Here is a 140,398-nt window from a genome sequence, read left to right as displayed (position 1 = left end):
TGCACACAAACTTCAAATTTAAAATTCTCTTCAGCCACCAATATAAATGCTCTAAGATGCTCCTCCCCCAAAGCCATGGGCACTAGCCAAGGAAATAGAAGGGCATTGGGTTAAATGCATTCTCCAGGGACACCCTGAAATGCTAGAATTGTAAAATGATTGTGTAAAACTCACAAGATTTCATCTGTCACACTGCACCTTTAAAAACTATTAACAAGTACTAACAGAGAAAGTTTGAACATGACATTTCTTCCTACTTTCCCCTGTTTGCAGGTAGCCATAGGAATTTTATTTCTAATGGTGTTATTATACCAACTTTCTCAAAAAATAAATTCACTTTTTAAAAAGTCACAAAACCTCTGTAGAGCACAGAAGACTGCTATATATATATCTGCCACTGTGCACATTGCTAACTCAAAGATTTCTTCTTCTATTCAGTGCATTGTGCTCCTGACACATACTTCCTATAAATAGACTTTACTCTGATAGTTTCCCTTTATAGTTATTTTGGCATCACCACTGAACGTGCATTTCCCAGAGCCTTGATTTGGTATTTCCTATTTTTTTTATTTTCTCTTTCTTTAAATCTTATGTGCCAAGTGGCTTTGCCTCACAGGAGTCTGTCCATGTACAACATGATGTGTGAAAAGCTTTATAACATACAGTTTTAATCATTATTAAACCAGGGGAGATGAGAGAAAATGCAAAACTGAGATAACAGTAAACTTGCTTAGGTGACTCTGAACACATAAAGGGAGGTTGACTCATGCTCAAGGGATTTTGTGCCACTATGCAAGACTGAAACTGTATTACAAGCTTGTCCTGGTTGCAGAGAGGGGGGCAGAGTGTGTGGTTCTTACTCCATTGCTGTTTTACTTTCAGTAAATTGTTATCTCAACCAGCAGTCTCTACCTTTGCCCAGCTGTTACCAGATGTAGCAGGGTAAAGAGATGTGGCTTATTTGGAATTTAATTTCTGGCCTATATTAAACTTCCACAAATCTGTTCATTTTCAGAGAGTAGGGCTTTCTCTTTTCTCCAGTGGTATATTTTTGGAAGTAATATGTAACAAGGAAGTATTAATATATGATTCTGTGTGATTCTACAGTAGGATTACATTTCAGTAAATCTTAGACCTTATTAAAGAGTAGTAGTTTTCTGCAATACAAAATTAGCATCATAAAGAGGATCCAATTGTGGTTGCAAGTGCTTTTGACAGCTCAAAAAAAAAGAGAAAAATTTATTCATTTGAAAGAAAAGCACGAGCTTCACAAAAGCTTAAAAAATTATAATATCACCAGCTTGATCAATCAGTGTCATGGTCACATCAGTACAAAAAATCAGGTTCAACTGTGATAAAACATTATACAATCATTAGTACTTAGCACAGAACCATTTCGTTTTTGATTGGGATACCTAGGAATAGACATCCTGTTTTAGAAAACAGTTTATCCATCAAAAAATTACAAATGGCTGATTCAGAGTTTTTGCAAGAATAATTGTCAAGTCCAGTTCAAGGATAATTTGGTTGAATAGAAATGCAGTGCTGTGGAGATGCCTTCTGATACCCTTTCATGTCACATTTACAAAACTCACAGAATTAAACTGATAAACTGACTAACCTCTCTCTAGCTCAGCACATACTCCTGCCCTGAAACACATGGTATTTCTGTGTTGAGCTCCCTCTAGTTCATTTTGAATCGAATATTTGTCAAATTCAGGACGAGAATATGGGGGTTTAATCCCCATTTATCCAAGCAAACTGGCATTTTGGTCAGTGTTCTGACTTAGACACCAAAAATGTGTGAACCAAGCTGATCTGCTCTCAATAGTGAGAGCAGCACTGGCTACAAGGGAAGGTACAGCACCACTACTGCCACTGCAGTATGAGTATATTCATTGCATTTTATTTAAAACGATCAGAACTGATTTTATTTCATGAGAAAATTGAGTGATTTGACTTTTCAAGAAGGAGGAATTCCTCAACCTATTACATATGCACACGGCTGCTGAGTGCAATCCCAAGGACAACCATGACTCAGAGACCATTCTATTAAAGGGGAGCTGAGCAATTCAGCTGAGAACAACCTGAATTTTGCAAGAGTTTTTCCTTATGAGTTGTTACATTTAAGGAAATAAGGCAAGCTCCAAGAATCAACTTCCTGCTACTCTTCTTCCAGATTTAATCCAGACAATGTTTATGTGATTAAAAAGTTTACTGGCACATGTAGCATCTAGCACAAAAATAAGTTATCAATAATCATACAGTAGATGGTTGTAGGATTCTGATGCTGCAGTCCATCCGCAATGTCATAGAGGAATTTTACTTGTTTTAGTGTCAAATTTGAATTCTCTCCTCCCCAAAAAGGTATGAATTTGTTTCCACTATAAACTAGCATTTTTGTGGAGTTACTAAAACCTGAACATTTGTTTAAAAAGACTTAAGTAGCCCCTTTTTGTTGTGCAGTGCCAGAGCCTCATTAGCTAAACATTTGCTCAGGAAGGCTCCAGATAATGAGGTAAGACAGGACAGTCTCAAAAGAGAATAGCAGGTGGCTTGGCTGGAGAAGGGGAACAAATGGTGTCCCTGGGACCTCCTCAGATAAGTGGATGTTAAAAGGCAATGTTAAAAGGACTTGCACAACAAGAGCTTTTAAGGGTTAGGTAGACAGGAGGGAAGTGGCCTTGCTAAACATTAGGATTTGTGATGCTCTGGAATGAAAGGTTAACTTCTTATTTGGAATCAAATTCCAGGAGATGTCAGAAAATGCATCTATTGGAAGTAGAGTCCCAGAAAAGGAAAAAAGAAACTGTCTAAAACCATTCAAAATAATTTTTTTAGACAAACTATACAGCCTTCAAGCCTTAGATCAGGGTGTTCTGCTCAAACATGTACAACACTGATTCTTAACCATAAGAATATTTGACTCCTCTAAATCAAGAAACTGAGCAGGACAGAGAACATATCTGTCTGTCTCCAAAGCAACAGGCTGTCATGCATAGAGTCCCTCGTTCCATGAAATCCTGTAAGCAGGTTTCCTGAAGATTGTATCCTGTTTTATCTAGATTTTAAGCTGTGAAGCTCATGGTCATACAAGAGAGGTCATTACAAATTTTTAGAAAGATAAACAAAGCATACAGGAAGGAGAGATTTCCCAACATCACAGAATTGCTGTATGGCAAGAAACCAAACTTTTCTGCACTGCAGCCAAGTGCCCTACTTTGAGACCATACTGCTCAACAAGAACAGGACCTGCTTTGTTTAAACAGTTCCAGCCTTTCATTAGGTCACTTACACCCCTCACAAGGCTCCCATGGATTTACAGATTAGAATAAAAGTTGTGAATGTAGATCAAAATTTTGATATTGTTGCTATGTTGAGCATATTGTTGCTATGTGGGGAACCATTATTTGTTTCAAAGGTTAAACACAAAGGAGTTTTGCCATGGATTCACAGTCTTAAGAGACCACTTCCTCTACAGTGCACTTCTTGGTACAGAATGACTGCTCTAGGGTTATGTGCAGTCCCTTCACAGCTGCCCTAAGGTTTTCCTTGCCTATAAAAGCCTTCCACAAAAGAACTCACTTATTTACATGTGTATTCAGAAAACAAATGCAAAATGGAACCTAGCAATTCTGTAAAGTGTCACAAGGACCACAGATGTACTTTTCTCTCCATTATGCTGTCTAAACTCATGCCTTTAACTCTTGAGTATCCTTGCCCCAAACAGCCTCAAGTAAATATATGGAAAACACCAAATCCATTCTTGGTATAGTTCCACAGTCCATTGGAAGCTTCCCCTTGCCTTTAGTGAAATGCTGTGCTTAACCACGTTCATCTTGACAAAATTCCAATTAAATTCAAATGAATGTGTTAGAAAGTGTGTTTGGTTGTGGATGATGTTTCTTTTGTTCTTTTTTAAATAAAAACTCTCTAAATATTAATTAGCACACACACTGCCACTCCATTCTTACAGAAAGAAAAAAAAAATTGCTCGGATATTTCCTGTAGGCAAATATCCACAAGGCTGAAATATCATCTAACGTAAATTAAATTTGTACAGCTAATGATGCTGTTTTGAACAAGACATACTATGAAAAACAGCAAGCACATAGCAGTGGATTTAACTGGTATGCAGTTAAATCCAATTAAGTTATTGATGGCCAGTATCAATAAAATTACTGATGCTTATTCTGGGAGTTAGAGTCAGTGAAACCTTCCCCATGAGAGACAGCACCACTGATTTGCTTTGTCATACCAAATGTCTTGTCTTCCTATTAGGAATCTCAACAGTTTAGTCCTACAGCTTATTAGGAGATGTAAAAATCGCAGGTAAAATAAGGATTGGAACGCTGAAATGATGATTCATCTACTCCTTTATTTTCCACACTGAGGAAACAGCTGGGGGTGGGGGAAGTGGAATTAAAAAACAAAACCAAGAAAACAAACAAACAGACCTAACAAACAAACCTAACACAAAAACCAAACAAATCAACATTAGCCCTCCGAAGCACACCAGAAAGCAACACCTCTAATCGTGGGGAATCATCATTCTCAAAAGGAGGGGTGGGGGAGGAAAATCCTACTGCACATTTGCAAAGATCAGCTGCCTTTGTTGCAGAAAGCCTTTGACTACAAACAGGCTCCCCAGGACCCTGATCTTAGGAGGCAGAGTCCCTTTCAGGGCTCAACTCCTACTGAGACAGCTGAGGCTTATGTTGCAGTGCCTGAAAAAAGACTGAAATGCAGTTTGTACCGAGGTGTGCAGCAGGACTCAGATCACCAGCAAGAGGATGCAGGAACAGTCCTGTACAGTTTGTGCCAACCATTTTCTTGAGTTTCACGCATTGTCATTGCAGAGAAACTTTTTTGCTTGAAAAATTTTCTGAACAGAGTAAAAATCTTTCAAATGGCAAGTAGGGTGTTCTTCACACTGTTCTCACACAGTGTGGGCTGGGAGACAGCCAAATCCTATTCAAAACTGTTGTCTGGAAATGCTAAAAAAGAAAAAAAAAACAACAATAAAACAACAACAAACACTCCCAAAGCCACACAGAAAAACAAAATGTGCAGTAAGGCCAACTCAGCCCACCTGAGGGGTACAGGATGTCAGCACAGATTTTTTTCCATTTTCTTCTGCATAAAATCAATCTGCTAATTTGAGTAGATTCCCTACCAAGCCAGCAGACAGGTAGTAAAGATGCTCTCATGTCCCTCCAAGCCTTGTAGCATAATATCGTGGAGACTGCTTGTTTTCTGGCTGGGCTGGATCTCAACAGAGGTTCAGTGATCTGAACCACAGCACAATGTAAGAGAAGCAACATTCTTTAGTAGAATTGGGTACCTCCAGTGGTGATTTCACACCATCTATAGGGAGCAGTAGCCTGAGAACTTCAACCCCACACTACTACCTTCAAATTACAAAGAGCAAAAAGCAGACAAAAATCACCCTGGTTATAAATACCATAAAAGCAATTACAAATAATTAATGATTCTTTCAATACCTAACTACCATTTCTTAAACACAGAACATGTCACCTCAGGTAAGGTAGCAGCAACATCTAATATGGTAGAAAATAGCCCCATTCCCAATGGAAAGAAAAACTGAAAAGTCTACTATACTGCTAATTTTTTAGCTATACATCCACATCCCAGTTCAATGAGTTATTAAAATCAGCTAGGCCCCTCTAAGCCACTGGAAAAGCATGGTTTAAGCTAGGAACATATGTAATTCCAATGCAGAAGGAATTAAGTCAGAGCATATGGAGTTTCAACAACACCCTTTTTGTTTACAAGTTCCAGAGCCTTTACCCCCATGAGGACATTGCTGAGTTAATACTGTGCAAAAGTGGTGGATTTAAAGGTTACCTCTCTTTTTACAGACATGCGAAGCACACACGTAATGTCACACAAAATCCTGAGCAAATGGATGCTTAAAGCCATTCTAATGAAAGAAAATAAGAATAAATGTCAGCCAACAGAAAATATCTATTTTGCCTTTTAGGTGCACTTGATGCTCTGCTTCATCCTCTGCACAGATTCTGAACAAGCCATCAAAAGGCAAGGATTATTTTCTTTAATCACCAGCTCTTGCCTGTTGGCAGCAATTCCAGTCCACAGGATTTCAGAGAATTTCTCTTATGCAGACATGGATTTACTGAGGAATATAGATCTGGCCTTTTCCCTCACCCCTACTCATTGGTCCTGCTTGACACTGTGCACGAACACTTCCTTGCTGCAGTCAAACCACAGCTGTCCTCTCACCCACCTCATTTCATCAAAAACCTAAATCCATTCACTTTTCCCAGAATGACTAACGCCCCCAGTGTGGGATAGCAAGGGGTAACAGAGCCTTACCTTCATACACTCAACAGTTAAATCCATCCTGGACACTACAAGTGATAACCAAGTGATAACCAAGTGATTGCCATGGAGCTCTCACATTTATCCTAACAAGTCTGACCTCTGCTATTTGTGTAAACCCTGAGCTGCAAGAACTCCTGTAGGTATTTAATCTGCCTCGGTGTCATTTAGATATTAATCACTTCCTCAAAATCTCCCACTCTTTATGCCACTTCTTAAATTTTTTATTTAAAAAAAAAAGGCAGAATAAAAACACAGAAGGAAACAAAACATTTAGTATGAATGTTGAGGGTTTTTAGCGATTGCTTTTGGAAATGCAGTCAAAATTCCGGGGATTTTTCTCAATTAAACATCTAATACTTAGTTGTCTGCAGAAAGACATATGGTCCTGTTCACCAGTTTCTATGAAAGATCCTATTCAGCTTGTACCACATTTCTGAAGTAAAACATCATTTAGGTTTACAGTTAAGCTCAGGAAAAAGAACAGAGGCTTAAAGTTGAGCACTTCATACAAGGAACAGTAGGAAAAAAAAAAAAATCAATCTTATAACTGTAGTTGATAAAGGCAGAGGTTTGCCTTTAAGTGAAGGTTTGCTGTTTGATTTGGGATTTTTTTTGTTTTGTTTTAGAGACCGATTTTGGAAAAGTGACATAAGTCCATTTCATATTAGGGCAGCCCTGTACCCTGCCTGCCAATTGTCTCTCGAGCCTCAGAGAACCGCTGCTCGCAAGGAGCAGCTCCCATTTGTCCCACGGTTGTGACTGCCAGCTGTCATTCTGTCACAGCAGCAGCTGGCACGGGGATGGGCTGTGCTCTCTCTTACAGCAGGACTAGGCCAGAAGGGGTGTGGAAAGACAGACAGATTGATGCTGCAGCAGCTCTTGCTACCACCTGAAGGCCACAGTTCCTTTAGAGGTGACAGACCCAGCAGATGAAGCACAGCCTTTCTCAAGGCAACAAAGGGCCCTGGGATCATTTTCTTCAACCAGGACTTCTCCAGGCTGGAGTAACCTTTACAAGTGTTCAGGTGGTTTCACATTGCTCTGAAGACTGGTGTCTGTAATTTAGTGTTATGAACCAAATCATGTGCAAAGACTTCTGGAGATGCTAATAATAACAGAAATCATAAATAACCAAAGATGCATTACACCAACCACAATTAATACCAGCATTTTCCACATCAGCTTTACTGGGGAAAAATTATTTTCTGTAAAATCCAGTTTTTAAGTTTTAAAGTTTGCCATCTTCTTAAAGCTATAACAAAGCAAGGATTTTCAAGCTAGGTTAAATCATGCCTTACGATATTCACTTTTTTTTTTTGCAAGCTGTCTATATTTTAAGCTGACTCTTGTGGCTTTTATAGCATGGTTCCACGTCTCAGAAATATATAATTAAACTTCCCTGATCCCTATGAAAGCTTAAATTGTCAATGCTTAGTTTAAGATGTTTATGGACAGTATATAATGAATAAATTCAGATATGTAACACAATCTCATTCACCCTTTCTCCAGAAGTTTTGAAAAAGCTCGGGCATATCTGATCCATTTAAGAGCCATACAAAAGTTTCTTTCTATTGTTTTCAGAAAATAATTCCTACCTCCCTCAAAGCACTCTCAAAAAGAACATATTTATGTAGTCATTTCTACATTCACTGCATTCATTAAAAAAAAAAAACCAAACCAAAAATGTACTCTAGTCCAAATTTTTCCACATTCAGGGAAAAGACGTATACTATAATTTAGTTGTCCCTACTCCAAGGACCTTTCCAGACAGCACTTACCCCAATGACATGCTTCCCCAAGGGCTATTTCTACAGCTCTTGTTTTGACCATACATTTTGTTTTCTGTAGCTTCTCTGTGCTATTATCTATCTATCTATCTATACATATACAGATAATATCCTTACAGGTCTTTCTGGCCAGGGTTTCAGCGCCCTATGTTTGACAATGTATTTAGGACAAAGTAACTCACACTGCTAAAAAAGGGTTTAACCTCTTCATGAACAGTCATGACACCATGACTTTGGGGTGGGTTTACTCAGTCCACAAAGAACTGAGGAAGCTGTTCCTACTTGAAGCAGCTACTGTAGAATTTGAAGAGATTTGTTTCAGGCCATCCCATTTAGGATACTACCAACCTTTTCCACATGGCTTTTGATGGATTGTCATGATTTGGCGGTCTACAACTAGAAACCACTCAAAACCCAATTTTGAGATGAGACTGAGAAGCTGAAGCAAAATTTAAACATTAAAAAAATCCCCAAAACAACAAACCACAGAGTGGAAAGACTGACAGGTAACTTATAATGGAGATGTTTTCCCTTAAAGAATGAGTCAACAGTTTCAGTAAGCACACAGCTTTTCTTTCTCCAAAGTTATTTTTGTTCATTCTCTGAAATGGAAAAATGTCTCTACTATGGCTTCAATATATCTGAAAGCTTCTGTACCTTCTTGCACAATTGTAACTATATAAATTAGATCTAAAATTTGTCAGCAGCATACATTATTTTTTGTTGTTGTTTAGCAAAAATCACAACAAAACTGTAGTTTTAGGGGTGTTTTCTGGAAAACATCATTTAAGCTTTGGGCAGCAGAGGTGTTTGTTTTTGAGTCTCTCTAAACACAATAAAAATGGTCTTGAAAAATAGTGTTATGTTTTCAGAAAGAGACAAAACACATGGTGCAGCTGAAGGCTCTGAAAAACAAATAACTCATGTTTCCATGGCATCTGCAGGAAGGTAGTGTGTGACCATCTCCCAAAGACTGATAAGCTCTGGAGACTGATGGTCCCATTGAATCTATAAGGACTGGAGAAATCAGCCCACAAGGCTCAGCACAACCTGTACAAGGCCACCAGCACACACCAGCACCAGCAAGGAGCTGTGCAAAGCAGATAAAGCCACAGGGATATCGGTGTGCCTGCTGGAAACAAGGTCTCTGGAATCTGGCAGCCCCTGGGCACCCAGCCTGGGTTAGCCCACAAAGGGTACTAGAAAGAAGGTGTGAGTGAGTTAAAGAGTTACCTACTAATTGCTGTCTAATGAACACAGGCATTCTCTATAATGCTGGTGCTCTCTGACTTGCATGCCCATACAAATGGGAAAATGAAAATCGCATTGCATGCAGTAATAACACATTGATGTCTTTATAAGGAGAAACTTTGATCAAATATTTGCCACTGGTGCTTTTATAAATGTGTTTATAGGTGTACCTGGAGACTTCTATTTCAGTGCAGCACATTTATGTATTTAGTCTCCAAAAATAGTCTCTTAAGTAATTATTATTGCTAACACACTGCATCCCAAAACCTCACTGCTTTCAAGTCCATTTCACTGACCATTTCAGAAGCACACAGGGCCAGCTTTTGTCATTTTCTCCCTGCCCCCTTTAAGCCAGCAATGACTTTATGCTTCCACAACAAAATACCCATTAAAATTAAAGGAACAAGTCCTACTTGAAAACTCTAATTTGAAAAATATCCACATCACTGGATGCTTCCACATCTTATTTTTATATACATTGACATAATTCTGTTTCATATCTGCTGTCAGCACATATGTTGCTTCAATAAATTCACATTGCATACAAGCTCCATTTCACACGTGAATGTAAGCAAAGCCTGTCTCACTTAGCACCTCCAATCCAACCCAACAGAAAATACAACAGGCAACCTGCTTTCCATAGCACCATGCTGATTGGCATTAGCTGTGCTAACATTACTGTCTGATTGCCTCCCATATCAGTCTCAATCATCTTTTCTAGTGGCGGTGTCCAGGCAACCAGCCCAGTTACCGAGGTTATTTTGTCTATTTTGTTTAAGTGCTGATGAGATCTTCCCATTTCCTGGAAATTCTCCAGACTTTTATATAAAAGAAAATCACAACCAATATTAATTTTTGCAGCAGTTCTTAGTAAAATTTCTCTGTGAACATTCAGAAAAGTTTTAATAATAGTAAATGAAAAGTTCTCACTCACAGCCCTGTGAATATCTCAGTTTGATATCATTAACATGCATCTACCCTTACTCCTGAATAGTAGAAATATTAATATTACAGATGCAACAAGCTGGCAAATATGGTTGTGGTAGTTTGTGTTTTGACTTTAGTGGAGCATCAAAGTATTATTACAAAAGAGTCAGGGAATTTTAAAGTTTTTTTCTATATCCCGTATTGGCCTGAGGAATTAAAACAGGCAAGTTATAGTGCCAAACTCTTAGAGGAACTTAAATAATTTTATTAATACTACAGGAGAATTTTGTGTTCAGGAACCCAAACACCATTCCTCTACCTTGAAAAAGAGCATCACTAAGCAAATGCAAATTGCTTGCACATGCTTTAGTTACAGCTGCTTTTTTTTTTCTTTTGTACAAAATTTGTGGCAGCCTGCTGAAAACTCTGGCAAAAATTACATTTGTTTCTGTTTGTACAAGTTATTTCTCAGTGACAGATAACACTAGATGAAAGAAAGAGAAAAATTTAATATAAACTAGAGACAGACAAACCCAGTCTCGCTAATATTTTGTGATTTCTAGCATCCTTATTCTCTTGGATAAGCAGTTAGTCTTCCAGCTGGATTTGCTGATCTTAAAGGTCTTTTCCAACTGTAGTGGGCTGACCCTGGCTGGTTGCCAGACCCACCAAAGCCTCTCTATCACTCTCCTCCATAGCAGAATGGAAGAGAAAATAAAACAAAAGATTCATGACTTAAAGACCAAGAAAGACCACCCACCAAATACCATCACAGGCAACGCAGACTTGAGTTTGGGATATTAACTGAATTTAGTATGACAACGTCAGAGCAGGATAATGAGAAGTAAAAGTAACCCTTAAAAACACCTTCTGCCCGACCCCCTGCTCCTTCCCAGTTCTACCTCCTCCCCTCCAGCAGAGCAGGGAGATGGGGAATGGGGGCTATGGTCAATCCATTCCATGTCATTTTCCCCACTGCTCAGGCAGAGGAGTCTTTCCCCTGCTTCACCATGGGGTCCCTCCTGTGGGAGACAGTTCCCCATGAACTGCTCCAATGTGAGTTCATCTCATCAGCAACAGTTCCCCACAAACTGCTCCAACACAGATCCCTTTTCCATGGGGTGCAGACCTTTCTTTAGGCACAGGCTGCTTCAGCATGGGGCCCCCATGGGGTCACCAGCCCCTCCAGAAAACTTGCTCAAGTGTGGGCTTGTCTCTCCACTGGTCTGTGGATTCCTGCCAGGACCCTGGACCAGCATGGGCTTCCTTCCCATGGGGTCACAGCCTCCTCTCAGGCATCCCCCTGCTCTAGCATGGGCTCCTCCAGGGGCTGCAGGTGGATCTCTGCGCTCCCACTGACCTCCATGTATTGCAGGGGCACACAGCCTGCACCACAGCCTGCAGAGGAATCTCAGCTCCACTGCCTGGAGCACCTTCTGCACCTTCTCCTCCACTGACCTTTGTCTGCAGAGCTGTTCCATGAAGGAAACTTCTGGCAGCTTTCCACAGGAGCCATCCCTGTAGCCCTTCCAGCTACAAAAGCTTGGCCATGCACACCCAACACACCAACTATTTCCACCTCTGAAATATCAGGCAGATTTTCTTTTTTGAGTAGAAATTTTAAAACATTGACCTTTAGTTTTTGGACTGTTTCAATACTTGTATACTCCATATTCCCCTCTTACTACAGAAAGATGAGTAGTTCAGCAAGCTGGACTCTGAGCTATAGTTCAAAAGATCAGTTTCAGAATGAAATCCCCAAGTTATCACCCATTATTCAGTGAGACCCCTTACAAGTCACTAAGGGAATAAAGGTCTGGAGAGATGGAGGCAACACATACCTGCACCTCTGACTCCAGGCTATAAGACAGGTTAAATACCTCAAGAAATGTTAAAAGGTCACTAAACATCAGTTCAGAAATATCCAAAATATAACTAGTGAAAAAAAACCAAAACAAACCACCACAGCTCACAATCCTATTTAAGCTGTGAATTAATGAACATGCTTCCCATCCATACAATCTCCTCCATTTTAGAAGAGTAATGCCTTTTGTTATCTTTTTATTGAGTAAACTTTGGTTAGTTTTCTCAGAGTTAATTTTCTAAGAAACTTAAGTATATGTAAGTGTTAGGGAAACCTTAAGTAGTCACGGTGTTCTCCTCACATTATCATTCATGCAGGAAATACTTTTGAAACATAAGGGTCAGCCCCTAGGCATTGAATCATGTACAAAGACTGTCAGGAGGTTTATGAGCCATTGTGCTTAAGTACCATCAGTAGAACCTGCACGGAGGATACAGAGAGAATTCCTGATGGATAAGGTGCAGCAGATTGCTTTGCAGGAAGCAATGGCTGCCTGCCTTTCCTGTGCACCTACACGCAGTGAAACGGGAATAAGCACTTTCATTCTCTTCTCTTCTGCCTCATGGGGCACAAAGGAAGAAATGTCAAATCACACATTTTATTACAGCAGTGTGACATCACTTTCCCTCTGAAGCACAAAAAAACCCCACAGTAACAGCAAAAACCTTGAGAACAGAACTAAACCAAACAAAATTAAGGACAATAAAAACAAACAATAAAAGGACTCCTAATCTTTTTCTTCTGAGAGAGGAAAAACTACATACAAAAGCTATAGCTACAATAGTTCATTTTAGGAAGCTTGTTGTAAGAACAAGTGCAGCATTTCAGACAGAGTATTTGGAATCAATTTCATTCTTTCCACCCCCCTCCTTTAGGGGAAGGAGGCACAGAAAATAACGCCTCTGTAGTTCTCTTATCTAGAGAAGGCCAATATTCTTACTTTTTTTTTTCCCCCTTTAGATAGAAAGTGGGGAAAATATTACATAAATGTGGATTTAAAACCTAAGGCCATTAGTGACATTAACTAAAACATTTACCCTTGGTGAGAAATACCTGGTGTAACAGGAAAAAATTAAAATAATTAAGGAACATTTCAGGAACATGTCAGCTGGATTTCTGCAACCTCATCTACAGGATGCTCTGCAATCACTTTATTCATGTGTTTACTGATTTCTCATCATTGCTAGCTAAAAAAGTCTGAGCACCTTCTGTTCATTTTTCATTTATTCATAACAGATTCACTGTTTTCCTGATATGAATGTTTTCAGCAGTTTATAAAAAGCCAGGGCAGCCATTCAGTTAAAGAATTATAGTCCCTTCTTTTAAACTGAGTAACCAGTGCCCAAATCTCTTAAACATATGGGGACCAGACACTGAGCTCAGAGGCACTAAATAATGAGTTGCTGGGCATCCTCTATCTCCCAGGATCACGCTGAAAATCATAAACTGGCCTCATTCTGTGCAGCTGAACTCCTCACCTAGGACACCACTGAGGACAGGAGCACTGTCTGGTTTTGCACCAATCAAGACATACTCAGCATTTGCATCACTTTTATCATGCATTTGGTCTTAGCTAGACTTAAGGATTAAAGCTGATCTCATATTTTTGACAACTTCCTTAAATTATTTAGCTTCACATAATTTACAGCCAGTTTATAACCAGCATTGCTGGAGGCAAAACCAAATTCTTGACCCGGGCAGCACTGAAGTGCAGAGGATTTGTAACTCAGCAGTTATGAAGGCTCTCTGAAATCAGATGGCAGCGTTTTGTAGGGCCACTTATGGTGCGAGGTTGCAGAGAATAGGCAGCTGAGAGTTTCAGAAACATTGACAGTAAACAAACAGAACTGCTTAGGAGAAAGAACAGAAATAAATTTTGATGAAGTCTGTTTTGACATTTGTTAAGGGAGAAACAAGGAAATATGTATCCTTGAACCTGAAGTGCCAGGCCTATGTCCCAGTTTCAAGAGTTGTTTGCATGACTTTAAGACCCTTCCAACTCAGAATATTCTGTGATCCTGTGTGTGAATTTGATGTGTTTCACAGCATATTTTATATAAACATCATTAATTAGTCTTAGGAAAATAGCTCTACAATACAATATCCATATAGCATATTGCAGTAATCCTTTCAAGTTTTTCTTTACAGCTATAAGAATTTGAAATGCTTTTATTAAAATGAAAAAAAAAAGTCAGATGTAAAACTTCCATTTACCTCTAGAACTGCAGCTTGAGCAAAAGCAAATAAACCACACAGATACCACAAGAATTAACAAAAAGACCATCACATACCTCTTTTCATTCCATTTAACATGAAAGCATTGCAGGATTAGCTGGAATCCCACCACAAAAAGGCAAAATCATCAGACCAAGGGAAAGCAGAAGCCTAGTTCTGCCATACCACAAAGATGAGGAATTCTCCACCTTTTCCCCTCCATGAACAAGACCAGGAGATAAAAGCAACATCAGCTGAATAAGATCCCAACCACCTAATTAAGGAGAAAGGGGTTGTGGGGAGAGAAAACCTTTTTCTTGTTTTCATCTTCTCACCTGAGTGTTATTTACATTTAAACTGTGACTCTTCCCATGTGAAATACATTACCATATTCCTTTTCTGGCTGAGGGCAGGCTATTCAAACTAAAACCTCATCCCAGAGCAATTAAAGCATACATACCTGGCACAAAGAATAAAACAGATTGCAGGGGAATATGAGGGAACTGAGTCTTAGTGAAGATTCAGTAGAACTGCAGTAAAACAGCAGAAGTGTGCCATAATTTCTATTAAGCAGGCTGAAAATTACTGATTTCTCTATGCTGGTAATTTTTGTTCTAAAATTCCACATTTACGAAATTTTAGTAACTAGAGCATGAACCCACAATAGTTTGTACATTTGAAGTAGTAAAACTTCTCTATTTACTTTAAAGATTTTTTTCACCTCTTAGGCACACATCAAGCCTACCCATGTAGATCAATAAACCTATTTTTCTTCAGTCTTTAAAGCAATATAGAAACAGAACAGAAAATATAGCTTTGTTTCTCATTTAAAATTACAAGGATGTGTAAGGATCACATTTGTCTTTTCTTTAAGGATTCAGAAATCATACTAACACAGACTTCCTGATGATTTCAACTTAACCTAGGGATTTAGTGAAGGAGTAATTCAAGTACAAAACCATGTTGTATTTGAATTAAAGCATGTTATTCTGAAGAACAGTGAAAGTAAACATGGTGAATACAATAATGCTGCGTCCAGCCGCCTTTTTTTTTAAGTATTGCAGCAAGCCCATAAGTTTATTCACTGTGGATTTCTAAAAGAAAATTAGAAAAAGTTGATAGGAAAATAACAAATAAAAAAGCATTGTAGCAGCCACATGTAAAACACAATGAGTATTAAAGAAATTAAAACAGGAATAGCTTCTTATTAGTCCCAATATTTACACCTGTGAATTAATACTAATCTTAGTCCACTGCATCTGTTGATGATGCTTGATGTGCCCAGGTAGTTAAAACCTAAAGGAAGTGACATCCAGAGATCTCAAGAGCAAATGTTGCTTAAAATCATTTCAATGGAGATAAAAGAAGCAACCAAAGAAATCCAGCAGCTTTCACTGGCTTTCTGAGGTTTCTTTATATTTTTGGCATTTTTTACTTTGGGGAAACTAACCACAAATTGTTTTGAAAAATAATCATTTTCTTGAGCACAGATGCCTGACTTATTCACTTCCTGTCAGTCTGTCTCTCAAAACACACACAAAATATACATTCAAGTATTAGAGAAAGCTGACCCATTTTTCACAAAAGAAGATCAGTGTGGGTCTCACATGTCCTACCCTCTCCTACCCTCAAGAAAGGGAGGCATTGGTCACTCCAGCAATCTCTACAAAAGCACGAGCTCAACTACTTAATTACTCCATTATAAGTAACCAGTTTAAGCCCAAAATTTCAACATATTTTATTCATCTTCATCATGTTTTGTCCAAAAGCCACAGTAAGTAGGGAAGAGAGGCTTTATAATGTTTTCCAAGACCATTTAAAGGACTCTGATGCAAGACAGGCTCAAGGAAGGGAGAAGAAAAGTCCTCAGTAAGTTGGTAAATTTGTGCTTTCAGGAGAGAAAGCAAAGTGAAAGTACAAGAGTAGTTTGAAAGGGAAGACTTGTAAAGACAAGTCTTCATCCTGAGACCATAGCTTTGGGATAGATGTCAGGAATCAAGACTTTACAGAAAAAGGGAAGAACTAAAATTTAGCATCAGTTTGGGAGTCTGAGATTACGGTCAAAGCTGACAGCCTTGGCAGCAAATACTTAACAACAAAAACTAGTGAAAGGCATCATTTTGCTAGTTCCAAGAGAATAGTTCCATTTAACCTAATCAGTTGTACTTAGGAAGGCATCTGAATTTTCAACAACCCTAAGAAAACAGTGGGCAGGTACGTAACCCTTAATCAAATGCCTTCACTTCCCTGTACAAGCCCACACATCGAAGAAAGGATGGGACGTGGCTGGAGTGACTTGTGCAGTGGTCAGACCATGAACAGTTTGCCCAGACTAATGCACAGTGTCAGCCTGTCAGCAGCTTGTGTGTCACTGGCATCACTTTCTGCAGCACTGCCGGCGGCAAGAGCTCCTGCTAACACAGACACTTCTCTGCAAGGGCCACAAGGTTTTGCTGGCAATGTTTTGCTTTGCAGGATGGCACTGGAGAGGATATGTTTTGCAAGCAAAGCATGATTCCCGTTCAACCCTAAGGGTAGATTCAAACTTAGTCCAAATACACTTGCAGCTGTGTTTGCTCTTTCAGCTGAAATTTTAGAATTTTCACCAACCTTTAAGGAAAAAAATTAAAATATCAGGCAACCTGACAACATCAGGACTAGGACTTGATTTTTTCCCTACATCAATCAGGAAATTATTAATAATATTTATTAATATACAAGTAGAAAATTGCTATGTTGATTCAATTCCTCTGTCATTAGATGAAAGTGTCATAATTTTATTATTGCTTTCTATTCACTTCTTTAAAAGCAGAATTTAAATTCAGGGTCCCTTTAACAAATTTAGAGTGTGAATCATTGGAAGATTATGGATAGAGTAATATTAAGAGATATTGCTTTGCTTGTAACATCTCCTGCCTATGAGTGACAGCATATCTTGTTACTCTATGAGGAATTTTAATGGCCTTTAGATTTATAAAACACTGGTAGCCTATCATTTCAAATACCAGACATTTTAAAAGTAATTCAAGTAGTCCCAGAAAAAAAAAAAATTACAGCAGGTTAAATCTTCAGTACTTAAAAAACCCTTTTGTAAAAGAACTCTGAGTTTTGTAAACTCAGATGGGTTTTCTTTCTCCATCTCTCTGTACCCTTACAGAAAGATATCTTTTGGCATAGAGTCTGGGTGTTTGTTGGAAAAAGGAGTGTGAGATGAGGATTTAAAGGAAAAAAAATTGTATACTCTCAAGATTTGTTTAATACAGGAACAATTTCATTGATTTTTAGCTCAATTTGTTTTGGTTTCATTTTGCTTTCCACAGAGAAAGACTGATAGGTTTTAATATTGCTCAATTTCAAGAGCTGAAGATGTGACATTTCCCAGTTCTGATCCCATGCTCTGCAACAGTTCCTGGGGCCAGGTGTTTAGAGTGAACCTATTACTGTTCAAATTGGAGTATATTTTACCATGAAGTAAGTTTAGCATTGAGAAAATATGAGAACCAAAAAGAAAACACATTACCAATGTGTGTTCAAGCAACAAAGTGAATGATTCACTACTGAAATCATCATGTTTAGCATTACACAGCCAAATGCTTAGTTCAAAATATGTTTGTTACTAGTCACATCACTAAGAAAATAGAAATAGCAATTTTTAAAGTACTTCTTCCATTATCTTACTCCCAGAGTATTTTAAATTATCAACGCTTAAAAAGTAATAACAACAAACAAAAATTTTTAAAAACCCACTATTTTTTTGTCTTTTGATTAATCAAACTCTATATATTAGCACTGAGGACATAAGTATTTCCCTAATACATGCACTTAGTAATGAATCTTTTCCCATGTTTATTAGGTTATTGTAAATTGTTATTGCAACACCGCCATAAAACCTGCAGTTGCTTTTGAGGAATCTTTTCTGGAATTTTCCTTTTCTCCATTTTAATTTCCATTCACTGTGGCTGCTATATGTGTAAAATAAAAATCTTACCATTAAAGGAATAGTAACTTTTCACATAACTTACATACTTCATAGATATTAAAGTATCTACAGATTTTTATAAACCTTGCATTGTTGCTTGCATCAATGACAAAATGTGGTGTTTTCTGAGGATCTCTGAGCTATGAACAAAGTCTGCTGCAGAGAGTAGCTATGCTAACCCTAACAGACAAAAATATTCTGGACATTTGTGCTTTAGCTTAATCTTATTGAACTTGACTGAAAACCTTCTACCTGTATAAACCTGTTATGTTGAAATCCTGTCATTTATATACTGCAAAACCCACCATGATTGCTTACACACATGTATTGCAGGGAAGGAAGCACGATAAGGTATTTATTTACACATCACAATTCTTCAGTATTATTGAATCACACTTCTCCCAGGGAAGGTTACACAGCCCAGAGCGAAGATGCAACATTAAATATCCCCAAATTACTGTCTCCCACTTAGAATTCAATGCGGAGGAAGGGATGACATTTACTCCGGGTTTCGACAGAAGAGGGAAACACAGTGTGACGGTGTTGGCTTTGGAAGACACGGCGTCGGGCGATTCCAGCCGCACATCCCCGCGGGTCCGGCGCTCCCCGGCCGCGGCTCTGGAAATCCTGGAGCGCCGCCTGCCGCTGGCACGGCCGCTACCGCCGCCACAGAGCTGAAACTGCTCGGGAGCATCTCGCAGGGACAAGGATTTCCTCCCGCTCTTCTCGCTGCCATCGAGAAATAAGTCAACGGATTTAAACCGCACCAGTCACGAAAAGCAGATGCTGAGGCAGCATCGTGCTACAAGAGAAGGTTTTGTGGGTTTTTTTTCTAAATAATGCCGTAGATCAAACTCACAAATAGTTTTAAGGAAAAATACTCTCTTCCACATGATAACATACCATACATGAAAATGGAAGGCACAAATGCAGCCTATGAGCTGAGGAAGGTAAATCAAGTGCTGAGTCCAGAAACATCATAGAAACATGGTTTGGCTTGGAAGAGACCTTAAAGACCATCCAGTCCCAACCCCCTGCCATGGGCAGGGACGTCATCCACTCGACCAGGTTGCTCAAAATCTCATCCAGCCTGGTCTCAAACACTCCCAGTGATGGGGAATCCACAGCTTTTCTGGGCAATCTGTTCCAGCACCACAACACCCTCACAGTAAAGAATTTCCTCCCACTATCTGCTCCAAACCTACCCTCTTTCAGTTTATAGCCACCAGCCCTTGTCCTTTTACTCCATGCCCTTGTAAAAAGTCCCTTTCCAGCTCTTGTAGGCCCCCATTAAGTACTGGGAGGCTGCTTTAAGGTATCCCTGGAGCCTTCTCTTCCTCACACTGAACAGCCCCTAACATTCATCAGGCTCATATGCTTAATTTAGAGATTCTAAATCTCCTCTTACTCTTTGAATAATGAGAAAAATATTTGAAAAATTCAACTGCCAAAAAATTCACATCTTCCCTTCTGTTTAATGTGAAGGAACCTTTAGGAAATTTGGTGCTTCAATAGATTGCCTGCAGTTAAGGAGAAAGTGGGATCTTGAGTGTCCTTAATATCACCAATGACCCTATCTCACAAATACAAATCTCAATTATCATAATATTTATGTTTAAAATTAAATATTTTATTAAACGTTGGGTGAAACCATTTTGTATGATTCACCATTCAAGAATATCATTACTAACCTGGAATCCTGGAATTAAAGATGTGAATGACATCTAGAAACTCAAACAAACGGGTTGCTTGTCAGAAATGCAGTGGTTGCAGCTCTTAATTCTGACAGGAAAATGGATTTGAAGCAGTACAACATATCCTCCCACTCGTACGAAACACTACAAAATATTTAGGCAAGTATATTTTCTACATCACCCCAACAGCAGTCACTCAATAAAGTGATAATTATCAATATTCCTACAGTTTCCAAGGAAATTAAAGAGAATAATAAAGTAGCGTACTTCTATTGCATGACTAACAACTTAGGGAAGAATGGTGATTTTTTATTATATTTATAGAGTTATTCAAAATAAAGAATCAGGAACACACTGTACTGGCACACTGCTGTCACACAGTCCAATACACGGCATTCCTCTCAATGTTTCAAAACATCTTTTAATACTGCAGAACAACTACCACTCTACAGACAGCTACAGTATGTTTTTCTCTCAAACCCCTTGCTATATTTCAAGAAAGGCTCAATGTCCTTTCAGGAATTTCCCTCTAGGGAATTACAGCTTCTTTCCATGTAGGCTCTCTGGCAGAAATGGATGGAGTTGACCTGTGACGGTGTTCGCAGGGGTTCTAGGATGAGGGAAGAGATGAGAATGTTGACTCTATATTTCAGAAGGCTTGAGTTATTATTTTATGATATATATTATATTAAAACTATACTAAAAGAATAGAAGAAAGGATTTCATCAGAAGGCTAGCTAAGAATAGAAAAAGAATGATAGCAAAGGCTTGTACCAACTGAGACAGTCTGGACAGCTGGACTGTGATTGGCCATTAATTAGAAACAACCAGATGAGACCAATCACAGATCCACCTTTTGCATTCCACAGCAGCAGATAATCACTGTTTACACTTTGTTCCTGAGGCCTCTCAGTTTCTCAGGAGAAAAAATCTTAAGGAAAGGATTTTTCAAAAAATATCATAGCTACATTGTCCAAAAAGTATTTTCATACATTTGTTCATCTTATTAAAAAAAAAAAAAAGGAAAAAAGATGATGCACATCTTTCTTGAAAATAAAAATGTGCCTTTTCATACTTTACTCATTTCCAATTTCCCAATATTCTCCTATTTTTTTTTTCTTATTGTGTTTTTTTCTACTTATTCAGTGGAACAAAATGAAAAAGGAGACACTCTTTCCCCCTACATTCTTTTTTGATTGGTTGGTTTGGTTTTGCATTTAAGAAGAAAATAACCCACAAAAACTGTGTAACAGCATACAACACAATAATTTCTTTTCCTTTAATTCCAAACAGAGTCAGTTTTCCCTACCAATTCTGTTAACTGTTAACTGGAGGGAGAATTGGACATGACACTTGACATCTTTCAAGCCCCAGGGCCAGAAAATCTTCAATTCATGCAAAGCTCTTTCCAGGATAGCAATCTGCTTCCCTAATTCTCCAGTGAAGCAGCAGTGCAAAGGGAAGCACTCATCACTCATCTGAACCATGCCTAGTTTTACAAACAAATGTTTGTTATGCAGAATTTTACTGAGTAATCTTTCAGTTCTTTTTGTTCTCAAATAATAAGACCAGTAATCATGACACTGGAACATTGTTAGCACATCTCTGACCACCTGCAAACACTATTAGGCTGTGTGTTCCAGCGATGTCAATCTCACAAGCCCGAGGTAAATTGTCTGAACAGAAAAGCTGACAAACACAATAAATGGTGGGAAATGAAGCAAAAAATGAGTCAGTAACAAAGTACCAGCACTTTCTGTGACAACATACTCAGGCTACTGATATTGTTTCCAGCAATACAAAATAACAAAACAACAAACCCAATCCAAACAAACACAATTTTAAGAAGAACAGCTATTATTCAAAAGATAAATACTTGGCATGATTTCTAAGCTTTTGGTCTCAATCTTATCTCTGCTACTGGCATTAGGTTTCACGTCAAACCAACTTGAGGGGTGAACTGTGGGCTCTCTTAAGCAAGGATGTATTAATCATTGATGATGGTGGTTTAATAAGGGTTTACAGTGGTTTAACAAGGCTTGACTTAGCCACCTGTGTGATTAAATTAGAAAAGAAAACCAGGTCTGTGACAGACAATTATATGCCTGCAGGTACACAGAGACAATTGCCTACTGTCTTCAGTAGACCGCTGCACAGCTACAAATGCATTTAGCACTTCTCAAAAAAATGGTAATATAAGTCTTTGTTTCCCCACCTGTAGAATAAGGACAAAAGAAGACAAAAAACAAAACCAAAACATACCAACAACCTCTCCAATCCTACATCCCTATTCATTATGTTGCTATTTTAACTGCAATTTCAGTCCAGTTCAAATGAGGTAATTAATCACCAGCTTGTTTTTTCTCTCAGAAATTCTTTGTAATGCTTTCCATTCTAAAGTTGGTGCAAATAAGGACTTCAAAAGACATTCTTATTGAAACATCAGAAGTCTGGAATCCATTTACATTTGGCTTTCGGCTGGACTGTACTTTGAGCGAAACACGGTATGAATGAAATTTTGTTATTGATATAAATCCACTGGAATAAAACCAAGAAACACAGATATAGCACTAGTCTACATCCCCACTGCAACTGAATAACAAGAGTATTTATTAAAGCAAAGCCATTTAATTTTATGTTTCATCTTCCATCCTACACCTCCAAAGCATTTTATTAAAGAAATCACATAGACTGTCCAGGTGCCTAAAAGGAACCAAATTCTGTTCTCCAAGCAACATGCAACCTGGAATCAAACCTACTTCACTCAGTACATAAGAGCAAAGCAGGTCACGGGGAACTATGTTTGCAGTAAGCATACAACAATATAGTACACGGTTGTTGCCCTCAGCAATGGCCTCTGACTCAGTGCAAAATCATTGCACACCTTTGAAACTGCCCCTGCTTCCATGTTTGAAATATAGTAGTTATTCCTAATACTGTTACTGGGGGAAATCAACTGACAGCACAGAGAAAGCTCCTGTCTGCCACTTTTAAATCCACTTTCACCATACCTCAGAAAATGTGCTGCAGAATCAGAAACATTTCAGAAAAAGATAACCTGTCAAAAGAAGACTTAACAATCATGTCTATGCAGGCAACAGGTAAGCAAGGAGTCCCTAGTCCAGACTTAGAAAGGATGTGACAAAGTTTTATAAACATCTGTATCACTGACAGCATTTGGAAATTGATCTGTTTGTTGTTTCTTCAAATAGCATGATCATCTTACATCATATTAAGACCTTAGAAAGCAGCTTCTAAATAAGAAAAGGAGCTAGGTTTTCTGTTCAATGTATTGCTAAAACAGTGGAAATACATGACAAAAGATGTTGCAGAAGGTAGAGCATCCCAAAGTTTCAAGGTTGCACTGGGGAAACTCATTAAGAGAAACGTGTTTAAGATCATTGAATGTTAAGAATGCTTCTCAGAAACCACTTCAGGCTCAAGTAGTTGGAGCACATGAGACTGCTTGGAACAAACATTGAAACATTTGCCCTGGTGGGCTGCTTCTCCATAAACATGTTTTTGACTGCTGTCAGCTGGCACACTGGGCTAGATAGAACCCCTGAGCTGCCCTGTGCAGATACTCATTACACTCTCATGTTATATTCATTGCTCACAAGCAGAAAACTCTAAATTTTGTCATGCACTGAGGAACGCACTTTTAGTAAAGCTGTCATTTGGGATTCTGTGTGTCTCTTTAAAATCTGTTGAAAACTACTGAAAAAAAAAAAAAGTCATCACCCTGTGATTAACTGGTACCATTTGAAAACCCCACTCTTATTTCAGTCCTTTGTACCACTCCAGATTCAAAGAAATACTTGACAGTTTCTAGAATCTGCAGAAAATGTCAAGGCTTATATGAAAGCTGTTTCTAGAAGTACATGTTCTTAAGCTCCTCTGTCTACTTTTGATCTGATTGTGCAGTAGAACCTTACCAAGTGAATATACACCACACACAGGATTATTTTTTTAGGATACAGAACTTATGATCCTTATTACTAGAGGAAGAAAGCCTTCACAAAAGCCATGACTAAAACCTGTCAGTGGTACTCAGGTCCTCTTTTCTTTCAGATTAAGTCTTAGTTTTGCCATTTTCATCTATGCCTAGGCCCTGGAATAAGAAGTCAGCTTTGAAAACATGCAGAATAGAGCAGATTTACTATTTAGTTTTATTACAGAATTTAACACTTAGGGTATAATCTCAGAACACAGCTGCACATAACTGTGTCCTGAGGAATATAAATTTCCACATTTGGAATTAAGAATGTGGACCAGAATGCACAAGTTCTCTACATCTTCCAGGCCTCAGAGAAGCCACACACATTGGGCAGAAACCAGGAAGCACCTGTCTTAGGAAATCAGAACCTACTGGAAACTGTTTTAACTATCTTTCTCCTTGCAGATTAGTCCTAATCAAAGATTCCAAAATCTTTCCTACAGGTTTGCATAATCTATGATGACATCTCCAAAATTAGTAGGGTATTAAAGAGCAGTAAAGACATGAAGATCCTATTGGAACTATTTAACCATGGTAGCATTTAGTGTTTCTCTGGCATGCCTAAACCTGTACCTAGCTGCTAGAAAAGCACTCTGGCCATGCAGCAAGGTGAAGCCATGCAGGCAGATGGTGCTCTGTGACAGACTGTCAAATGCAAATACCTACTGTCCAAAGAAATGCATCCTAATGGCAAACATCAACTAAATAGGCTGTGTTAAGTCGTTCCAAAAACATCATACCTGCTCCCATCTGTTGGCAACACAAAGACTTTAACCATCTTTCTAGGCACTTTTCCCCAGTACCTTTTCTGCTTAGGCATCCATTTGAAGTACTCTTCTTAGCATAAAAGATTATTAGCATTCTATTTAGTACACAAATAATTATATACAGATGTTTAGAAACCAAACAAAACTGGCCATTCACTTCAAGGAATGAGTTTAAGGACCAGGAAATTTACTTGATCAGATAAATCACTGAAAACCAATAATTCTTGATGTACAGAACAAAAACACTAAATCTTTTGAAGACAGATACAATAATGTTATCTAGTAATAATATCAAGAAAAGGCCTACATTTATTTGTACATATATTTCTATGGAAGACAGTGGGCTAGATCTTCCAGCATGTCAAACAAAAGTCATTGCACAGATGATTTTTTTTTTCATTAGAGAACTGAAATAATAACAATAATAATAACAGAATAATCCAGTCCAACATCTGCTTTACTTAGTGCAAGTCACTGACAAGTAAGTCATACTAGCTGTGTACATTCACATTCATATATATGCTAAAATTCACACTCTAAAGATAAAGTGCCAGAAATACAGAATGAATGAAAAGTAATTTTGCACATTCAGATCTTCAGCCTCATCTTTTAGAGGTGTCTTTAGGTATTGAAAGTCAGTTTCCCTGTCATGGCTTTTGGGGACTAGCAAACACTGGTCTCTATCTCTATCTCTGTATATAGGAAGAGCTCCCTGCTAAGCACAAAGCACAATCTATCTGCTCTAAAATGAATTTTGTTCATTTGACAGAACCAATTAAAAATGCATCATTATTAAATACATTATTCTTTGGAATACTCATTACAGTGAAACAGAGATTAATGGAGAAATAATGCACAAGTATCTGAATGTGCTGTGTCTTTTATCCAGTGTATATTTTTATGAAAATTCTATTAAGAAAATTTGACACAAAATGTCCAGAACTCACCAATTTTTGACAAAATATTTACCTTTGCTACAATTTGTTGTTTATTAGTTTTGTCCACCGTCTCAGTAAACATGTGGTTTTTTAATATAACTGTTAAAAAATAAATTGCCTCAAGCACTAAATTTATACATTTACTCTTAGAACCCATGGCTTTTGAGTTGTTTTCACATCTCTTCCCAAAAACTTTACCTTGGATACAGCCCCTCGGTTAGGGCAAGGTAGTGCGCTGTCCTGGTTACACCAGCTCCATACCTAGGACCACACTGAAATATAGACAAAAGCAAACCTTATATTTTATGTCTTTTGGAATATATTGAGGGACCCACAAAAATTACAGAACACAACTGGCAGCTTTAAAGCCTAAAAACATGTCATTGAATTCATATATTGGGAAGTCAAACAGACATGAAACAGAAAAACCTGCACCAAAGCTCTGTGTACACAAACTGTTTCATAAAATGAAGCAAAAGAATTTGGGAACTTCTGAGAAGCTACTGTGTCATAGTAATTAAATCTTTCAGGAGCTTCCTAATCAAGGGTGACGAAAAACAAGCACCTACAAGCAGAATTTACAGGTCTTTTCAGTAATTTATCTTTTAAAGCTTCAGAGAGGTAATTTCAAACCCAAACCTGAAAGAAAATCTTTAGTCTGTGGTTACAAATATACCCAAAAAAATGAAACCATGATTCAGCAGTCTTCTTTACTCAAAACTTATTTAGCAGACTGACCAAGAACAACATTAATTCCTTTTCATTGACAAAGGAAAAGATTCTAATGAAAGAGGAGCGTAAGAGAGTATCTTTATGGAAGATTTAAAAAAAAGGGTTCACAGAATTTCAAGCTGCTGAACAAACACAACAGATCTCATATATACACATATATACATAAATACGTACACACAGATCCAGTAAGTTTTTCATTTTCCCCTGACATGATCTTGAGTATTTAATCTAAAATCTTCTATTGAAGAGGAAAAATATTTTCCTTTTTCTAAAGTCATTCTCTCCAATGCTTTTGAAAGTTGTTTTTTTTTTTGCAGCCACAAAGGTAAAGATTCTTCCTTCCCACATAATACGAGCAGGAAATAAGCTTTAGAGGGTTTCACTGAAGGTGTTAAAATTCTAACATTGTAAATTCAATTGTAATGAGCTGTACATTTATCTTTCTTTCATGGTTCCACTTTTGACAGTCAGTCTGCCTCCTGCATGCTTCTGAGTGTACGCAAAGAGTTCCAGAAGGATGGGGAGGCAAGGCAGCAACAGTGCAGAACATTCATTCACAGCAGGAAAGAAGTTGCCTTCATCAAGCAGCATTTCCACCACCTGCTCCTTGGAGATACCAGAAAGCAAATTCTTTCTAGTTGATATAAGACAGCTACTGTTGATGCTACAAAAATAATGTACAAAATGGTCTGGCTTGCAGATTTCATATAAAAAGCCAGTTACATGTAAATGACCAGCTCCTAGAACATAGGCAAAAGAGAAGTCTTAACAAACACAAGAGAAGAAGGAACTAAAATGTTAAGCTGGCATTACGTGTGCATTTCTAGTATTTGACAAAACAAACCTTTACTTTAATTGTAAAACTCAGTAACACATTTGGCTGGCAACATTCTCCAAATCTTACAAAGGTATTTAAAACACTAATAGGAGACAAAATTGCATCCTTCTTGAAATCCTGTATATTAAGATTACATTGGGCAAGGATCTTTCATTTGAATTTGAAAGTCTAGAAGTAATATTTCTCCCTGTTAATAGTGAACAATTTTCATCTGTTTTACAACAACGTTCAGTACTGCAGTAGAAGAGTGAACATTCCAACTCACAGTTGCAGGTTTTCATATTATTTTCTTTCCATTGTTTATTCTTATTGGATGTTACATCTATTAATTGAGATTTGCATAATAATCTTTAAGTGTTTTCCATTAATGACTCTCCCTCTTCCCGAGAAACCACACTGGTCACAAATGAACAGCTGGCTCTCTGGAAGCCCTCACAAACTTTTCTGACTACTCAGTAGTGAAATGTTTATTACATAAACACCTCTCAATATCCATACTTTTCTCCTCATTGTGAAAGCTGAATACTATTAAGTAATAGTCATAAGCTTGCACAAAGAATAGGAGCCCTCTGCCACAAACTGGACATTCAATTCTGGCACTTCTTAACCTATAGGTTTTTATGGAATCTATTTCCTGACAACACTTTAGATCCCACACCTATTGCTATGTACCTTCCTTACTATTTGACTGTAAAGCATTTCCTCACATGAACGTTCAAACATCTCAAATACTTTGCCACAACCAGATCTCTGTTGACAAGAATTACGGAACATGAGAAGAAAGGAAAATTGCCATGATATGATAATCTTTGACAGGCCTTGAATATCTGAAACATTTATCTTTAGCACCTTTAAAAGTGTCCTTCCATTTATAAGATAAAAAAATAAATTAAAGAAATAAAAAATGAGATAGAAGGTATTTGTAAATATTTGTATTACATTTAGAAGCATGGATGCCAGTGCCTACCAAATGCGATGATTCATATGTGGTGAACCTATATGTGGTGAACCCACTACTCAGAAAGACAATACACATACAAATATTTATTGTTTATTTTTTTATTCAGCACCAGAATTATGACAAATGTTAAATAAAAGCAGTGCCCAGAGACTAGAATCAGAGTCTAGAAATTTATGCCTGATTCATGTATCTTATTCAGTATATTCCACATACTTTCTTCACAATCACAAAGCTCTTTTATCTCATGTTTTGTACACACTTGCTTCCATATTTCTTCAAACCTTTCATCTGAAGCATTCATGCCCATATTGTGGAGAATTTGTTTAATCTACAAAAATAATACAAAATCATGCAATTCATGTAATTCTAGTCAGCATTTTGTTAAAATCTACAGTGTCTGCCTTTGACATATTTAGCAATCCCTATTTGCCAAAGAATATTTTCCCACTCCTAAATTAAAACTGACCACACCCTGCATCCTTAACAAAAGAAGTTCCTATTTAAGTAAATCTGAATCTTATTGCAATGAAAGCTGTACAAAATTGTCTGTAATTAATACAGTAATGCTGATGCACTACTTCAACACTGGGGAAAAAATCAAATACAGAAGACTAAGAGAAAAGTACATGTTTTTCAAAAGCCCTAAGTAAAGTTTTGTTTATCCACTCTATTTTTGCTGTCTACAGTTACCAACATAAATTAGATTATATTATTATCTGCATTTCACAGCAACAGTACTACACACAAGGTCATCAGCTGGTAGAGATAAGTGGGTGAAGTGACTAAAATGAAATGGTTCGCATCAACTTTGAGCCTTGCTATAATTTTACACCAAAAATAATTCAGCAGAAGGGATTTTTTCCATGTTTTCTCACTTGGATGCTTCCTGTTGCATGCCTCATATTACACTGACCTGTTGACTCATTAGAGGAAGGTAACTTTAGAATATTGATGCACTCTGTGCTTCTGTTAGTATCAGCAAACATTTGGCTTCTTGAAGTGCATCATATATGTGTGTGTACATGTGTGTTATATTTATGCTATGGAGACTTTATGCATGCTTTGATGAAGGCCTTTAACACAGTTTAATCAGCCTTGTTATACTGTCTTTTATATTTTTGTATAAATATCGGCCTGATCCCCAATACAGCAAATCTTCAGCTTCATCTTAGCCAATAAATCTATGAGTGCTTGTGCAAGCTGAAATTGCAGGAGAAAAAAAGGAACTGAATTTTGTTTCTTTAAGCATAGGTGTTGTTTCAGTTACATCAATCATACCACCCAGTAAAGCAAACCAGATCTGATCCAGTGTTTTCAACAAGCTAGTAAAATATAGAAATTAAACTAAAAGCAATATTCCTTCACAGGATACCACTGCAGGGAGAATAAAGGACTACATGCTCTCATAATTTGGCTTCACCATGTTAAGAGAGAGCTCTGTCCTGACTCATCAACTGCTGTAAAATCATCACTGACCAAACCACAGACTATTGTGTGCAGACAGGATAAAACTCACTCTCACATATGATCAACATGCTGCATACAAATTACACACTATTCCTCAACTACATAACTTCCATTCTCTTCAACAGACTGGAGAGAATTTCAGTGAAGAAAATGGCAAGCCCAAGAACTATTTTGCTCTTTTGCAACAAGATGAGTCACCTCACAAAACTATTTCATAGTCAGAATTTGCATTCATTTCTACCACACTATACAAAAACAGTATTATATTAGTCTGAGCTTTAATCTAATAATAATATCATACAATCATAGAATAATTTCATTAACCATGAAATTTTTGGAAACATTAATTATACATATCAAAACAATAATCATAAAATGCCCCAATTATCCCATTTCAGGAACATAGGGTGTTTCAAACAACTCAGAGGTGGTTCTGCACTGAATTCTATATAGCTGGTATAGTCTATAATAGAGTATGACATCTCAGGACATGTTATAACTTCAAAGAACAGCTCTATCTAGTGCCTGACAGATCTAATTGGCAGATGTAATTGGCTTTTCAATGAAGCATGAACTTCATTTACTGTTAGTTGCTTGCTGCATGCACTCATTTCCTGCTTTCAGAGCTAGATTACAAAGTGGTAAATGCTCATGTACACAACATTCTGACAAGGCGTTTGATGAGCATGACACCACACCTTCAACCCCCAGTCACCAACCAGCAACACAATTTTTTGTAAAATATATATTCAATTTCTAGATCCACTTTCAAATATTACTGCTGATTATTTAATATAATGAATGGAGGTCATTAATGTAACGAAGAAGAGGTTGCCACAGCTTCTTTTCTCATTTTAGATTGGAATTTCACATTTCATTACAATTGTCTAATAAATTTTATTTCAGGTAATGAAGCTCTCTCTTAATATTTTTTCCCTATGAATTGTATACAAATATAAAAACAATACTGAAGAAGAAACAGCAAAGTTATTTTAGTATTTATGTGAGAGAAATTCTGGTCTGTGAGAAAACAGAGCGGTAGGAGGCTGCAGATATATCAGAAAAATCATGGTGTCCCCACGTAAGTCCCTAGAGTCTCATGTCCCATCTTTGTCTTGAGAATTAAGAGAGAGCACAGCATTGCTGTGTGACCCCCAATGTCCTCTATCACTACACAGATCCTTTGTACAGATCCTGAGCCTACAACTGTGACTCAGCAGAGCCCTTAAAAGGTACTTTCAAGTGGTTTGCTGAATTTGTCATTAGCAAAACCTGCCAAGTTTGTCTGAGGAGAGATGCTTTTGGTAAAATTTTCCATTAAACACCCCTATGTGATAGAAATTATTTTTAAACACCTTTAAAAATCATCTTGTGGGGCTTTTTAAGACATTTCATAGAATAACTTGGATTGGAAGAGATCTCTGGAGATCATTCATCCAGTAACATAATCAAAGCGGGGCTAACTTTACTAATAAACCATGTTGCTTGAGACCTTGCTCAGAAATTTCAATAGATTGAATCTCAATAAAATTAATATCTACCATCTTTATGAATTATTTAAAATGTGAAGAGTACATATTTTTCAGATAGCTGAATGGATGTAAAGCAAGATGGTAATGCTGCACTATGAATTTTACAACCTGTTTACTTGATGACTTCCCACTCCCATATGGCTAGCAGAATCATTATATTGGAAGAATATTCTGAAGAAATTCACTATACCTCTGCCTTTGGTCTCTTTTTTAAAAGTTGTTTTTCATATACTCCCTTTTGACTGAAGACAGAAGGGAACAATAGTGAAAAACCACTGCCCTGGTCACCATAATTAGTCGTGTCACTGAGGCGGCGAACTCGAGGAGCAGGAATATCTGAACGAATACTTGGAACACCACACAATGGATAACCTGTGAAAATCAATCAACAGGCAGCATGGATAAATAGTGCCAGGAAGGATAAAACATTTTGCATGAAATAAGAAGAAATATGATGCTTGACATAGGTTCAAAAACAAGCTACATAATTTTCTTCCTCGTATCTTTTTTTCACATTTTTAGAAATCCTGGCTTCAGTTACATCATGAAGTGTGAAAACAAGGAATCTTGCAGTAATATACTAGTACTTACTTACTTAGTATTCACAGATGAAATTATTTCAGGTGATTGTAAGGAGATATGGTTCTCCCAAAATTACTAGCATAATTTCTCAAAGACATCTAGATTAATTTCAATGTTTTTAAGACTGTCCCTTCCAACTTCCAAGTCCTAATCTTAAAAAAAAACTTAGCTTAGATAAATTAATTAGTTATTTTACATTAGTAGGACCTGTAGCAATACTTTTTAAACTTGCTCCTGATTTTGTCTTAAATAATGCTCAGAAGTGAGCAGCACTGTACTTACAGGATGTTGGGATACCACCAACAACAGCATTATACTGAGAAGATGACGTTTGATAATTTGTATATACACAGTCTGTTGATCTTGTAAGTGGTTTTGGCATCTTTTCTGAGCTTTCTGGTTCTTTTAACTCAAGATCTTCCTGTTCTGGCAGTGGTTCTTCCTCTTTCTTTGTGTCTTTGGGAAGACAGGCATCTAATTTTTTCCCTATATACAAAAGTTATGGGACAGCCAAGATATATTATCAACATATTATAGACTAAGAAGCAAAAACTTTTGCCTGAATAACTGTAAAGGAGGTAACATAATTAATCTACATTTCTAATAATGCTTCTAGGAAATGTTTTACTTTCTTTTGATCTGTATTACTAAGAAAACATCCCAGTATCAATCTCAGCATGTTACACAGAACTCCAGGATTCTGAAACACATCTGTACTTCAGATGCTGGTAGTTAAATCAGTCTCTAAATCCTATTCTTCTAAAGGACCACCTAGTTTACAACAGCAAAGTTCATTCAACAGCTATCCTAAGAACAAGATCATCCCCGTATTTTGCCACTATTAAAGCATCTACCTTTTGTAATTATTTTTTCTTCAAACTCTTTAACACCCATTTTATGTTTCCAGTTCAGAAAGTTTGCAAAGTCCTGGTAATTAATCAGACCATCCTTATCCAAATCACAGCAGTCAAATAAAGATTCCAGGAGCTCATCATCCAGATTCATGTTCAGCTGAAAAAAGATCTTTCGTAGCTTGTCCTTGTGTATCATTCCACCACCATTCTATTGCCAAGAAAACAAAACAGTTGTTATATTCTATGATTCTCTAACAGCCATCATAAAGTAACTTCACCAAAAGAAATATTGTTGCAATTTATATATATTTATACATATATATAAATAGCACCAGACACACTATTTCAAGAAGAGTAATATTGCTGAATACAAAAATAAACTCTAAGTATTTTAGAAATCTGAAAAGTGTCAAAAAGTAATTTTCAACTTAAATAATATAGTGATTTGAGAGTAAAGGTGTGGCAAGCTATTGTGACAAGACAGCAATTCTAATCATAAATCTTGAGGAAAAGCCAAAATATCTTTAAAAGTAAGATATCAATCATTCTATATACATTACAACTAATGTTAGATATGAAATGCCAATCACAGTTTTTTTTCCAGAGAGAAAAAAAGAAAATACCTGAAATTCTGAGGCTTGGCAGCCCAGTCAAAAAGTACAGCTTGGAAGAAAATATGAACATAACCCCTTCCACTGTTTTCTCTTTATGAAGTAATGCCAGATTTTGAAGTCCAAAAATTGTTAAGATTACTCCTGCTTGTGTGTCCCTTGCTCCCTCTAACCTGGATATTCCAAATAATATTACAAAAAGCTCTAAATACAATTGTGTCTAATTCCATAGCATATCACAGTAGATGAGACATTCAATAACTATGAAGCTGCCTTCACAGTTACAGCCTTCATCCATATTTACCTTGCTTTGCTTGTGTTTCTTTACATCTGTATCTCTAGAGCACAAGAGCACTAATGTCACACATTCCTTTACATTTATACCTTTTCAGAGCACTAACCTTATCAAAATGTCTTAATGCTTCTAGTAACACATCAAAATCCCTATAGTTAGCTTTCTTCAGACTTTCTCGAACTGCAATCAAGATAACTCTTTCTCTGTTCTTCCCACAGAGGAACTCACATGGAACCCGGACATGAAGAAGATCATGAACATCTATAAAAATGAACAATTCCTCAATTAGTTGTGCATATGCAGCAATCAGACATTTACAAAAAAAAAAAAAAAAGAAAAGCTTGCATTCATTAGGAAAAGGAGAATTTCAGTTTCATGATGCTGACTTTCAGCACTGCTGAACAGCTGATACAGTCATTTCATTGCAAGATCAAATCGTCCATATAATTATTTCTCTACTCACACACAGTTAATATCAAAAATTTTGGAACGTAATAATGTAGCTTCACAAACCTATCCACTGCTTCCAAAAGCTTCTAAAAGCAGTAGTTTTTACTCAATGTCGAGATAATTGAGCAAAAAAGTACATCTATTATTGATCTACCACTTCCAGTCTGTCACGTTCCATACACTTATGTATATAAGTATATACTTATGTACTATCCAACATTCAGTATTTTGGATAATTATACATCACAGGTTTCTAGAAGGACAGTGCACTATTTTTATGTTACTGTTCCCATTTTCCTAACTTTATCAGTATTTTTAAACACTTTCACACTGAGCTACAATCTTCATCCAAATTCCCAAGGTGCCAATGTCACTTTCTGGAGTGCAAGAAGTTCCTTCAGAGTACAGTAACAAACATGAGTAGCTCACCTAATCCCCCTCTAACAGCAGGGCACAAGCATTATTCCCTACTTGTTAATTATGAACCCTTTTGTTCAGTTCCTTCTGCTCTTCCTTATAGTATGAACTTTATTACACTACATAGTAAAACATGTAAAAGATTATGCACTCTTTGAACAGACTTTCTCTGACCCAGATTAACCGTATGACTTTGATCCACTTCATCTTTTTGCTTCTCAATTGTTGACTGTATTCCCTAATTATTAAACACAATGTTAAAACATCATCAATCCCATTGACTATTTGAGCTGACTACCTTTCAAAATTTTGTCATAATGAAAATTAAGAGGTTTTTTTGTACTCTGCTTTCTTTCTCCTTGCAACCTTCAAAAACTTATTATTCCTTTTTATTGCTCGTAATTTTTAGTCTTTTTAGAGAAGTGTTTCAGAAATCATTGAGAGGGAATATGCATGATTGATTTAAATAGCCATTTTAGTTGGTCACTTGGATGTCAATAAGGATTTTCTGTCATTTCCCATTTTGTTACATTCAAATACAAAGGCTTTAAAAAAGAAAAAAAAAACCAGCATGATAATCCCAAACCTAAAGCTTCTTTATTTTTGACATTTACTTTTTTCCCACTAGCAACTTCAAATCCACTCAAATTCACATTTCAGAAATTTACTGTCAACAAATTTTTGTACCTTTTTTTAGGAAAATTGTATATACAACCAACAGTTATTACTTCAGCAGAGTTTCATCAGCGAGGTAAGATTTTATTCTGCTCGTGAACTTACCATATTCATCTGGAGGGATCACCAATCCAAATGTATGGTCTGGGGGAACATTCATAGTATCTGCTATACTGTCAAAAAGGACATTTTTTTGTTAATTGTCAAACAGCTTATTAATAGCCAAAATAAAATCTCAGCTACTATTAAAAAAAATTATTAATAATAGGGATGATACTCATAGTTAACCTGAAATTTGTTTATCAGGACTTTGTTTCAACATTGCCATTCCAGAAAAGCAACCCTTTACAAAGCTGATTAGAACATTCACTGTTTGTAATGTAACACAGCCAAATGTAACATTATTTTTTTTAACATTTATGCTCATTAAAAATAAAACCACTCTATGCCATTTTTCCAAAGAAAATGATAGAAACATGTAAGAAAAGTCCTTGTAGTCAAATAATAGGAATATTTAGATAAAATCTCCAACTGAAATGTCTGAAATAAACTACTTTTGGCTAAAGTAGTTGAATCACATTTAAAAATTTAATCACATATCTGCTTTTCCACATGCAATTTTGTGTCTACCAAAACCAGCAATCAAGCCCATATCCATGCAGAAAGCTTTTCTCAGTTCTATTTTCTGAAAATTGAATATTCTGCTTTTGACATTAAAGAACTGTTTCCTTTTTTTAATTTTAAAAAGATACAACGCTCATTTTATTTTTAATAACTAAATAATTAAAACACTTATCTGAATAAAAAATCCCCATCAGAATTTAAAATATTATCAGTGCTTTGTTCTAAAGCCCAAAACAAACAAACAAAAACCCACACACAGAAATGGAAATACCACAATCTAAAAACTACTATCTATATTTTTCTTTTATCATTTTCATAATACACATAGGACGTCGATGGCACAAAATTCACTAAATAACATTAAGTTAGCCTGTATCTGTCTTGTAACATTAGTGGTGGGTTTCAGCCTGCACTGCAACCCATCCCTGACTGATCACACTGTTTCGTGTTGCTCATGCTCCAGGTCTGTCTCACAGTAAGCTGGGACACAGTGACAGGGAGAGAAGAAACTGACTTGTATTTGTGCTCACTGCTCACATGCACTTATGAAAACACTTCTCCAGATCAACCTAAGCCTGCGATCTCGAGTTTGAAATTATATTTTGCCACCAAAGTCAATGTTAGTGAGCCTTCAGATATATTTTTGCAGAAATCTAGAGCATCTGCAAAAACAGCCTTTGGATACATTCAGGAGCCCTAGATCTGCAGCACACCTGGATCCTAACCCCACTGTACCTTATGACTTCTGTGGTGCTTCTTAAGCGCCGTTCTGTAAAATCACAAACTGTCCCAGATTGCTTCATAAATGTCAGTTATTTTAATGATTCAACACAGATTGGTAAATGCTGCTAGGTAATAAAATTTAGTTCCATGTCCTTTTCCAAGGAAGTAATACAGTGAGATTACAGATGATGTAATGAAGAAGACCAAAAATAGTGTGAGAGTACGCAAAATGGTTGAATCCCAAAACATTAGGTGACGTGTCAGTCCTTTCAAACCTTACTAATTGCAAAATACTGGGGGAAAAAATATCTTTAAGAGTGCTTGACCATTTGAACAGTAAGATCTAACTTCACTACATGGACACAGTACAGCCCTTACTAGAAACTTGTGTACTTATCTGCCTAATTAGGGCAGGTAGAAGATCCTTTTCTGTTAAATGAGTGCTGCACTGGAAGCATTAAGCACACAGTTATATTTTTTATCCAAAACATAAAAAGATATTGGAGAAATGGCAAAAGTGAGTGAATTTTGTGCTTGATCTATTTGTAACAGAAGGTATCTTTGCTTACTTACGGATCAAAAACTTTTCCAACCAGAGGCTGGTATTTTTCCTTGAAATCATCACTTCGTTTTGACACAAAGTATGGTGCTCTCTTCCTACAAATTACAAACATAACTCGTGTAGAAGTTTTTTTAAATATTCAATATTTTTTCAATAATATTTTAAAATATTATTATATATTAAAAGAAAACAGCAACTCCTCTCAACTTAGTGATTAAACTATCTTGCTACTTAAAATCAAAGGGCTTTACATAATGCTTAAGACATGCCGAGAGTTGTTATATGGTAAAAGCTGTTTGGATAAACTGTTCTGAAAATTACATCTTGCATTTTCTATTCAGTTCAATACAGCTAAGGATAGGATTGTGAGATATACAATTTTCTTCAAATATGAAGACCCACTCTTCCTGATAATTTATCCCATTCATTAATTAGTTAATTCATTGCAACTTACGAATCCAGGTCCAAGACCCAATTGAGGGTCTTGGCTGTATTTCGCCCATCTTCATAGTGAGGGGTTTCCATTCCATAAACAAAAGACTTGTCAAAGTGTGAGTTATACTTCCTGTTGACTGATTCCCCTGCAGAAAAAGCAGGCATTTTAACCTGTGAAAACACCTCAGAAAAATGTACCCAGTATCTTCATTCTTAAAACAAAACAATGAAGAAACAAAGGCAAATAACAAATCTGTTCAATTAAAGATAAATAATTTGCATTCTCCCTGTTTATTGAGTAGTTAGGAACAATCTTACTGTCAAAAGTGAAGATAAAAGGCAAAAAAAAAAGCAAAACTGCTTCAGTTGCATGTTCTTTTATGTCCAATTAAAGACAAGCCCAACAGGACAAATTAAACCACGCAGCCTAAGTGGTGAGGGTCAAGCAAACATTGCTTTATAATATCTACACTTGAGTAGAAATGTGTACCATTTGATTTATTGTTTTCAAAAAATGCAAAAAATGTTTTTGATGTGCTGCATTTTCAGATATACTCTTGCTATGTCTTTTTGTCACAGAAAAAACAGTCATTCTTTTTCTTCAAGGTCTTTTCAATCACCTTTTAAAAAGAATGATAATTAGAACTTTCAAAAATATTATTTACTGCATGTTTTCTAATAAGGGCTCCATATGGTTGTATGGCAGTGTGGCATTTTTTACACTATTGCTGGGGCACACAGTTGACTTTTTTCCTGTCAGTTTGCTTCTGACTTGGCCTCTCCATGGTGGATGGATGTTACAAGAGAGACAGAAACAGATAATGAATCATTTCACTAAACCATCCAAGAAAGGCAGAGAAGAGAGGAAATGAAATTACAGATTCAGCCAATTTATACCAATACTATTTAGAGAATAATTTCTCAGTGAGACAACAAAGTACTATATTTCACATCTATGTCATACTCTCCACATAAAATTTATATTTTCAGCCTAAGTGAAAGTCATGGAACTGGGAAAAATAGAAGTGGCTGCAAAAAAATAAAATGTACTGCATTTAAGACTGCTATTTTTCACTCTGCTCCTGTGCTCCTGTGAAATAAAAATTAACCATCCCTGAGCACACCACATCATACAGGTACACCCCCTAGGGGCTAAAGCAATGCAGATACAGCCCACAGACCCATGGGAGGATTCTGTGGAACCTACATTCCAGGGAGCCACCCAGCAGCCTGAAATTCTTCACAATCAGATCTTAATGCTAAGCTCATCAGAAAGTCTGCCTGATTTGAAATTCTTTTTGGATCCTGATGAAAGAGGAACTAGAGGAAAATGTACTGGAATGGGTTGGGCTCACAGTCTGCGACTTCAAATCTGGGATTGCTTTCAGTGGCATAGACAATGCCAAACTCAGTAAGCAACCAGGGCACCTGTGAGTTCCTAGTTTCCTGGAAATATTTTGCTTTTCAAACAGCACCAAAAGAAATCAGGCTTCCAACTCCTTCCTGAAGTTCTTACACTGTTTTAAATGCCCATCCTGAAGTGATTGACAGTTCTAGAAACTGAGATCATGCTCTCTCACTTGCTTTTTTTCAAATAATTTTAAAAAATAATATATATTGTACTAATACAGTGGTTAAAATTAAGAGTTTATATCTCAAAAAATACCATACAGTAGGCACTGAACAAACATAGAGGAACTTTTTATGTGGTTTCTTATGAGCCTTTTACCTTACCTACATAATAATCCTCATGTGATAGAACATACAAATCATGTCCTTCTCTCGCTTCTTTATCCACTTCCTCAAAGGTTTTTGGCGGATTTACAACCTCTCCAGCTGTTAAATCTGGAAACAAATAAAGAATGTATGGTTGGAGAACCTAAGGGGGGTGGATATCTTGTTTCATTCATTCTTAATTGTAAACAATACCTTGTTAGAGAAGTTGCTAATACTGTGTAAGGATGATACTTCTTACCACATTGCTAGTCAATCTACATTCATCTGATGAATAGATGAATGAACATCTAATTCAGTATTCACATAATGACATGGGATTAGGGAGAGAATCACAGAAACCCAGATAAACATAACTTTTGCAAGAAAGCTACATGGGCAACACAGATGTGATTTCCCCCAGTCTATGGAGGAAAGCTACACATGTCAAGGAAGTTTCTTCCATGAGACCTATTAGAGTTGTTGGGAAAAGGAAGATAAGTTGACAGCTACCCTACAGTTCTCGCAGGAAATCTATAAAGACAGATCAGGAAGAGAGCCAAAAGCCCTGGTAGTTACCATATGTTCTCAGTTGCTTGTTTCTTCATCAAAACTGAAAAATTTTTAGTCCTTTCAGTAGCTGTTATATAATAATTCCTCTCTTAAAATGGAGTTGTTGGAATCATAGAGCATGTGCTAGATAATAAATTGCAGATTATCTTGTATTTACAGGAAATATGTTTTAATGGCTTATTTTCCTACCTTTGAAGACTTTCATTCCAAATGTAGTATTAATTATATCCAAGCCCTCAGGTAACTTCAAAGATTGATCATGTGATTTACCCAAAGGTGCTTCACGATTACTGGAGTAAATTGCTTCTTTCATGTCTTGCATCTTTTCTTGAAATTCGCTTTTAGCAACTGGACTTATCAATGAAGCTACCTGAAGACATCACAAACAACACCAGAGGCAGGAAAACCAACAAACTTTGATCATTCACACAGCACTATGACTGCCCACACAAACAAAAGTGTGCTCGTAACTTTCTAGTGTTCTAATGAGATCTTCCATGGTTACACTGACATAAATTTATCCACTGAGTTGCAAACAAAAACTGTATCTTGAGAGAAGACCACTGATAGCCAATGCTATGCTAAATTTCCAGCTAAATAAAATACTTACTGTGAGATATTTTTATTTTTATGCTAGCTTTTCCACTTTTATATATATACATTTTCTGACTGCAGTCTTTCTTTTCTTAGCACATATTAAAAACTATAGTCAAATTATAATGTGACCAAACCTAAAGTGATTTGATTTTTCAGGCTATCCATCAAAGTAATGGGGATTCTAGAGAAGATTAATTATTAGACTCTCATTAAATATTATATAAATAAATATTGAAAAAAGTAGCAGAAAATTCAATTGATCCAAACCAATGCTTAGCAAACTTACTAGGCTCCCAACCCTTCCTACAGATAATATTTAATTAATAATGCAGTCTTCAACAGACAGTACAGGCATATCCACTACAGATCAATCCATTCAACAAAAAAGTTCTAAGGAAGGACACCACAACCTGGCTGTCTTTTATTTTGGATATGCTAATAAATGTCCTACTCAACATCCTGTAATATTAGGACTTCCTTCATAAAAATACTGTTTACTAATACAACTGCTATTTTTAGAGATAGGAACACTAACTGTGTGATAAAACTACCAATGACCTCATCTGTTGTTTGATTACAGATTACAAAGATAATTTCTAAAGAATATACACAAAATAGTCTGACATATCCAAACCATCACTTTTTAGCTCAAAAAATCAGTTTCTAGCCAAAGGCAAGAAAGCACACTGAATAATTACACCAAACTGTAAACACATTCACAGATAACAGCTGTTTTGCTAAGAGCTCAACTGGTTTTATCTCTGTAACCCACAAAAAAAAAAGCAAGCAGCAAAATTTGTGGGCAGAAGACTGTTTATTAACTTAAATCTTGAAATTAAATTAACAATTCTGTAGTCACTATGAGAAGTTACATCACTGATAACAGTCACTGAACTTCAAATATTTTCCAGTTTCAATGTTAAGTAAGTCCTATGACTTGACCTCAGAACTCAGATAATTCACAGCAGCTGTGAAATGCTGCAGTATAAACACTCACCTTTATCCCTGACTATGAAGACAGCAGTTGCTTTTATTAAGAACACTCTTAAGAGGTTCATTCTTAAACAAGAGTAAATGAGTCACATTCTTACAGTGAATTGGGAGGTTGACTTTATGCCATGAGTCAAGTGAGTTGCAACATCGGGATCATCTGCACTGCCGTAGAATATTATTTTAGCACCAGGAGCTGGATCTGTTGTATTTCGAAACTTTCGTACAGCAGTGGGAGTAACAGGCTATATGTAAGGCAAAACAAAAACAAATTTACACCAGACATTCACAAAACCTTAATGAAAACGGACTGCAGACATTTGTGTCATTCCAAATATAAGAACAAAATAGGATGCTTTAGGGTGCAGTACATGTACATGCTCCTGCAGATGCTGATACTGAGAGCAAAAGGTCAACATAACCCAGACTAAATTTTATCAAATTGCTAAGTTTCAAGGCTTCCCATACTTATTTGTTTTTAATTTGGGCAACAGCTACCTCACATGTTCTTGATGAAAACTAGATGTTACAATTATAAATTTCAGAAACCTTTAACCAGATTCACAATTTCCCCCATCAATGAAGCAATTTTAGAAATTATTTAAACTAGGGTGTTGGGGTTTCTTTAATTATCATTTAAAGGGAGACCTGCTATTTACAGGATCCATTTGTGTCTCAGTAGCCTCTGACTCTCCAGGGCCATGGGGAAGGGCCAGTGGGATTCCCAATTCTGGCAAGCATCCTTGTAGATAAGAACCTCCATCAGCAGTAATAATAATTTCCAATAATTACTTCAATTGCCAGAGGGAAAAACTGCCTAAAACAATTATATTTAGTCCCAAATGAGCAAGCACGGTGACTTTTGTAAAACATGTGGAATGAATATGAACTGCCAGAAGTGTTTTCCAATCTTGCCAGCTAGTCTCTGTAATTCCACGCGATAAAAAACAACATTGAAATAAAAGGTAGTTTCAAAAGTGAAGGGATGTAGGAAAAAAAAACCAAAACAGGAGCCTCTACAAAACCAACTCACCCTGGGTGTCTCTTTGAGACAACTCGCAACCGTCTTGTCCGCGCGACTCAACTTTCCAGCCTAAGCAATGCAATCAAAAAATAAATAACGTATCACGAAACTCGTCATAATACACACAAATAGTCGAGCTGGAATCTGACACTATGCACGGGACATTGTCCAACTGTCCCCGTTTTGATGAGGGCGGAAAGGAGCCACCCCTCATTTCTGGGAGAGAGGGAGGGAGATGCCCCAGCCCCTCCCACACGCTGCCCTCCTCCAGCCCCTTCCCTCGGCGAGACTCCGCCCCAGACAGGCGCAGGAGCGGGCCGGAGCTCCGGGGCAGCGGTGGGGCCTCTTTGGCGAAGGCACTCACGTTCGGCAGCAGCTCCGGAGTCCCGTCGGGGAGCGTCTCTTTGGGGCATGGCGGTGGCTGGTCCGCCATGGCCGCCGCTAACTGCTCGCTCAGCAACGGCGGCGGGGCCGGCGCCGCCAGCGCTCGTGCGAGATGCGCGGTGCGGCCGGCGCTCACAGCGCTCCGCCATCCCCTCGCACCCACCGCCCTCCATCCTGGTCCCTCACAGCGCTCCCCCAGCCCCTCGCACGCAGTTCCCCCTTGTCCTGCTCCTCACAGCGCTCCGCCATACCCGCGCACCCAGCGCCCCTCGTCCTGCCCCTCACAGCGCTCCGCCATCCCCTCGCACCCAGCGCCCTCCATCCTGGTCCCTCACAGCTTCCCGCCATCCCCTCGCACCCAGCGCCCTCCATCCTGGTCCCTCACAGCGCTCCGCATCCCCTCGCACCCAGCGCCCTCCATCCTGGTCCCTCACAGCGCTCCGCCATCCCCTCGCACCCACCGCCCTCCATCCTGGTCCCTCACAGCGCTCCCCCATCCCCTCGCAGCCAGCGCCCATCGCTTCTCCCCTCATAACCCTCCCTCCACCGCCCTCAGCAGCCGCCACCCCCCTTACATCTCACGCCCCTCGCGAAAAATCAGGAAATAAATTGCATTGGGCTGTTTAGTAAATGTCATGATCTAGAAAAATAATTAAGGCCCAGCCACAGATGTCACACATTCCTTAGACCGACTGTTAAGTCTTTGAACTCTACCAGCTTTCAGACAGGCAGGTTGGATCTTGAAGCTGAAATGAGGTCTCACATGGTGAAAAGTTTGATCAAACTTTCAATCTTTATTACTGTAATAAAAAATACTGCCTCTTTCACAAGTGTTGTCGCATGCTATTAAAATATTGGGGCTGTTCCTGTAGAGAAAACTGCAGCTCACCCACACACAGCTGGACGTGGGTGAGAGAAGCCCGTCAGCACTACCCCATGTATCAGACACGTGAGTGGTCTTACTGTTTGTCTTAAATGAGTCAACACCTCATATATCTAACCCACTGTATTTGCCTTTTAGAAACAGATGTGGATTATTTCAGAAAGGCAGCATGGGTAAGACTGAACAAGTTTCACCGCTGTTTAACAGACCCTCAGTTCTTACAAAGACTTTTATTCTCAGATGACATGTAACAAACCATCCTCTTCTTCCCAGCAAAATATCTCAATTTAATCACATCTTGCTCCATTCTCTATAGTCCTTCAATGGCAAAACCAATTTTAGAAAAATATACAGACCTTAATTGTAATTAATCAAACACTACCAGGTGTCACCATTTTATTCTCTGTTTTAACATTTGTTTGGTAAGGACTTTAGATGAATGATGCTAAATTAAAACTAAATTCCTTTTCTACAAATGGAAGGTGAGAGGCTCAGGCAGCCACTGCTGTCTAATGATGTGCTCCAGCTGTCCAAGTCACCCACAGTACTTATCAGTGCCATGATCCATGAACTTCCAGCACATATAAACAAATGTATCTTGGTCTTCTCCAGGCAAAAAGCATCATGTATAGCATCAACTATGATCTAGCTGGGGCAATGCTGGTGCCCTTTTTGAAAAGACATTATGTGGTTTTCTGCTGTAGATGTGGCTGCACCACACCCCTAGTATGGAACATCCATGTCCACTTGGGAGCTAAAGAAGCTCTTCTAAAGTTTTAGTGTGTTCAGTTCTTTTCATATTTCAATCATATTTGTTGTTTCTTGAAGTTTAGAATTTTCCTGCAAAATTAAGCAATATTTTTGGTAGTTTAATCAATAAAATGATTGGTTATGTCCTGCCTTGTGATCCATTAATCTGTAAGGTCAAATTTCTATCTAGTCAAACATAGAAGGGAGAACTATTTATAGAGCAGAAGAGCAAAGTACAATAATGTAAAAATTAAATGGTAATACAGGAAACTGAGATTTTTTTAATCCCAGGATAAAATTCAGGAAAAGGAATTTTTGTGCTTGTGTGCTTGTAGTATTTCTAGATGGCTCTCTACCTGTGCTCAAGGTGGTATCATTTTTATACATTCTGTGCATTGCTGATTTATTTTTACCTTGTTTTTCCCCAGTAGGTGGCCACACTTGCTAATTGAAACCATCCACTCAGCCCCGATGGAGTGGGTTGTGTCAAAGGCATTAAAATAGGACTTGGACATGTAAAAAGAGGGCCTATTGCAGAAACAAGTAGAGAAGAAGTCCTCAGCCTTCTTTTTTTTTTTTTTTTTTCCTCTCTGTTCCTCTTTTCTTTTCTGCAGAAACATGGGTCCCTATAAATCAATTTGAAACCTACTGACAATATACATTCCTTCCTATAATTCCTCTCATTCTGCAACCAGTGTCATATCCATTCTGATATGTTATATACTGAAAGTTATTTTGGCCACAGAGAGAATATTTGTGGAGTGGGAAGGACCTGTAATTTTAAAGATAAGATGATGAATTAACAAAAAAACTGAATTCCATTTTAGGGAAAAAAAAAAGATTAAAACTTTCTTAACTTCAGCATGATTTTGTCATCTCCTATGTCAAAAGTAGGATCTCTAGAGAAAGCTGTTTGGAAAAAGTTGAAAATTTTCCATTCCACAGCAGCGCTTTTTTTCCTCAACAGTACTTGACATATCACTAGTTTCTGACATACAATTCCCACAACCTAATGCTTTTTTCTGTCTTGTTTAGGCTAAAACAGGAATGGAAACTGTCCAAAACCCTGCATTTTACTTTCTTTATGAAGCGCAAACACCCCATGTTCTGCAACACAGCTCTCACTCTGACTATGGTGCTGGCATAGACTGGAGTCAAAGCACTAAGTTCAAATATTCCTGAAGGTCTCTGAAGGCCAGAGAATTCCATGCAAAACGTCTGGATGATGTCAGCCATGCTGATGCACTTTGCTGTTACTGCCTGATTGCTTCCATGTTTTTTTATTCAATTCATTTATGGATAGGAAACTACTGTTTTCTATGTGCTGCACACTTTCTGTATGCTATGATATGACCAAGCCAATGTAGGTACAGAGAAAATGTAAACAAGTACAGATAGGAGACAGAAAAAAAGAATGTTATAGCAAAAAAAAAAAAAAAAAAAAAAAAAAAAAAAAAAAAAAAGAGACGTTCAAACACAAAAAAGAGATTCTGCACATTCTCTAAAATCAAGTTCCACTTATTATTACACATCTAGCATTAGATTTAAACACAAAAAGGCTGAGCAGAACATAGTATTAAAACTCTATTACTCTATTACAGAGAAATGCTAAAATAGATGTGCCACCGGGTGAAACCATGACCCAGTAACATAAATTTGTTAATATCACCCAGCAGTTTCACTTTTGGTATATGATATATGAACCATGATGAAATAAAATATGAAAACATGACCACTGGTAGGGGCTATCTGTGTGATTTCAGAGCCTTCCTTCAATATCTTTTTTGTGCAGACTACAAGAGAAGAAACTTGTCTTCACCACTAGAACTCACAGAGACCTGTCAAGCCTGAAATACAGAACTACAGTAAATACAGGAACTTGGTCATTTGATTACTGCCACATTCTCTCGTGTTTCTATTTCACACATTCACAGTGAACCCTCGGTGTTTGCTGTCCCACTCTGTCAGCATCAACCAGCTGTGAACAATTTGGGCATTTCACAAAGTGAGAGAGATGTGCTACAGCTCTGCCTTGTGCTCAGAGAGTTAAGTTAGCCAGCAGGAACCTCCTGCATGTAAAACAGGCTTCCTAACAGCAACTATATAATATGAATAGAATTCCTGCATCAAAAATTCCATTTAGCCTTGAACTTCAGATACATCTGATAATCTGAAATTTTATGAAGAGTTTATGAAGAATTTATTCAATTTTATGAAGAATTTATTTATATGAGAAGCATAGATAATGATCCTTACATATGGAATAGTACGGTTCTTTATTAGATAAGATTAAGTGAAACATTAAATGTCATGTATGACGTGTTTAATCACTAAATTGAATTTAGTTCAAGTAATTCTAGAGTGTATAAATTCTAAAGATTCAGTGTAATATTTTTCCACAAAAACTGGTAATGTGTGTACTGTGTCTTACTGAGGTGGAGTTAATTTTCTTCAAAGCAGCCTGAATGGTGCTGTGTTGTGGATTTGTGATTAAACTACTGTTGATAACACCGCAATACTTCAGCTACTGCTGAACAGTGCTTGCACAGGGTGAGGACTTTCTTTTTTTCCCCACTTTGTCATCAGCCCCACCTAGGGAGAAATGCTGCTGATCGTTCAGAAAGATGAGAGTGGAATACAGCCAGGACAGCCAACCCAAACTGATCAAAGGGATGTTCCATCTCACACAGCGTTACACTCAGCAATAGAAAATGGAAGTAGACAAATGAGATGTCTTCCAAGTTGGCTGCTGCTTGGAGACTGGCTGACACTGGCCTTTTTATGGGAGGTAGCCAGCAATTTCCTTTGTATTGCCTTTTCACTTCCACTTTCCTTCATCTATTACACTGCCTTTATCTTAACCCACAAGTTCTCCTGCTTTTGTTCTTCCTGTTGTGTTCTCTGTCTTGCTGCAGGGACGTGAGTGAGTGAGTGAGTGAGTGAGTGAGTGAGTGAGTGAGTGAGTGAGTGAGTGAATGAGTAGCTGCCAGGTTGACTGGATGCTGTCTGGTGTTCCAATGCATGCCTGTCAGGTGTGTAGTAAAACACATTTGGTTATCAGGAATCTGCTGTTTGCTCAGCAAATCCTGCAATCCAGCTGAACATATTGAGACCAGTCAGAGAGTAATGGCAAATAAGAAGTGTATTAGGGCAGGACTACATGATTTAAAGGACAACTCTTACATTTAGAAAACTCACAGCTCAAAAGAGTTTGTATACTTTACTTACACAAACATGTTTATCTGCAGCTAGTCTGGCATTCTACATCACTGGTGAATGCAAAGACTATTTTCCTTTTTTTTCAGTTACATATTGGCCTTTCACAAAGCACTCACGTAAGTGATTAACAGAAGAAAGGGGAAATTGTTACTCTGAGACCAAACTGGTACCAATGGAAAAGAAGAACTGATGAAGATTAAAAAAACAATCTGTTTTCACTCCATTCACCTCAGTACATTCAAGTATTGATATGTCATTCTAAGAAAGGGGAAAGTAGCATAACACTGACCACAGGCTTCACATAACTTGATTTTTGTTTCATTTAAATATATGTGGTTGAAATAAAAAATATATATTGAGAATTCAACTACATCAACTTGATTATTTCCTGTGATGGATTATCTAAACAATCTTCATTAAATTGTACCAATTACTAAATACCATTATTGATACACTTACTAAATGTCTTACCAGCTTGTTTGTTTGTTTCTTTCAAATGCCAACTCTTAGACCTTGTTAAAGCTGCTATACTGAAGAAACACTTATCATGATTGTTTTGTTTCCGCTGCAACCCACTTGCAGCTTGTGGCCAACTGGCCTTTATCCTGCCCTCTCGCAAGGTCATGCTTTGTGCGATGAAGCAATCAAGACTCGTTCTGGGCTTTATCAGTGGCTGCTCGAAAAAGGCAAATTCCCGATGGCAATTCAGGTTTTCCTATGTAGTTCTTCCTTTCAACTCATTTGACTAATAGCTTTGGAAACTGGTTCTTTCAAAGGATTAAACCAGGACTTGTCTGTGTGTGCAATGCCCAGCTCCCATCCTCGGCTCCTCAGTGGCCTCCTCAGGCTGCAATGCAGTCCCTAGAGGACTGGCAGAGAATCACGGAATAGTTTGGGGTGGGAGGGACCTTAAAGATCATCCACTCCCAACTCCCCTGCCTTGAGCAGGGACACCTCCTACTACAGCAGGTTGCTCGGAGCCCCACCCAGCCTGGCCTTGAACACTGTCACGGTTGGGGCATCCTGAACTTCTCTGAGCAATCCGTTCCAGTGCCTCACCACCCCCACCGTAAATGGGAGATGGAAAACGCGCGGGTGGCTCGCAGGGACTCTTCCCCCGGGCGCTGGGGAGAAGCGGGAGATAGGGAACACCCTACAGCCGAGCGCGTCTCGGCCGCGGTGGGCGCGGCCGGCCGGGCGGGAGGGAGGGAGCGGGAACAAAAGGAGGAGGGGAGAAGGTGGGAAAGAAAGGGAGCCACGTGACGACTGGCGCGGGCGAACCGGAAGGGCACGGCGCGTGCGGGCGTGACGTGGCGGCGGCGGAAGTGCGTGTTGTGTGTGTGTGAGTGTGTTTTGGTCGGGGCAGAGGCGGCGGCGGAAGTCGGCGGCGGGGCTGGGTGAGGCACGGCTGCGCCCCCGCCCCTCGCCCCCACCGAGGAGCCGCCTCCCCTCTTACCCCTCCTCCGCCCACCCTGCCCCGGTGCGCCCGCCAGCCCCGACCGACGGACGGACGTCGCTGCGCCGCCGCCCCGGCTCCCCCACCCCGGCCAGGTGAGGAGGCGGTGGCGGCGCGGGGGGGGTCCCGGCGGCGGCGGCGGCGAGACGCGCCTTGTCCGGGCTCCTGTCGGCGGCCGCTACCCCGGCGCTGCGGCAGCGTCGTGCCGCGGTACGGGTGGCCGAGGTGGGCAGCCCGGCGTGCGGGGAGGGGACGCTGCTCTCTCCCTTCCCGGCTCAAAATGGCGCCCCCGGTTTTCCCACTTCCCCTTATTCCTGTGCCTGGAAGGGAGCCGCGGGGGAGGGGAGGTGGCGGCGGGGGTTGGAGGGGCTGGGCCCGGGAGAGCGGGGATCCTCCCCTGCGTGCGGGCGCTCCTGCAGAGAGGTATCGCTGTCTGGGGCCGGCCGTGAGGGCTGTACCCCTCGAGTTGCTTGTGAGATATGGAAGGGGAGGTTGGGTGATGGGTCCCTCGCTTTCCCTTTCGCTTGCGTCTGGAAAAAGGACGGTGAACTAGGTGGGAAGTAAAATGCTCCCGACAATGCGTCGCCATCGGGGGGATCGCGACAGGCCTAGTATCCTGGATGTCTTCTGCATCGCACGGAATTGGAACTAGACACAAAGCTGGGGTAGGGTGGAGAAACAAACCTAAGCTTTTTGTGTTTTAGAGGAGAGCTGAATTGCATAAGAACTATCAAAATGTTCCAGACAAGGCCATGAAAGGCTGTTCTCTCGGCATTTTTAATGATTTTTTTTCTACCTTCTACCTCCTTCAGAGCTTGGGGGTGGCAATGAGAGATTAAACAGCTAATTAAGCAGCTGGAATGAATCAGTTTCTTTCTTGCAATGTTTCGGCAAAGTAAAAATCATGGAATTTTTTTTTCCAGTTCTATAGTGTCGCTTCAGAGTTACAGTCATGCTTACCTACAGATTGCATGTAGGTATTGTTCTTCCATAATGGGAAATGTCAGGAAAAGGTAGATGTTGGCTGAAGTGAGGTGGCTGGAGACAATGGTATTGTAGTCATCACTTGCATTTCCTGTATGATAAACCAGTTTATCTGAAAGCAATTGGTACCATTCATCATTCAGATGAGCTTATAAGATGGCTATTACCTTTAATTGTAGGGCTATGATTTTTTTGCAGCAACTGTGTTGATTCACTTGTTTAACCTACAGTCTCATTATGTTTCAATATGGCTTACATATGACAATCATTTTGTTGGTTATCTTTGTCACTGTCTTGAACTCTGCACTAAGGTGTCAGACTAATTCTGGTGAACCTGGAAGGAAAATTCAGTTAGTAGGAGTGGCTAATATATAAGCCTTTGTAGTTACTGCCTTTTAAAACATTTAAGAAAGTCCAGTATGAAGAAATTTAAAGTAGGTAATGGTTGCTGCCTCAGCATTGTATGCTTTATGTCCGTTAATGCAGCGTACAAAAGTTTATTAGTAAAAAACAGTGTTCTTTGCTGTGAGATATAAAAGTGGTGGAATGTTCCAGTTTTAAATTTATCGTGAATTTTTTTCTGTGGCCTTTCTGTTTGATAATACACTTAATCACATTAATTGTAGGAACAGTGCTCACTGTCTTAATCTCTTCAGTAGGCTGGCTTTTGTCACCAATGTTACTTTGATACTTCTATATTAGCTGTACTGTAGTTGAGAATAGTCCAGTGCTTATGCTTACATGACTGAATTATACCATTAAATTGAGAATTTGTAGGTATTGGCTGGGACTGTTGGTGTTTTGTACACAGACTCAAGCACAATAAGATTTGTGTTTGATCTGTTAAAATACTTAGGACTCTTTCATAAATGAAACTCAGACTGTCCAACAACATACAAATTTCTGGAGTGAGGAGAACACCCAGCATCCAGTAAGTTAGTTGGTGGAATTACCAGGAGTATTTGGCTAATAATATATTCTAGACTTTGTGTTCTGGCATTTCAGCATGGACCTGCTCTGTCATGGGGGGAATATTCAAGAGAAGTGTTAAAGTTCCTACGTAACAGAGTGACCTATGTATTTGTACTGCCCAAGACTGCAAAATGGAGTTTTTATGTTAAACTCAATAAAAGTAAGAAAATCTCCCTCATTTCCATCCATGTGAAGCCATCCATCTCAAAAAATTTTATAGTATTTTCTTTAGCAGATTTTTGTATTAGTAGGTCATTTCCGTAACTCCCGTATGTATCAATTTAAGAGCTTGTTTCAAGTCAAGCAGTTGTGTACTTGCCTTTTTGTAGGTGAATGAAAATGTCTTACCCAGGTTTTCTTTCTTTACATCTTCCAAACATATTGATTACATTGCATACAAAGTTGGAAGGAGAGGAGGAGGAGAGCCATATCAGTGGATTTTTTCCCAAGAAATTTTCCCCAGAGCTGAGTTTGCAGTGTATGTATAGGGTACTGAGTGTACTATTCCTCCCGGGTTCTCCAGGTTTGTATTTTACTGATGAATTAAGAAATAGTAGAATGAATGTGACGTGGGACTTACAGTATGCATGGGGGACTGTAGCATTGAAATCTTACTTCTGAATCTTTGTGAGGCACTGTGTGCTCAGCTCACAGATATGAAAAGACCAGGCCAAAACCGTTCTGCAGTGGCCGTGTCAAACTGCAGTACTGCTTCTCTTCAGATTAAGCAGGTACTTCCCTTGTTTTTTATGTAAGTATGCTGCCATGTTGTGAACTTCAACTACAGAGTTTTGGCATCATCTGAAACCTCAAAAGATTATGATTTCCATATACACTGATAGAAGGTGTTAGTGACTTCTTTTAATATGTCACAATCATCTGGATGTGCTCTATCAGGTTTTCAGTCTTGCGTTTTCTTTTATCCTGAGCTGTTGAAAAGTGGGTGGTATGACTAGTAGGATTCGTTATTAATTTATTAGATGTATCGATGTGACTGTTGAATGAATGGGGTTTGCAGTGTTTCTTAGATGGCCTTCCTGTCAGGTCCTGTGGTCTGCTATCAGCTTGAGAGCTGATTACCTTTGTACATGATATCTGACTATCTAGAATGATTTCAAGGGAGGGATGCTGTAAGAATGTAAACTCTGAAGGTCTCTGATAACTACAGCCTCTGTAGCTTGGGCATCTATAAAAATAAAGCGAGATATTTTTCTTGCCAACTTATGTCAGCTTTGTGTACTGAAGTAGTTTTGCCAGGGGTAGTAATTACTGTTTCATGAGTGATAAAAATCTGAAATAACTACCAGCCATAAATGCTCAGGTGAAATTGATAAATATTATGCAAGTTAAATGTTCTTTTCTCATACCTCCTTTTGCTCTCAGTATGGGAAACAGCAAGCAAAAAATCAGTCCTAGGGAGTAACCTGTGCAGTGGCTTGATTCCCTCACTGTGTGTCATCTAGAAGTCACTTGCTCCCAGGAGTACTAAGTCACACAGTCGTTGGATGTTGTCCTTATGTTTTTATGAATGCTGCAGACTCTGAAAAAACATGGCACATATTAAGATTAAAGGGTTTTAAATTATTTCATGGTTGTCCAAACACACTGGAATGCTACAGCAAACAGATGGGGTTTTTTTCCATTTTAAAACAAAAATAACTTAATTGTCTTCATTACTTTTCCAAAGGAAAAGATAAACAAATGGCTAACAGTATTCTGAACCACCTATATTTTGGTTATGCCTTGCTGCATTCTCTATTGTAGTACAATTAGGGAGAGATTAACTGTTTTCACTGATCCATTTTTATCCAAATCATTCCACAACTTCTGAAGCATATTTCCACAGCATGGAGGGGGAAGAGTCTTTCCTGACAACCAACACGCTAGTAGTGCAAAATCATTTTATGGTGTAATGATGAAAGGTCTGATATTTTTGAAATAACTGGATCCATTCCTGTATTCTGAAATACTTCACCAAAATTAGTTTAATGAATAAGAATTGTAGTATAGAATTAATGTGGTAGTTAATAAGAACGATGGTAGGATTTGCAGGGGCTTTTTGGCTTCGTTCTTTCCCTGTGGAATAATTTTACATGTTTCTAAGATTATGCTACTAAAATATAATACTTGATACATTATGTTGTACAACTGAAATTTAAAAAATATGTTTTTAGTGTGATAGTCAAATGGAATACAAACTCAGGACAGAATGCAAAATCATTATATTCTACCTCAAAGAAGGGAAAGTATTTTGAGAGGTATGAGAAAAGGAGGAACATGGGCAAATAAAAGTGTCTCTAAGATGCTGGAAATATTTTTTAAAACCTGTATTCTGTTTACATTGAGAAATGAAGTAGCTGTTTTTCAGCTGTTATGTTTTTCCACAAATAATGCTAAGATTTTTGTTCTTATTTATTCCATGAATATTAGCTTGTAAGGGAGTATCTTACTGAAGGGTAGGGTTCTGCTAGACTGCTGAAACACTTTCCAGGAAAAAAGGTTCTTCAGGACTTGGGTTGAGGGAAGGGAAGAGTTAGGAAGGAGAAGGAATGCTTAGCATCTGAGCTAGGCCTGTAGCAAACTGGAATGCTCAAGTGCCTGATCTGTGTTTGAAACAGGAAGGTGGTTAAAGGCTACTGCTTGGTTTAAAATGTAGTTGCTTTATCACAAGGAATAAAGAACTGGAAGTCATTTGAAAGTATTGTGTTTGCTTACTTTTTTGCAACATATGAATTAAAGCCATTTTTTGCATTAGGAGCATGTGCTCTACCCTGACTCACATCCTAGATGTTAGAAAAGCTGTATCCCCACAAAGTGTGCTTAATTCAAATAAATAATCAGCTGGAGCAGGACAAAATTATGAGCTAATTTTGAGAGGTCTTTTGTTTTTTATCTACTGTTAAGTGTGTAAAATCATAAATATTAGGGTCAGAAGTGGTACCAGCAGAGTCTAAAGGCCTCCATTTCTATATGAATAAGTACTGTGGGTGGGGTTATTTTAAGCAGCTGGAAAGAAGAGTAAGGAGACTAAGCAATATACTGTTCATACTTGTTCTTACCAAAATCTTTGTTGTTAATGCTGCTCTAGGACACATGTAAGTATTGGAAATAGAAATTTATTAGCATATGGTAGTTCTCTGGTAGTTTGTGCAAAGTGGCCTGGAATTCTTACTGGTCAATTGGTTTTCATATGGAAGGCTTCACTTTTGTTTCTCAGTACAGTTTTTAATAAGAGAGGATATTAATGGTTTGCATGTGAAGATCTGTACTTTTATGTAAGGAAATTGTGTTTGATAGATGGGATGGAAGTAAATTGATGAACTACACTTGCAAAGAAGCTACTGTGGTGTTTGAGTTTTCCCAAATTGCTCCCAGAATTGTGTTTTTTAGCATCCTTGAGCAGTGCTGACTTTGGAATATTGGTTAGCAATAGCATAATTATGAAAAGTTATTCCTGCTTGTCATTTGTTATTTTACTGACAGTTTGAAAGTCTGAATCTGTTGTGTTATACATCAGTCTTGATTTGTTAAGAAATAACAGGAGACTGAGGTCTTGCAAGAAGGAGCATAATTGGATTTTAATGTGCTAATTTGAAGCTTTGATGGGAAGACTAGGTGTTGAAGAAGATGACTGGTTCATGTATCATAAATTCTGGCTATAGTTGACAGCTTAAAAATGATGGTACCTGTAGTCTGGACTGTTGAATTTGGTAAATACTAGGTGAAGTTATACATAATATATTGCATTAGTGAATGAGACTTGTCTTGCTTGGTTTGTAAATCTAATGCACCCACTGTCTTTTCACAAAATAGGTTGTTACTGGCAGAAGAACCAGGATTCAGATCTCAGTGGAACTTGCTTTCAAAAGCTGTTGAAATAAAGGACTGCTTTCTAATTTGGACATGGCTAATCGAGGAGCAACAAGGCCCAATGGGCCAAATGCTGGAAATAAAATTTGCCAATTTAAACTAGTACTTTTAGGAGAGTCTGCAGTTGGCAAATCAAGTTTGGTGCTTCGTTTTGTAAAAGGACAATTTCATGAATTTCAAGAAAGTACGATTGGAGGTGAGAAAATTACTCTGTTAATTTGTTTCATGTTCGTGTTTTTTATCGTCCTTGCCCTTGAAAGCCTTTAATGTAATGGCACTTCTAGAGTGGGTCATTGACAGCAAGGATCAAACCTTTGTCAATAATTGAGAACTATATTTCTGAGTTAAACACAAACATCCTTTTCTAGAGGAGGTAGTAAATGTGTTCTGGAACTGCATAGTTTTGAAACCTGGGCTAAATGTTACATTTTGTTTGTAAGTGGGTGTGTGGCTCTTTTAATTGTGCTGCATGCATAATGGCTGAAATAACTGCTTAGTAAGAATTATGAGCATAGTTTCTATGAAAAAAACCCAAGCATTGCATCTTCCATAAGGCCTGTGTTTGTCACTTAGGCATTCTGACTTTGATTTTGCAGAACTTGCTATATTTCTGTGTTAATAATTGCAGAATTTATTGTGCTGTTTTTCCATTTTGTGACTTCAAACAAAACAGGTGCTGGCTACCAGAATTAAAAAAAAAATCTGCTTAGCTTTAGACAGATTTTGTCACACTCTTCCCCTTGGCAGATTTCTTAAGTTATATTGTATTTTGGAGTTGTTTGTGCTTTGAGCTGTATTTCTCCTTGGATAGATTTAAATGTATTCTAAAACTACCTAACAGCATACAGACTTTACAAAGTATTGGTTTTTGTGAATTGATAAATACTCTCCAGTAGTTGCTGTTGCAGCTTGCATGAGTCAGCCTGTTCCATTGTAATATTTATGTGAAGGCCTTTCAGTGGTCTGTATGTGTCTTCACACACCAACAGTTGTTGAAATGTAAAAATGCTGGAAAGCTTACAAAAATAAATGCAAGCTGAATTTCATTGCATTCTTCTTTTGCCCTGTTTCTAGCTGCTACATGTGTTTATTTTTTCTATCTGTCAGCATAAATAGACAACCACATATTTTCTATTGTAGCAATCTTACTAATGCACACTTTTGGCTTTGTGCATTTTATCATGGCTTAAGGATGGGTGTAAGTATGAAAGTTTCTATAAGCTCTGATAAACAGCTGTGTGTTAATACAGAGAGCATTCTCAAACATGTATTTTGAATTAACTTTCCAATATCACCAAGGTTTTTAGTTTAGAAAAACAGTTAAAATTAAGTAAAATTCATTGTTCCATTTCAGTGATCTCAAAATTCGTTTAACCTTTGTTTAGTTTTTTCTTGTTTTAGTCTTTGGAATAACCCAAACCCTGTTACACTGATCAAAATCTAAAGAAAGGTTAAACAAGAGCCTAAGGTCAAGTTCAGATATATAAGGTTTAGTGTAATCTGTATTAACTTGTGCCTCTTCTATATCAAATATAAACAAGGAAATACTATATAATACAGCTGAGAGCTGTGTTGGGATTCAGAAAAGTTTTCTATAGACAAATCTGTCTAACTCTGTGGCTTGTAGTTGCCTAAGGCATAATTTTCTTTGTATACAGAAGGGCCTTTTAACAAAGAGAGGCTTATGTGCATTGTGAATCTGGATAAAAACATCTGAAAGGGAGTGCAGTAAAAGGCAGACGTGTTGGATGGTGGTGGTGTGGTTTTGCCACTTCAGACTAGTGTAGCAAGGCCTGTTAGTTGCTTAAGACAAAAGTATGGCTGTTAAAGATGATAGACTTTCAAGTAATTAACAGATGATTAATTGTCAATTTACTATGGCCTTGGCAAGGTTGAAGAAAGTTTTTTTTTTTTTTGCAGAAATTGACTGTCATTTTCAAGTGGTTGAAATGTTACTTTTGACAAAAACAAGAGCATTGGGAAGAATAAACTTCTTGTTTAATTGTCTTTCCAAGTACATACTTTCATTTATGCAGTGGAGTTACATTTTTTTGTTAAGAGAATAATGTCTGTGAGAACTTTACATCTTGTCTCTGCCTTGGAGAAATACAATACTGAGCTGGTTCTGGGGAGAAAGCCCTTTGTTTAGTGCAAGATGTATGGTGTTTTTCCACTCTGTTTTGGTTCTGGGCTGCTTAGGGAGCTGCCAAGTGGAGCCTGTTCTACCAGCATTCGAATATGTAGCATTTAGAAAGATTTATGTTGATTTAACATTGGAACATCAAAGCTTTTACCTTCTCCAGAGGCCTGCTCATCTGTGATGGATGCTAATACCCCTGAAGCAGGAGCACCTGACCACTTAAGGAGTCAGCTTCTGGTCACGGTTTAACCCCGACCAGCAGCTAAGTACCATGCAGCTGCTGCTTACAGCTGAGACAGGGACACTTCTGTATGCTAGTTACAATGTCCTTTACAGAGCAAGATTGGCTTCATTTTGGTTTCTGTAATGAGTTGAGTTGAAGGTTGGAGCAGTTTTGGAATGATTCATACACTCTGATGTCTCTGAGTATGTAGGACAGGATGAAATACCAGGTATGCAAGAGTAATAGGTCAGTGCCTCTTCAGCCATTTATTTAAATTGGTCACAGTCCATCAGTGTGCCGAGTGATCAGAGTTCCTGCTTCAGCTAAGTAGTGGGCTTTCCTTAGTTTTGTTTTTAATATGAGTTTCTATGCTGTGTGGGCACTCACCTCCATACCTCTGATTGTACCTTAATCTGAATGGAAAAATTTTACTAGTAGTAACTGTTTGAAGACTTGGAATGAGTTAGTATTTTCTGGAATACCATTATTTATGGTAATGCATTCAGCTGTAGTAGCAATGGCTGCAAGTTTTCCTGAAACTACAGGCTGTTGAAATTGTGCTGAAATTAATTATTGAGATCACTTGGAAAGTCAAAAATATAGCTGCTTTGAGAACAAGAACTTACAAGAAGTGCTTCTTTCTTCCAGATCTGTTAGCTAAGGTGAAATTGTTAGGAGCTGAAATCAAAGTTTTAAGATGCTATTCAAGTAATACAAATATGTAGAATTGAAAATATCTTAACTGTTGGATTATAGCATGATGGGATGCTGTTACTGGTACTGTAGTATACATCCTGCTTCAACAGACTGTATCTAGAAGCTTTAAGAGAAGGCTTATGGTTACTCAGATTCACTATAATGAAAAAGGGAATTCTTTCCAGTTTTTGCTTTCTTATGTCTAACTTGAGGAAAGTCCAGTTGTTTAAATAACTCCTCTGTGTTGATCAGAGTCACAGGCTGTCAGCTAATGCTTCTTACATCAAACCTGTTGTATTTTAATAGTAGGCTTGAAATGTTTTGCATTTCTGTGAGCATAACTATATATGAATATAGAGATACAAGCAAACTTCTGGTTTCAGCACCTCTGTCTTTTTTGTAGCTGCTTTTCTAACCCAAACTGTATGTCTGGATGATACAACGGTAAAATTTGAAATTTGGGATACAGCTGGGCAGGAGCGGTACCACAGTTTAGCACCCATGTACTACAGAGGAGCGCAAGCAGCTATAGTGGTATACGACATTACAAACGAGGTAAGTACTGGATTAGGGATGCACAAGGGGGATTTGGAAGTTACCAGTCTTGCACTGATCTTTACTTATTTTTTTCTCACTGACTTGTGTAAATCAGTTCATCATTTTGTAGAATCATAGAATGGTTTGGATGGGAAGGAGCCTTTAAAGGTCGTCTAGTCCAACATTCCTGCCATGGGCAGGGGTGCCTTCTGCTGGACCAGATTGCTCCTTTCATACTGCACTGTGTAATGTCAATTTGTGTCTAAACTTTTCTGGCTAAAAGATTGTTTCTAGCGTTGGGGTTGTTTGTTGCTTGTTTTTTGGGTTTTTTGTTGTTGTGGTTTGGTTTGGTTTTTTGTTTGTTTTGGGATGGGTTTTTTTGTATTAAAAAGAGGGAAAGGAAGAGGAAAAATCCTCTTATGAAAGTGTTTCTAACCCACCCTCAAATCAGTTCATAGAGTTTGAACTTTTACTCTCATCACATTGCTGGTGGCACCTTTATTTCTGATAGTGCAGACATTATTTTAGTATTGTATTTTTGCAAATTTTGATTAAGGATTGGAAAGGTAACACAGGCTATTGAGACTAAAACCTAAGGTTATTAGATTTCTTTTTATTTGGACTAGGATGAGATAAGCTTCACTAGTTTCTGATAAAATTAGACTTAAAATTCAAAACTCTCCAAAAAACACAGAAATCATGTACCGTAATGAACAGACCTCAGTAATTATAAAGTCATTTTGAGGCCTTTTCAATGTAGCTGTTCATACACATGAATCTTCCAGAGAAACTGAAATTGCTGTTTTCTCTCTTAACCACTTCTTTCCTTACTTTGTCTACACAAAGATCTTCCTACCTATTTACTTCAGCATTATCCCAGCTAAGCACAGTTGAGAACTAAGGTAGGAATGTTTCATTTTAAAAGCTCAGTTGGCAGTTTGGAGTGTGCCTTTGGACTAAGGTAGCAGCCTTGCATTGGTGTTTTGTGCTTGAAGTGTAGGTAACAGAGATGGGGATTATAGGTGAGTACAAAAGGATGATAAAACTCAGTTGCATCATTTATAATCATTAACAGGAGTCCTTTGCCAGAGCGAAAAATTGGGTCAAAGAACTTCAGCGACAAGCAAGTCCTAACATTGTAATAGCTTTAGCAGGAAACAAAGCTGATCTAGCTAACAAAAGAGCTGTGGATTTCCAGGTATGTACATAATTTTTCTTCATAGAAATTGCATTTTGTTTGAACAGATAGTAAATAAACCTACAGGGAGCTTATATGCATAGCCTAGCTAGTTATTATGGAGGTCATGCTGTTAAATATAAATGTCAACTGAGACTAATTGAATTATACATGCTACTGAAAAACCTATTTCTGTACAAGTAATATGGAGGAATAGACTTTTTGGAATAATTAATTTGACTTTGAGGAATAATTAATTTATTTGCATATTTTTAAGGCTAATTGAGTATCTGTTCTTTGATGTGACCTCTTTCTGTCTTCTACCCAAAATTACCAGTAACTAGACTTTCAGTGGGTGAGATAGCAGTAACTCAGTGCAAACTGTTCTGTCTGGCTTGTCACCCAGAGAATTTTGATTATCATATGATATACTTGCTTAAGCTGTACTGTTGAAGCAGTGTTGAAATTTTAATTGAGCCTTTCATGGCATTTCTTTTGGGGTTGCATTTGTGCTCTCACTGGTGTATTTTATCTTCTAGAAAGTTTAATCAAGTCATCAGAAAATAGCCTTTAAACTGAATTAAGCTAACTGCAGGTAGTTTTGGTCCATTCATGATGGACTGAATTTGAATTAAGATAGTATTTATTAGTCAGCAATTTATGGTTTTTAATCTGTGTTTGGGGTCACTGTTTGAGATACAGCTGCATGTAGTCCTTTCGTAACTATAGAGAGTTTAATTAAAAGGTTAGCAGTGGTTTAGGTGTTTTTCTGCCAGTTTTTTAATTTTATACTTCTGTGACAGTTGACAGGCAGCTTTGGTGTTTTATGAAAAACTGTGGTATTTAACAAAAATTTCATACATGACTGCAGTCAATAATGTAATCACATTTAACTACCAAAGTAGACCTACCTGTACTATTTTTGGAACAATTAGAGTCAATGTTTTTCAAATGTTAGGGGGTTTGCTACTGCAGATTTATGGGCTCCTTGTGGGCTTGACAGGCCTTTCTCATTGCAAATCAAATATTAGATTTCTATGTATTTGTTAATGTGTTGTTTCAGATTTACATAGATCTTAGCAGGTGTCAATTATAGAGTTGTTGATTATTCTTATCATAAGTGTTCTGTAGTTCAGCTTTTTTGCAGGTTTCTTATTGAATGCAAAGGTAGTTATATAATCATAAGAAGCTGGAGATTCTCAGCTGAATTGACTAATAAGAAGTGGGAAAAATAGCATGGTCCTTAAAAGCAGTGTATCAGATTAAAATTCATACTGAAAAGGGAGGTAACATGGCAAATTACTGATTACTGCTTATTTGCTGTAATTGTGAATTTATATCAGAGTGGTAAAACTGTTCTGATCCATCTGACTCAGTGGCTGAAAGATTCAGGATAGTTCACAGACTGCCTTTTTCCTAATAATGGACTTGCTGACATTTGATGGCACTTTTGAAGCTTATTTGTTCTTACTGTCAGAGCTAATGTTCTACATTGGGGTTATCTCGTTCATCAATGTTTTCATTTTAAATTTAGTTTTGTCTGAGGTTTTTCCACCTGGATATTTTTAAGATTAGTAGGGATCTTTTAAGATTCCACTTATAATTGTTTAACTAATTAGTGAAATTGTAATTTCTCCATAGCTGGTGTATAAATTTGTCGGATGAGTGTTTCCACAAACTGTCTTTCTTTCAGAATGCTGTAGAGATTGTTTCTTTGTAGCAACTAAAAGTACAGTGTGTAATGATTGTATGAGTGTTCTTCTTTTTTTTCTTATGAAGTAACATATTCTTATTTTAACTTTCAGGAAGCACAGGCTTATGCAGATGACAACAGCCTATTGTTCATGGAGACGTCTGCCAAAACATCTATGAACGTAAATGAAATATTCATGGCAATTGGTGAGTTTATGAACAAAATGAGAACTTTAAAGGGAATGGTTTTCATGAGATTCAGACCATGGCAATCTTCCTCACCTAAGATCTCTGTTTTTCATGTATTATTTTTGCTATTGAAGTGTTCTTACTCCCTTTCATTTGTTTAATTTTATTTAAGCAGCTATCTGAAATCCAAAAGCTGTGTCAAAGATGGCAGTGCATGCTTAAATTCAGTGTCCAAGTTATAAGTAAAGGACGCTGCATATGAAAAGTAAATCTACTAGTATATTTTTAACTTAACATAACCTTAGGGATTTCTGTAAGATGCTAGCATGTGGTAGTAAATATAAACCAAGAACTTCTATGTTTCATTGATACCCAAAATTGTATGTAGTTGTTAATGGACTTCTGAAAGCAAAGGAAAAAGAATTCATTTTTAGGCTGGCCACTATTCTATTTAGTAGTTACCTTAGTTATAATAGATGCTTTGCTAGTGGTACTAGTAATGTATAGCATCAAATAACTCGATCTCTTTTGTCTGTTGCACCTCTCTAACCTGCTTTTTGTGAAAGAATATCATTGATGTTAAAATTAAATATTTTTAAAGAGGTCTTATGCTTTCCAAGCCAGGAGAGCAGGAGGTGGTTTGTGGTGTCTTTCAAACTTCCAGCAGATGCAAATTAAATTATCAGCATAGCAACACTTTAAAACAAGTACTTGCTTCATATTAACTGTAAATTATTGAAAAAGGAGGATAGACACAGACACTTAACTGACAGCAAAATGTATTTTTCTCATAAATGTTCAAGATAGGCTTGCATTTAATGATGCAGAAATGCTCAACTGTAGTATTCTGGTGAAATTTCGAGATTATGTTTAATGGTGCAGGTTGTTTCCTGTTTAAAAAAATCCCCAAAATCTGATTTCTTAAAAAATTTGATATATCAACAATAATTCTTGCCTCCATATTTTAATGAAGCCTCTAAAGTAAATTTGAGGGAAAAAATGCCCAGTTAGTAACTGTGTGTTTTGTCTGCAATGTTTTTTGGCCATGTGAGAATTTTACATCAGTGGGGTGAAATTCAGCTTTGTCAGTGCATCAGAACAAGATCTGTGCAGCAATAGACTCTGAATGGAAATTCTGATGAGGTTATAAGTATTGCATGTAATTCAGAATGGCCTGCAAAATATGAATGCAACCCTTAGGACCATGTATAAATATGATCTTAAAGCTGAGAGAAAATGAAAAATGAGAACGTTGAAAGAATTGTTGGACGCAAGCTGCAGCTGCGTCTAAATTGACTGCTTCAGCACTCATTCGGAATTCCCAGTTAAAAAATCCTAATGCTAATTCAGTTCTAGATACAGTTCTAGAATCCGAAACATTGCTCTGGAGACATTTTTCTGTTCATTGACCCTATGTACTGGCTCAGCAGCTTAGTAGTGAACTCTTGGGTTTTACCACAGAACTGTAGAACAGCCCAAGTTGGAGGGGATATCAGAGGATCTCTGTGGCCCACCCTTTTGCCCAGCACCCTGAGGTTATCTGGCACCACAACATGTTGATGTCTGCTCTGCAGTTTTTTTGGCTGGGTTTCATTCATTTTAGAAAAAGTTCTTTTAAAAACTGTCAGAAGTAATTACTTTGGAGTGAAACCATTCAGCCAAACTATAGAACAAGGGTGGTTGTTGGGCCCTGGTAAGATAGGCCCATGGAAGTCCTTTTCTGTAGAACTTAGCAATTTTCTGATGGAGAGAAATCCAGGAGAAACTACTGCTCAGAAGGGTGACAGCTTTCACCCTTATTTTTTGTGTTAAGACTGAGAAGGAATCTCGGAGCTACAAGGGCAACAAAGAAATTATCAGTCAATTCTGATGAGAACTGGAGAGAAAAGACAGCTTGAAAAAAACAACAGGAGTAGTTTGATCTGGTGTTGAGGGCCATTTTATATGTTGTCTTCAAACATTTATTCTGGCTGGATATCTGGGAACTGTTTGACCCATTTCTGTCTGTGTTTTGTGCCTTTTCAATGTTTCTGTGTCTTTTTGCACTAACATCCTAATGTTAAAGCCTGTTCTGTGTAGGTGGATTCCCCACAAGAGCTGTCATTTACTGGCATAGCTCACCTGTGCAGATACATTTTACTGCTCAAGTTACCGATGCATTTCACTCCTGGAAATATTAAAGTAGCTGATCATTAAGAAGTGTCTTCACTTCTTTCATTACCAATGCACCGAATCAAATCAGATTATACAATGAGTAGACTGATATGCCTATAATGTGTTGTTCTGTTTACTCAGGTGATTTAATCTTAGTAAAATCTCAAGTTTAACTCTTACTTCCTTCACATTACAGCAAAAAAATTGCCCAAGAATGAACCACAGAATGCAGGAGCCAGCTCTGCCAGAGGAAGAGGAGTAGACCTTACTGAACCCACACAACCTCCCAAGAGTCAATGTTGTAGTAACTAAAAGATCAATTGCTTTAAACTGTTCTGAATATTCTTCTGCTTCCTAACTGTTAATAACCATGGAATTGGAGTGCTTAACCTGGTCCAGTACAGCTTCCAAACAGCGAAGAGACTTACGATAATAGTCAAGTTCATGATACAGAGTTTTCTTTTCACCTAAAATTTTAACATGCATGTATCCACCACTGGCTGTAATGTTTCAGCAGTAGAGGAGAGATGGAGGCGGAATAAACTTCCTTCAGTTGAAAGGTTTTAAAAATCAGTTGTTATTATTAGGGGTGTAGAAGAACTATTTTCTGTGGACCTAATTGGCCAGTTCCTGTAGCCTCAATACTGATCACTGTTATAATAAATAGAATTGGGTCTTTTCATAATTCTCAATTGTGCTTTAAAACCTCCTTAGAAACAGGGTCTAAAAATTACTTAAACTTATTTACAGTATTGATGCAACCAGTTGTTTCTGCAGGTATCCATTGTTTAGTTATACATTCCATAGGTTAATAATTTTATTACAGATAATACTTGCATTAACAATTTTAAGAATCCTATGCTTGCCAGAAAGTGGAGTTTTAGTTGGTACACTGTATGTAAATTATATCAACCCAGTTAGTTATCTTAATGAATTAGTGATGAATCAAGTCTAACTTCATTTCTAATCTGTTCAGAAGGTACAGACCAGTAAATTCAACTCTACAACTTAGGATATGGGGTTTTTTGTCCTCTACAAACTGTAAGAGCTCTTCAAGTAAAACCACAACAAACTCGGTGTCTGTGACTTCTTTCTTGTTTCTGATCATTGCTGGCCATTACAGTTTGTTTTTCCCCTAAGGAAAAAAAATAGTGCACTAACGATTATGTACATCCAACTTGATTTTAAATTTGGATATTAATGTACTGTAAATAGGTACTCTGCATTGTAGTCTACATTTGTTTAATACTTTCTGTAATATTTAAGAGTTGCTTAAAGGTATACAGAATGTACAGTTACTTAAAGCTAACTTTTTTCCTCTCTAATCAAAGGGGGTTCTGAGTTCTTCCTTTATGGCTAGAACAGTAATAAATGATGCTCCTGTATCTGTAACATAAGTACTGCTGTCTGTCAGTAATGAACTTCGCAACTTTGTTTTCCAAAGTACATTTTATTTTGATCAGTCCAGTATATTGCACTAATTCTTTTAGTTATTTTCATTATATGAAATCTACAAAGTGTGTCAGAAGAGATGAATTAGTCTATTTAAATGTTGAACTGATAGAAACTTACTTGTGCAGATTTTAAATTTGCAGTAATCTGGGTTTAGCAAGAAAAATGACAGTTCACCAGTGTTTAGTTTTATATTGAGGTGCTCAGGTTTGAATAAAGTGGTTTAAAAAAATTTTGATTACTGGTTCTTATTGAGAGTTTCAGGAGGTTTTACCGCATTTGTACAGTTCCAGACAAGATGTCTGATTCACTGTATGGGTCAGCATTTAAGATGCTTACAATAAATTCATGGCACAGCTAAATATAAGCTTGTCCTATATATATTGTGGCACTCCAGTTATCCTGTGATAAATCTTTAAATGTTGAGGTAATTGGGTATCTTATCACATCCATTTAAAAGTATGATCAAAATAGTAATATTGTCTCTTGAACCTGCAGCTAATGCAGTCTTTGCCAGTTGTTCACGAGGTGACTTGTTGTATTGCAGTGTCTTTGAGCTGACTGTTTCTCCTGCAGCTTTTGATTTGCAATTGATCGGGTACAATTTTTGTGTCTTTTTCAAACTGCGGTGGTGGTTTAGAACCCAGTGGTGATACAGTCTTTAGCAGTTCTTGACCAACATCACCTGTATTCAATTTGTCACAAAATGAATTGGAGTCCATTTTTTTTCTGCCAGCTGTGTATTTGAGTCAGAATTAGATAGCATGGTTTTGTCTATTTTGGGGGCATTTTCATGGTTTTAGACCTTGATGCCAGCACATTGCAGCTGTTTATAGCTGTGACTTGGACCTGTTGCACAGAAAGTGTTGGTTTCTTCTTGCTTTGAAGTCTCACTGTGGATGAAAACTGAGATAAAATTTTCTGTCTTCAAACTGAGTTCTTCAGAGTCACCTTGTGTGCTAGAATTGAAGTAGTGTATCTCAATTCTTTGAATTTACTTCATAGTTACTGAAAAGAGACAGTTCTGGATTAGGTTGATTTTTGTGGTCATTGTTTTCCTTATTAAGAATTCCATTTTTACTATGCCTAGGACATTTTCACTGATTTTGTTTCAGGTTGCCTTTTGAGTCACTCTGAAAAATACTTTTATTGGAATAAAATAGCTGTATTCTTCCTTGCAGATGATTAATAGTGTTTGAGTCAGTTGTTTGCAGTGATGGATACTAGATACTGACACACGATGTCCTGTTTTGTTGAACAGCGTTCATGCATTCTCAAATAATGAGTGAATGTTAAGAGTTGGTGCAAGTACTTCAGGTAATCCAAAACCCCTCAAAGCCCGTTAGAAGCCAGAGTAAGAAACTGGCAAATAACATTGATAGGGACAGATGCAGTATGAGGTACAGGTATAACAGATGTTCTTTTTACTGGAGCTCTGTGATGTCCAAGAGCCCTTGTAGTTCTCAGGTATCCCTCTACAAATCTGATTTATTAGTGCTGATGTTTCCACCATTCTGAAGTGTTTTCTCTCATATTAGAAGTGCTGTGCTCTTGAGAGACATGACTCCATTTTTATGTAAGACTGCACATACATCATCTGAAGTTTAAATAGTGTTTATAGCATACTGTTTTTTTTAAAGATACTGCTGTTATAGTATCAACCTTTTGTTAAGGACTGGGAAAAAACCTGAGATCATAGCTAATAATCTACTTCACAGGCAATGATATGTTCATCATTGAATCTGTTTCTGGTTTTACTGCAAAGTTTTCTGTGGTTTTTCCCCTTCCATTCTTTGAAGACTGTTCTGGAATCTTAATCTCTTTTCTGCAGATAAACTCTTTTGAGTCTTAGGTGACATTTCATTCAGCTTAAAGTGCAGTCTAATATGAAAAATATGCACTCTTGTTTAAGAGCCAGTCAAGGTGCAACTTCTGTATTTTTCTCAAATACTTTTTCTTTTTTTCCTATGAGAACTTGTGCTTTCAAGTGTCTGAATGAACTTGGCAACAAGTTTCAGCTCACACTGTTTCTGGCAGCCTACAAATTCTAGTGCTTGAAAATAATTTGGACATGATGTAGGATTTAGTGTTTACTTAAAGGATGCCTTAAATCTGTTACAGGGTTAAGGCATCCAATGGAGAAAGAATTCTTAGTCATTGTTGGAAGTTGAGGACTAATTTCTTGACTTTAGTAGGAAGAGGTATTTTCCCTGTCCCTCAACATTTCTGAAATCTGAGAATTAAAAATGTTAGAAATTGCAACACTGCAGGGGGCTGGTCATGTCAGATTTGAATGTAGAGCATAAAAGAAAGAGCTCTGAACCAAAGTGCTGTATTGTTTGAGATCCTCTGTGGCTGCCCTGGAAGACCATTTCCTGTGTTAGGAGAGATGTTTGGTCCCCTCCGATGTGTTGGCATAAGGGCAAAAGCAATGCCAGGCAGAAGGAGCCTCCTTGGGATGTGGTGGTTTTCTAGGCGTGAAGCTGGCTGCAGTGTATTCATTTATATTGTATCTTTAATATCATCCGGCTGGGCTGGGGCACAGACCTCTGAAAAGGGTGTATGAGTAGGCATTGCTTACACAGTAGCTGTGTTTCTTGGGCAGTATTGGCATCGAGTGTAGGAGACAGCTGAGTGTAGTCCGTGAAGGCAGATTTCTTCTGCCTTAAATCAAAAAGGGATTCAAATTACCAAACTGAAGGACGCACCTTTTTAATTAATTATAAATTTTAGGTGCCTTAAGTTGTGCTCCGTATGTTTCCTTGTGCTTGTTTCCCCCTCCTTCCTCCGATTTCCATGGAGGGCTAGAAGAATGTGTAAAATATCCTTTAATCCCTTGGAGCAAGACCACCAACTGTAAGCCTAACCAAGGCCATAATATAACCCATGTGGAACTATCTGACTGCGAGAAAGAGTAAAATCTTTAATCTTACAGTCCCTTTTGGATGCAAGTCTCCCTTGTCTGCAAACCAGGGCAAAAGAATCAACAAAACTTAGCTGACCTATCAATATGGGACTAAGTGAAGATGATGGCCCGTGTCACCACCTCTTGCTCCTTGTATCTGGCCATCCTCTTTAGTTGCTTACCTGGAGCTGAAGAAGCATGTCTGTATTTCTGTAAGAATGCACTCCTTGGGGAAAAGTTAAGGTTCATGTTGCGTGAATTTTTTCCTTTGATGTGGTACATTTGGTGGAAAATTCATTGTGTATTAGATTAAATAAATGTGTATTAAGCAGTGGACTTTAATCATAAAAGATTTAAAGTAACTCTGATGAACTTCAAACCTTAACTTGTTAGCAGAGCTTGAATTTATGGTATCCTTAATTGCAGCCAGCATGAAACCCTCTCTGTAACAAATGGATGAGGCAGGTAACAAGACCCAGAAGCAATTTGGTAAAGAATTCACCCAGCCTCAGTTCTTGCCTTCATTAATCTCTTTGAAATAAGATGTATTTCCAATAAGGTGGAAACAAATGCTTCTGAAAACATTGCAGCCTTTTTGTGAGTTAATGCTGTATTCCAGTAAAGGTGTGACTGCATTTCCTGAAAGAATAGCTGGACTAGTGCTAAACTACCTGTTTTGATACCTGTACCTGTCAAGGTCACATAGCTGCAGAAAGCTTTTTTGAGGTAAATTACAGCTGCAGCAGCAAGCATTGAGGAATGGAGGTGAGGGGATATACCACAGTTACCTAGATCAGTGTCAGTGCCTGGTAAAGTTGGTTTACAGTGTTTCTCAGAGTGGCAGATGAGTGCAAATTGTTGGGTTTTTTGTTTTGCTTTTGGGGTTTTTTTTGTTGTCGTTTGGTTTTTTTGGTCCTGACAACAATGAAGTCTCTCAAATGGTTCTCCATTTTTCTACTGATCTTTGACCCTCTTCATTAATTTGGGTCAAATTTCATGTGGAGAAATATGAAGAAGTCTTACAAGTTGTGTGAATGCACACATCACAGAAGAGAGAGTGCCTCTGATGTCAGCTGCAGTGTCAGCCTGCTCCTTGCTAATGCCAGGGAGAGTGATAGAGAAGTGGTGTAGTGCTGGGCATGTGCTTCAAGCAGAGGCTGGAAGGCAATGTAGCTGCAGACACAAATCCATTTGGAACTCTTCACCCACCAGCTTTTTTTATACCCACTCTGCTTTTTTTTTTTTACCCACTCTGCTTGTGCACTCCTTTGTGGGAAAGCAGGTATCTTGCTTGTAATCTCACAGCTGTTTTTCTGATTGTAATAAATAACTGATTCTGCACTAAAGAAAAGCAAGGTTCTACTTCATAAGGAAATAGGTCTGACTAGTTCTTTCACAAGAGTAAAATACAACTGGTTCCTATTTCAGAAAGTTATCATTCAGATTATTCCCTCAAATCATGTTTTCAATTTGCTGGTAGCAAAATGGGGTGATACTTAGTTCAATGAAACAAATTAATTAAAAGATTATCTTAAGAATGTTTCATTGACACAAGGACTTTGACACCTCAAAAATCTGAAGCCTGTCCTAAAGTGATGACACTTTAAACCTCTAGATTAAAAAAAAAAAAAATCATACCATTCTTGCAGAGGTCACTTGTGTATTATGGAATGTTTCCTAACTCTTTTACATTAGTAAATTGAATTAAATGCTTTAAGTCAAATATTGTGCTCATGCTCAGTTGTGAGGGAATTTATCATGTCTCCTTCACATTGTGAAGCTAAAGGAATTGCTGCTTTTTATCTCCAGATACCAACTGCCAACAAATCTCTAGATTAATTTAGGCTTTTAGGCTTGCCTTTTTTTTTTTTTTTCCTTTTTTTTTTTATTTAATTGGATGAAGGGAAAAAATCCTGGTGTGGAATGTACTTACCTATAATAGCAAGGTGCAGTAGCCCAGCAGCACCTTTGGCTGTCCTGGCTAATGGGCTCTGTGTGTTGGTTTCAGGATGAGGATGTTTTCTTTCTTACCCAGTGCCATCCATCTCTTCACTAGGAATTCTTTTTCCCACTGAAGAGCCACTCCAGTGAACTTTGGAAACCTCATTCCTTCCCAGCTGTAAAAATCTGCCTTCTCCAAAAGGACTTAGCATACACTTTCCTAATAGACTGGTCTTGTTGGTCTCCTCATTGCCTGGTTCTCCTCTTTTTCTCTGTAATCTGCCTTGATTAGTCTGGCAAAAAATTCTAGAATTTGCTCTTTGTGATTTTTATTTTTGTGGGAGGAATCCATGTGAAAAAGCTGTTCAAGAAATAGAAGTGGAAGCTTTGCTACAATTGTTTCTGTAGCTGTCACACCGTGACAGCCATCAAGAATCTCCAGAAAGCATGTATCTGACCTATTTTCATGGTTGTCCAGCACAATAAACCTGTCTTCCATGTCTCTCTGCCATGTGGAATTTTTATCTTAGCAAATCAGTAATGCTTTTATTAAAGAATTGTTTACTTTCTTAGAAGTACCAGGATTGTTGATATTGGCAAGATCACAAAATGGTGTGGGAGTGGGATTATCCACAAGGAATTCAAGTGAGTAATGAATCTTCTGCCTATGTGTCTCAGAGAGTTTAGCAGTGTAGAATTTAGGTACTGCAAGGACCTGACTCTAGTCAGCACCAACTTCTCTGCCTGTCCTCCAGCCAGAGCTTGTATCTTCCCCCTGTCCCTCCAATTCTTCCACTCCAGCTCCTTGCTCCAGTCTCCCTCATCAGCTCAGTCTCTCTCACCTCACTCTGCACCCCCAGTGCTGTTCCAGGCCTGGCACCTGGTGCTGCAAAGCCAAGGGTCAGAGCTGTAGAGCCTCTGAGCAAGGTGCTTCCTGACAGAGCCCCGGTGCCCCAGAGGGACCTGTCTGAATTCACTGCCTGCACATTGGCATGTCTCTGCCTGGCATGGGCAAACTGATGCTGCTTTCTAAATATTGTAACTTGCTCTGATTTGGGCAAATTGACAAGTATGACAAAAGAAGCACTGCTGATGCCATTTCAGCCAAATTGCCAAGCGGTAGTTTAAAACCTGACCATCTTGGAGCTTCTATAGGAAAAAAAAAAAGACTTTTGGCTTAATACATTCAAAACAACATATTTTCCAAATCCTATTCTCAGGAACAGCTAAGCCATTTTACCTAGAATTTTTTCCCAAATGATTTCTGCTTCAGGCTTGGAAAATTTCAGTGTGAACTGCTGCTTGCATAACATTCTCTCTCCCTAAACTAGCACGTGATGTACATGCACAGACACCATAACACAAAATCCTGACACCATGTGAGCAGCTAAGCTTGCCAGCCTATACTTCATGTATCTACTAAGTATGAAAACACAGTGTTTATATTCAAGTTGATTATGGGTTTTTTTTTTAGTATCTAGCAGTTATGGATGAGATAAATCAGACAAAAATGCATGTGCTGTTGTATTCTCTGTAGAGATTTCTGTTTCAGTTCATCTTTGTTAACTGCTGATAATTCATCACCAGGGCAAAGGAAGGTAGTTTAGCAGCAGTAGTACCCCACAGCCACATTACAAGAGCAGCCTTTGGGAATTTCATCCTACTTCAATCTCATTCCTTTACCGGGGTTCTCTCTTTGCATTCCATACAGCCACACCTGAATAAACTATTTTGCACCTGTTTTCTCTTCCAGGATTTCAGCTAGGAAGCACTTTTTTTTTTTTTTTTGTCTCACTATTCTCCATCACCTGTGTATTATAAGGATTTCCACAGTTTGTGTTTCAATGTGTCTCTTTTCTGTCATGGCAGATACAATTTCGTTAAAGTCGAAGCCCTAACCTCCTCCAGCTCAAATTAATCCTAATACATCTTAATGAATCAAGTGCCTCTGATCAGCTGAGGCAGATCAATTACAACATATCTTCTGCAAAGGGTGATACTAAGCAGAGCCACTTAAAACCCCCTTATGACAGTTTAGTAGTATAGCTTATCCTTTCAGAGGTGCTTGCAGCTGGCTACAACTCTCAATCTGCTGTAGGACCAGTTTATAGGAAAGTCTGTCTCTCTGCAAGAGGTGAACATCAGACTCCTCTGAAAATGCTGCACCACTCCAGCAGGGAAAGGTAAGGAGGTACATGGGTAAAGCTGCTTGTGCAGATCCCTTTTCCTTTGTTCTGCATAATTTGAATTTGAGACTCGGTGACGGCACAAGACTTTTCAGTGTTTTCATTACAATGACACATTCAGGCCTGAGAAAAATTAGGATTAATGTGTACAAAACACCTGATAAGCTATTTTTTGTCAGTCTTTTAAATATGAACCTATTTTAAATTTAGGGTGTATAAAAGCCCTTGGGTTAGAAACAGGAAATTGATAACTTTCAGCAAAATGTTGGTTTGATCTCAGCAAACAGAATTTTTAACACTCACATACATTTTACATGGGTTTGCATCTCCATAAGTGCTAACAAATCACATTTTCAAAGCACCAAAACAGTCCCAGTTAATTACAATGTGTAAATAACCAGGATAATATACATAATAATTCATGTAGCAAGATAGGCTGTAACTCTTTAGTTGCAATAACTTTGCTTATAATTATTAAAAGGGCAGCCCTGATGTTAATTTTTTATGCTATGCATATATTGGTTATGTTAACAGCTAAAAGCCTTGTAAAAATTAAAAAAAAAAAGAAACATTTGCTTTGCTGGTCTCTTATGAAGTAAAAAGATTAGTCTGTATGTCCTTCTCTCCTTGCATTTCTCTCATCAGGAACAAATACAGACTGGGAGGTTTTTTTTGCTGTCAGGTTAAAGGATAACAGTGAGATACTGACAGCACAATACACCAAGCTAAAGCACTGCCAGCCTCACAGTGAAAGATAAAATTCAGCTTTCTAGCTCATTGCAGTTTCCCTGTGCCTATTTAGGGAGCCAAAACCCAACACAGTTTAATGTTCTGAGATGAAAATAGAAGCAGATAAAAAGAAATTAGATGTAGAAGAATGGGGAGTGAACCACAGTTTGAGATTATGTGTGTTTTCAAGGGCAAAAAAATTGTATTTACTGTGTGTCATAACAAAGAGCCTCCTGGTCAGTGCTTAGTCTGCCATACACTGGCCTGTCTAAAAGGGACGAAATGAGACCCATATGGCAGTTGATACCATTTTCTCAGTAAATCTCATATTTCTGGAAAACCTCTCTATCTATGACACTTGGAGCTGCTTGCTGTTAATAAGGTAAGGCAAGATCATTTTCAGTTTCTGCAGTTTGGCACTACAGTCTTCATTTTTTAATTACCAAAGGTGGAAGATGTTCCTGAGCTTTGGGGATGGAGGATCTGAGTTGTATCTGAGCAGACAAGTCCCACATGCAGTTATCTCCCTTTAACACACGTTGTTCCTATCTCCACCCAGAGAATGCTTCTTCCTCGCTTCCCTTTGACACACTCAGAACTTTGCTTGCACAATCTCCAGGCCTGAACTCCTTCCTCTGTTAGGTTTGGGGTTTTTATTATTTGCTACATAATTGTGGTCTTAGAAAATGGTGACTGTTACTGATGCTGAAACCAGTGCTGGAAAGATGCCTGCCTGCCTGTGGGTGATGGGACAAGGCAGAGAAGGACTGTGGGATGTAAAATGGAGGTCATGGTCTCCCTGAGTTTCTCATCAAAATATTATCAACTAGTACATATAAACAAATTCTTGCTGAATGAGCACCAGCTTCCTTGCCTGTCTTTTCCTGCTCCTCTGATGTACTTATTGACTTATTGCTCATGTCTCAGGTTGTGCTTCCCTCTCAGTCCTCTCCTTCCCATGTGCCTATGACACCAGGACATGGCTTCATTGCCTCCACACCTTCAGCACAGTTCCTGCAGCAGCATCTCCCCTGGAAAACCATGACTGCATCACACCCACGTGCAGCAACCATGACAGAGTCTCTCAGCATGGCTAGGACTGTCCCTGAGCTGCAGGGTGCCTGATGCCACCAGCATGTGTCAAGCAGCACCCTGTGTGGGCAGTGAGGCATTAGCATTGGTCTGGTGCAGTGTGTGTGCAGCTCATGTCCTGCTGCACAGCTGGAGCCAGCCTCAGCTGAGTGGGTGCTGCCTTAGCAGGTCCCAGGTTCACGTGTTCATCTTTGGCCAAAGCAGCAAAGAGCAAATATCTTATGTGAAAACCCTTACAAAGCCTTCCCTAAACTCATGTAAGACCTCTGAAAAAGTCTTCACCTGAAAAAACAAACTAATTTGCTAACCCAGGAGCCATGCCCTATACCTTCCATTATTTTTTTTTATCAGAGTTGGTCCTCTCATTCTCTAAAACCATCCACAGAGGGAATGGTGCAGAAGGAGCAAGACATCTTCTCCCAAGTGAGTCAACTTAGGTGTGCATATATAGCCTACTTACTGCATCCCCAGAAGCAGTGATGCAGCTTCAAGACAGTCTAGTTATGATAGGTGTGGGAAGAGATAAAGACAAACTTGGTGAGTCACAGGAGAATGCCAGGGGCAGAGCCTGCATTCAGGACTTGGAATCCTGTACTCCCACCTGTAAACCTGGTAATAGGTAGGAAAGAAGGAAGTGATTGATAATTAAAATAATTATGGAATAAATTAAGATAATTAGTCTCCTTATTTATTTCATGAAGTGTTGTCCAAAACTGGAATCCCGGGATTCCAGCCCCTCTGGTTTTGTGCCACCCTATAAAATAAGAGTCCCCACTATTAGGTCTTTTTGGGCAAGAGTTATAATTTGTGACACTGTCCACTTGTGCAGAGCTGTAGCTGTTATCTGGGAGGAAGCACCAAAATGGGAAATGGGAGCAGTGAAACAGTGACAAACCAGCTCTTTCTACACTGCAGATATGTTGCAGCTCTTCCTCATAGATGGGTCAGTCTCAGTCAGGCAGAAGTAGCAGTTTGCTATCCCCCAAGGGCCTGTGTGGGGCAGAGAGGCCATGAAACAACGAGTGAGGATGGTGAGCCTGCCAGCCTTGGCACAGGAGGTGAGGGATGTGAGGTTTGGGGATCCACAAAGAAAGCTGTGGCAGAAGGTAGAAGATGGGTGGTGATAACGTTAACTGTGCCTTCTGCAGTCCCGGTGACATCCTGCCTCCCTCGCCCCACAGATCCCCGTCTGGGGTTCCTGCTCTACTCCTGGGGCTCCTCTGCATGTTTCAGCTCTGCACAGCACTATTGCAGTTGGTCCAAATGGAAGTTTTTAGCTTGCCTGGTTTCTGCTTCTTGGCCAAGTGGTTTGCAGTGGTGCCTGTGGCTGTGTCTCTAGTTCCTGGAAAATCTAGGACTTCCAGGTGGTCCCCCACACAGATATGTGGAAGGCCCACGACTGGGTTTGTACAACAAGATGTGCTTAGGCCGCTGTAACTTCATCTTACAGAACTAATATCTATGTCAGTGTTGGATCAAGGGTGCTGGCTGGCACCTGGAGAAAGGAGGCCCTTTCCCACCCCTGCCAGCAGCACCTGTGCCGGTGTCCCAGGGGTATTCCAGGCTTCCAGCACCAAAGTACCTGCCCTGCATGGCACAAGCAGTCAAAATGCACCAAGCAGAGTCCCAGAGGTTTGCAGGGATCTCTGCCACAAATTAAGGAATAGAAAGAACAGAAAAATACATTAGAGAAAGGAATAAACAAAAGAATTGCGGGGAGTCAAAGAGAAGGTAAGGGAAAAATAGGTGTTACATCCCATGTTTGCAAGAAGAGATCCAGAGCTCTCACTGTGACAATATCATAGAGTGTAAGCCTATGCAGTGACTGCTGATGGCTAAATAACTTCAACAAACCTCTTCTGGACTTCACACACAGCTCAAATTGTGCAAAGGCAGGAGTGACTCCAGCCTTTAGTTTTCTCACTTGGTTTGGGTTAAATCAAAGCCTGACTGCAGTCAAGAACAGCATCCTCTGGGTAAGAAGCATATAAAAACTGCTAAATAGTCCATCACTAACAAGAAATTTCTGTGACTGGAGCAGTCATGGGTATTGCAATGACATTTTCTCCATTTATTTTTCTGCATTTTTTCCTTTAGAAAGTGGATAATTGGGGTGTGAGGTTTCCTGCCAGAGCAAAAACCTGATGGGAAGGTCTGTGTTGTTAGAGTCAAGTGTAAGCACCATGGGAAGATGATGAGATGCTAGAGGCAGCCTAATGAGCAAAACTTTTGTATTGTTAACACTTCCAGTGATTCATAAATTACTGATAGCACTCCTGAATGCATGGTGGCCAGGAGGGAGGCCGCTTCACCCACAAGGAATGCACTAATGAAAGGACACAATAGGATTTCTTACTCAGAGAAGTTCCCTGGAAGAGCAAGAACTACGTTTTTCCTACTGGAATTGAATGGCAAGAGTAAAAACAGGTGGGAGCACTGGAAGAAAATCTCTCTTGAACAAAAGGAGGGAGACAAGGCTGGGTTGGGCGGGCTGGATCTGACTGGGCTGTGAGACAGGGATGAGGGGTAGGGGTAGACTCCCAGAGCTCAGCTGCAGGCTTGGGTGGTCCCTGTCAGAGCAGTAGCATTCAGCATTAGGCTGCTATTAACTGAGTCATTCTTTAATTTATGGGAGTAAGATAGGCCCCAAAAGCCCTAGATGACAACTTGGTAATAACCAGGAGTCCGGCACGCCCTGAACTGTATTTTGATTTCCTCTTTTGTGACTCAAGAATGCAGCTGCCTCCTTTGCCTCCTTGGAATAATAGTAACACACAGGCTCTTGCATTTAAGCCTGTCAGGTGTTCACAGTGAATTCACACAGGAGCAACAAATGTGAAATGCATGTCTGATCTGCTGGGAGCATGGGCTGTGAGCAGGGATCTCCTCGGGGCCATCAGCAGCCTGAGTGAGACCTGAAACCTCATGAGCTGGCACTTGTGTCTCACCTGGCCCCTGGCTTCCCCAGTTTGATGCAGATGAGTAGCATTCCTGAAGTCACCTGGCTCCTCACCTGAGCTTGTGAGCTGAGCAGCACAGGCAGGATTTTGCTCCCACCTGTGCTTCCTCAACTCGGGTTTCAGAGTCAGCTCAACTTGTGCAAACCCACTGACACGTCCCAAGGGACAGAAACTGAAAAATGTGGTGAGGGTTTTTCAGACAATACTGTGAGTTTGAATCTAATGTAATATATTCATGTTTAATGATGAAAACCAAGCAACAGAGGGGTTACGTGGTGCTCAGATTTATGCATGCATTATAATTAGAAAATTAGTATGTACTGCACTTCTGAATTCAGCCAACAGAAGAAGCCAGCTTGGATATATGCAACAATGACATGTATCCCCTCCTATGTCAAAGCAGAGGGGGTTTGTTTTGGTTTGTCTTTTCACTCCTTAGTCTTGCTAAAATTTTAAATGTAATATTTTACTTTTTGCTAGAGCAGTTAAAGTCAAAGTACAGTTTTTTATCTTTTTGTTTTTAACAACGTATTTGCACAGAGTTAGAATGTGAGCAATGATCAGGCTAAATGTTAAAAAAAAAAAAAAAAGAGGAAGACTTACCTATTCACAGTTAGAGGGGTTTCTTTCTACACAGCTTCTAGCAGGCAGCAGTTCTGCATGTGTAGTGAAATTAGTGTTTATAAATGTTACTATAGTAACTGTATCTGTAGCCACAAGCTGGTAGACTTACATTTCTGGTTATCTGGCAAGCATCAAGGTATAATGGAAAAAAAGAGACATGGTTTTGTAAGGCAGCCATGCTCTTGAGGATTCAAGCAGGAACCGCATTAAAATTATTTGCTTCCTGACAACTTTCATCTTTGATTTTACTTTAGTGGAAGTAATAAGTTTTCAGGATTTTAAGGTTCCTAAAGAATAAGGTTGTTTACCTAGGCTGTGATCCTGTGAGCATTCACCTGTGCAGCTTCAGACACAAATGCCCACCAAGTGGCCTCGATGCACATCGGTGGAGTTATTCCTCTGAGTGAAAGCAGTAAATGTATTTTCAGTATCAAAACTGTAATTCATTACATGCAAGTGTGCAAACTTAATGCTGGGTTAAATATCAGTATCTACATGATTAAAGGAGAACCTGGTGATTTGGGGAAAAAAAAAAAAAACAAAAAAGGAAAAACATACAGGGGCATGTAAAGGTACATCAACTCCCAGGAAAACTAGGAGTCTATGTTCAGGCGAGGATATTAAGTGGTCAATTGCAGCCAGCGTGTTGTTCCAGATGTGCTCTTTGCTTGTAACATTTGCTCTGCCGAGGAGGAGCCGTGGGAAAGCTGAAAGCGAAACTAAGCAAGAACAGTTTCATTTTCAAGTCCGAAAGAAGAAACCTAACCGGCATAAAGAAAATGCAAGGAAAGATCTTCTTAGGGGCTGCTAACATACAGCGGCTATTTGCTATTTTAAAACGTGATTTGGACACTTACAACAAAAAAAATTAAAAATAAAAGACGAAGATAATTCTCTCCTAAATTCCAGAGAAGCTGGATTTTCGTATCACGTTTAATTTCCTATTAGTCTTGAGCCAAGGGCAGCGGCTCCTCCACCTTAACCAGTCCGTCTTAAAGCGCCGGGGATGGCAGCAGCCATCTTACGGGTCGCTGTCACAGCTGCTGGGAAGCCCGAAGCGAGCCCCGGCTCCGCCGCGGACTCCCCGGGGTACCCCGGCTCCGGCGAGCCCGCGGCGGAGGCCGGGGAGCAGGTCTGACCCCCACCCCCATCGACTTTAAATCCCCTGTCGATTTTAAAACCTCAGCAAAATAAAAATATAAATAAGTAAATAGAGAAAAACAACAGATCCCCTTGTTTCATTAAATACTTCATTTTATTCCATTCTGGTTTCCTATCATTTCGTGAATATGCCAACTCGCTGTATAACACCACGCTTGAGAACATCCCCAGGAGCTGCGAAGGGAAGAAGGACGCCGCAGGGTTTTGTCAGGCACCCTTCCCCCCAAATCTTACTTCGCACAAATCTAGAGTTATTTTTGCTTTCCCCATGCAAGGTGCCAAGGCCCTGTGCCTGCAAGAGCCCTCTCTCTGCGCTGGGACTTCCCTCCAAACTCATACTGCTTTTTTGATAGTTTAGCTTCACACATCAAAGAACCGTAAATCCCACGCAAACGCCCAGCCTCAATCCCAACCCTCTAAACCGTGGTGCCGTAGTACGGAATTGCCATTTGTGGTTTCTCACGGCTCAACCACGGTTTTACATACGTGCAACGGGGCAGAACCGCGCTCACACCCCGTGCACTTGCTGCTGTGCATGGAGTGCGCTCTCTGGAGCAGGGCCATTTTCCTTAATTTAACTTTTAATTAAAGGGTAATCTCTTTAAGGTATAAACTGACCTGCTCGAACACTTGTTTCTGGACGCAACAAAAAACCAAGCCCCAGAACCACGACACGAAAAAATGAGCAGAGAGTTTTTTAATTACCCGGTATTTCAAACTGACCCGTACTTTTACATTCAATTAGAAATGAAATCATCTGGAGAAGAAGACCGAACCCCTCAAAGGTGGCCGCAGAGTACACAATGTGGGAAGGCAATGGTTAAGCCAAACAAAGTAGCGGCGCTCCGAGGGGCCACAGCGGCTGCGGCAGCACCGCGGCTCACCGGGGTTCGGGACCGCAAGACACCGCCAGCGATGCCGCCTCTTTTTAGGGCAACTTTCCGCGCAGCCTCCCGGCTCCATAGCGGCTCCGCACGCAGCGGGTGCCGCCGCCGCCGCCGCCGCCGCCGCCCTTCCCGCGGGGGCGCCGCCCGCCCCGCGCAGCCCCCGCGCAGGGAGGGAGGCGGCGGCGGGCGCGCCCTTGCGGTGCGCAGCGGCGGGAGGCGGGTGCCGGCCCCCCACCCCCGCCGGCGGGGCAGGAGCCGCCCGCGGAGCGGCGGGTCCCTCCTCCCGCCCCCCCCGGGGAGCAGCCGGCGGCGGCGGAGCGGTGAAGGGGAGGGTCTAAGGCCGGGCGCACCGCGCCGCGCCGGCTGGCCGGACGGACGGGCGGCTGCCGCCGCGCCGCGGGCATGGCGGAGCCTGGCGGCGGCGGGGCCGGGGCGGCGGGCGGCGGCGGGCCGCAGCAGGGCTCCCCGGCCGCCGCGGGGGTGGCCGCCGGGGGGCCGGTCCGCAGCGCCGCCGAGAACCCCGGGGGGGCTGGTTCGGCGCGCACGGCGGGGAAGAAGGCGCAGCTGCGCGCCGCGCCGCGGGCCAAGAAGCTGGAGAAGCTGGGCGTCTACTCCGCCTGCAAGGTACCCGGCCGGGCGGCCGCGGGAGCCCCCCCGCCCACGGAGGGTGGGGATTGACGGGAGGGGAGGGGAGGGAGGAAGGGAGGGAGGGAGGGAGGCGGTGGGGAAGGGCCGTGCCCTGCCGGGCGCGGGGGCGGCCCGGCTGCCGCCCGGCGCTGCCCGAGGAAGTGGTGGCTACGGCGGTGCCGGTGGATTCTGCTCCCCCCGGAGTGTTCCGGCCGGTGGCCGCAAAAATTAAACCTGCGCGCACCGAATACGGGACCGCGCTGATAGCGCCGCCTCCCTCCCTCCCGCCTGCCCGTCCCGGGGAGCTGCCCGTCCCGGCGCCGCCGCTCCCTCTGCCCGACGCTCCGTCAGTCCCTCTGCGGGAGGCGGCGGCGGGCGAGGCGGCTCCCGGTGCCGGCGGTGAGTGCTGGGTTAGCAGCGCTGCTGCAGCGCTCTCCGCGTAAACATCCCGGGAGGGGAGCGGGGCACCTCTCTGCTCCGCCCGGAGGTCGCGGCCCCGGCCCCGGTCGGGAGCTGCTCCAGCCCAGCCCTGGCCGCGGTCTCGCAGCGCGGAGCTGTTGACACCGCTGAAGCCGCTGCTCCGAGCTGGAGCTGCCACTGTCGCCAGCAGCTCTGGCAGAGGGGCGAAGGGGCGCGGCCTCCACGCTTGGGAAAGTTGTGTCCCCGGCGGTCACGCAGCGCCGGGCCGGTGTCCGCTGTGTGGTGCCCGAGCGGACGGCGGTGTCCCCTGTCCACCTGTGCCCTGCCCCAGCGGGGCTCTCTGCTCCGTGTCTGCCCTGCTCTCGCATTCAGGAGCGCTGCTCCTGGTTTCCCACCACAAGCACTTTCTTTCCACCTGCGATTTTCTTCTTGGTGGGAGAAGCAGGACTCGCCTGATTATTATAGCGGGAGGGAGCTGGGTCAGAGCTGTCGCTCCCGCCTTTAGAGCTCTGACCGCGGGCATTGTCGCCTGTGCTCAGAGCACGGGCCGCTGGCTGCGCTGCTGCTGTCAAGGCAATTTGTGGATGCACAGCGGGGCTGACATATTTAGATTGGCAGTGCTGATGTCAGATCCTCTAGTAATGCTTTCAGCTTTGAGAGTAGCTGTTTGTGAAAAAAAGTGCATCTTATTTTCTCTGTTCTCCTACTTGGGCTGATGTTAAGTGAAAGGCCAAGCTAACAAACGAAACGAAGCATCATTGCACCATGGCTCTGTAGGAGATTTAGCTGTATGCTGAGGGCATGGTGCAGTGCTGCCATGGGAGGGCAAATTACAGAAGCCACACATTGCAATGCCTTAGCGGTTCCCACGTGTGCAGGCAGCTACACTTCGGCTTTGGTGTATGCATGGGACAGTGTGAGATTACACAGGTGCCAATAAGGTTAAAGAGCAGCTGCTGTACTTGAACTTTGCAGCACTAACTGTGGGCAGAGCTATACGGTTTGAAGCTTTCCTAGTGATAATTCCCCTTTGCACCCCCGTATTTTAATGTTACCAAGACTTACTAATAAATGAAGCTGGTTGTGAAGTGAGTAAATTTTTCGTGGGCCATTAGGAAAGTGTGTGTGTTTGAATTGTTTTTTTCTTCCCTGGTTGGTGCTTTTTTTTTTTTTCCCCCCTCCAGACGATGTTTTTGAGGGTGAAAGCCTTCTCCTGTAGTGCTCTGCCTCGCAGAGGTTGTTGTGCTGTAGAGAAGCCTTGTCTCCTCTGAAACCCTTTGCTTTTTTCGGGGCTCACCAGCCTCTCTCTTGCAGGTGCTTTGTGCTAAGGGGGGTGAGCACCATTTGGGAGGGGAGGAGGGCACAGTGTGGCCTGCTGTCAGCTCCTCTTTCCCTCTTGCAGGACTCTGGTGGCAGGGTACAGAGCAGGAACAGCTCCTGTTGTCAGTGCTCTGCTGGGTGTCCTTGCTGGCTCTCGTCTGTGACAAGTCTTGGATGCTCATCCCATTGGTACTGCAGTGATGAATGGAGCAGGACCTTGGTCAGGGGGTCTTCCTCCTGCCAGGATGTAGACACAGTTCCAGCACTAAGCACTGCACGGTGTTCAGATTAAAATTGCTGTTTGACTTCTCTACAGTGGCAGGCAGCTTGCTATCTCGTAACAAAAACAAGTAAGCAGACTGGAAGTTCCTTGCAAGCTTCTCCTGTGGGATAAGGTGAGAAGGATAGTGCAGGGTGGAAGAATGTTTTATGTTTTTTCCTGAGCACCTGGCAGGTGCTCCAGAAGGATACTTTTTTGGCTTGTAACATTAGTGAATTGCTATAAACTGTAGCCTGGAGAAGCTGCTTTGCCAACTGTAGCAGTGCAGTATGTAACTTAAAACTTTTTCTTACTTTGAGTTGCAACTTCTCTTTCATTGATTTTGCATTTGTGTGTGTGAGTGCAAAAGAGTGAGAGGAGGCAAAGGCTCACACCATCTCCAAAGGGGACATCTGTTCTCATTCAAGTAGTGACTGTACGTGGATCTTATGTAAATCTACATGGAGCTCTGCAAGTTGGAGTGCTAAAATATGTAACAGCATCCTTAACGCCAGTCACCTTCTCCCACAGGAGTTTCATTGCAAAATTCAGTGTGCAGAATTTATTAGGAGCTCAGCCTCAGAGATGTTTGGAGTAACAGCCAGGGAGCACCTGTCAGCTATGGATAAAGTCAGAACACAAGAAGGTGGAGAGGTCAGTGCCCGTGCAGAGGGTGAGTCTCACTGGTGAGAGCAGAAATGCTGAGCAGAGGAGGGTAAAAGGCACTGCTCTGGGGCAGGGTGCTCCCAGTCCTTCTTTACAACCCATCCCTTTTCATCATGGGAAGCATGGACCAAGACCGGTGGTAAATGCATATTTGGTGTGCAGGTATCCTGAGCAGAACGAGCCTGAAGTTCAGGGAGCTGAGACCAGGCAAATGTGGGGTTAGGGTTTTTTCCTGATAAAAGAAGTGGACCAGGAGAGGTGTAGCTGTTGAGCTGCTCCACTTGACTTGCTCCTCTGTGAGAAAAGCCTGGGTGGAAGGCACAGAACAGGCTCTTCTTAGTAAAAACCTTCTTAAAAGCCCAAGTCTGAAGGAGGAGGGTGGCATTCTGAACAAGATACATGAGAGGAGTTGGTACAATTTTCATGACTTTTGGAGGTACACAGTAGTGCTGTGTGCTCTGAGGGGTTTTGTACTTGGCACTTGCTGTGTCTGTGTGTGAATGGCTGCATACATAGTTTTGGTTTTGTCCACTGTGAAATTGAGCATTAGGCATGTGAGCTTGCAGCATTTTATATAAAAGCAGCACTGTGTGACTTGCACACATAAATATATTTAATGAAGATGTAGGAGGAAGCCTCCTCTGCATTTTTTTTCCCCCTATTGGTTTACAATATGTGAAAATACAACTCTCTCTCCCGTCTCACTGGGAGCTTCTTTTGTAAATAAGGTGAAATATGTACTATTTTAGTACACTAAGTCTTCTGTAAACTTGTTTGTTTTTCATTATACATCTTACAGTAATGCCTGCGTGTTTACAGATGTAATTAGAACCCAGTAGCCTAAAGCACATGCACAAAAATAATACCTCCTTGAAGAAAAGATTTTTGCTTTAGATAAGCACAGTAGACAGAGTGAGAAGGGCTGTGATGAGATGACTTGGCCAAGGCCCTGCAGCTGATGAGCAACAGGCAGATGTGGAAGTAAAATCCCAGCCCCAGGCTCCAGACCAGCTGCTGATCCTTTCTGGAACGACTTCTTCCCACCTTCCCACTTCTCATTCTAGAGTGGCCTCTAGTTTTCCCACACATTAAAAAAAAAAAAAAAAAAAAAAGAGTTCATAAGGTAAACTTATACCACCATTTCCATAAGAAAATATTTTATTTCCTGATTTTTCTAAGGCAGATTAAGATGAGGCCAATTTGGCCATGTTACTGCTGGGCTCTGTATAGTGAGCGTACAGCTCCTTGAAGCTCAACTTGAAATGTATTGCTGAATGTATTGTTTTCTGCAGAATGTCTAGGAGACAAAGAAGTCATCTAAAGCTTTCTTATCACTTTCATTGTGGAGTGAATCTGTTTTATAATGTCTTACAGGGCAAATTAAAGCATCTTCCTTTAAATAGGAAATCTACCATTAACTCTACAAGGAAGGAACTGGTTCCTTATTATTAATAAAAGCTTTATATGGTAGCCTACTTCTCTTCTGTAAGTGAAACTGGAAAGTACAGGGAGTAAAATAATTGGATCAATCAATAAATGAAGAACATGCCCTTTAAGCTGCCCATTAAACTGCTTATTTTGTATTGTTAAAGTTAAATGGGTCGGCTAATTTCTTGATACATATGAGTGGCTCTTTGAGTAGTGTCCAGCTGTCTGGTTCTTGGGTAGTGGACATATCAGTAGGAAAAACATATTATTTAAATTCATCAATGTATTTATTATAATTTATGTGATACTCTTTCATAAAGTGATCATTTTGAGCTTGCTGCCAGCAGGAAAAACTTATAAGGTATTTTACACGGCTTTTGTGTAGGAAGGAAGATGTTTTCTAGAGTAATTATACTTGCTGGAAATAGAGAAGATCTTTAATGTTCTGTCTATAATCTGTCGAGCCTGCTTTGCATCTCAATTACCAAATAGGGTAACCTGTATGATTTTTAGCTGGAAACAAAAATCCTGCACAACAGCTATTTGAAACAAAGATTTAGAACTGTTGGGGTTTTGCCTTATAATCAAGTTGGCTTGAAGTTTGCACATTCACTATCCAAAAGGGGGAGGGATATTTTAGTCAATAGGTTATTGTAACATTCTTCGTTTATTCTTCTTTGCAGAGCTGAAACTCACCTAAAAGGGGCTGAGATACTTGCAATATTGTAACTTTCAGGTGCTTCCTTTTTAAATACAATACTGACAATTTGTGTTAAAACGTGCTGTGTTTTTTCACGGTCCATATTTGACCTATCAGTGAATACCTATTCAGTACTCTAAAGGAAACGATCACTTTATGTTCCCTAGAGTTATCCTTTTCACTGCCCAGAGCTACTGGACAGTTTGGTTTCTCCCATTGTAACACTCCACCAAACATGGAAGGAGTTAAAAAGAAAATTGAAATTGTGTCATGCAGTGCAAAATGTACATAATTGCTGTTTTTTTCTAGTTTGCGGTTGGCTTTTTTTGTTTGTTTGTTTGCAGGGAGGGGGGAAGGCAATAGCATGTAGTTGTTGTGTTTTATTTTATTCCACTCCTCCAATTTTATTAAAAACCACCAAATAAGGTGTGGTGTTCATGATCTCTGGGCCTGCAAAGATGATGGTCATTATTTTTCAGGCCTCATTAGGGCAGAAGTCCCCATGGTTCTACAGTGGATTTATCAAAGCTCTGCAGATGTCCCAGAAAACAGGGCTTCAAGGAGTGGATGTGCTACTTCAAATACTTTTCCTTCCTTCCCTCAAAACTGTTTTGATCTTACATTAAGTTTTTGCAGAGGTGAAGTCATACTTTATTTTCTAATGAAAAGCAGATGAGTGACAGTAAAAAAAAAAAGGAAGAAAGGAAAAAGCTGAAGATAGTCAAAGAAAGGATTGAATGAGCAAAATGCTGCGGAACATTTAAAACAACTCAGCAATTTAAGCCACTGAGGAATGCACATTGCATATTCACTGCAAAATACTTGCACTGTCAACATCTACAATAAAAGCTAAGTTTGAAAGAGGACCTTTTTAGATTCTGTTTTGCCTTGGTTAACAGAACATTATTGCTGATTCTGGTGTTTTATTGAGATTAACCAAAAAACCCCACTCTAGTGGTTGGTTGCTTGGTTAAGGTCTCTAGAATAATTTGAACAATACCAATTAGCAGCTGTTGCAAGAAGATCTGGAGAGGAAATACCAACAAGAGCAGAAAAAAATTGCCATTGAGCATGCTGGTTTTGTTCTTCTGTGGGTGGGTTGATGTTTATTTTTGTCAGTTTAACTGAGCTGTTATCACGATTCGTACATCTGTTTGCATCTTTGCTGTTAATTATGGTGCCACACTAAAGTTTCCATAGTTACTCACTGTTTATGGTTTTTTGGCTTGATAGTAAACATTGTTTCGTGAGCTTCTGTGACATACTGCTTCCACTCTGAGGAAAAAAAATCTCAAGAAGCTTGTGCCTATTTTTAGGAGGGAGTTCTGGATATGCTTCATTGTGGCATGATTTAAGGCAATAAATAGTAAGCATGGTGATATGTCAGTAATTTACAGTGTTGAACATTTGTCCAGACAGCTGCAGGGGAAGGGTCAAATCTTACATCCCTAAAATAATATTCAATCTGTTTTTGTTTGACAACTCCTTCACAATTGTCTCTTGCATTTTCTTTGTCAATAATCTCATTTACAGACTTTCTCTTTTTTTGTTGACAGCTTCTGTAGCTTCATGTTAAATGCAAAAAGTTTCATGGCAACACTGCCTTTCTCACAAAACGAACATGTATAGTTTATTTGGCATTGGTTTTGCATTGGGAAGCTAATTGAACACAAGGGGTTTTGTGTCATCTCCCAGATGTCCAGAGTCCTTGCACTGGGGCAGTCTGTGCCTCACAGGTATCCCTCAGTCTGTGATCTCTCAAGTCCATTTAGCTCGGAGGGCCTGGAGGGCTGGATGAAAACACAACTGGCTCAGTGCCTGTGAAACTGCAAGAGACGGCTTCTGCCATCGAATTACACTTCAGTTCCCTGCCTATCACATTACTCACAGAAAGCACGATAGGAGAAGAACATAAACATCACCATAAATCTTTTCAGATTGCATTTTATGAGACTCAGAAAAAAAAAATTTGTTTTCATCTTCCCCTCATTTCCTTCTGGAGCCTCACTGATTTCACTTTATAAACGCATGGGTTGGCAGGCGGTCTGCACCCACTCAGTGAGTTTGGAGAGCCAGGAGGTTCAGGCCGTGCAGGTTGTCCCTTTTTCAAGGGAAATGGGCAGAGATGGCTTTGCTGGGCACTTGCAGGTGGATCTCTGGGTCACCCTGGTGCCTACACAAAATGCTGCCATAGCCCTGGGTGCCTGCCAGACGCCCCGGGCCAGGCAGAGGCTGTGGCACCCAGGGCCAGGAGCCCAGCTGGATAAATGCTCAAGCCTCAGAGATGGTAAAAACATCAGGTGGTGCTCAGCAAACTGCAGGCAGCAGGTTTTTTTGGTTCTCAGGTTACTGAATATTGAAATGAGTTTAAAAGAACAATTTACCAGCCATTTACAAAGCTGTCAGTGTTAGGAGCTGTCAAGCTGTGATCCTTTCTGCTTCTCCCGGGATCTTCTTCCTCAGGTAGGATGGGATTTGGAAACTTAAAAGGAAAATGAAATAGGTTCCTGAAATAGATCACACTAAATGCATGCAGAATCAGTTTTGAAAAATGATACATTAGTGCTGCATATATTACCATCACAATTTTTCCTACTAAGATTGTTTCAGCCATAAATATTATGCAGCAATTGGCATACTTTCCTCACTGAGGTCTCAGCAGTGCAATTTCATGAGTATCTTTTTACAACTCGCTGCACAGATACGTCTAAGAGTAGAAAAGCAGTCTTTCTTTCCAATTAGATCTTCAAATAGGAGTACAAATGATATTAGAATAACCAAGATCTTTTGGACGTGCAGAAGCAAATCCCCTCCTGTGAAGCCGCTCTTTGGATAACTGGAATTGGTACTTTGATCTTCTGAATGATTTGAGACACGATTACCAAAGTCACCACCTCTCCCTTCCTAGTCTTCCCTTTTAGCTGCATTCTCTTGGTGTCTGTTTCACACTCAGTGAGCCTAAGTGAACTTCCCAGGGAAAGCAGCAGGTTGCAGTGCAAGTGTCATTGTCTTTGGCATCTGTTGCTTTTGTGGCCGAGCGCTCCTTGCCTTAAACATCCTTCTCCGACAGTGCATTTATTGCTTGGTTATTTCAGCATTAGCTAACCCTGCCTGGGTTGTCATGGGCTTGCTTTCAGCTGTGTGATTCCTTGGAGGCAGTGGCAAACGTGCTGCCTGTTGGATAACCTGTTTATGTTTAAATAATTAAATCTGTCTCGGTGGCAGTGATAAAAACGAGAGCAAGCTCCCGGTTCTAAGTGATTTCAGCTTTTATTATAAGAAAAAGAAAGGCCTAAAGCATGGGGGCCCGCGGGCAAGCAGGAGCGTTCCCGTCGGGATGCTGCAACGCCGGCGCTGGGTCTTCTTTTCAGCGGCGATGTAGCGATGTCCCCGATGGAGATGTAGCGATGTCCCCGATGGAGCGGCACACGTTCAGTGGGTCAGAAGCCCCTTTTTATCATGTTTTATGTCCCTTTACATTGGTTTCTGTTTGGATCCTTCATTTGCATGAAGGTTTAAGGCGCTTGATCGGCCCATTACAGTTCTGTCCAGGCTGGATCGTTTCGCTGGGGGTGGTGCACTTTCCTTCGGTGCGTTATGGTACCTTGAGTACCGTATTTCTTAAAACCACCCTTTAACCCCTTTTACAGTACAATAACCAAACTAACAGTACATGCTAAACGATCTATCAACTATTTCACAACAGTTTCTAACCTGTTTTTAACAGCAGGATCTGTGAATGTTGTTTTACTAGTAAATATTTGGATACTTTTTTCAGTAGAGCGAGGGCTGTCTGTAAAGGAGCTAGGCAGGATTGGGTATGTATTCTTTGTTAATCTCTGTTTGGGATGCTATTATGTTTCTGGTAATTTCCAGGAATAAGGAAATATGTAATGTGGTATATAAAAATGCAAACGAAACAACAGCAAAACTTCCCAAAAAGTCCCCTCCTCTCATCCCACCCCCAAAAAAAGAAAAAAGCAACCTGTAATTCTTTTTTATTGCTTTTGAAATAAGGCAGTTGCAGCAAGTTCTTGTGTTCTGTGGCGTTGATCGATATCCCTTTGCTTTGATTTCAGGCCGAGGAATCCTGTAAATGCAATGGCTGGAAGAACCCGAACCCGCCTCCCACGCCGCCGCGGGCCGAGCTGCAGCAGGCGGCGGTCAGCCTGGCCGAGCCCTGCCGCAGCTGCAGCCACGCGCTGGGTGAGCATCCTCCTCTCCCTCCTCTCCCTCCTCTCCCTCCTCTCCCTCCTCTCCCTCCTCTCCCTCCTCTCCCTCCTCTCCCTCCTCTCCCTCCTCTCCCTCCTCTCCCTCCTCTCCCTCCTCTCCCTCCTCCTCCTCCTCCTCCTCTTCCCCCTCCTCCGCTCCAACATTTCAAGTCAAAGCTTAGAAACCGCAGTTACATTAGGTGTAAATGTCAATAGCTTCCATTGGAATGTGTTTAATATTTTGAAGATATGTTTAATGTGGAAATAATCCTAAAATTAGTTTTAAAGAGATCCAGCTAAGATGCAACTTCTAGCAACACCAACATTCAAAGCTGTTAAAGTGCAAAAGCACCATTAAGCTGCCCATAACAATTTTAATACTTTGTGTTACCTTAACCGTACATAGCTTTTATCTGCCTTCCTTACAAGGTGAATGACTCTCTCCCGTAGGCTGTATTATGTTTCCTTACTTTAGAACAAAGTATAAAATATTCTTGAGCATCACTGAAGCAGGTACTCCTACCTGCAGAAAGAACTGCGTCTTTTCTGAGTCACAGAAAATAAATCTAGGGTTGTACATCTTAGCATGGTCTGAGTTATGGTGCAGACAGCTTGCATGTCTTGGAAGTGAGTGCTCAAAATCCACTGTTAAATACTGCTGTGGTTTTTGGTTTTGTTTTTCAGACTTAGAATAAATAACAATTTGTTACCCACATAGCCTGAAAAACAGTGCTGAATCATTGTATCATTATTTTAAGAATTTATACTTATCCAAAATAGAAGCTGATGGCTGTTTCTGTATATATCAGAGTCACAGAACAGTTTGAGTCGGAAGGGACCTTTAAATGATCATCTAGTCCAGCCCCCCTAGAATCAGCAGGGATACTTTCTGTTAGATCACATTGCTCTGAGCCCCAACCAGCTCTAACTTGGATATTTCCAGGGATGGGGCATCCATCACCTCTCTGGGCAACTTGTTTTGGTATTCCACCATCCTCACAGTAAAAAACCCTTTTTCTGATACCTAATATAAACCAATCTAAAGCCACCACCCCTTGTGCTGTCACTTCATGTCCTTGAAAAAGTCCCCCTTTGGCTTTCTTGGGGGCCACCTTTGGAAGGATGCTTGAAGATCTCCCTGGAGCCTTCTCTAGTCTGAACAACCCCACACTCTCAGCCTGACTTCATAGGAGAGGTGCTCCAGCCCTCAGATCACCTTCACTGCCCTCCTGTAGATTTGCTCCACCATCTATCCTCACCCTTCTTAACAAATACTGAATAAAAATTCAGCTAAAATAAAATTCAGAACTAATTTAAAAGAAGCACTTACTATTTAATTTTTTTGCTGTGCAAAACTTAGGACAATTAAATGAAAAAAAAAATGGACATTTCAAACCTTCACAATAGATCATTTATTATTTTACTTTTGAAAAAAAATATTGTACTTTGAATGAAATAGCTTTTTTTTTTAAATGGGATCTATTTATTTATTTCTATTTATGCCCTCCTCTTTTTATGGTCTCATTACATGGCATTTATTTCTAGGCTTTTCAGCAGGATTTTTTCCTGATAGTCCAAGTCTCTGCGTTTGCTTGCAGGAGAAGGTTAACAAATGCATAGCAAGACAGAAAATTCAGTCACTTTAGCTAAGTTAGTTCCAATTTTTCATCACAGCTTCTCTGTGCTGCTTCTATTTGTGCAATTAGGGGTGGCTTGTGTTACCTGTCCCTTTCAATCCTGGCGTTTGAAGAAAGAGCTTTTTCTTTCTTTTTTTTTTTTTTTTTAAAGTTGCAAGATGTGCCTGTCAGTTCTCTGTTCTTCAGCAGAATTTGTGGATGCTTTGTATTTTGTAGAAAAACTCAGCTCTTCTAAAAGCTGGGCCTGGTTTTGGTCTATTAAATAATATTAAATCATTCTTTAGCCAGGGAACCAGGGAAAAACAGAACTGTAGAACCAGTAGAAGTATTCTATGAAGAAACTGTATTTTTATTTACTGTTTTTTTTTAGAAAAGACTTCTGACTGCAGCTAATGAGGAAGATGTTTCATTTAAAATAACTCAAATGAGTTCCTCTGTGCTTCCTCATAATACTGGAAAAATATGTCTTTCAGCTGTGTTTTCCAAGATGATTTTCCTATTCATCTCTTCTAAATTAATGTGTTTCTGTTGAATACCTTTAAAACCAGATTAACCACAAGGTGTGTGTACTTCATATTAGCTGTGATACTTTTTTCTTCTCAGAAAGCCATTGAAGCAGCAATATAGAAATGTGCTGCTTAAAGCTGTACATGATGTAAAATTGTAGGATTTCTTTTTTCTTCTTCTTTTTTTCTCTTTTTTTTTTCTTTTCTGAATTTATTTATTTCATCTAGAGGTAACCCTACATACTATCTTGCTTGAAATATCTCTTTTTGGGGGTGTTGTTTTGTCTTTAAGCCAGTGCAGTTTTTGGTGCATAAAAAACCTATTTGATTGTGTTTATTATTGCCTACTTATGTACAACATATATATTCATCCTTTTGGTGCTCAGCCTTACAGTTTGGCTCAATGTGGTTGTTTTAATGAGTATTTCTTTTATTTGGGTGATATATTTTCTAACACTGTGGCTGCATTAGATGCTGGGATAATTCACTGTCCACCAGCCACAAGACCAGGTGTTGCATGGTCAGAGACTCTTTTCTATTTGATTGTTTCTCCTGTGTTGCAGGGTGCATTTTTTAATTGGTAAATACTGTCAGCCTTGAATCACTTTTAAAACTAGTTAATTGATGTGCTAATACACCGTATATACATTCAATCTATTTTTTTTTTTCCCTATCACTGTCTTTGGTTCCTGCTGTTGTGGGTTTCTCTGGGTCTGGATTGAAGGCACTTGAGAGGGTAGTTCATGTTTGGACTCAAGTGTTTATTATTTCTTATCAGTAAAACAGTCTCACTACTGTGAGTTCAGCTGCTTTTCATTAGAAGGCACAAAATGGCTCACAATCTCTTCTTCCAAGGTCTTTTAAGACTAAACTATCCAATTAAGAACTGACACAGAGATTATTTTCCCTTTTAACCAATAACTGATCCCACAGAGCCCCCAGCGCAGACTTTTCTGCCCAGTTACAAAATGCCACCCATGCCATGAAGAAGAAGAAGAAGCATGAAGAAGAAACCCAGGACAGCACCCTCTGCCCTCCATCTTCCTTCCATCCACAACATACTAAAAATCCCAAAACGTAAATTTCTCACCAAGTGACACACCTACACTACTCTCTATAATCTATTTCACACTTTTGTGGATTCTAGTCTATCTTGATGTCTGGGAAACTTTCCCCATGAATGAGGGTCAAAGTCAGTGCTCCCCTGGGGGTCAGGGCATCCCAGAGCAGACAGAGAAATATTCCCAGTGCCCTGGGTTTCCACATGCTGTGCACCTTCACATAGCATATTTGGGTATTTCTTGGTTTTAGTGTTTTGGGATAGGCTGGACACATTCCTTGTTAATCTGTTTTTATATTGTTCCTGATTTTTGCACTCCAGTGCTTTCTTGCTGAAGTTGCAGGTCTTCCTCTCACTGTTCTTTTTGCTTGCTTTTCTGTGCATGTCCTAGCAACCTATACATGTGATATTTGAATTTTCTTTTCAGGCATAACAGCTACAGAGGAAGGGTGTACCAGTTGAGCAGTGCATGTGTTTGGGACTATGTAACTCTAGTCAAGAGTGATGCAGTATTTGATATCAGTGTACCAAAGCTTTAATTTTAATAAAACACCTACTAACAGCCACAGAGTTTGGAACGGGCTGTGAATATCTGAATAAAGATAGTTTGTTGGCCTGGTGTATAAACATTGGTGTCCCTTTAGCACATACATGCTGGTAATACACTTAACTTTTAGATTCACAGTGTAGGTAATAATTCTCTAGTTTAATAAAATGTTTAAACACCACTAAGTTGTCAAGGTTCAGTATTGTTATGGAAACTGCATAGAAATGGCTTCTTATGCTGATGTTTTATTCATTTGTTGAAGGCAAGGTTTCTTTGGTATGTTATCAGTTTCTAATGCAAAGCTCCTCTAGAAGGATATTTATTACTTGCAAATGATCAAGACAGACTGCTGGGAATATTAACCCTTCATACCTGTCTTAAGGACAGAAGTTAAATCATTTTATTCTGCCCAGAATATTTATCCTCAAAGGAAGCTTATGATGGCCACGTGCCTAAGACACAATATTATAAATTTTCATTTAAGTGGAAACAATTGCTGTCATATTTTTAAAGTTCTGCATTACAGTGTACTTTTTACTTGAAGCCAAATAAAGGTATTGAATTTAAACTTCTCAAAACAAACCATCTTTTTGCTGCGTGGCCAATAAATGCGATCGTTTTCAAGTCAAGTGTTATTTCTCCTCACTAGCTCCCCAACTAAGGAGTCAGATTTCCATTGAAAAAATATGTTAATATTAAGAAGTAAATATAGATAAAATTTAGTAAAATATAAAAAGCTAATATGCCCGAAATGAAAAGTATTTTTCTCCTTCTTTGTAAGGATATTTTCTTGTACTTTCAGAGGAAAGGATAAGCATACTATCTACATTGGCCTGGAGTCAGCAAAGATCATTGCTTTTTGTAATGCAAATATCTTCTTTCTGGGAGTTGACTTTTTGTTTTACACTGTCTTCCTTCTTCCCGGGGCCAGTTGTTCAAAGGAGCTTGAAATGAATGTCCCGTTTTACAGGGAGAAACCTCAAGCTTTTGAAAATTACAGCTGTGGAACTGACTTTACCTTTGGAGATGATCAAAGGGAGTTTGTCACTTGGAAATGAACAAATGAGCGCGTACAGTATGCAAAATCTCTGTTAATATAGTGTGCACAAAGCACAGTTTGATCTTACGTGATATGAAAGCAAGGGACTTAGCCAATAATGCCCAGTTTAAAACAAAAAGGCTTTTTTTTGGAACTGGGTTTTTTTCATTCTTACTGAAATAGGGTGCTGCTTACATCTGGATTACATAATTTATGGAAATTCTGCATTTATTTTCTTAAGTCAAGAAACCTTGTCTCAAATGCATAGCTCTAGGACAAAAATGCATGTAGTTAGTCATATGGTGCAACACATTCATACAAGCAGGACTTGTGTAGTCAGCCTTAAGTGTCAACAGATGATGTGATTCCAAGCTGCTGCCATTCCTCTGCTGTGGAAGTTGCCACCCCTGGTCAAGCTTTACAAACTGCTCTGAGGTGACACAGGTTTCAGTTACCTCTGATAAGATGTGCTCTGTTTAAGTAGGTTATTACAGGGTCAGTGCCTTTACAGTTAAGGCTTAGTTGGAGGTCTTCTGGGGTACAATTGGTGCTATGGGTCCTCTCTGTAGCCATTCACAAGTTTGGGTTTTCATTTTGTTTAGCTGCTCATGTTTCTCACCTGGAGAATGTGTCTGAAGAAGAAATGAACAGGCTCCTGGGGATTGTATTGGATGTGGAATATCTGTTCACCTGTGTCCACAAAGAAGAAGATGCAGACACCAAGCAAGTTTATTTCTACCTGTTCAAAGTAAGCTGAACTGAAATCTTCTTAGATTTTTTGCTTTCTCACACAGAAGCCAATTTCATTGCCACTCGGGCATGCATTGACTTTATCTGCCGAGACAGTTTTTCTCTGGGATGATTCTCTACTGAGTAAGTGTGGGCTGGATGTTCTTGCAATGCACTGATTCTTACTCCAAAAAGCCATCCAGATGATTGAGGAACTGACCCTGAGTCCCATGTATAAACTGCAGCCTCCTTCACTGACATACCAGGAAGAGTCAGTAGATATGAATGGCAACTTGGCTGCCTGCATTTCCTCAGGGGAGCCTCTTGTACACATTTCAGAGAAGGTGGTTTCACAGTGCAGGGTAGTAATTACAAATTCAGCTGATTAAACAAGCAGATATACACACACACAGATATATATATATACACACACACACACACACACACACACACACATATATATATATATACACACACACATATATATAGCCGGGAGAATTCCAACACTGCTCACAGTGTGTTGTGCCCTTGTGACTTCCATTGACTCTCTGCATGAAAATATACTAACTTTAAAAAATTTGTGTATTTTTAACAGCTTTTGAGGAAGTGCATTTTACAGATGGGAAAACCTGTAGTAGAAGGATCTTTGGAAAGCCCCCCCTTTGAGAAACCTAGCATTGAACAGGTAAAGGGTCAAAATGTGCATTTCGTTGGTGTGTGGTGGGGTTTTTTTGTTGTTGTTTATTTATGTATTTTAAATTTTATTTTGGTAGGGGCTTGGAGGCTTTGTTTGTTTTGGGATTTTTTGTGGTTTGTTTTTCTTTTTGTAAATCTAAGCACTGGTTTTGAAAATGTGGCATTTTATTAGGCACTTTGCAGATGTTTCTGTGTTCTGCTCAGGACCAAATAGGGGGCTACAGGAGATTGCTCTTGGTTCTCCTTTTAGTGTTTGTACAATAGTTACATTATTTGTATTCTCTTTCTCATCACTGGTCTTAGGCTTTAATGAAACTGACTTTTTTTTGTGGGTTTAGAGAACTAACTTGAAATGCTACTTTTATGTGGGCAGTTCTAATCTTTCTTTGTTTCAAGTGATGAAAAATGCTGTTGAAGTTTTGAAACCCAATATTAAAATGAAGCTTGCCTTCTGTATATCAAGAAAAATGTTACAGTCCAATTCAGTGAGATCATAGCCTTCTCTTTCAAAGGGTACACAAGAAAAAAACAAAGCTGAAACCAAAGAATAATTGAGGCTTTTGTGACTCTCAGTAGATAAAGAACATATGACAAATTCAGTTTTTGGTTAAGCAAGCTCCTAAGAATGCACTCCTGGCAGACAAGTGGGCCCATGAACTCCAGTGAGACTCTGCAGAGGCTCACATACCTCAATGAAACAGGAGCTCGATGTTTTCCCATCCCTGGATGAATGGATGTTCTATTGTTAAGCAGGATAATTTAAATGTGAAGACTGTTACTTGTAGTTATTATTTCTTTGCAGCTCTCACTTCTTAACATGTAGGAAGATCAAACCACTTTATTGCTGAATTCTTCACTTTAAGTTCTCCTTTAGTTTGACTATAAAAAAAAAAAAGTGTATGTAATCCCCCATGGCTCCTAATCCGTAAAATACACTATTAAAAAGGTTTTGTACAATGCAATTTTTTGTCAATTTCTTCATAATGTTCAAGTTGCTTAAGAAAATAAAGCATAGAGATTGAAGGGTAATTCTTGTTACATCTTACTTTGAAATCATTTTCGCTTTAAAAAAGACCAATATTTTCAATTCTGGTTTTGGCAGCTCAGCCACTCAATCAAACAAAATTATTTGCTAAGCACCGGTATTATAATGGGTTTATAAAATATATATGTTGCAGCACTTTTAGTTACCCATTTTAATCATGTTCAGTAGGTTTTTCTTCAAACTGGACAGTGTCCAAGGCGCAATGAGGAGACATGATTGTGAAGTGTTATGACTTGAAGAAATAATATGGTTTGTAGTCATAAACTTAAGTAGAAGTCCATAAGCCCCAATCTATTATTGAAAAGTAGCTGGTGAGTTTTGAGGGTGATTGATGATTTATGTATGGATTAAAGGCTACCAGAGTTTTCTCTGTTCACTGACTTTGAGAAGGAAGGAAAAAAGGGATTTCTTCTTCTTTTCCTTTCCATCAGCTGCTGAGAGCAGGTTGAAAATACCTGGATGTACCTCCTGCTGTGTACACATGTACCAGCCTGCGACATCTGCATGAGTAGCTGAGCAGGGTGTTCATGGTTTCTGATATTTCTTTTCTTTCCCACCCAATGCAACTTTATGATAAACATAAAGTGAGGAATGTTTGAGGATGCTTCTGTAAAATTTATGACTAAATTATTAAACAGAATTTTCTTACTTTTTAAGGGTGTGAATAATTTTGTGCAGTACAAATTTAGCCACTTACCCTCGAAGGAAAGGCAGACAATAGTGGAACTGGCTAAAATGTTTCTGAACCGCATTAACTACTGGCACTTGGAGACACCTTCTCAGCGGAGACTGAGATCACCCAATGATGATATTGCGGGGTATAAAGTTAATTATACCAGGTAATGCTGCTTCTGCTTGTTGGGAGTGTTCCTTACAAACAGGGCATGGACAAACTTCAGGAGTACACCGGTATCTTTGTGCCATAGATGGACCTTGTGCATTCTTGCAGCCATGGATTTAACAGGACGACCTAAGGGTTTTAGTGAGACTATATCAGTTTCACATGCATCCCTGGGTCTCGAGAGATGTGCTTTATCAGCCAAGAACAGGGAGCAGAGGCTGGAACACTTGTATCTAACAATGCCTCTGCAAGGTTTGTGTTTGTGAATGCTCTCAGTCTTAATATTTGAGCCTCATGTTCCCTATTTATTATTCAACTTGAAAAAGAAAAAGAGAGAAGATAACATTTAGCATTGCAAAGCATCACTGTTTGAAACCAAACCGCAGAGGAGTTGAAAAATCAAACTAATTTTGCAAGTGCTTGAATGCTAAATGGGGACCAGATATTACCAGGTTCCTTGAAATTGTAGTGCTTGTTATGACCATTTAATGCGCTGTTAGAATTCAAAGGAATAACTGAGTTGCTGGAGGATGAAAGCTAGGATAAAAAGATATGTCCCTATTTATTTTCTTTTTCTCACAGGAGTAGTGCAGTGCCTTTTTCAGTGAGCAGTTCAGTGAGAGCAGTTCAGGGTCCTGCAGGTCAGGCAGCAGGTAGTTAACCTCTGTCAGCACGCTCTTCTCAGGAACACCCCGGGCATCTCTGCTGGCCCAGGGTGAGCACCACCTTCTGGCTGCTTTCCTGGTGGCCTTTCCTCTCACACACCTCCTCCCCATGAAGGAGAACAGCAGCAAACCTGGTGTGAGCTGAGACTCTGGCTGGTCACAGAGCAGTCTGTGCTGTGTCTGACCCACATGTCCTGTCACCATCAAGGACACTTGTAATCCATGGTGCTCCTAAGACCATGTGTGGTGGGTGTTTCACCTCCATTTGTATGTGATAACTGGCGTCAGCCAGGGGTGCTAGGGGTTAAATCTTATTAGGAATCGATTGTTAATTGGTTCTGGTTGGTGGCTTTTTGTTGTTAATTATTTTGTCACTTGTGTTTTCTCAAACTACCCTGCCCACAGTCCCTAAGGACCCCCCACAACCCAAAGTGCTCTTCCCACCAAATCTCACTTGTCATTGTGAGCTTCTCTCCTCTGTGTTGTCTGAGGCATTGCTCGGGGTGCTGCTGGGCACCATGGCCACACCTGAATTTTTGCAGTCACCAATTTCATTTGAGAACCTGAGGATTTCAATGAAACTGTTTCAGAGTTTCACATGCATTCTTGTGTTTTGAGAGCTGTGCTTTATCAGCCAAGAGCAGGAAGTAGAAGTCTGTGAACAGCTCTATTTCACAAGTCTTTTGCAACACATGTTTGCAAAGATTAAGGCACAAGAGTTTGGGAGAACATTTTGAGACAGGCTGTACTTTGGGTCTGGATGAAGAAATGTGTGCAGGATCCAGCACAGTATGTCTGCATCCAATTCCTAATATTTTCTTTTCATTGCTGGAGCTTTCATAGTGGTTGTGGTCTGAATCTGCTGAAGCTCCAGATTCCAATGACTGTTCACTTACACACAGATACCAAAATCTTGTTTATAGAATTAATAGATATTGTGATGTACACAGGCAGTATACTACTGAGTTATCTCTTTGGTACCATAATCTCTTTTCCTAGAAGAGAAACGTGACATGCTGTAATTTTCCTTAGTGCAAAGTTTATTATGGAAGGAGATCCTGGTAATGAAAGAGTAACAAGGCAGGGTATGATGGCAAGAAGCCAACTGGTGGAAGACCAGCGCAGGAATCCAGTTGGATTGGGATGGAGCTAGTTAAAAGTGTCACCCATCTGGCCTCTATGTGGGCAAGGGTAAAAGTTTAGAGGGTAAAACAGGCTGTGCTGAGGGTCTTTGGAGTCAGTGGCAGGAGATGTGTGAGGCTGAATGGATGAGCTGTGGAGAGAATCCCTGACATAGCCATGAATTGTCTGTAATCTGTGATTATTGTCTGGAACAAGAGCGCTTTGTGTAAACTAGGCTGCAGAGAAAAATAATATATGGAAACTTAAAAGTACTTGGTTGTCATTTCTGTAAAAAACTGGGCAATATAAATGCTGCTTAACTCTGTCCAGCCTTGTAGTGGAACTGATTTATGCAGTCATGTAGCTCTCAGCTGCATTATAAATGGTGTGGGCAGTGGTTTTATTGCATTAAGTCATATGTTAGATGGTGATAATTACCTGGCTTTTATCCTCTTTACAGGTGGCTTTGTTACTGCAATGTCCCTCAGTTTTGTGACAGTCTACCTCGGTATGAAACCACCCAGGTTTTTGGTAGGACATTGCTTCGCTCTGTTTTTACTGTAATGAGACGACAGCTGCTGGAACAGGCCAGGCAGGAAAAAGACAAGCTTCCTCAAGAAAAACGAACACTAATCCTCACTCATTTTCCAAAGTAAGGGGCCACAGTGTGCCTGCATTCAAAGTTAACCAGCAACTTCGTTGTGGAAAGGGAGAAATTGCCTGCAGCTTAAAATAATTTATCTTTTTATTCAGTAGCAACTAGATACTGCAGCTTTCTTTACTGCCATAACTTCCATTAGTGTATTTTGTGTACACAGCTGCTTGCTTTGTTTTTTCCTAGGATTATTCATATTGCTGGGGGATTGTACTGGTTGTCTGTTAGCAGGTATTGTAGGTCAATTTCTTTCTTTTTCTGTAGTCCTTGGAAACAATGGACCTCCAAAAACATTCTCACATCTGCTTTGGTGATGGAACATCAAAAAGGGGCAGTGTTGTACAAAGTTTATAATAATTTCAGTTTAATTCAACATTGTAATAGTGAACAAAGTAGTCACCCTACCCCCAGAAGAGATGGGGTTATTAGAGAGGAGTCAGTAGAAAACTGCATCATTGAATCCTAAACTGATAAATTTCGTACTGGGTATCTTTTCCAGTACTGGAATGTCGATGACAACCTCTGACAATAAAACAGTAATAATTACCTATAGGGGTATTGAAACATGCTCAACTTTGATAGTCATTAATTTCAAACATTTTACTGGTGGTAAAGAGGGGTAGTGATGATGACAGGATCATTCATTGTAATGAACTCCTGTTAAAATAGTGTATTACTTTAAAAATATCCTTATTTTACTAGGGTGGGTTGGTTCTCCAAGTCATACTTTAAAAGCCTGTCCCTCCTAACAGAAAAATTAACTGAACCTACAGAAGTCCTGGTGACACTGATGCTATCTATGCAAGCTACTGTGTTGGGCCAGAAGATGGGTTAGAGCTCAGGGGAATGAAAAACAACATGAACTTTCCTAAGCTGAGTAGAGCCAGGATTTGTTGCTCCTCCTATAATAACTTATTTTACCACTTGTAGGCTGTCTTTGGGGTAGACTGGATACAGGCCCTGAAACAGATAGAGAAAAGGACCTGACACCCCATTGATGCAAGGAGCAGATTTATGGAGGAAGCAGTTGTGCATATGCCCCTGTTTCCACTGCCTTTAAAGCCTTTTGCAGTAATTTGAAAAGCATTATTATTCACTGCAATTCCTTTTGATATTCTGCTGGGGAAAAAAAGACAAGTACTGTTTGCAGATGATCTGTGGGAAGTATGAATAACATTTTAAATCTTTCATGGGCTGTACTTATCTGAAGCATTTGTCTTTCCTCTGGCATCGTTCTGAGTGAGCCCTGCAGAGGACCTGTGTCTCAGAGCATGGAGCCTGGCATTGGCACAGGGCTCCCCTCTGCCCTGGGCTCCTTTTGGGCAAAGGGAGCACCCAGGGGTTGTGTCTGTGCATACCTAGGAAGGAGTTGCTAATGGGACTGAAGGCAGAGCCTCTGTGCTGCCTGGAAATGGAGCTTTGGCTAAATTTGGATTTGTCCTTCTGCTCTGTTGCAGATGGTCAGGTCACTGTTACCAACTTTTTAGGCATTATCAGCTGTACAGACTGCAGCAAACTCTGCACATTGCTTGGGTGTGGCTGTCCTATATGTACAGTACGAGAGTCTGACTTGATCCTTGGAATCCCTATCCTGTTCAATGAAGTTTTACTCAACAGTCCTGTTGGTTTCAGCTGAACAGTTTCTATACATGTAGATGACTCCAGAGAGTAGAAATGTGCCATGTCAACTTCTGGTCTGAAAACCCCTTCTGTGCAAGGATAAGCAGCTGTCTTGCTGCTTGCTGGGAGGGAATTGGTGTATCAGGCCTGAGAGGGTGAGTGTGATGGAGAGTCTGATCTGTGGAATTCAATGATGCTAAGAGAGGTTTAACATGGTGCTGTTTCTGTAGCTGTACCAAAGTAAGGTTAAAAATACTGTTATGCAATCGCAAACATGCAATTAAAAGTTACAGTAGGACACTTAAGGAATGAAAATATCTTCCTAAGAGCATTGTTAGTAACACTGGGATTCTATCAAAGACAGAAAGCAAATGTATCTGCAAAATACTGATTGATCAAAGCAGTTGCCATCATTGTATAACATTGTATAAAATAATATATTGCCATCATTGTATAACATAATCAACTCATGGCTTTCTCATTAGTGGAGTTTTGTTCTGTAAAAATAGTTGGTAACTGTCTTTTTCTGCACTTGCAAATTAATAACTATTGCTTGTAATCAGAGGTAAGGTTTAGTAAGTGAAAGCACTCTACTGAATTATGATACTTCGTGTCTACTCTGGCTTGTGATATTTGCATGTATGGAGTTTTTTTAATAGCATTGGCCAACAGCATTTTCTTACTGACTTAGTAATGTTTTTAATTTAAAAACATTGCAAGTCTTGTTTTCAAAAAGACCCGCTTGGAATGATCCCATTAGTTGATATTTTCCCTGGTTTTGTACCTAGGTTTCTGTCTATGCTGGAAGAAGAAGTGTACAGCCAGAATTCTCCCATTTGGGATCAGGATTTCATGGTGTCCAGTTCCAGAACTGGCCAGCTGGGAATCCAGACAGGTAATTTGCATTTAGTGATGGGTAACACAAATGAAAACTGCATGATTTAGAACTAATGTGAGGCTTTTTTTTAATATATATATTAGAAAGAGAGATGTTAGTCTATGACCTTTTAAAACAATAGTTTCATTCTCTTAATTGGTGAAACAGCTTCTCCCTTTATTGAGTTTGATTTGTCCAACCAGTCCTAGAGCACTGTAAATTAGACAGATGGAGCTGAATGATGAGATTTTGCTTTTCAATAGAGCCCTACAAAAAACCTTTTCATGAAGCTAAATGCCAGCAGGCTTGGCAGGTATGTGAAAGAAGTTTGTTTTCTTAGCTTCTGCTCAGCACTGCGAACTAATGAAGCCTGATGTTTGCAATCCTTGTTATCCAGCAGCCCCTCCTTAGGTAGAATTTAGTTTAGAAAAACACACTGAGATAAAGTTTTAATGTCTCTGCTTGGGAGCTGGTGGCATTGCTCTGTTGCACAGTGTTCACTGTCACTTTTTGGGTGGTGGGTGTCCATCTTTGTGACAGTCTTTCCATCAGCACCAGAATGGATTCCATGACCTGCTTTTTTTTTGTGTTTGTTTTTTATGTCATTGCAGTTATCAGTCCTCCTCCTGTTGCAAGATCTGTTGCATACAGTGCAAGTCCTTCATCTCTGGAACAGTCCAACAGTGGGAATATGAGTCCAGCTTGTAAAGTTTCTTCTGCCCTTGACCCAAACTTAGGTGAGGGAGAAGGAGCCTTGCCTTTTGACTTCTGTTGATATTATCAGTAGCTGCAGTATATGGTAACCTTTGCCTTCACTCTACATTAGCACACTTGAGGTGTTTTTGCTGAAAGATTTGCACACACATACCTTTTTCTCCACTGTGGTAATGTTTAACTAGCAGAAATCATAACTGTATTTACAAAAAACCCCGATTGGTTTGTTTAAATTAAATTAAAATGGGGACAGGTCTGATTGTTTCAGAGGTTTTTGAAAAATACTTTTCTTGGAGTGCATCTATTATAAGCTATGAGGAGAGGTTTTGTTTAAATACTGGTGGAGTAGAACGAGCCATCACATTTGAGTTTTTTAACTTTTTGAGGTACTGAAAATGCATACATCTGAGCAGGGAAGAAAAACACAGACATACCAACTAGGTTAAATTTAAAACCTGAATGAGGTTAGGTTAAAGAAAAAAAAAAAACTTATAAGGAAAAGAGTTGGTGGATGCATAAATTCTCCTAATAAATCCTTTTTCAAACACCTCAGGATTAATGAGCCTGTCAAGAGAGATTGCTATGTCAGAGAGATGATCCCAAGCTTATGTAAAGTGAGTCCTCAACAAAGGAGAAAAACCAAAACCAAAAGTGAATTTCGAGTCTCAGTGTTCACTACAGAGGAACTTAGGGCAGCTCCTAAACTGCAGTTTTCCATGAGGTCATTTCTCAACTTGTCCCTCAGAAGTGGGAATGAGTGGGATAATCCTGAGCTGGCAGCTGGGTCTCTGTTACTGTACCTCTGCTAGTCCTTGGTGGACTGTTCTTCTGTGACTTTAACTAGTTTCTCTTGCTGTATAATACATGTGGCTCTGCAATCAGTAGGGCAGTTAATAATTAACTTGGCATATTTTGACTTGGAAATTTTATGTGGTTTTTTTAATATGTATGACACATCAGGCTGTATGTGCTGCTTGGTTTACAGAAGAGGTGAAAGAATTATATGACGGATACTTAGTTCCAGTGAATCCTAAAAGGAGGATTTTGTGTAATCAAGAAATAGGCACTGCAATTTGAGTATTGAGCACTGACCTTCCAAGACAGCTGCACAGAGGTTCCATGCAGAGGATTTTGAAGCAAAAAGAAAAAGCAAATGGTTTAACTGTGAATTCACAGAGGTGTGGTGGAAGGAGAGGTTTATTTTTCTGCTTCATGCTAATACCCCAGTGCAAAGCGGAAATGGAGAAGTGATAAATATTTTTCAGATTTCATTTATTTCTCTTTCTCTTTGTCTGTAGGGATAAAAAAACCACCAAAAAACAAACAAAAAAACCCCCAACCTCAAACTTGACATATATAGGATATGACAGAAGTGCTAGACTTCATAGTGTTTGTGACATTTTGGTAATTTCTAATTTGTCTGAGTTTTTTTTCATAGGGGAAAAGAGAAAAAATAATGAACCCTATTCTCTGGAGGATTCGAAGAGACCAAGGGTTGTAGGAGATATCCCTATTGAGTTAATCAACGAAGTCATGTCAACAATCACAGATCCTGCAGCAATGCTTGGGCCAGAGGTGAGATACAGGCTTGGTGTAGCAAATGATCTGTTTGTGAATGGTCTGTTCTTCGTAAATGTTCCACATGGAAAGAATGTGATAAGCTAAGAGTCCTGTCAAGAAAAATAGACTTTGTGAGAGTAAGATTTGGTGAACAAAAAATACTGGTGAAATACATTAACATGAAAAATAGTTCTACAGTTTTTTTTAATGCCTTGTGTACAGATAGGAAAGAGACTTGTGAAACTATTGATAGTAAGAACACAGGGCTCAGGTTATCCTGCAAGATGCTTTTGTTACAGAATGGTTAAAAAAGGCAAATTTTTTTAACCTTAACAAATTTTTACAAATCAGATAGAATAGGATAATGAGAAAATAAAAACTACATCTTAAAATACCTTTGCCCCACATCTCCCTTCTTCCCAAGCTCAGCTGCATTCATGATTCTCTGCCTTCTCCCCCAAGCAGAGCTGGGGGATGGGGAATGGAGGCCACGGTCAGTTCCCATTGTGGTGTCTGCTGTTCTTCCTCCACGGAGAAGGACTTCCCACACTCTCTCCCTGCTCCAGTATGGGGTCCCTCCCGTGACAGACAGTTCTCCATGAACTTTTCCAACTGGTCCTTCCCACAGGCTGCAGTTCTTCACGAACTGCTCCACCAGTTTAACCTTAAATCTTTTTAACCTTAGTTTTTTTTTAAATCTTTAAATAAAAAATTTGTTAAGGTTTTAAAAAAAGGCAATTTGTTAAGGTTAAATAGGGTTCAAGAATTGCAGCAGAATGAAAGATCCAAAGTTAAAACCTCTCTCTGGTGCAGAAACTGATCTCAACTGTTATTTGCTCTGTCTTCCCCAGTTGCTCTTTTTTTCGGCTGGAAGAGAAAAACAAACAGAATTGCGGAATTGTGCCATGCACAGAATTGCACTTTTTTTTCCCTTGGCTGGCTTTTCCTCCTTCTGTTCTCTCTGCCAGGCTATGTTTTGCCAGCAGCTCATTTGCCAAGATTTAGCTAGAAACTGCTGAAGATTTGGAACCACCTACATTTCTTATTCAAACTATGTACTGTGACTGATGGCTCTGCATATTACAAATGCTGTGCCAGCCTGGCTGTTGGGGCTGGCAGTGACTAGAAACCCAGCAGCCAAACTTTGCTCAAAAAAGTAAACAGTATGTGCATACAGAGATGTTTTGGCATTGTAAAATGGTCTTGAAAAAAATAAGCTAAATAAATTTGCTGTATTAATTTAATCTGCATTTAGATATATAGATGCAATTGCTAGATATGTAACAGCAAATTCTGTAGGAATTAAAATCTTTTTTTTAGGCTCTTACAATAGTGGCAGAGATAGTGGAAAACACTAATAAAAAGAAAAAAACCCGACTTTTTCTGTGCTGCCATTAAAATGTGTGATTTGCAGTATGTGTAGGCAAATCCACAAGTCATGCCCAAGCTGGCTAAGAGTAAAGCAAATATGAAGACTTAGTGGCATAGGCTTCAACTGGATGTGTGCTATCCCTCAAGGGGTTTTGGAACTTTTTGAGTCATCACCATTGCTGTTGTTATCTAATCAGTATCAATATAAATTCAGATTGGCCTTTGTAGACTGTAGTGTAGACTTACATCTGGCTTTTTTGATGGCGTCCCTTCTGCAAAGCTACATTGCAAAGGCAGTCGTTGGCAGCTCTGTTGGAAAAAGAGAGTGGGGTTTATTTGTTTGTTCATTAAGGCTGTTCTGTCAGAGGATGTGAAATCTCAAAACTGGGATTTTGTTCCTCGTTTGTGCGGCACAGACCAACTTCCTCTCGGCACACTCGGCCCGGGACGAGGCGGCGAGGCTGGAGGAGCGCAGGGGGGTGATCGAATTCCACGTGGTCGGCAACTCCCTGAACCAGAAGCCCAACAAGAAGATCATGATGTGGCTGGTTGGTTTGCAGAATGTGTTCTCCCATCAGCTGCCTCGAATGCCGAAGGAATACATCACCCGCTTGGTCTTTGATCCGTGGGTATCCTTGGGCAGGGGGCTGAGTGCGAGGCGGAGGGGCTCTGGTGCCGTTTGCAGCTGAGGTGGGGTGGAGAGCAGCTCTGCCTCTGCTGTGCTTTTGCTGTCTTTTCAAGCCCTCATAACTCCTGGTCAATCTAACTGGGTTGTACCCAAGTGCCATCTTGGTGGCTGTATTAATAATAAGTGGCTTCTTGTTGTGGGACCGTGGTGGGTTGACATTGACTGGATGCCAGATTCCCACGAAACCTGCTCCATTGCTCCCCTTCTCAGCTGGACAGGGGAGAGAAAGTACAAAGTTTTTGGATGGAAGGACAAGGAGTGATCACTCACTGATAACTATCACAGGCAAAATAGACTCAACTTGATGAAATTACTTTAACTTTCTACAAATCAGATAGAATAGGATAATGAGAAAATAAAAACTACATCTTAAAATACCTTTGCCCCACATCTCCCTTCTTCCCAAGCTCAGCTGCGTTCATGATTCTCTGCCTTCTCCCCCAAGCAGAGCTGGGGGATGGGGAATGGAGGCCACGGTCAGTTCCCATTGTGGTGTCTGCTGCTTCTTCCTCCACAGGGAAGGACTTCCCACACTCTCTCTCTGCTCCAGTATGGGGTCCCTCCCATGACAGACAGTTCTCCATGAACTTCTCCAATATGGGTCCTTCCCACAGGCTGCAGTTCTTCATGAACTGCTCCACCAGTTTAACCTTAAATCTTTTTAACCTTAATTTTTTTTAATTTTTAAATAAAAATTTGTTAAGGTTTAAAAAAAAATACAATTTTTTTTTAATTAAAAAAAAAGGCAAGTAAAAAAAGCACTAAAATGTGTACAAGAAAAAAATATATAATGTGTATAAAATCTTCAATGGTGGCACATACAGTATAACTACTCTTTGGGCTTTTTGGCAGGGGGTCATATGATTTATATGATACTGTGCATTGAATAATCTAAAGGATAGTGCACTGTTTTCACACCTTGAGGATTATATTAAAATTCCTTATCCTTGACATAAGAGTTGAGATTGCACCTTTCTACATCTTTCCTGGCAGTCACTATAAGTGCAACAGAAATTGATATTTATTCTGGTCTTGATTCCCAGAGGATTGTGTGATTAGAAATAAGAAATGCCCTCTCTTACTTCATCAGCTGCATTTGAGACTGATAGCTTAACTATGGAGAGTGCATGCAAGGAAACAAGAATCCCTTAGAAAGGACTTGCTCTCCTGTAGCTCCATTAATTTCTAATTTACTCAGGATAAAATCATCCTGGGAACTGTGCAATGGTTTAACTATCAGCAATTGAATCAATGCAAGCAATACAACTTTTATTTATTGGGCATTACCTGCGTATCTCAGAGTACTTGGCAAGGCCAGGGGCTTGCTCTATGATGATAATCTTTATGGTCTATTGAAAGCATGATATTAAAGTAACAACTCTTCTATAGATAAAAGTGGCTAACTTAGGAGGCATACAGAATTGCATTATCTTCATGGAAAGAAGTGAATCAAGTTTCTGAAAAAGGAAGGTTAATGGCACTTGATGTACTATGTACATGAATTAAAGTGATTGTTATTTTTGTCTGCTCAGGAAACACAAAACCCTTGCATTAATAAAAGATGGTCGTGTTATCGGTGGTATCTGCTTCCGGATGTTCCCCTCCCAAGGATTTACAGAGATTGTTTTCTGTGCTGTGACTTCCAATGAGCAAGTCAAGGTAAAAAGAATTCTGTATTACAAGTGTTTATTAAATGGATTTGAATCCCATTCACCCACTGCACGTGCTCCTAATACTTTTAGTCGTGTTGAATATTCTGCTGAGTTGCCAGACAGAAATAGATTTTGAAAGATACAGCAATTCTGAATACAATACACAAAAATCAAAGTAAAACGTGCAGATTTAGCATCATCATCATAATAGTAGGATTACCTGTATTTAATTAATTAAATAAAATTTTTCTCAGCAGAGCCAGTAGTCTGCCATTCTTGGAATTTTCATGCCTCTGTCCCCCGTAGCTGTGTCTCTGTGTAGTGTAACGTCTCGTGGTTGACTGAAATACGTATTGCTTGTGTGGGGCAGTAATTTGTGTCCAAGCACTTTGTGCCATTACATAACTTCAATCTAAATGAGATCTAATAAAAAAATTAGGTGTAGTCTTACATCTCAAAATAAGCACAGGGTCAATTCTGTGCACTCTTTTTTGAGTTAATGTCGCAACATTTTCTCAGAATTTTGAGAATTAGTATCTGTGTTGAAAGAATATAGAGCAGTATGAATACATGAGATTCCTCTAGCTCTTCCAGCTGCTCACCATTTGGTTCAGTGTTTTGCCTTTAGATGGTGCTCTAGCTTCATGATTTTCATTTCAAGAAGCAAGAGCTGAGATGTGGGTTAACTCGGAGTGTATAGCAGTTAGCATGCAAAAATTGTACACCCTAGTGCAAAAAAGTAGCACAGTGGGATTGAAAGTCTGTAACAACTGTTAATGCTCAGGTTATCTTTGATTTTATTCAACTCTGGTGTTAGAGAGGAGCATTTCCTTACATTTAGCAATGACCTGTCAGCATTCAGTGTTTTAGCAAATGCAAATCCTAGCAGAATATGCTTAAGTTGTGCTTAACTGCACTACACAGGTGAGGCTGCCAAAGGTGTGTTGTGATTTTCTGGGAATAATCTTTCAAAATAATAGAGCAGATAATTCTGACCCTTCAGATTGCCCCCAGGGCTGCATAACACACTATTTATTATTTTATCCTCTGGGTGCTTTGCTGTATCAGTTGAGTGTTTCTGAAAATTTGCCTTCTGCTTTTTGCTCAGAGTGAGCTGACCCTGTCAACAGGTAACTGAGAAAAAAAAAAGTTCACACATGGGTGACCTGCCAGGTCTTAGGAAAGATAAGTTCCTATTTTAATTCAGTTTGAGGCTGGAGTAAAAAATATAGGAATTGTTTTCCCATACTAATTGAATTGGTTTTTAGGTAGCTTGGTCCCCTGTTACAAAATAATTTTAAGTTTTAGTGTATGTGCCTGAGTTTCCTATCTGGCAATTGCCATATTTGGGGCTATGAAATTGTAAATTAAATCAGAAATTTGTATTTTCTAATTCATTTTTTTTCTGGCTTTTTTACATAAGTAAAAATTTTCCCAGTTTTCAAGAGCAGCATACCCAAAAGGAATCCATGTATGTTTCTCTAAATGTCCTGTTAGTCTGCATGATGAGAAAATTGAAACATTTGCAGGAACAAAACACTATTATGGGATTACCTATCTACTTTACATTTCTTCATATCACAGCAGAAGGGGATGACTATAGCTTCCTTGGCAATGTGAATAAATGCAACCTTTTGTTTACTTTGGGGCTAAATTTAAATGGAAATCATACCTGTGTGCCATCACAAGGCGTAGCTGTTTATTTGATTGTGGACTCTACAATTTTCTTCTCCTTATTATGGTAATTGTTCACTGTTCCTTTTTATGCTTATGATAAGCTTAGATAATAAATCCTTTGAGGCAGAGACTGTTTTGCTACAGGTTCACAGAACACTGGAATAATTTCAGTATTGCTACTGCTTTGTAGTTTTGAAGCGATATGGCTCAGAAAGGATGCTCTATTGTTATGGTATGTGCAGTTTTGTCATGGGTGAAGTATATGATTTTAATGGTTGATATCTAATTTAAAAGGGGAACAAAAAAAAACCAAAACAACAAGGTGGGCACCTTGAATTACAACTTCCATGCTGGGTCACAAAGGTACCCCTACAAGGCCCAAAAGAGTTTGCTCTTGAGTGTGCAACACCCAGTTAATTAAGAGAAAATCTTTTAAACAGGATCTGAAGGAAAGACTGCATTTTGAAAAACTGTGTGTAATAACCCAGAGCCCACAGGTTCTATTATGTGCAGTCCCCAAAGGCTTTGTCATGGCTTTTTCCTGATATGTTTCACACAGGGTTATGGGACTCACCTAATGAACCATCTGAAGGAGTACCACATCAAACACAACATTCTCAACTTTCTCACGTACGCGGACGAATATGCTATCGGCTACTTCAAAAAACAGGTAAGTTCAATGCAAGAAATTACTTTGTGCAAGGTGTTTTATATCTAGTAGAGTTGACTAAATAACTAGGCATGACAAAGTAATTGGATAAAATCTATAGTACAATTTTGCATGTGTATTTTTTATCTATAAAATGTGCTCATCTCGGGTAATGTTTTTGGCCTCTAATACATTTTACTTAGATAGAATCATCTGAACATAAGTATATGGTATAGTCTATAATTTGTCTAGTCTAAAAACTGGGAAAATGTCAGTTCATTCACTGGATTCTATAAGAAGTATAAAGAAGGACTAGGCACACCTGTGACAGATGAAAACCTACCTGACCTGCACTTACAGCTCCTCCTTATTTGAAGTGTGAGGTTCAAACTCAGGAAAGATGGCAATGTCTGTTCTGTCAAATAGATTTGATAAACAGGTGTCAACTATCTGGTCAGCAAAATGGAGTCAGATTTTTCTCTGAAGTGTACAGCATTAGGCAGTGAAGATGACCTGAATAGTGGGAAATTACAACCAGGTAGAAGGAAATTTTATTTTTCCTTTCCTGTCCTGAGAGTGGTGATATACTGAAAAATGTTGCTGAGGGAGGTGGTGGAATCTCTGTCCTTTTACAATATTCGGGGCTGGTCATGGCCTTGATCAGCCAGATATGATGAGACCTGTTCTGAGCTGAGATGGGGCTAGATGACCTCCTCAAGTTCCTTCCAGACAGTTCTATGGTTCTGTATATCAAACTGGCACAATCTACTCTTCACATATTCAAAATGAGTACAATCTCCCCAGCTGCCCTTCTTAGCAATTAACTGCTCTTTTATCAAATGCCTCCCATGAGAAGGTTTATGCAACACTGAACCATGGTCTGTAACTCACTGTTGTATTTTTTGTATTTTAACATTATGATGAATTCGGTTCTCAATCCTCATTCATTTCAGTTAAAACAAAAATGTAAAAGGAAAATGGCATAATGACAATATAAGTTATTTTTTTCTTCTTTTTCAGGGTTTCTCCAAAGATATTAAAGTACCAAAAGCAAAATATGTTGGCTACATCAAGGATTATGAGGGTGCCACATTAATGGGATGTGAATTAAATCCAAGGATCCCCTACACTGAATTTTCTGTCATCATCAAAAAGCAGAAAGAGGTGAAGGTTGAAATAAAATGTTGAATGTTATTCTCTATTCAGATGTTTAGAAACAGTTCAGTGGGTGCCAGGTTAGCTCTCTTCTTTGCTTTGGTGCTTACATTTGAGAACATACTTTTATTAGTTAGAATAATCCCTTCATTCAAGTCCCAGTGCCAAAATTTTGTGGTTGAAGCATCAAATTCTAACTTACTGACTTAATAAGAGCAAGACTGTTAAACTACTGGTATTCTGAGGAGTAATTCACAGTTCAATTTTGTGGTAGTTAACTAAGCAAAATCATGTGAGATTGATTTTTATTTTTTATGACTTTGTCAGTTCCTCCCCTCCCATATCAGTAGTGTTCATTAGAGGGACATTTAAATGGAGTGTTGGTATTGCATGGCCTGTTTTACTTGAAAAAAAAGAGGATTCTTTTTTTCTCCCATTTTTAAAATATATAAACCAAGGGTGGACTGTCTTAATTTCCAGTCTGTCCCTCTTTGGATTTTATGTGGGTTGTTTTTTATTTAGTCCTTAATAATACTCTATATAATAAAGCAGTTTATTAGCAAAATTATTATGACATTCCGGCTTGTGTTTAAATACTTTCCTTGGTTTTTAAAGAAATACTATTTATATTTTGTTCTTTCAAGACTGTTCAAACCTGACTTTTTAGTTTTGTTTAAAAAAAAGTTTGGCTTTGTCTTTTTCTCTTCTTTGAGAGGAAATACTTTGTATGAGGGAGTGAAGTTCCTTAAAAATAAAAATATGTCCATTCTTATTATTTCCAAAGAAAGTGTTCTATCAGACTGGTGGGCTGCATGGCCTGTACATTCCTTTACTCCAAGTTATGAAGTTTTGAAAGTCACATATCCAGGACACACAAAGCTTAGATAAGTATCTAAGTGGGTATCAAGAGCACCAAAGAAAATTGCTTAGAATTTGAGGTAATAAGATTGGAAAGTAAAACGGAGTTGTACCCTGGAGTGGGAAAAGCCTCTCCCTAGCGTTTGCAAAGAGAGTAAAAAGAGTGGCATCATTCTGACATCCTCCAGAGAAAATCTTTCATGAGAGTATCTTTGATTGATACCTAAGCAACTCCTACAGATAGATATATGGAGACTTTTAAGTGAATGGGTTTCTAATTTCTAAAATAGTGGAATATGAACATGTATGTACATAAAAATACGTGCATTCAATATGTGCCTTGACATTTTTGACCAGCTGTGCTGAAGCATTTCAGAAGTTCCAGCTGTTAAAATTTTACAGCCAGTTCTCAAACCTTCTTCCAGAAAATTTCCTTCTCTGCCTCTGCTCCTGTCTTCCCAAGAGCTGTGCAGCTTGTGATCAATAGAGCCAACAATGACTCCTTTTTTTCTAGATTTGTGCCAAAATAGCTGACAGACCTAGTAGCTTCATTTGCAGAATCAGTGCTTGGTCAGGCAGCTCAGCCCCATTTTCAGCTTCATGGAAAAGGACTGCAAGGTTAGGAAGTGAGAATGTTTCTGTTCATCACAGTTTTGCATTAATCTTCTGGGTGACTTGAGACCAAATAAATTACTTTTTGTTTTCTCTGCTGCTTTATTACAGATCATTAAAAAGCTCATAGAAAGGAAGCAAGCTCAAATCCGAAAAGTTTATCCCGGCCTTTCTTGCTTCAAAGATGGAGTACGGCAGATTCCTATAGAAAGCATTCCTGGAATTAGTATGTATCAATCTCTTTTAATGTAGAACAGAAGCACAATAGCCCAAGAAAGGTCCAAGACTAGAAATACTAATGTAGCCACATAGTTCTTTTTGATTGGAAGGTAATTGTTTTGGTGTGCTGATTTGATTTCTGTGAAGATTGTTGTGTTTCCATTACAACTGCTGTCTTTGAGATTTCCCCAAGGCATCCCAGGCTGATCCTCTTTTATGTACATCTGTATAATTTCACTTATATGTGATCCCTCTTTGGTTTGTAACACAGTGTAGGCAGCATTTTCCCTCTGGCACCATTTTAATGCACTGTACTCCTGAACAACGATTTCTGTTCCAGGCATGAATGTACAGGACAAAACAGAATTAAAAATAATTAAGTATCATATTTTGGGGGACTTTTTTTCAGCTGTGCTTTTCTGCAATTTATTCTTTGTCCCTGGGGAATAAAATTGGATAACTTTGTCGTGATTATTCTTTACAGGGGTGGGTTGCAGTAAAATATGTATTGAATTATTGAAAAGAAATGTGTTTCATATTGAAATATTTTAGAATCTTTTCAGCAGTCTAGTGGAAGAATCATGTAGGAAATTGAATGGAGCTGCGAGCTAGATGGTTATGTTATTTATTAGGAGTAGCTTTTATTAAAACAAACCCATTTTACTGCAGTAGTTCTGAAATGGCTTTTCTTCTTTGAGTTGCAATAACTCAGTTAATGTTTTGACCTACTGTAGTTCCCATATAATATCTCATGTTGTTGGTGTACAGGAGAGACTGGCTGGAAACCAAGCGGAAAAGAAAGAGGGTAAGTGCTACACAAACTAAAATGTTGAAGCAATTGGGATATTCCTTCAAGAAAAGTCTCTAAACAATGTCACTTGATATTTCCTTCCATCCACTGGAAATCAAACAATCTATAAGAGATGAGTTCTTGAGTGGCTTTTTGGTGGCATTTTTTATTTTATTTTTTATTATGGGCAAGTGTGGTTTGGGTAGTGGGGTTCTTTTTTGAGGATTTTTGTTTGGGTTTGTTTGCTTGTTTAAAATTTTATTTCTTCCATAAAATGCTTGAAACTTTGGAGTTGCTTTTAGGTAAGATGCAAATTGTAGGAACAAAGATAAGGGACTCAAACTAATCTTTTTGTATTTATATTTTCCTTCAAGTAAGGAGTCCAAGGATCCAGATCAACTTTACAGCACGTTAAAAACCATCCTACAGCAAGTCAAGGTGAGTGCTAGCTCTAGTTTACTTTCTGTAAAGATTTTTAAATTATTTCCAATATCTAGTTTCCATATTAGATACCTTACTTTTTTCTTTACCAAAGAGCCATCAAAGCGCTTGGCCCTTCATGGAACCCGTGAAGAGAACAGAAGCTCCTGGATATTATGAAGTTATAAGGTTTCCCATGGGTAATGCCATTAACATTTTTTAAGTAGAGTTTAAAAATCATTATAGCTGCAGACATAGCAGATAAATTTTAATCTGATTGTTTTATGGTAAAAGATATATGTTACTTGCAGCTGAATACCTTGCAGCTGTGAAGTGTCAAGAGTGTGATGCTGTTATTTGAAATTGATGAGTGCTCTGTGACCTCTGTGAAACATGTGTGGTGTACCTCTCTGAAATCTTAGTGTGCCCTAGAGAGCTCTAGCAAGCTCTCAAATGGTGCAGTCAGCTAGAAGCTTTCAGGACTAGCTGGTGTAGGTGAGTTGTAGGGATATGTTCTTGTATGTGCTAACTGGTCATATGTTAAAAAAACTGAAGGCAAACTTTCAGGAACACCTGAGCGTTTGAGTTGCTATGAAATACAGATTTAACATTTCTAAATCAAATAGAGAAAACATTTTCAAAGGTCACAGGGTTTTCTAAGTCTTAATACTTTGCTCCAATTTAAGTTTAGGAAAATGCTTCATGCAACTAATTTTAAGCTAACTTTTATCTTTATCTTTTAGATCTGCCACAGTTGTCTGAGGTGTTACATTTATTTATTTATTTATTTATTTATTTATTTATTTATTTATTTATGTATATTTACTTCTAAGTAACACAGCTATTTCTTATGTAGGATTGCTTGCAAAATGAAGTACACAACTTCTAATGTTTTTCTTTTGAATTCTTCTCTTCTGACCCAGCTTTTGACTTCTGGGACATAAAATTTAAATGATAATTCGGTGATACTCTAAAAGAATGCTTGATTTGTACTGCACCAGATTTAAAACTGAATTCTGGCACTCCTTCCTCATTTGTCAATGCTCAACTCTACCATTCTGATTACATAATTTCTGATTTCTGAGCCCTTTAATTTTGTTAGAGAATCAAATACAAGTTCATGGCAGGCTATTAACTATCAGTTTCTCAGAGAATAAAAGTATTTGTTTATGTTGCTTTGCATGGGCTCCAAGCCCATGTCTATCAATTTAATTTAATTATTTTTTAATATTCAAATTACCATTCCCAAATAGCAGATGTACATATAATTTATAAACCAATTGCTGGCTTCCTGTACCCGCAACACAAATTTATTTTCTACCAATGAAGAAAAAGATTGTGAGTCCCCTTCTGTGGCAGAGTTTTCTCTGTCTGCTTTTCTGAGCAGATCTAGCTCAGAAATCTGTTTAATCTGTAACCACTGTTCAGTGGTTACAAATAACTTACCTGAGTTGGCAAACTCTTGGTAGGAATGTTGTCTGTCCTTTCCTTGTTCAGAGGCATTACACTAGAGGTAGAGGCAGCAGTTTACTTTGAGGATTAAGCTGAGGTCTTTGGTTTAGTTTTGCTTTGTTCTTTTCAGCTAAGGAACCCAGCATGACTAAACTGTGCCTTGATTTGTGACAAATTCAGATTTCTTTCTGCTCTCCCTGCCAGCATGCTGATACTGTAAAAAGTTGCTCAGATAAGATAGAACAGTTGCCTTTATGTTTATGTACAGACTAAATGGTACAGTTTTTGAGAGGTATGGCTGTAAATTTTTTTTATTATCTCCTAAGGTCAGTTCTCATGTTTAAATGCTTTTTTACCCTGTTTTAAGTGCTCTTCAGGTGCTGTATCAAGCAATACTCTTTGAGGCTTTTTTCCCTTTTTCATTCAAAAGCTGTGTGGCTGAGTGACAGATGGAACCAAACTTTCACTGTGCTTAGAGGAGAGCAGCTTAACTCTCTAGCCAGGCAACATTTGCCTTAGGGCAAACTGCACAGCCTTCTCAGCTGGGTGCTATAATTAGTCTATGGATATCTAGTTTATGTATAGGCACCTGAATTTCAGACTTAATGGGAGCTGAATGAGCCTTTACTTTTACAAAATATTGTGCAAAACTAGGGAGTGGCAAGTTCTGTACCATTGGAAAAAGTATTTGAGAGCGTCCATTAAACTTTCCTTAAAGAATCCCACTTTGTCAATTTGAAAGCGTTTCCTCTCTTTTAATAAATTCAAATCTACCTTAAAAAAACCAAACCCACCACCCCAAACCCCCCCAAACCATTACCAAAACAAAAATACAACCATATTTTTAAATCTAAAGTTAAAAAATTTGCATTGGCGGTCTTTGGTCGCTGGTGTCCTTGAAATACTCATTAAGTCTTCTTCAATTCAGCTACTTCTTTTTCAGTTTCACAAAGGTGCTGCTGATGCCTGGCTCAAGCATTGCTAAAAAACTAGTTAGAGCATCTGAGGTGAGAAAAGCCAAGGCATCCAGCACACCTCCCACTACTTCTATTCCTGTACTCACTCCTAGAACACTTGTAATGTAGACAGAATTTTTAAATGCGTGATGAGAATTACTGGGAAAGTGACTATGTGGAGAACACAGATGATTTACATATTTTATGGATGACTGATTTTAGTATAAAGGAGAACACTTCTTAAAGAATGTCTGTAAGTGTTTTGCATGAAGCTCTGAAAGCAGGGGAGATCAGTTCTCACATGGTTCTTAAAAAGGATATACAACTATAAACTCCGAAGAGGTAATAAAAATATATGTAGAGCGTAGAACAAATTTTATCTTTTTTTTTTCAAGGCTACAAATCCTGCTTGTAGTGTAGACCAGTGTAACTTCTCTGCTGTGTTTGCACAGCAGTAAGGATTTTAGTTCAATGTACATGTTTTGTGGTGTTTGAATTCTTTACCCATATACCCCTAAGGCCTCCTCCAGCAGAGCTGAGAACAGGTTGTCTCAGGACAGTCAGAAGAGACATCTACTAAGCACAGAAAACTCAGAGCTCTAAGTAGGAGAGCAGAACAGAACAGAAAAAGCTTTACTGTTTTAAAGAATTAAAAATAAACGCTACATAAATTCATCCTTAGAGTGAGGTATTGCTTAGTTCCAGCAGCTCAGTAGCTTTTGAAGCTAAAATACAGACCCTGCCTGAGATGAAGGCAATTTTCATTCCAAATCCCAGCTTTGCCAGTTCACGTTAAAAGGCAAATCAGTCTGAAGGGACAATGCATACAAAACATATTTGAATCCAACGCTGTTAATCTATTTTTCTTCTGTGCAGATCTCAAAACAATGAGTGAGCGACTCAAGAACAGGTACTACGTGTCTAAGAAATTATTCATGGCAGACTTGCAGCGAGTCTTTACAAACTGCAGAGAGTACAACCCCCCTGAGAGTGAATACTACAAATGTGCCAATATACTGGAGAAATTCTTCTACACAAAAATTAAAGAAGCTGGATTAATTGACAAGTGACACTGTCTTTTTTACAACCAAATAGTGTGCCTATGTTATGGACAGGGAAAGCCGTTCTATATCTGAGTTGTGGGACTTTCAAGAAACTTCTGTTTAATACTTAGCACTTTTAAAAACCCTTTTAGTTTTGCAAACATGTATTATACTGAAGTTACAAAAATTATTTTATTAAAATGCTTTATAATGTATTTAATTATGGAATATTTCTTTTGTGTGCCGATTACCTTATGTTCCTAATAAGTTTATCAGCTACAGCCTCAGAAACCCCACAAACATGGGGGAAGTTGCACATGTTTGGGAAGATGGAGAAAATTCCCAGACAACAGATGTTATAGCTTACCTAATGTTATAGCTTACCTAATGCAGTACCTATTTGATAAAATTTTATTATTTTTTCCAGTAAAAAAGAAAATTGTAAGGGAAAACAACAGGTGTGGGGGGGTTCTGAAACACTTGTTTCTTTGTAGAATCTTTTTATAAGATATTATTTTTTAAAAGAAACACTCAGCTGGTTGAGAAGCTGTGAGGGAAGAGCAGTCAGTTCTGAAAAAGGACTGCCTGTGATCTTTGATAGATGCAAGTTTTTCTATTAATTTTCAGTTTTGATAAATATTTTACCTGCAAATTGTAATCTCATAACCACTCTTTAAAAAAAAAAAAAAGAAAAAAGAAAAAAAATCTGGCTAGATGCGCAATGTCATAGTGACTTGGCTTATGCAGGACATAAGTACCCAAAATAACTTTAGAGACTACTTTGCATCTACTAGACAATTTTAATTGGCTTAGTAGAGTTAAGGTTTTATGCACTTCATGATCCACCCTACTTACTACTCCTCACTGCTAAATTCTTTAGGTTCAGCAGAAATAAGACTATTGTACACAAAGGAAGACAACATAGGACAGCTTTGAGCTTACATATTCTGTGATAAACTGGATTTTCTACCAAGCTTTATTGTAAATGCATATTAACTGTGATTATTTAGACCCAGGAACATATTAACATTATACAACTCCTAGTATATCTTCAAAAGGAACACACACTCATATATACATATAATATATATACATTTTGCTGCTTACACTACATTTAAGAGGTACACCTAAATCCTTAATGGAGACTAGTACAGGCCAAAAAGCTGTCCCTTGACATTTTCTAATTAGAGTTTGTAAATTATAACTGCTTTTGTGAAAAACAGATTAAACTTTCATTCTTGGCGTTTTGTATTTACAGATGTTACACTGGTAAAATTCAAGTTATGAGACTGAGAAAACCAATGCTGTGCTGTGTCAAAGAATCTATTCCTGCAAAATGCTTGTGCAATGTTAGATCACAGATCAATTCAGCAAGATGTCAGGAACTAATCTAGAAGTAGTAAATGTGGTACCCAAGGTATTCAAAATGTTAATGCTTGGACTTGCCATCGTGTTTTGTATGAATTTAGTCTGACCTACATTGGGATCTATAACAAAGGTACAGTGAGTACTTTTTCTTTAATAGCCAGAACAGGATACTGTAAACCTGTTTTGTAGATTGGGCCTACAGATGCACCTGTTAAGCTTGGTAACCTGTGAATTTTTGTTATTTTCAGAGTAGATTTTCTTATTGTCTTTCAATCAGATTGTCTCTTCTATATTGAAACGTGTTTTCTAATTTAAGAATTAATATTTTCATAGATACTGTGCAATAAAGTTATGGTAGGATATGTGGTTTTGCAAATGCTTTAACAGCTGATGAACTTTACATTTGTCAAATTAATATATTGTACTGGTACAGAATAGTTTTAAATTATATATGTACAAAACCCTACTTATTTTGGTCTCTTTTTTTCATTACTTGGCACTTCATCACTTCAATTTTTAAAGCTTGCTCAATCCACTAAGAAAAAAACTACCCAGACCCACCACACTGGCCTTGGGTTGCTCTACAATGACCTTGCTCTTTTTCTCTCCCTGCTAAAACATCTGTTGCAGATTTGTTTCCTGAAAAAGCACCTGAGGTTCACAGAACACCCTCAAGGATCATTAAGTGCACCTCCAATGTGAATGGCTGATACAAGGATAGGACCCACAACCTTGGCATTATAAGGACCAAGCTCTAACCAATATAGTTCAACCACTCTCCTTAAGTTCCTCTAGTCCTAGAATTCCAGACTGAAATGGTGAGGCCCCATGGCTAGAATTTTAGGGTACTAAGGTAAAACTAAGTTTCCTTTCAAACATCCAAAGGCTGTGTTGTGAACAACTATTTTCAAATGCTCAGTACCTGCAGCTAGTATTATTATTAATAGAGAGTCATGGAAGAAGTTACAAATGAAATAGTAAGTAATAGTTTTATTACTGAAAGGGAGAGATCTTGCACCTATTGGAAGTGGGACAGGCAGTCTTACAAAACAAAGGAAGAGCATGTAGTGTTTGTGTTTTCCCATCAGGTGTTCAGAATGTAACTTTCATTTGGGTATTCAAAAACCTATTAATACTTAAGTGTGTCTCAAGCAAAGTGAAAATAGTTTGAGTGGTGGACAGTTGATAACACTGTTGTTCTCATATGCAGCCTAGTGTGGCACCTCTTCCTCTAGGAAAGGCACTGGGCAAAGCAGGGACAAAATTATTATAAACTGTTATAAATGTCCCACAACAGTTGGGATCCAAGTGGAGCTTTCTTCACCAACCTTTACAAGACATTTGCTTTGTTTCTGTCTGGTTGATGCTAACTCACACTCAGTCCAAGACCAACTAAGCCTAAATTGCTGCTTTTGAGAGCTGCAGCTACAGAATCAAATTGTAGCTGCTGAGTTGCTTCTAAACAGTGCTTATATCCCCACATAAGATGGGCACAGAGTACACAGGCCTGTAATGGCCACTGCTGACATTAGTGCCCTTGGAGCAACTACAGAAACTGCCAAAAGGACACCAATTAACTCAGAGCTGTTTCCAAACACTAAGATGTTTATTATAAGATTTGATATGAAACTACAGCTGTCACATAAACAAAATCTGTACAAACACAGTTATTAAAAATATTTGTTGCTCAAAACATTTTAAGTGCCTGAAGTTCATCCACACAATGATATTCACCATCTTATCCATCAGAGATTTCTCATATACCCCCAAGATCTGTTCAAAAGGAGCTTGAATAGAATCATTTTAGTTATAAAAGTAATCAGTCCATATCATTAAAAATAAGTCACTAGAATAAATCCAGGCCCCCTTAACCTGATCTCCTTAATACTAGACACACAACTATTTACATATTTATATAACACATTGTGCAACAAAATATTTTATCCAGGAAATAACTTTCTTCATGGCAGAAGCATGGTTTTGCTGAGAATCTCAAAGACAACTAACCAATTTCTCATTGGATATTTTCATAGAATCTTTCTTACGGGAACGTCGCTTAGCATCTCTTTTCAACTTGAAAATTGGAGAACACAGGAACTTTGTATCTGTAAATGGATCTCCTCTCCTGAGTTTCCTGTTTGAAAAAAAAAAAAGGTGCAAAAAGTGAGTTCTGTTCCCTACATTACTTTAAACAATAACTTTTAGCTAGTAAGTTCCATTTCACACAAACTAAGCTGCATTATTAACTCTAGAATTTGAGTCCTTTGAGCTCTTTTTTTAAGGTCTTGTTTTCAAAATCTAAATAAGCCTTTCAAATCCTCTGTTGGATGGATATTTATGCCAAACTGAAAAGTCAAGATACCTACCCTCCAATACTCGGTTCTTTGTAGCTCACAGTAACAGTACAGCTCCGCCGCTTGCGTTTTGGGGACTCAGGCCCTTCACCTTCAGGGACAATTTCTGCATCCCCAGTGCTGGGGAGCACTGCAGCTGTATTGGTAACATCACAGAGATGCCCACGAGATGGCTCAGAAGGCTGCTCTGTGAAGAAATTAGGCACAGTTCAGTTCATTCAGATAAGCAAGCTTTAAAGAAAATCTAATCATTCTTAAAACATTTCTCTTTTAGTTGCTATTAAAAAAAAAAACTAAAATAAAAAAGCCTAAATCTCAAAACAATGTTAATCTTCCAAGAAAAAAAAATCTATTACAGAACACTTTCTGTACTTACTAATAGACTTATCACTTGATTTGTTTTCAGTCTCTTCTTCATGACAGAGCTTCTGCTCATGCTGTGCCAAACATCTTTTAGACCTCGGCCTTGGATGGATTGGTGACATAGGGCTCTCAGTCACTGAACTTCGCCTTTTCTTTGATTTACTCTTGTAAGGCTCATAGAGGCTGTCATCTGAGTCACCTGCAGTACTGCTTGACTCAATGGTATTGGTTTCAGCTGAGTCTTCTTCATCCTCCACTTCAGTATCGCTGTCGTTCACCTTGTTTGGTCGAAAAGGTGTAAGATGGACACTCTCTTCCAAATGAAAGTCATAAGCATCACTGATGCCACCCAAGAAATTCTGCTTTTCTTTAGAAGCCTCTTTACGCAATTTACCTGGTCTTTGTTGGGAAGTAAGCGGGCATTCCAGTTTTCCTTTCTGATGCTTTTCTTTCCTTCGTTGAGGGTTTTCTCTGCTTTTACACTCTGGTTGTTTAAGATCAGAATTATGTTTCAATTTGAACTGTGCAGTTTCAGAAGTTTTCTGCCTCAATGCCAGCTCTGAATCAACCTTGCTTTCATTCAAGGGAGGAACAGCTGCATTTATATTTTCTGTAACACACTTCTCTAGACTTTCCTCAAGCCTAATTTCATCCTGTTCAGAAACTTCTTTTACTGAATCAGGTGCTTCTAAATGGTCCAAGACACCAGCACAAATTACATCAGGGTTCCTCATCGTCGAAAAGTGACGTCTGGTAGATACACTTTTTGGTAACACGCTACCAAATCCAGGCTTTAAACTTGAAGAAACATTTTCCAGCTCTGGCTCTGTGTTATTCAGATGAAAATCAGATGGCTGTCCTTGTAGTTGAACAGAAAATGTCATATTAAAGGCAAACAGAAAAACCATGTTAAGATGTGCAAAAATTCAGACTATTCTTTTGGTTTTCTCCACAGATTTTTATAAACTAGGATTTGGCAATTGAGATAAGCTCTGTTTAATATAGCTTCCATGCAGAAAGCAGTTAGGTAATATAACACTAGTATTTTCCTCTAAACTGCTCCTTTTGGAAAGGTTATTTACAGATCATTTATTTTCCTGAGTATTTTGCTTTGTTAACAAGTTTTTATTGATTTCATAAATGCTAATGACTGTATAAAGGCAATTTTACTTGGTTGAACTGATAGATAATGAAACTGGATTGCAGCTATAGAGAAGATAAAACAGTTTCAAATTCCTCCCCATTTTGCTGGACATTTTCATTTAAACATTTTACCAGTGGACAGCATTAGTATTTGCCCTTTATGACAAGAAGCAGAAAGTTACTTATCAGTTCCTTTAAAAACAGCAGTTTTTTTAACTTCGACTCACACATTGTTTTCCTAATTCAAAAATAGAGCAATGTCTGATACTTTGATTTAGTTACCTTCGCTTGGAATTATTTTGGTAAAGGAAAAGTCACTGTCAGATTCCACACAGATCTTTGACAAAGAATTTCTGCCACCACCAGCTTCCATCCCACTTGGAAGTACAGGACCATCTTCAAGAATGCACTTTAAAGGTCCTCTAGAGAAAATACCAAAGGTAGTATTTACTGAACAGGAATAATTTAACACAAGGAACAGTTTTCATTACACTGGGTTGCTTCCCTTTTTGCAGTCAGAAAATTAAACTTCCTGTAACATATTTTTCAAGCATAGGCATTAATCAATAATACTTACATTGAACGTGTTGGTGCTGTGACACTGTAACCGTTTCCAGGACCTGAAGAAAGCATTCTTTGATTCTGTCAACAAAATAAGTCTTACTGTGATTAAATGGCTGAAACAAGCTTGCGCCATCTACAAATTTTAGAGAACAGCCAAGTTTCCCCAGAAAGCACCAAAGAGGCCCTTGACTCTCTTTCTGTCTACCTAACACCAAGTACTGTGGGTGTTGGCCAGCCACCTTTTCAGCCTCTGCACATCAGCACATTCATCCCTAGCTCAATCCTACAGCAAGCAAACAGGGGAAGGAACTGTGCATAAAACCCCAGAAAATCAGGGTGCTCCAACCACCGCCTAGCAGAGCCTCAGCCCCACTTATAACTTACTGACACATCCCCAATGTGCACCCCGGGATACTGGGAACTGTGGGACTAGTCCTTCCCCTAAACTAGGGCTCAGATCTAAAAATCTACGTGCAGCCATGGTGGAAGGTGTGAAGGCAATCAGTAACAGAAGTCCCACTCCTCAAGGGGAAAAGGCACTTACTACGTCTATGGAACACAAGTCCTTTGCTGGGCCAAGGAGAGTGACTGAGTCCAGTAAATTCTGAGAGACTTTGGAAATTATCTCATTCAAGGCTGACAGTCGGTTCTAATGGACAAAGGAAGAACAGTAACACTGTCACTATCATACTCTAGTATCAACTACAAACATCAGCATTATAACTAAAATCCGAAGAAACCTCTGTCAGGTGCCTTTGCATGTGATAAGCTCCCTACAAAATTTACAGAAAACAGACTTTAATTTTTGTTAAATACCTCCACATGTCCTTGTTCTTGCTGGAACCTATGATTTCTTTGCAAGTCAAACATCTGAGCCTTCAAAATGTGATAATCTTTCCTTAGCTGAAGAATGGTAGCTTCAGCTTCCCTCAGTTTGAGCTTGTGTTCTTGCAAGGACAGAGCCAGATCTCTGTTGTTTGCCTGAATGATCTTCATTTTGTTGGAGGTGTTGTCTGCAACACAACAGTGAGTGTCTCAAACGGGATTGAAAAGAAAACAATTATAAATACTAATATATTTAAGCATCTTACTTGCTCTTTTGACCTTCACGGTGGAGAACTGGGCAGTTTTACCCAGCTTTAACCATTTCTGAGTTCTTTTCTCTTTCATACGTTGTTTTATATCACTTAGACTGTCTTTGAAGGACTTCCTCGATGGTTCTGCCATCTTCTGCTTTAAAAGTAGAGAGTGTGAGGAACCCACGAAGCTGGGGTTGCACCACGCGCCCCCGACGCCAAAAGAAAAGCCACAGGGACAGACGAGTGAAGCTCGGGGCAGTTTTAAGAGGAGGAACACACACAGCAAAGTCCCACAACTAGGAAAGGACACGCAGCTCTGGCCATTCTCACCTCAGCTGCTGCAGCGAGGCCGCTGTCCCGACCGCGCGGTGGCTGAACTGCAAAACACTCGGTACCCGCGGCAGGGCCGGACAGGGCTTTAAACACCGGCACCGGAGCCAAGAGCTCGCCTGGGGTCTCCCGGGGCGCCACCAGCCGGCCCCCGGCTCCTCTAAGCGCAGGCACACGTCCCAGCACCCCGCACGGGCCGGCCGTACCTCCTCGGAAGAGCGAGCGCAGAGCCAGGGCCCCTCCACCCGACGGGCCGCGGCCGCCCGAGCCCCCGGCGGAGACGGAAGGGCCGCACTGATCAGGGTGCGGCAGCGGCCTGGATTTTCCCTCGTCCCGCAGCTGGGTGCTCCCCCTCTGCGCACATCCAGCGCCTCGCCTCCCCGCGGCCCGGCTGACGCCCCGCTCCGCGCTCGGCCGCGCCCGGGACGCGCAGGAGCGGCCGCTCAGCCCCGCGGGCGGCACCAGCGCTACCGCCACGCGCCGTTCAAACACCGCCGCCGCCGCCTCCCATTGGTGCGCCCCGAGCCGCGCGTCACGCCGCGAGCGCCGCGCGCACCCGCGCCTGGCCCCGCCCACCTCCGGAATCGCCTCAGTGACCGCGGGGCGGTGGCGGGGCGAGCGGCTGAGGGTTAAATGGCAGGGCCAGGAGATTAAACTCCTTAATTAAACTCCTTAATTTAACTCCTTAATTTGTGGTTCTTCATTGCCTGTGGCCGCTTCTTGTAGCAGTAGCAGGATGAGCCTTTCAGGCTTTGGAGTTGCACTTGAGAGTTACCCACAGCCAGACTATGAAGTGCACGACAAGTGCTAGAGGAAAGCCAATGGACTTACAATTTGATGGGTGAGGGTGTGGGTGTTTAATCTCTGAAATTGGTTTTGGTGTCTAACTTCGGGTGGCAGGTCTGTTGCAGAGCCCAGGCAGCTTGGCTTGTGAAACACAAGGGGCTGCACAGCCTGAGTTTCTGAACTTTGGGTAAAATAGTAGGTTCAAGGGGGAATGTGTGGCAGGTGGTTGGGGAAGGCTGTACCCTCCTAGTGCCTCAGCGATGGGCAAAGGAAGAGGGCAACACGTGGCCAGGAGTTCAGGATAAAGGGAGGCTGTGCCCCCCCCCAAAAACCTCAGGACAGAAAACCTGGCATCTGTGTGTCCCAGTGGACTCTCTCTTTATTAGAATAAAGTTACAGGACTCTGTCTCCTTTTTGGACATAAACCTCTCTGGTATTTGTGGGTTTTCCTGAGAAGTATGAGGGAACTTGCATCTTCTGTTTGCTTATAAGCATGTTTACCACAGCGTGCTGAACCTTGATTAATCACTGAGAGAAATGGGAGGAAAAAAGATCAACGACGTGATGTCTTATTAACAGAATAAATGGTATTCTTGATTCTGTTAAATCAGTGTTTCATAGCTGCTATACTTTTCTTTTGTCTTACAGTTATTCCTGATTTCCTGGTTTTCTTCATTACAGCTAGATTGTGATTGTGGCAATCTGATTTCAAACTTGAAAAATTCTCATGGATCATGACAGAAACCATGATGTGTGTGCTTTTGTCCTTTCCCACTCCTTGCAAAGTCATGTAATTTTTGTTTCTCCAGCCTTGAAGGCCTCATCTATGTAGTTTTACAGTACTTCAAATGAATATTTAACTTACTCTCCCACTTCATCAATAGATAGTGTTAAAGTTGGTGTTGCATTCCTTTTAGCAAAGAAGTTGTCCTGCAAGACCAGCCCTGGATGCCGTGTGACAGTGCCCTTTGGAGACATGACATCGTGTAAAAACCCCATATTTTCTTTAGGATTCAGTATGAAAAATTATGATCAGTTTACACACACTATAGACCCACTTACTTACTAGTAACACACAAAACCACAGCAACCCACAACCTTAGTTTCTCATTACGTGTTTTTTTCTTTTTTCTCATCTGCCTGATGAACCTAAGTAACATCTACCCATCCTTCCAGCCCCAAAAAACTCTACCAAAACAAAACGAAACCTCGCGGGCCTGGGGGGAAAAGAAATTAAATGTTTTTAAAAACCCAACCAAGCAACCAAAAAACCCAAACCTACCTCAGTTTCCTTTCCCCTTTCTCCCTCCCCTGCCGAACCAGAAGAAAAATAGAGGCATGCTGAACATTAAGAATCACATAGGCTGTAGAAATGCTGGTTTTCTGCTATTGTATGATTAGCTCCACATCCCCATCCCTCAGGCCTCTCGCTGTTTTAAGGGCCATAATTGGGCACACTCCTCCACTCAGATGCAGCCAACAGTGCCGCCTGGAGCCTTGCAAATCTCTCTGTCTCTAAACATAGATGAAACTGTCTGGTTGAATTCAGCTTCTGGGGGCTTGGAGGGTTGTTTTTCAGCCTTTTTTTTTTCCCCATCTAGGCATAGCTATTCTAACCCAAAGCAATACTTTTCCCTACAAACTTTGTCTTGCTTAAAGGCAGCAGGTGTTTAGCAGTTGGCCAAGTAGCAATTGATAGTTCCCAGCAGTGCGGGTAGGGTCTTTTGTCCATTAGTAATTTATTAGCTTGACACAAATACACTGATTGTGATTAAATGAACTCTGTTTTGATTAAAAAATAATGCTTTCCTTATTATTATCTAAGTGCTACTCTTTATTAATTTTTTTTGTCCTGAGTATACTTATATCACCTTTTTTTCATTCTTTTGTTTCCATCAATTTTGTTACAGCTCTTTCAGAAACACTTTGGAATCTTTCTGCAGATTATCTTTTATTTCCTGTATTTGAATTTCTATATCCTGATAATCGCATTTTCACTGTTACTGAGGTGTGCTCCTTTGTGCATTAGTCTCATCTCTATAGACAGTTTTGTTTCTATTAGATTATTTGCAGGCTACACCCTCTGTATCATTTTACTTATTTATAGCAGAGGATTCCAGGTAGTGAATTTTTCTAGCTCAACTGAATCTTTGCTGTAAGCAATTTCACGTTTTCCTCCATAAAGATTGATGCTGTCATTGCTGCCAGAGTTGCTGCGGATTATTAGTTTATTTCTAGCGGGTGTACTCATGTGGCAAAACAGCTGCTGCTGCGACTGCAATTGCAGTATGGAAAGATTTGCTCTCATCTTAGATTTATTGTCTTGCATTACAAGGCAAGAGTTGCTTCATATAATGACAGCAAATTACAGGAATCACAGCCGTGATTCTGGGAGCATTTTGGATGCTTCTTATCAGAGTTGTCTGGGTGTGATGTTACATGGTGATGTCCAATACATTCTATTAGGTCTCAAAGTTAGAAAGTTGTTTTTCCCAACTAAGCAAACAATCAGATATTAAATATCCTGTGCAGATTTAAGTAAGTTACTTCTATTGCTACCAAAACCAATGTCTTCAAATAAATGGAATTTTAACTTTTTGAATGAATGCTTATGAGAGGCATTGATAATCCAGTACTTGATGGAAAATATTTTTTAAAGTCTTACTGGTTTCAATAACAGGATGAAGTGTATGGCTCTATAAAAACAGATGTTTAGACTTTCTGTGTCTACTTCTTCACTTGTTTTTGGTGATCACCAGTAGGGCACAGAAGAGCAGCCATGATGTAGTGACTGATGGCAGGCTTTTGTTGATGCAGGCAGCTCCAAATACCCAGCTTAAATACTGAACCCATCTTTTCAGCTGCTCCACGTCCAAGCCTACATCAGACAACCACAGTGGTGATGTTGGTGCTGATGGTGTTAACCATCACAGTTGCTGAGTTAGGATGGTAGATATGACTCATGTTTTACTACCTCTACCACAAAGAGGTACAGAGCTGGAAATCACAATGTATGGAATGCAGTGCATACTGTGTGGACAAAAGGAAAAGTGTATACAATATACTGTTATGTGTAGTACCAAATTAATGAATCCTGCAAGTGTCCTGTTAGAGGACATCCTTAGAAGTGGCTCTTACACACCAGTGGTATTTCCTTCCCTTAGCAGAGAGAGAGACTGATTAGTGGCACACAGGGCTGTCTTGCTTTCCATTACCTTTGGGGTTTGGGAAGATCATTTGTGTCTTGCTGAGTCAGCTCTGTTCTCATTTGCTGTGCCATGCACACTGACGCTGCCTTGCAGGGCTTGGCCATTGGATGGCTCATTTGTGAGCTGCCTTCAAACTGTTCAGCTGTGATCAGCTTGGAGTAGGATGTTTGTAGCTATCATCGTCTTGGAAGTATCATGACAGGAGTCTAAGAATATTTGATGCGTGGGAACTGCAAGATGCAGATGCACACTCTTCTTCCTGAAAACAGAAAAGCAGCAAATGTTTTTTGAAGAAGCTGTCCCAGACATATTTGAGTAAATAAGGTGCACTAGCTTGTACAAGTTTGGATGAAAGTCCTGTAGAAATAATGACCTAAAAAGATTTTGACAACCAGATAATTGATATTTGTCCTTCAGCAAGGTTAAAAAGAACTGTGAATATTTTTTGGGTGTCATTATTTTTATGTATGTCCCTATGTGCTATTTCTTTTGCATTTCAGAGAGATATATCAAATTAGAGCTATAAGTTGCTAAAGTTCAGACCATTTCTATTTTGGAATATGTTATTAGTATTACATTCTCTATTCTAAGTTATCCATAACCACTTTCTAATTACAATGCTAATTTTTTTTGTTCTCAAAAATAACTTTGTTCTACTTACAAGCAAAGCCACAAATATAAGAGGAAAAGAAGCCTGAGTTAATTGAAGCATGAGGCAACATGGGTTTCATTAAGCTAAAATTAATTAGCTATAAATCAGCATTCCTACATTAGTTGTATCAGTGTCTTTTTGATGTAAATATGTATTCTAAATTGTTCTAAATGCATATATATACATAAATCTTTGTGTTCTGACTAGCTCTAAAATGTTTTTAATTATTAATCAGTTTAATGTAAGTAAGGATGTGAAAGATTAATAAGTATCTTGATCTGTTTATGAGAAATATTCCAGAGACAAAAACATATGCAGTGATAATTATATGCATCAGATACAGCTGTGTCTTCCACTTTAGACACTCTGAGTCTGAGTTGCCACCAAATCTTTCCTTTCAATGCCAAGGAAAATCCAGAATCCCAAAAGAATGTCTTAATCTATAGCAGTATGCAACAATATAAGTGCCAATCTGAAATCTTGAAACTAAATGGTCTAATGAGCAAAGAGGAATAACGTGTCAAAAGTATAAATTAAATGTTAAACATGTTCTCAGCATTCCTGTTGAGTACGTACCTTAATTTATCTTTGTACCACCTGTCAGTAGACCAGAACCCTGACTTCCTCCAGTACACAGCAGTTCCAGTGCATGCAGTCAGAACCAACCTCCTCCCCCTCAAATTTTCTATCCTCAAGTCTCCTACTAACCTCTGTCTCACATTATTGAAGTGAAGATTAGCGCTGCTTCAAGGTTACCAGGCAGTAAACCTTTTTGTCTTTTTAAGCTTTGGAGGTTTTTTTGGGGGACTTTTTTTGGTTTGGTTGGTTTTTTTAATGTTTTTTTTTTTAGCCATTGAATATTTACTGACAAAACTATTTCTTTTCCTTCTACTTTTTGTACAAATATGTGGCTTTCCACCAGTTATTACCTAGTTTGTCCTGATGAATAAATAGCTCAGTAGTAGAATATGCCACCGGTAGAATTGTAGCCTAAAGAGACAAAGGCAAAAATGACCTGCATAGTGGATCTTGATGATAATGATGATGTTTATGATGATGATTCTATCAGGCATAATGGAGTGAAACTCATTCATGGACACAGGAATATATTTTAGTGTAGCTTTTCTTAATGCTAATATACCTGCCATAATCTGAGAGGTGAATATTAATCGTATGATAATAAGTGCAGAAATCCTGGATCCTGATGGAAGAGGGTGCCACCAGCTTCCTCACTCTTGTGAGGAAAACCAAGACCAAGAGGGTCTTGGTTTTCATGGGTAAACCTGGGGCTAAAGCTGACCTTTCTCTTTAAACACAAGTGCTCATAAATACACATTACATGCAAGTATTTATTTGAGGCCTTGTAGTAGTGTGTACAATCCTTACTGGCTCCTGAAGTCACTAGTAAAACATGATGAAAGACAGAGGATTGAAGAAATTAACAGCAGCATTTGGCATGCACATTGTCTAGGACACACTGGTACTGGGTAGGGAAAAAATGTCTTGACAGCCAGCATTTCCTCTAGATCAGAATATTCAGTTAAGGAGGATTTTTATGAAGTGTGGAAAAGCAGTTTGCCTTCCTGCTGGTGTTGTATTGCTGCAGTCAGCTCTCAGAGGTTTGGGTCATGGGTGAATGATTTTCAAAGAGCTAATCATAGGTAGGATTGACAGTTTGTTCTCTCAGAAGAGGTCCTGCACAAACACTTTTTACTGACTTTACTCCACCGCAGAGAACAAGACAGGGCAGACAGGGGAAGATAGGTTATAATAAATTATAAAACCTAACAGCCAAGGATAGACGAAGAAACACACACTATTACCCCACAGTACTCCATTTGGTTCTGCTCTAGGTATGTTTCCCATATTAAAAGAAACAGGATTGCTTTATTATTTAAATGCTTTGTGGGAAATGCTGTGGGTAACACCAGACAGAAAACAAAGGCAAAACAAGAATGGTCAGTTCCAAAATAAAGCAATACCCTGCAACCAGCATTTGACACTTCTGTTGATAACAGGTCGACTCACACTGAGGCTGCAGTTTCTTTTGAAGAAATGAGGGGTTTGAATGACAAACACTCATGAGGACCAACTGAAACCATAATTGTATGGACAGAATGACATTATAACATTTGACATTAAAATGGCTTCTAAGGTTTGAGGATGTTTTGTTTCTATAGCTTAACTTGCCACTAACATCCTGATGTTCACTTGAACAGTTGAAGCAGATCTGTCACCAGCAAAAGCTGTAAGTGGCATGACAATGGTAGAGAGATATGGAAAGACAGCTGAACTGCTGCAGATGTGAACTTCAAACATGACAAGATTTTTGACTGACAGAAAAGTGGAACAGAGTCAGAATTCTCTAAGGTCTCTTATCTTTGCGCTTCTCTCTCCTTGTGTTCCTCTGTATCTTGGTACCTTTTATCATTCTATTATCGTGCTTTGCAACTGTACTGTCGTGTCCAGTGTTACAGCTTTTTGCTCCCACAATTTCATCTGGTTTTCTGTCCTTTCAGAATATTTTCTCTCAGTTTTATTGGAGAAATCAGAATAAAAATATATAATATTGTTATTTTATATTTGTAGACAGATACAATAGGCATGGTAAGAACTAGAGATTGTATTAAGAAAGAGGAAGCAAAAAACCAGTATGTTGAAAAAGGCTATGTTTTAATGGATGTTCCATGGTTCTTTTAGTTTATTTTGTGTAATTCAAATATTTAAAAATTTAAGAACATTTGAAAAATTAGATACTGTGACCAAATTTCTTTCAGTCTGAACTATTTGGATCATAGAAATAGAGCACAGCATTTGTTATGATTGTGAATAATAAGTGCTGGAATATTCCTGAAAAAAAAAGTCATTAAACTACTATGTAACAAATTGTAATGTAATCAGTACATTCCCAGAAAGTTTTTCACTGTAGTTAAGCCAACAACTTCTAAAATGAAAGGCTGGGAGGAGACCTGATAATAAAATTTCAAAATGCTTTAGTACTAAGCAGTTTTACAGAAATGTCATGAAATAAATTAGATTGATGTAATTGTTTACCAAGAAATAAGCACAAATCTGAACAGAGTTGCTCAAATGACAGTTTTCTATGCAGATACTGTAGAGAAAATGAAGTTGCAGACATGAAGCCCACTCAACATGCAGTCACATTCCTACACATCTGTCTTACCACTTTTGTGCTGGACACTAGATGTAGACTGTGGCAGAAGAGTTCCTGTTACATACATTTAGATAAAGCTACTTATTTCTGGCTTTCCTAGTTTAACTCCTACAGGTACTATCGCACCTGCATCAGATACCCTGGCTGCTGCCCCAGTCAGCAAAGGAAATAAACACACACACACACCGGTACTCCTGGTCAGCCTAGGCCAGCTAAGAAGAGATGGTTAACCCTAGGCCTCTCTTTTTTATGTTTTTTTAAAGGGGTCAAGAAACACAGAAGTTCTAGAAATAGGAGGAAAATACTGCTATGCATAAAATAGGAGCTCAATGTGCGCACCATATTTTATCTGATTGCCTGTAGACTGAAAAACCACATATTACCCAGCTGCAAACCCATTTTAATTCTGTTATTTTTGTCAGACTGTGCATTATTTGATAGCAAAGAGGCTTAGGTCTTAGTGAATGGTGTTCTGTAGTCAACTGGAGTACTTACTAGTGAGCAAAGAATGAGGGAGTCTGCAGTTGCCGTAATTCTTTTGCTAGAAATGTTTTCATGTGTCTACCTTAGTACTGGCTTATTGTAGCTTATCTGTTGCCTCATGAAAATTCACTTGGGCTTTTTTTTTAATCCTGAAATCTTACACCAAAGTACAATTTAAAATCAGAATTACCAGATATTTCAACTAAGTATTTATTTTTTTAAGTGCAGCCTTCAGCACAGATTTTTACTAAGATCTTCACTTTCTTCTTTTAATTTGTATTGCATTCTACCAGCTTATTGCCTTACTTCCTTATTAAGCTGCTGTTTGCTGGACAGTCAGTTTACAGTTTGGGATAACTGTGATTTTTAACTCTGGAGTGGATGTCTTCTTATGGGCCAGTGGAATTTGATGTTGTTAGCTTTTGTTAGAGACAATAACACTAATTGTTCAGGATTCCAAGGATTGCATTTCTCTCTAATTGGTACTGAAGTCGATAAGTCATAAAAAGTCTGCAATTTCAAAGGAATAAAAGTCCCAGAATGCTAAGGATAGGTTCTTGGTGAAAGCCCAGAAGAAACCTCCAAGATTTTTATTTGCCCCTGATCTTCAGCATGAAGAATATGTGTAATTCCTGCCCCATCCCCCCCCCCCCATTAGGTGCAGTTTCAGACTAACAAGAAAACTAAGCAAAAAATCTAGCTTTTAGAAGCATCTCAATGTGTTCTTCAAAAGGAGTCAGTTCAGATCCAGAGGTGATTTTCCTTGCTATTTTATTCACACCCCCCTACCCTTTCTCAGAATAACATCAGGATCTAGGACACTAGCAGCTTCTATTGGTCTGCAAGGTTGTCTGTTCCCTCCTGTGACAAGATGCAGAGTAGAACACAGCTTTGATGTGAAATGCCTCAGGCTTTCATCTCATAATGAGCTCCCCCAAAAGATCCAAACAATTCTAGGCTAAAAAAAGCTAAACTTTATTTAAATAAATAGTTGCATTTCTACTTTTTTTTATATAAAGAACTCTTAAGGCAACTTGAGATGACACACAGAAAAAAGATTTATGGATTGTTCTCTTCTTGTCTGCTATCACTGCAGACAGATCATAGGTTTGAGCTGCTGGGTGCCCAAAATTTCTGTGTAGTCCTGTTTGCAATTTCCAGTCTTTCTAGAGCCAGGCTGTTCTTTCTTGTAAATGTCCTGTCTATTCCTTCTTGTGGTGCCCTCTGGTTTTCTCTCCCTTGGGCATGCTGAGTTATCTCCTGTTACGGGGAGCAGGCTTCCTCCTCAACCAGTCTTTTCGAAGGAACAGAACACATAACTGAGAACACACAAATTAAATAAACACTGTGTTATTGTATAGCTATGGACAATGGCAGAGAGAATGATAATCCAAATATATTAATATATATTAAATTAATTTCTGATAGTTTGTATGCCCCATGTGTGTGTACATCCACGGGCATAGGTTTATGATTCTTACCAGTAGCTGTCAACCCCTTGCATTCGTTTTTCTGTTAAGAATTAATCAAAGTAAAACTGAGTTTGCTCAGCCTTTCCGTAGTCTTCCTCACCAAAAATAACAGCTGTTTGTAACAACGATGATAAAGGAAATCCTGCTGTTTATGCTAAAATTTACAATTGATTAGCAGTGATATTTAAACCCTATCAATTGCATTATGGTAGTTTCAAATTTCAGCAGAGCTACTTTTTCATGCCCCTCTGAGCTTGCCAAATCTAAGCCCAGGATCTTTGGGTGGGTTCACAAAGTCAGTGTAGGCAGCATCTGAAGCAATTCGTTTCACTGTCAGGCTTTTGAGTCCCTCCCTGGCCACCTGAAGTGCTTTAAAAACTTCCCTTTCCGAATGTGCTGTTGTTCAAAAAAAGTTTTGCAGAAAACGTTTTATAATAATCTTCTTTACACCTGTGGTTTTCATCCCTTTGTTTTTAGCTGTCTAGAGCACGTTCTCTTAGACCTTACAGTAAGGACTGTGTGTAGCAAGTTCATTCATACACATTCTTGATATTCCAGCAGGCTTTCTCTCATTATCTATCTGCACCTGGAAGGTGTGGAATGAATTTCAGGAAACTAATTTACTCTCCTGCCTCCCTCCTACCCTCCTACAATAATTCTCACATGTCTTGTTGGTGGAGTTACTAATAGTAATCCAATGGCTACTTTTGTAAGACAAAATTTCATCCAGTGGGACAAGTAAGTTCATTGCATTGCTTCAGTGTTTTCACTTACCATCTACACTTCAAGATAATCTATTTACAATGTATGATATAGTGAAGTTCAAAGCTATCCAGCAAAATCCCATGTTACCAAATTAGGTTAATATTTAGTACCCTTTTGTGTTTTCTGAGGTCCAGGTGTCGACTAGCAATCACAGCAATCGTCACTTGGTGGAGCCAGATTACTCTGCAAGTGAATGTGCTTTACAAATAGTTTGCAGAAAAGCTATCAAAGACAGAATTTATAAATAGTACTTTGGAGGAAGACAATAAAAAATCTGTGGGATTTCAATACATCCTTTTAGGGATTAGAAGCTTTTTGGCTTTGCTTTTAATTACTCCAGCACAGAAGAAGTATCAGACTTGCTGGCCAAAGCAAAGGCTGCCTCCTTTTGCTGGAATAAAATGGAAATAGAGGATATTGGAATAAAATGGAAATACAGTATATTTGATAATGTACATGCAAACGTGTGAGGATGAAGCCATAGCTGTCAATCTTGGTACCATTTTTTTAAAATTCAGCGTGTTAATGTTTATATATGTTTTTACATTATTTTCCCATAAATATTTAAAATTTATTCCATACTTGTATCTCTCTTCTAAATGTTCTTCATAAAATCTGGAAAGACACCTAAATTTATTTCTTGTGTAGAGAACAGATTATACTTGGAGAAAAAAAGGAGGGGACACCACCCTTACCTCTATACTCTTCTAAGTATGAAGAACTCTCAGTAACTTTTTCTCACACCTTGTTTCTTTTCTATCCATATGAATGGGACACTATTTAAAGAAGTGTCAACAGCAGAAGCACCGACTCATTCTTATTCTGCACTGTACTGTGCACACTGTAACAAAGAACTTGGGGAATTTATGGCTCTCTCTGCCATTGTGATTCTCAGCAATCAGAGGGTGATACTTAGCAATCAGAGGTTACTACTGGGAGTGTGTGTATTTTCTTGCATTTTTGTGTGGGTTTTTTTTCTATTAATCTCATTTTTTAGTGTTTTTAGTGTGCATTGAATTCCTCTGAGATGGGTAAGGATAGCTATTTTTGAGGAGTTCTTCTGACTACCATGTGAATAAAATCTTACACTTTCAATACATTCTTTAGACTTGTCAGATCTCTTTTACTGGGAATAGGCTGTCATTTGAGCTCAAGCTTCACATTTTATTGTGTATTTTATTGAGCACATGGCTCTTTCCTGTATGGTGACCCCCTGTGCCAAAAAAGAGCCAGTTCTTCCAATCAGCCATCTGTTGACAGTTATATCTGGCAACCAGGGTTATAAAACAGGAGAGAAGCTACAGCACTGGGGACAGGAGCTTAAGATTGGCCAGCTAGAGAGGTTTATGCTCTGAAATCCAAGTTAAAAGACAAAATTCTTAGTGACATAATGGCATCACAGTCCCACACATTGCATGCCTTCGCTCCCAGCTCCCGTGTGTGTTTTTAGAAGTACATCTGCTTCTGTGACCTGTCAAGTCAGATGACAGTTGAGATTTTCAAGCCTTCGAGATACTGGCAAACCTGGCACAAAATGTTCTTATGACTTCTCCTATCCTAGTATAAAAAAGCAAGAAATTTCTTGAAAATCTGATGTTGCAGCTTCCTAGAGTGTACATGCAAAATCATACTAGGGACATTATTCAGAACCACTTTGACTTTCTAAATAATTAGATTTCCTCAATTATTTTTGCATAGAACATGCTCTTTTTCAGTGAATAAAAATATGCATCATGAAAACAAACCATATTTCTAGAACATCTTAATTTATAACTGTGGCCAGCAACAAGATACATGTTAAAGAGAATTAAAAATTACTGCATTTCTCCCCTATAAGAGAGGAGGAAAAAAAAGGTATATTAAAACTTCATGTAAAGAACAGATCACATTTTGTGGAAAGACAGCAATAACATTACTGGTGAAAAAGAGGAAAGGTCAAACAGAAGAAAAACTTGAAATACAGAAATTACTTTCCCACCTACAGAAGGGCAGGATGTGCTCTGTTAATTTTGGAAGATGGAATAGGGGCATGATAGGTGTGGGGTGTTGGTTTTGCACATCCAGAATATCTGGAAGGAGCCCTTGTGGTGGCCTCTTTCTGGATCACTGTCCAGAACTTCTATTCAGGCAAAATGATGGCAAGTGTTAAATTTTGCAGTGCTTTTCCAGATGATGAAGTCTGTGGAGGTTTGGGGGATTTTTTTTTTTTTTTGGTTTGTTTCTAACTGGATAGCTCTATTTCTCTTTTATACTTTTGGTCATACCCTGGCAATTTGCATTTGGTTTCTCTGCCTTTTCTTAGGATAAGCAGTACTTATTACAAGTTACACAGGATTTTTGACATCCTTGAGCAAGGAAGAAAATTTTTTCAAATTTCTTTCTTTTTTCTGATTTTCTGCTTTTCTTCTGTGATACCATTTGAACAGCTGTATCTAGCTCTGCCAACAAGGGAGAGAGATTCTCAGCTGAAGGGTTTTAAAAGTTCATTAATTTAATTTATTCTGCCTCTGCAAAGGAGATTTGCATTGTCATTGGAATAGTAGCTCTTATCTGTTCATTTTTTTTCTCTTCCTTCCTCCCCAGTTGAATTGGAGATTTACAAACAAAATCCCTGATTTCATGCATTTTCTAACTGGTATGTCTAGTTTCATTCATTTTATATAAACTACTTGATTTTATGTGCTTTTATTTTCATTCAGTTCATTGCTCTTTTCTTTTTTCTTATTCTCCCTGTGGTTTTGTATCATCAGGAAATTTCACTTCTTCCTGAACACATCTTCATCCAGGTTAAAAGGGAGAGACAGTCAATCAGTCAGTAAATCCCTACTCCCTGAAAACACAGTCAGCACCAGCTGTAGCTCAATTAAACTCAACACTTGAATAGTTCACAAGAGAACCCACACTTGTATACACACATTAATCAAATAAATCCATTTTAACCTGTAGTCATATTCCAAACTTCCAGTTAATAGCTTGGACAGTAAAGTGTGGGCTGGAGATACGTGATGCAAGTAGCAGATCATTAAACCTTCTCAGCATAATATTTAAACTTACGATGTCCTGACATACACAGTAAACAAGGCATGCTAAGGGAACCTAAAATATACAGAGTTTACATGTCTAAATGTTGATGAACACTTCCCCTGAGTAATGCAAGCAACTCAGCTGTTCAGAACAGCTTGACATCTTTCTAGTTTGAAAATAGAGAAAAATATTTTAGGTTTTACTTTTTTTTCCTAGGATTGTGGACGCAACAGTTTGTAGAAAGACTGTATCTATACATGTTCTTAAGTCAACTTAAAAAACATTGTGAATAAAGTTATGCTTATGTTGTTGAGACAGAATGTCTGTCTGTGTTTCTTAATTCAGCAGATATTAAGAATACTTCCCAAGGATCAATGATTTTATAATCCATATTTAGAACAACTTGTATGTAACAATATGTGCTTAGATCCTGCTGACTCAATGTTAATGACCCACACTGCTTTGACCATGGGATTGTACTTTAGAGCCAGCAGACCCCTACTAAAGGGCACTCCAGCTAAAAAGCACCCCAGTCTGTGGAGAATACAGGCCACGTCAGACTCTATTCTAGCTTTCTAGTCTCATTAAGTAAATGTCTTCTGAACAGATTTCAGACAAGGTCAGGCCGGCCATGCTGATTGCTATTTAGAATTTGTTCCAAAAGGAGCATTACTGCCACTGGTTGGGAATATGTTACTGAAATTACTTTTGTCATTAAGTGACTGGTTGTCAAACTGAAGTATATTTAGCTTCGTTTGGGACAGCTATCTTGACCCCATGCTGGAGAGAGATAAAGATGGACAAGCAGTTGTCCCAAACCACAGCAATCAAGTCCCAAACTCTACTGGGATCAAATCCTGGCTGAAGTAAAATGTTTGAGTGTTTATAGATAACATATATATGCAATAGTTCTACCAAGAAAACCTGGTGCTCATGCTATGTTAGAAAAAGGCTTAAACTTACACCCCTTGTTAAGACCAGGTTGTACACCATGCTGAACGTGATCTGGAAGTGTCAGGGAAAGCATTCTTTCTCTTGGTGAAAACCTTCAAGAAGCTTTAGTTGCATACTCATGTGGAGTGAAAAATGTTTGAAATGTGGAATTACATGAGAAAATACTTTTTTTCACAGCTGTATTTAAAATCCCCTTTTCTCTGAAGTGATGGGGAACATTTTTTTGGTGATAGACTAGTAGACATAGCTGTGAAAATGTTTTGCTTGTCACAGGCCACAAGCAGTGATCCTCCCTTGGGCTGATAGCAGTGATACAGACAGATCACTTCCCACACCCTCTGCAGTAATTGAGTTGGATTGCTTGAAATTAAATCATGTGTTCTTTGGCTGGCTGTTTCACCTTGCACCCAAACATTCCCAGTTCCAAGCAGAAAAAGCCCTAACCTGGAAACCTGGGAAGGTTTTAGAGACACCCTGTGAAAATTGTAT

General features: G+C 39.2%; 5 protein-coding genes across 6 annotated transcripts; 2 read left to right on the top strand and 3 right to left on the bottom strand.

Annotated features, from left to right (window-relative positions):
- Positions 1-28,478: 28,478 nt before the first annotated feature.
- On the bottom strand, positions 28,479-42,872 carry EFHB (EF-hand domain family member B; the record flags this gene model as incomplete). Its single annotated transcript, XM_084209268.1, has 13 exons — positions 28,479-28,643; positions 31,505-31,686; positions 32,179-32,382; positions 32,751-32,958; positions 33,763-33,917; positions 35,304-35,371; positions 37,119-37,202; positions 37,562-37,688; positions 39,277-39,387; positions 40,018-40,198; positions 41,517-41,660; positions 42,449-42,508; positions 42,804-42,872. The coding sequence occupies 13 exons, from the start codon at positions 42,870-42,872 to the stop codon at positions 28,479-28,481; spliced, it is 1,758 nt and encodes a 585-aa protein (XP_084065394.1).
- Positions 42,873-49,032: 6,160 nt separating this feature from the next.
- Positions 49,033-65,438, top strand: RAB5A (RAB5A, member RAS oncogene family). Of its 2 annotated transcripts, none has more exons than XM_084225998.1 (6): positions 49,033-49,226; positions 54,901-55,153; positions 58,420-58,571; positions 59,629-59,751; positions 61,536-61,629; positions 63,962-65,437. In XM_084225998.1, exons 2-6 carry the CDS (start codon positions 54,991-54,993, stop codon positions 64,075-64,077), a joined length of 648 nt encoding a protein of 215 aa, XP_084082124.1. In that variant the 5' UTR covers positions 49,033-49,226; positions 54,901-54,990; the 3' UTR covers positions 64,078-65,437. The 2 variants fall into 2 exon arrangements, with proteins under 2 accessions (XP_084082124.1, XP_084082125.1); XM_084225999.1 differs by having other exon boundaries at positions 49,217-49,341; positions 63,962-65,438.
- A 170-nt stretch (positions 65,439-65,608) lies between these two features.
- Positions 65,609-79,778, bottom strand: PP2D1 (protein phosphatase 2C like domain containing 1; the record flags this gene model as incomplete). Its single annotated transcript, XM_084208731.1, is given in 17 exon segments — positions 65,609-65,824; positions 65,826-65,942; positions 65,945-65,991; positions 66,212-66,275; positions 66,442-66,549; positions 66,553-66,698; positions 66,701-66,738; positions 66,740-66,782; positions 66,785-66,814; positions 67,799-67,881; positions 70,154-70,255; positions 70,257-70,295; positions 70,297-70,589; positions 70,593-70,724; positions 78,213-78,361; positions 78,638-78,835; positions 79,592-79,778. Coding segments are annotated over 17 exon segments (1,968 nt in total). The 3' UTR covers positions 65,609-65,632.
- Positions 79,779-80,104: 326 nt separating this feature from the next.
- KAT2B (lysine acetyltransferase 2B) lies at positions 80,105-120,012 on the top strand (the record flags this gene model as incomplete). Its single annotated transcript, XM_084213990.1, has 18 exons — positions 80,105-80,326; positions 89,202-89,328; positions 94,725-94,870; positions 95,447-95,536; positions 97,250-97,431; positions 99,681-99,872; positions 102,284-102,390; positions 102,984-103,109; positions 104,525-104,661; positions 106,434-106,642; positions 108,238-108,364; positions 110,594-110,704; positions 111,704-111,847; positions 113,420-113,534; positions 114,296-114,332; positions 114,692-114,755; positions 114,853-114,937; positions 118,022-120,012. 18 exons carry the CDS (start codon positions 80,105-80,107, stop codon positions 118,213-118,215), a joined length of 2,415 nt encoding a protein of 804 aa, XP_084070116.1. The 3' UTR covers positions 118,216-120,012.
- Positions 120,013-121,548: 1,536 nt separating this feature from the next.
- On the bottom strand, positions 121,549-125,207 carry SGO1 (shugoshin 1; the record flags this gene model as incomplete). Its single annotated transcript, XM_084208614.1, has 8 exons — positions 121,549-121,690; positions 121,923-122,097; positions 122,287-123,132; positions 123,699-123,838; positions 123,994-124,058; positions 124,525-124,629; positions 124,797-124,993; positions 125,072-125,207. 8 exons carry the CDS (start codon positions 125,205-125,207, stop codon positions 121,549-121,551), a joined length of 1,806 nt encoding a protein of 601 aa, XP_084064740.1.
- Positions 125,208-140,398: the final 15,191 nt, after the last annotated feature.

Source organism: Fringilla coelebs, assembly GCF_963513975.1.
Source record: "Fringilla coelebs genome assembly, chromosome: 1".
Taxonomy (NCBI): domain Eukaryota; kingdom Metazoa; phylum Chordata; class Aves; order Passeriformes; family Fringillidae; genus Fringilla; species Fringilla coelebs.
This window is presented reverse-complemented; position numbering and strand designations above follow the sequence as displayed.

Excerpts from the sequence above, each read along its gene's own strand:
- RAB5A (XM_084225999.1), top strand. The coding sequence starts at position 54,991 with ATGGCTAATCGAGGAGCAACAAGGCCCAATGGGCCAAATGCTGGAAAT. Across the intron at positions 55,154-58,419 it reads TCAAGAAAGTACGATTGGAG|CTGCTTTTCTAACCCAAACT; the intron begins GTGAGAAAATTA and ends TCTTTTTTGTAG. Across the intron at positions 59,752-61,535 it reads AAAGAGCTGTGGATTTCCAG|GAAGCACAGGCTTATGCAGA; the intron begins GTATGTACATAA and ends TTTAACTTTCAG.